The following is a 140428-nucleotide window of genomic DNA, read 5'->3' as shown; positions in this document are numbered from 1 at the left end:
ATTAACTAATAAAACACTTCTTAGAGGGTCAAGAGAGAGCTGGAGAGAGCTGATCTTCTCACAGCTGTCTACACTCCTCACAATGCTGCACAACCCTCTGCACTCCTCCAAAGCTGCACAACCCTCTGCACTCCTCACAATGCTGCACAGCCCTCTACACTCCTCACAATGCTGCACAGCCCTCTGCACTCCTCACAATGCTGCACAGCCCTCTGCACTCCTCACAATGCTGCACAACCCTCTGTCCTCCTCACAATGCTGCACAGCCCTCTGCACTCCTCACAATGCTGCACAACCCTCTACACTCCTCACAATGCTGCACAACCCTCTGCCCTCCTCACAATGCTGCACAGCCCTCTGCACTCCTCACAATGCTGCACAGCCCTCTGCACTCCTCACAATGCTGCACAGCCCTCTGCACTCCTCACAATGCTGCACAGCCCTCTGCACTCCTCACAATGCTGCACAGCCCTCTGCTCTCCTCACAATGCTGCACAGCCCTCTGCACTCCTCACAATGCTGCACAACCCTCTGCCCTCCTCACAATGCTGCACAGCCCTCTGCACTCCTCACAATGCTCCACAGCCCTCTGCACTCCTCACCATGCTGCACAGCCCTTTGCACTCCTCACAATGCTAAACAACCCTCTGCCCTCCTCACAATGCTGCACAGCCCTCTGCACTCCTCACAATGCTCCACAGCCCTCTGCACTCCTCACCATGCTGCACAGCCCTTTGCACTCCTCACAATGCTAAACAACCCTCTGCCCTCCTCACAATGCTAAACAGCCCTCTGCCCTCCTCAGAATGCTGCACAGCCCTCTGCCCTCCTCACAATGCTAAACAACCCTCTGCACTCCTCACAATGCTGCACAGCCCTCTGCACTCCTCACAATGCTGCACAACCCTCTGCCCTCCTCACAATGCTGCACAGCCCTCTGCCCTCCTCACAATGCTGCACAACCCTCTACACTCCTCACAATGCTGCACAACCCTCTCCACTCCTCACAATGCTGCACAACCCTCTACACTCCTCACAATGCTGCACAACCCTCTGCCCTCCTCACAATGCTGCACAGCCCTCTGCACTCCTCACAATGCTGCACAGCCCTCTGCACTCCTCACAATGCTACACAACCCTCTGCCCTCCTCACAATGCTGCACAGCCCTCTGCCCTCCTCACAATGCTGCACAGCCCTCTGCCCTCCTCACAATGCTGCACAGCCCTCTGCCCTCCTCACAATGCTGCACAGCCCTCTGCACTCCTCCACAATGTTGCACAGCCCTCTGCCCTCCTCACAAAGCTGCACAGCCCTCTGCCCTCCTCACAATGCTGCACAGCCCTTTGCCCTCCTCACAATGCTGCACAACCTTCTGCCCTCCTCACAATGCTGCACAACCTTCTGCCCTCCTCACAATGCTGCACAGCCCTCTGCCCTCCTCTCAATGCTGCACAGCCCTCTACCCTCCTCTCAATGCTGCACAGCCCTCTGCCCTACTCACAATGCCGCACAGCCCTCCTCACAATGCCGCACCCTCACAATGCCGCACAACCCTCTGCACTCCTCACAATGCCGCACAGCCCTCTACACTCCTCACAATGCTGCACAACCCTCTGCACTCCTCACAATGCTGCACAGCCCTCTACACTCCTCACAATGCTGCACAGCCCTCTGCACTCCTCACAATGCTGCACAGCCCTCTGCACTCCTCACAATGCTGCACAACCCTCTGCCCTCCTCACAATGCTGCACAGCCCTCTGCACTCCTCACAATGCTGCACAACCCTCTACACTCCTCACAATGCTGCACAGCCCTCTGCACTCCTCACAATGCTGCACAGCCCTCTGCACTCCTCACAATGCTGCACAGCCCTCTGCACTCCTCACAATGCTGCACAGCCCTCTGCACTCCTCACAATGCTGCACAGCCCTCTGCACTCCTCACAATGCTGCACAGCCCTCTGCACTCCTCACAATGCTGCACAACCCTCTACACTCCTCACAATGCTGCACAACCCTCTGCCCTCCTCACAATGCTGCACAGCCCTCTGCACTCCTCACAATGCTCCACAGCCCTCTGCCCTCCTCACAATGCTGCACAACCCTCTGCCCTCCTCACAATGCTACACAGCCCTCTGCACTCCTCACAATGTTGCACAGCCCTCTGCCCTCTTCACAATGCTACACAGCCCTCTGCCCTCCTCACAATGCTACACAGCCCTCTGCCCTCCTCACAATGCTGCACAGCCCTCTGCACTCCTCCACAATGTTGCACAGCCCTCTGCCCTCCTCCACAATGTTGCACAGCCCTCTGCCCTCCTCACAATGCCGCACAGCCCTCTGCCCTCCTCACAATGCCGCACAGCCCTCTGCCCTCCTCACAATGCCGCACAGCCCTCTGCCCTCCTCACAATGCCGCACAGCCCTCTGCCCTCCTCACAATGCCGCACAGCCCTCTGCCCTCCTCACAATGCCGCACAGCCCTCTGCCCTCCTCACAATGCCGCACAGCCCTCTGCCCTCCTCACAATGCCGCACAGCTCTCTGCCCTCCTCACAATGCCGCACAGCCCTCTGCCCTCCTCACAATGCCGCACAGCCTTCTGCCCTCCTCACAATGCCGCACAGCCCTCTGCCCTCCTCACAATGCCGCACAGCCCTCTGCCCTCCTCACAATGCCGCACAGCCCTCTGCCCTCCTCACAATGCCGCACTATCCTCTGCCCTCCTCACAATGCCGCACAGCCCTCTGCCCTCCTCACAATGCCGCACAGCCCTCTGCTCTCCTCACAATGCCGCACAGCCCTCTGCCCTCCTCACAATGCTGCACAGCCCTCTGCCCTCCTCACAATGCTTCACAGCCCTCTGCCCTCCTCACAATGCTGCACAGCCCTCTGCCTTCCTCACAATACCGCACAGCCCTCTACCCTCCTCTCAATGCCGCACAGCCCTCTGCCCTCCTCACAATGCTGCACAGCCCTCTGCACTCCTCCACAATGTTGCACAGCCCTCTGCCCTCCTCACAATGCTGCACAGCCCTCTGCCCTCCTCACAATACTGCACAGCCCTCTGCCCTCCTCACAATGCCGCACAGCCCTCTGCCCTTTTCACAATGCCGCACAGCCCTCTGCCCTCCTCACAATGCCGCACAGCCCTCTGCACTCCTCACAATGCTGCACAGCCCTCTTCACAATGCTACACAACCCTCTGCCCTCCTCACAATGCTGCACAGCCCTCTGCCCTCCTCACAATGCTGCACAGCCCTCTGCCCTCCTCACAATGCTGCACAGCCCTCTGCCCTCCTCACAATGCTGCACAGCCCTCTGCACTCCTCCACAATGTTGCACAGCCCTCTGCCCTCCTCACAAAGCTGCACAGCCCTCTGCCCTCCTCACAATGCTGCACAGCCCTCTGCCCTCCTCACAATGCTGCACAACCTTCTGCCCTCCTCACAATGCTGCACAACCTTCTGCCCTCCTCACAATGCTGCACAGCCCTCTGCCCTCCTCTCAATGCTGCACAGCCCTCTACCCTCCTCTCAATGCTGCACAGCCCTCTGCCCTACTCACAATGCCGCACAGCCCTCCTCACAATGCCGCACCCTCACAATGCCGCACAACCCTCTGCACTCCTCACAATGCCGCACAGCCCTCTACACTCCTCACAATGCTGCACAACCCTCTGCACTCCTCACAATGCTGCACAGCCCTCTACACTCCTCACAATGCTGCACAGCCCTCTGCACTCCTCACAATGCTGCACAGCCCTCTGCACTCCTCACAATGCTGCACAACCCTCTGCCCTCCTCACAATGCTGCACAGCCCTCTGCACTCCTCACAATGCTGCACAACCCTCTACACTCCTCACAATGCTGCACAACCCTCTCCACTCCTCACAATGCTGCACAACCCTCTCCACTCCTCACAATGCTGCACAACCCTCTACACTCCTCACAATGCTGCACAACCCTCTGCCCTCCTCACAATGCTGCACAGCCCTCTGCACTCCTCACAATGCTGCACAGCCCTCTGCACTCCTCACAATGCTGCACAGCCCTCTGCACTCCTCACAATGCTGCACAGCCCTCTGCACTCCTCACAATGCTGCACAGCCCTCTGCACTCCTCACAATGCTGCACAGCCCTCTGCACTCCTCACAATGCTGCACAGCCCTCTGCACTCCTCACAATGCTGCACAACCCTCTACACTCCTCACAATGCTGCACAACCCTCTGCCCTCCTCACAATGCTGCACAGCCCTCTGCACTCCTCACAATGCTCCACAGCCCTCTGCACTCCTCACCATGCTGCACAGCCCTTTGCACTCCTCACAATGCTAAACAACCCTCTGCCCTCCTCACAATGCTGCACAGCCCTCTGCACTCCTCACAATGCTCCACAGCCCTCTGCACTCCTCACCATGCTGCACAGCCCTTTGCACTCCTCACAATGCTAAACAACCCTCTGCCCTCCTCACAATGCTAAACAGCCCTCTGCCCTCCTCAGAATGCTGCACAGCCCTCTGCCCTCCTCACAATGCTAAACAACCCTCTGCACTCCTCACAATGCTGCACAGCCCTCTGCACTCCTCACAATGCCGCACAGCCCTCTGCCCTCCTCACAATGCCGCACAGCCCTCTGCCCTCCTCACAATGCCGCACAGCCCTCTGCCCTCCTCACAATGCCGCACAGCCCTCTGCCCTCCTCACAATGCCGCACAGCCCTCTGCCCTCCTCACAATGCCGCACAGCCCTCTGCCCTCCTCACAATGCCGCACAGCCCTCTGCCCTCCTCACAATGCCGCACAGCCCTCTGCCCTCCTCACAATGCCGCACAGCCCTCTGCCCTCCTCACAATGCCGCACAGCCCTCTGCCCTCCTCACAATGCCGCACAGCCCTCTGCCCTCCTCACAATGCCGCACAGCCCTCTGCCCTCCTCACAATGCCGCACAGCCCTCTGCCCTCCTCACAATGCCGCACAGCCCTCTGCCCTCCTCACAATGCCGCACAGCCCTCTGCCCTCCTCACAATGCCGCACAGCCCTCTGCCCTCCTCACAATGCCGCACAGCCCTCTGCCCTCCTCACAATGCCGCACAGCCCTCTGCCCTCCTCACAATGCCGCACAGCCCTCTGCCCTCCTCACAATGCCGCACTATCCTCTGCCCTCCTCACAATGCCGCACTATCCTCTGCCCTCCTCACAATGCCGCACTATCCTCTGCCCTCCTCACAATGCCGCACAGCCCTCTGCCCTCCTCACAATGCCGCACAACCCTCTGCCCTCCTCACAATGCTACACAACCCTCTGCCCTCCTCACAATGCTGCACAACCCTCTGCCCTCCTCACAATGCTGCACATCCCTCTGCACTCCTCACAATGCTGCACAGCCCTCTGCACTCCTCCACAATGTTGGACAGCCCTCTGCCCTCCTCCACAATGTTGCACAGCCCTCTGCCCTCCTCCACAATGTTGCACAGCCCTCTGCCCTCTTCACAATGCTACACAACCCTCTGCCCTCCTCACAATGCTGCACAACCCTCTGCCCTCCTCACAATGCTACACAGCCCTCTGCACTCCTCACAATGTTGCACAGCCCTCTGCCCTCTTCACAATGCTACACAGCCCTCTGCCCTCCTCACAATGCTACACAGCCCTCTGCCCTCCTCACAATGCTGCACAGCCCTCTGCACTCCTCCACAATGCTGCACAGCCCTCTGCACTCCTCCACAATGTTGCACAGCCCTCTGCCCTCCTCCACAATGTTGCACAGCCCTCTGCCCTCCTCACAATGCCGCACAGCCCTCTGCTCTCCTCACAATGCCGCACAGCCCTCTGCCCTCCTCACAATGCCGCACAGCCCTCTGCCCTCCTCACAATGCCGCACAGCCCTCTGCCCTCCTCACAATGCCGCACAGCCCTCTGCCCTCCTCACAATGCCGCACAGCTCTCTGCCCTCCTCACAATGCCGCACAGCCCTCTGCCCTCCTCACAATGCCGCACAGCCTTCTGCCCTCCTCACAATGCCGCACAGCCCTCTGCCCTCCTCACAATGCCGCACAGCCCTCTGCCCTCCTCACAATGCCGCACAGCCCTCTGCTCTCCTCACAATGCCGCACAGCCCTCTGCTCTCCTCACAATGCCGCACAGCCCTCTGCCCTCCTCACAATGCCGCACAGCCCTCTGCCCTCCTCACAATGCTTCACAGCCCTCTGCCCTCCTCACAATACTACACAGCCCTCTGCCCTCCTCACAATGCTGCACAGCCCTCTGCCTTCCTCACAATGCCGCACAGCCCTCTGCCCTCCTCTCAATGCTGCACAGCCCTCTGCCCTCCTCACAATGCTGCACAGCCCTCTGCCCTCCTCACAATGCTGCACAGCCCTCTGCCCTCCTCACAATGCTGCACAGCCCTTTGCCCTCCTCACAATGCTGCACAGCCCTTTGCCTTCCTCACAATGTTGCACAGCCCTCTGCACTCCTCCACAATGTTGCACAGCCCTCTGCACTCCTCCAATGTTGCACAACCCTCTGCCCTCCTCACAATGCTGCACAGCCCTCTGCCCTCCTCACAATGCTGCACAGCCCTCTGCCCTCCTCACAATGCCGCACAGCCCTCTGCCCTTTTCACAATGCCGCACAGCCCTCTGCCCTCCTCACAATGCCGCACAGCCCTCTGCACTCCTCACAATGCTGCACAGCCCTCTTCACAATGCTACACAGCCCTCTGCCCTCCTCACAATGCTGCACAGCCCTCTGCCCTCCTCACAATGCTGCACAGCCCTCTGCCCTCCTCACAATGCTGCACAGCCCTCTGCCCTCCTCACAATGCTGCACAGCCCTCTGCCCTCCTCACAATGCTGCACAGCCCTCTGCACTCCTCCACAATGTTGCACAGCCCTCTGCCCTCCTCACAATGCTGCACAGCCCTCTGCCCTCCTCACAATGCTGCACAACCTTCTGCCCTCCTCACAATGCTGCACAACCTTCTGCCCTCCTCTCAATGCTGCACAGCCCTCTGCCCTCCTCTCAATGCTGCACAGCCCTCTGCCCTCCTCTCAATGCTGCACAGCCCTCTGCCCTACTCACAATGCCGCACAGCCCTCCTCACAATGCCGCACAGCCCTCTGCCCTCATCACAATGCCGCACAGCCCTCTGCCCTCATCACAATGCCGCACAGCCCTCTGCCCTCATCACAATGCCGCACAGCCCTCCTCAATGCTGCACAACCCTCTGCGCTCCTCACAATGCTGCACAACCCTCTGCCCTCCTCACAATGCTGCACAGCCCTCTGCCCTCCTCACAATGCTGCACAGCCCTCTGCACTCCTCCACAATGTTGCACAGCCCTCTGCCCTCCTCCACAATGCTGCACAGCCCTCTGCACTCCTCCACAATGTTGCACAACCCTCTGCTCTCCTCCACAATGTTGCACAACCCTCTGCTCTCCTCACAATGCTGCACAACCCTCTGCCCTCCTCACAATGCCGCACCGCCCTCTGCACTCCTCACAATGCCGCACCGCCCTCTGCCCTCCTCACAATGCCGCACCGCCCTCTGCTCTCCTCACAATGCCGCACAGCTCTCTGCCCTCCTCACAATGCCGCACAGCCCTCTGCCCTCCTCACAATGCCGCATTATCCTTTGCCGCCCTCACAATGTTGCACAACCCTCTGCGCTCCTCACAATGCTGCACAGCCCTCTGCACTCCTCACAATGCTGCACAGCCCTCTGCCCTCCTCACAATGCTGCACAACCCTCTGCCCTCCTCACAATGCCGCACAGCCCTCTGCCCTCCTCACAATGCCGCACAGCCCTCTGCCCTCCTCACAATGCCGCACAGCCCTCTGCCCTCCTCACAATGCCGCACAGCCCTCTGCCCTCCTCACAATGCCGCACAGCCCTCTGCCCTCCTCACAATGCCGCACAGCCCTCTGCCCTCCTCACAATGCCGCACAGCCCTCTGCCCTCCTCACAATGCCGCACAGCCCTCTGCCCTCCTCACAATGCTGCACAACCCTCTGAGCTCCTCACAATGCTGCACAACCCTCTTCACAATGCTGCACAGCCCTCTGCCCTCCTCACAATGCTGCACAGCCCTCTGCCCTCCTCACAATGCTGCACAGCCCTCTGCCCTCCTCACAATGCTGCACAGCCCTCTGCACTCCTCCACAATGCTGCACAGCCCTCTGCACTCCTCCACAATGTTGCACAGCCCTCTGCACTCCTCCACAATGTTGCACAACCCTCTGCCCTCCTCACAATGCTGCACAACCCTCTGCCCTCCTCACAATGCTGCACAGCCCTCTGCCCTCCTCCACAATGTTGCACAACCCTCTGCTCTCCTCACAATGCTGCACAACCCTCTGCCCTCCTCACAATGCTGCACAGCCCTCTGCCCTCCTCACAATGCTGCACAACCTTCTGCCCTCCTCACAATGCCGCACAACCTTCTGCCCTCCTCACAATGCCGCACAGCCCTCTGCCCTCCTCACAATGCCGCACAGCCCTCTGCCCTCCTCACAATGCCGCACAGCCCTCCTCACAATGCCGCACAGCCCTCTGCCCTCCTCACAATGCCGCACAGCCCTCTGCCCTCCTCACAATGACGCACAGCCCTCTGCCCTCCTCACAATGACGCACAGCCCTCTGCCCTCCTCACAATGCTGCACAGCCCTCTGCCCTCCTCACAATGCTGCACAACCCTCTGCGCTCCTCACAATGCCGCACAACCCTCTGCCCTCCTCACAATGCCGCACAACCCTCTGCCCTCCTCACAATGCCGCACAGCCCTCTGCCCTCCTCACAATGCCGCACAGCCCTCTGCCCTCCTCACAATGCCGCACAGCCCTCTGCCCTCCTCACAATGCCGCACAGCCCTCTGCCCTCCTCACAATGCCGCACAGCCCTCTGCCCTCCTCACAATGCCGCACAGCCCTCTGCCCTCCTCACAATGCCGCACAGCCCTCTGCCCTCCTCACAATGCCGCACAGCCCTCTGCCCTCCTCACAATGCCGCACAGCCCTCTGCCCTCTTCACAATGCCTCACAGCCCTCTGCCCTCCTCACAATGCTGCACAACCCTCTGAGCTCCTCACAATGCTGCACAACCCTCCTCACAATGCTGCACAGCCCTCTGCCCTCCTCACAATGCTGCACAGCCCTCTGCCCTCCTCACAATGCTGCACAGCCCTCTGCCCTCCTCCACAATGTTGCACAACCCTCTGCTCTCCTCACAATGCTGCACAACCCTCTGCCCTCCTCACAATGCTGCACAGCCCTCTGCCCTCCTCACAATGCTGCACAACCTTCTGCCCTCCTCACAATGCTGCACAACCTTCTGCCCTCCTCACAATGCCGCACAGCCCTCTGCCCTCCTCACAATGCCGCACAGCCCTCCTCACAATGCCGCACAGCCCTCTGCCCTCCTCACAATGACGCACAGCCCTCTGCCCTCCTCACAATGACGCACAGCCCTCTGCCCTCCTCACAATGACGCACAACCTGGCCTCACAGATGAAAGCGTTATCCTTGTATGATACTCATCTGCTGGAGGACACGCTCCCCTCTCTGGACACACATTTCCACAAGTGGGAGAGAGACCTACAGCGCACCATCACACCAGGGCAATGGCAGACGTCATTCCCAATGATAGGAATGTACAAACCACCTAGAAAATGCACGGGAAGTCCTGTACAGGTGGTATTATACTCCATGTAGACTGTCGCAACTCCTCCGACGTGTGCTGGAGACACTAATGCAGATGTGGCGCACATCTGGTGGACCTGTGGTAAGGTAAAATTATTGTGGAATGTAATTAGTCATTTAATGTCCCAAATTAGCAATATTCCAATGGAAATCAATAAAGAACAGGCGCTTCCCGCCATTGACCTGGACTTAGTCCTGTACGAATTCTGGACAGTGATGGTGCACGTCCTCACAGCCACCAAAAGCAAAATAGCGAGTTACTGGAGAGATCCTGAGATCACTGGCCGAAATTACAGCACTGGTGAATGAAACCTGTCTGTCCGAGAAAATAATTGCTTCATCCTCTAACAAGACAAAACTATTCCTCAAAAAAAAATGGGACAGCTGGCTATGCTTCAGATTAACTGTGGCAGTAGAGATGTAACATTGCCGGTAACACACGGGTACAATCTAATGTCATCACCCCTCCCCATCTTCCCCAATAATCTGTGATAAGTTATCACTGTTCAAATGTTAAGTTATTAAGGAGAAAGAAGAAAATATGTTATAATGATGTACAGTTATTGCGGCATATATGATGGAATATATGACTAATAAAATAATAATAATTTCCAAAATGGGGTCACTTTTGAAGGGTTTACACTGTTTAACTAGATCAGGGGCTCTACAAAAGTGACATTGTGTCCGCTATTTAATCCAGATGATTTTGCGTTCCAAAAGTGGAAAGGTGCGCCTTCCCCTCCGAGCCCTGCTGTGCACCCAAACAGTAGATTTCCACCACATAGCAATTGCACAATAAATTGTACAGTGTATTTTTTCCTGTTACCCTTGTTAAAATGAAAAATTTGGCGCTTAATAATAATTTTATTAATTTATATATCGCTATTAAATCCACAGCGCTTTACATACATTGGCAATACTGTCCCCATTGGGGCTCACAATCTAGAGTCCCTATCTGTATGTCTTTGGAGTGTGGGCGGAAACCAGAGAACCCGGAGGAAACCCACGCAAACACGGGGAGAACATACAAACTCCTTGCAGATGGTGTCCTTGGTGGGATTTGAACCCAGGACCCCAGCGCTGCAAGACTGCAGTGCTAACCACTGAGCCACCGTACCGCCCATAAGCAACATTTTGTAGGAAAAAAAGAATTTCGGTTGTGCCTCAAACCAGGCAGCTGTAGCAGCCATGGCACCAGAAATGGTGTGAAATTTGGTACCCTTGAGGTGTTTCTTCAGGTTTGGAAACAGATGATAGTCGGAGAGCGCTAGAATAAGGTGGGTGGTCAATCAGCTGGAAGCCCAGCTCTGCCAGTTTTGCCATGGTCACTTGTGTAGTGGGAGCGGAGGCGTTGTCTTGCAGGAACAAGATTCCTTTGGACAGCTTGCTGCGCCTTTTGGCCTTCATAGCTGCCCTCAATTGGTCCAAAAGTTCAATGTCATACCTTGCATTGATGATGGAACCCTTTTGAAGGTAGTCCACTAGCAGCCCACCCTCCTTATCCCAGAACACACGCCATCACCTTAGTGGCTGATTTTTGCACCCTTAACTTCTTTGGATGAGGAGAACCACTGTGCCTCCACTCTTTATGCTCCTTGTTTTCAGGGTCATACAAATAAATCCAGGTCTCATCCATAGTGACCAGTCAATCCAGCAAGTTCTTATCAGTCCGGAAACGCTGACAAATGGACCGGGAAGTTGTCACTCGCTGCTGCTCTGATCTGTGGTCAAACATTTGGGGATCCACTTTGCAGAAGCTTCCTCATGTACAAATGTTCATGGATAATGACACAAACACGTTCACGGGAAATCCCCATGATGTCTGCTATTGCTTTAGCTGAAATTCGTGAATTCTCCAGTATGAGGTTGTGCACAGCATCGACGATCTCCGGAACAACCACCACTCTCGCTCATCCAGGACGTTCCTCATCATTGGGGCTGAAGTGGCCTCTTTTAAATTTGGCAACCTAGTTCTTAACTGTGGAATATGAAAGGCATTGATCCCCCAATGTCTGCGACATATCACCATGAGTATCCTTCGCGGACTTTCCTTGCAGAAACAAGAATTTTATCCCTCCTCTGCTCTCAATTGCTGTGAATATCGCATTAGACTCCATCATTTTATTTTCCCGCGTGCGTAGAACACTGTTGCCATAAGCAGCAAACACAATATTGAAAACATATATTAGACACACAAGGCTTTCATGTGATGTAACATTCGTTACCATAGAAACAAAAAGATCACAAAGCCAAAGACTTATCAGCAGCCCCTCATACATCAAAAAGTGCCACTGGTAGAAAGGAAAAAATTGTCCAGTTCCCTTGTTTACGTTTCTCGGGTTTGAGTACATGGACTATCATAAGATATTTTATCCAGTTTCACTATGCCTATACCAAGTCTGACGTAATTAGTTTTAACAGTATTTGTGACTATTTTTTTTTTAATCAAAAAGCTCATGTTTTGGAACAGGGAGGGGAGACTCTGCAATGACCATTTTTTCAATGCAGAAACTTCAAACCTTTTCGGCATATGTCTGGGGAAAATTTTCTTTACACAAAGCACATTCCTTGTTCTTTGTTTTTGAGTGTCTTCAATGTCTATAGGATAAACCTAGGAAGACTTGTCACTGATACCCTATAACAGAGCTCCCCAACTCCAGTCCTCAAGGGCCACCAACAGTGCATGTTTTCAGGGTCTCCTTAGTATTGCACAGGTGATAAGTTAATCACCTGCACAGTTGATGATTCCAACACCCATGCAATGCTAAGGAAATCCTGAAAACATGCACTGTTGGGGACCCCCGCCATATAACCATGGAAATTAGTTACCCCCCATCCTATGCTTTGGAAACTATTGCGCTAGGAGGAGGCTGTCATTTGCCTCAGTGCTGGCCATTGTAAACTCATCCATGCTGCACCATGTAGCCGCATATCCACTGCCAATAAAGGTGGAGGCTGAAGTATGTTAGAATACTCAGTGGTGGAGGAAGAAGTAAAGGGCGCCTTCCGGTGTGCATCATCTTAAAGGGAACCTGTCATCAGAAATTTCGCCCAAAAGCTAAAAGCTTCCCCCTCTGCAGCTCCTGGGCTGCATTCTAGGAAGGTCCCTGTTATTATTGTGCCCCATGTGAGACCAAAATAAAACCTTTATAAAGTTCTACCTTTTTGTATGCAGCTTCTGTAAATCTGTCACGGGGGCGGGCTCTCTGCCGTCCGTTATTTTGCCCCCTGGTCCTGTATGCCGCCCCCATCGCTCCTTTCCATATCTGATGCACCGCCCACTGCTCCAGCCATCCCCGCGCATGCCCAGTGCCAGTCTCACAGGACTGAGCAGTGTGACTGACAAGTGATTATGGGCGGGACTGTGACTGTTATCAGCAAGTACCCGCCCATAATCTCGGGAGCGCGCAAACCTCTCCAGCGGTCACACTGTGCTCAGAGTAGATGCTAGACTGTATGGGCTGCTTCCAGGGATGACGTCCCTTTGTCATGTGATAGGGGCGTGTTCAAAATACTATCACGTGACAAAGGGACGTCATCCCTGGAAGCAGCCCATACAGTCTAGCATCTACACTGAGCTCAGTGTGACCGCTGGAGAGGTTTGCGCGCTCACGAGATTATGGGCGGGTACTTGCTGATAACAGTCACAGTCCCGCCCATAATCACTTGCCTGCGCACACGTCACCAGCGGTCACACTGCTCAGTCCTGTGAGACTGGCACTGGGCATGCGCGGGGATGGCTGGAGCAGTGGGCGGTGCATCAGATATGGAAAGGAGCGATGGGGGGCGGCATACAGGACCAGGGGGCAAAATAACGGACGGCAGAGAGCCCGCCCCCGTGACAGATTTACAGAAGCTGCATACAAAAAGGTAGAACTTTATAAAGTCTTTATTTTGGTCTCACATGGGGCACAATAATAACAGGGACCTTCCTAGAATGCAGCCCAGGAGCTGCACAGGGGGAATCTTTTAGCTTTTGGGCGAAATTTCTGATGACAGGTTCCCTTTAAGGTCTAAAACACACGGCATGAAAATCACTGCGAGTGGAATGCGATAAAACATCGCATTCCACTCGGACCAATATTAGCCTTTGTGTCAGCGCACATGAGCGATTATTTTCTCAGCCCTAATCGGACCGAGAAAACAATCTCAGCATGCTGCGGGTGTAATGCGATCTCTGTTTCTCTCGCACCCATTCAAGTCTATGGGGCGAGAGAAAAGAAGGGAATTTTGTTACTTACCGTAAATTCCTTTTCTTCTAGCTCCTATTGGGAGACCCAGACGATTGGGTGTATAGCACTGCCTCCGGAGGCCACACAAAGCATTACACTAAAAAGTGTAAGGCCCCTCCCCTTCTGGCTATACACCCCCAGTGGGATCACTGGCTCACCAGTTTTAGTGCAAAAGCAAGAAGGAGGAAAGCCAATAACTGGTTTAAACAAATTCACTCCGAAGTAACCTCGGAGAACTGAAAACCATTCAACATGAACAACATGTGTACCCGAAAAACAACCAAAAATCCCGAAGGACAACAGGGCGGGTGCTGGGTCTCCCAATAGGAGCTAGAAGAAAAGGAATTTACGGTAAGTAACAAAATTCCCTTCTTCTTCGGCGCTCCATTGGGAGACCCAGACAATTGGGACGTCCAAAAGCTGTCCCTGGGTGGGTAAAGAAATACCTCATGTTAGAGCTGCAAAGACAGCCCTCCCCTACGGGGAGGCAACTGCCGCCTGCAGGACTCTTCTACCTAGGCTGGCGTCCGCCGAAGCATAGGTATGCACCTGATAATGTTTGGTGAAAGTGTGCAGACTCGACCAGGTGGCTGCCTGGCACACCTGTTGAGCCGTAGCCTGGTGACGCAATGCCCAGGACGCACCCACGGCTCTGGTAGAATGGGCCTTCAGCCCTGATGGAACCGGAAGCCCAGCAGAACGGTAGGCCTCAAGAATTGGGTCTTTGATCCATCGAGCCAGGGTGGCCTTAGAAGCCTGCGACCCCTTGCGCTTACCAGCGACAAGGACAAAGAGTGCATCAGAGCGGCGCAGGGGCGCCGTGCGGGAAATGTAGATTCTGAGTGCTCTCACCAGATCTAACAAATGTAAATCCTTTTCATACCGGTGAACCGGATGAGGACAAAAGGAAGGTAAGGAGATATCCTGATTAATATGAAACGAGGATACTACCTTAGGGAGAAACTCCTGAATGGGGCGCAGCACTACCTTGTCCTGGTGGACCACCAGGAAGGGAGCCTTGGATGACAGCGCTGCTAGCTCAGACACTCTCCGAAGAGACGTGATCGCTACCAGAAAGGCCACTTTCTGTGATAGTCGAGAGAGTGAAACATCCGTCAGAGACTCGAAAGGCGGCTTCTGGAGAGCAACTAGTACCCTGTTCAGATCCCATGGATCTAACGGCCGTTCGTACGGGGGGACGATATGACAAACCCCCTGCAGGAACGTGCGTACCTGCGGACGTCGTGCTAGACGCTTCTGAAAAAACACCAATAGCGCCGAGACTTGCCCTTTAAGGGAGCCGAGCGACAAGCCCTTTTCCAACCCAGATTGCAGGAAGGAAAGAAAAGTAGGCAATGCCAATGGCCAGGGGGACACTCCTTGTACAGAGCACCAGTAAAAGAAAATCTTCCACTTCCGTGGTAGATCTTAGCAGACGTGGGCTTCATAGCCTGTCTCATGGTGGCAACGACCCCTTGGGATAATCCTGAGGACACTAGGATCTAGGACGCAATGGCCACACAGTAGGTTCAGGGCCGTAGAATTCAGATGGAAAAACGGCCCTTGGGACAGTAAGTCTGGCCGGTCTGGTAGTGCCCACGGTTGACCGACCGTGAGATGCCTGTCGCCAGAGCTCTTTGATCGTCATGAAAACCGGGACCTTGCTGTTGTGCCGATTCGTGAAACCCGTCCGGGTGCAGAGACCATTCTCCTGCGTCCACGCCCTGGTGACTGAGGAAGTCTGCTTCCCAGTTTTCTACGCCCGGGATGTGAACTGCGGATATGGTGTATGCTCTGTCTTCCACCCCTAGCAGAATCCGGCGGACTTCCTGGGAGGCTCGCCGACTGCGTAGTCCGCCTTGGTGGTTGATGTATGCCACCGCTGTGGATTGTCCGACTGAATTCGGATCTGTTTGCCTTCCAGCCCCTGCAGGAAGTCTTGCAGGGCAATATACACTGCCCAGAGCTCCAGACAATTGATCTGAAGAGTGGACTCCTCTGAAGAGAGTCCTTGATCGTCTGAGAAAGGGGGACGTTCCTGTGTAGGGACATCGACTTCCCCTCCCATTAGCGAAGAATGTTCTATTGAAGTGGACGCAGATGAAACTGCGTGAAAGGGACTGCCTCTGGATGAGGTGTCTCCTTGAAGGAGAGACTGCACCCCCGTCTGTAGTGACCGCTGTTTGTCCAGTGGAAGCTTCACCATCGCTGAGAGAGTGTGAAACCCCAAGCTAAGATATGCCAGCGATTGGGTTTAACTTTGAAAAGTTGAGGACCCACCCGAAACTCTGGGAAGTCTCCAGCGCCATGTTCAGGCTGTGTTGGCATGCCTCTTAAAAGAGTGCCTTGACAAGTAGATGGTCTAAGTAAGGGATCACAGGGTGACCCTGAGAGTGCGGGAGTGGTCCCACTGCTGCCATGAACTTGGTGAAAACCCGTGGGGCTGTCGCCAGACCGAAGGGTAGGGCTACGAACCGAAGATGCTCGTCTTCAATAACGAATCGTAGCAAACGCCGGTGCTCTGGAGCAATCGGCACGTGGAGATAAGCATCCTGATGTCTATTGATGCTAGGAAATCTCCTTGAGACATTGAGGCAATGACGGAGCGGAGGGATTCCATCCGGAACCGCCTGGTTTTCACGTGCTTGTTGAGCAGTTTAAGGTCCAGAACGGAACGGAAGGAGTCGTCCTATTTTGTCACCCCGACCAGATCGGAGTAAAAAGTGTCTCTTGTTCCTGAGGAGGAACCGGGATTACGACTCCTACTGCCTGCAGAAGAGCCTCGGCTCGGCCGGTGAGGAAGTTTTTGCGACAAACTGTCTCTCACCCACCGGCCATTGACCTGTGGCAGTTAAATGTCGCTAAAGCGGGGGAGTCTGCCACCGACCGCGGACGCGGAGAGAGAGGGCTGAAAGTCATGAGGAAACCGCCCTGGTAGCGGTTCCTCCGGCTGCCTTCTCCGGGCGTGATTGAGCCCGCCAGGGACCTGCGCCCCTCTGAGCCTTTTGAGTCCTGTTGAACGAGGGCAATTGGGACGTGCCCGAGCCTGGGAAGGACCGAAACCTCGACTGTCTCTTCTCCTGATGGGTCTTGTTTGATAGCTGGGGTAAGGAAGAATCCGTACCCTTGGACAGTTGAATGATTTAATCCAACCGCTCACGAAACAGTCTGTCACCAGATAAAGGCAATCTGGTTAAGCACTTTTGTGGAAGCAGCATCTGCTCCAATCCCTTAACACTAGGAGCGTAACAACACGGAGTTGGCGGACGCCACTGACGTACGGCTCGTAGAGTCCAGGACAGCATAAACAGCTTGAGTCGCAATGCCGACATTGCGAGGTGAAGGACGCTACTGCGGCCAAGATGTACATGTGACCGCGTCCCTCTGCGCAATACTAGCTGAAACAGCTTGGAGTGCCTCTATGGCTGCGAATGCCGGGGCAACCGACCCGCCGATAGCTTCATAGACAGATTGCAACCAGAGGGCTATCTGTCTGTCAATGGCATCTTTAAGTGAAGTCCCCTCTTCCACTGCAACTATAGATCTAGCCGCAAGCCTGGAGATTGGGGGATCCACCCTTGGAGCGCTTGAGCACGTCAGGGGGGAAGAGACAACGCGTATCCTCAATACGGTTGAAGAAACGCTTATCGGGATAAGCGTGGTGTTCCTGGACTGCTTCTCTGGAGTCAGAGTGACCAGAAAAGTACTCAATATACGCTTGAGATACCGAAATAGGGATTTCTTCTGCTGTGAAGCTGACCCCTCCACTGGAGGAGTTGAGGGAGAAATACCCAACCTTCCATTGATGGACGCTATAAGATTATTCACTATAGCGTCACCATCCGGTGTATCCGGATTGAGAGCGGTCTCAGGATCAGAGTCCTGAACAGCTACGTCTGCATCATCATACAGAGAGTACTGTGATGAAGTCGAGGGCCGTTCTTAGGGAGCTCGCTTAGGCCGTCTGGGACTGTCGTCCGTGTCAGAGCATGCACTCTGGGATGCATGGGACCCTCCTGGAGCCATGATTTGTTTCGAAATCAGGGTGGCCAGGGGCATTGAATCAACATTGCCCAAGGTCTGTCTGGACTGCAAAGTCTGTAAGATGTTAGTCATAGTCACAGACAATATATCAGCGGAAACTGCAACTCCGTCCCTGTCCCTGGACAGGGATCACAGGTGGTTCTTTTGGCCACCTGTAGCAGAGACCCCGTTGAGTAATTGCACACACTGGGGGTCCTGGAACAGTATCGCATGCAGTACAAGCAGCATAGAAAACCCTGTGCCTTGGCACCCATGCTTTTTTTTTTTTTTTTTTGCTGTTGCTGTCTAGCCATCTAGGAGCATTAGCCAAGAATAGCGACCGTACAGTGCAATGTATAGCATACAAGCATGAAGTACAATAAACACTTCAGCACATGCAGTACAAGGAGCATAGAAAGCCTGTGCCTTGGCACCTTTGCTTTTCTGCTGCCGTTGTCTAGTTATTCAGGAGCATTAGCCAAGAAAAGCGACATACAGTGAATGTATAGCATACAAGCATGAAAATAACCACTGCAGCACATGCAATCCAAGCAGCATTGAAAGCTTGTGCCTTAGCACCCTTGCTTTTCTGCTGCCGTTGTCTAGTTATTCAGGAGCATTAGCCAAGAATAGCGACATGCAGTGAATGTACAAGCATGAAAATAAACTCTGCAGTACATGCAATCCAAGCAGCATTGAAAGCTTGTGCCTTAGCACCATTGCTGTTTGCTGCCGCTGTCTAGCCATCTAGGCGGGTAGACAGCCAAGAATAGCCCTTACAGTGCAATGTAAAGCATACAAGCATAAAGGACACATGACACTGCAGCACATGCAAGACAAGCAGCATATAGAGTCTGTGCTTTAGCACCCCTGATCTTTTGCTGCTGTTTCTAGGTCTGCATCCTGAATAGCGACCGTACAAAAGTACAACAGGACACTTCGGCATTAGTGGGTCAGCACTTTAGTTGCCGCTTACCGCCCGCACAAAAGCGGGTGTGTGGCGCCGGAATCCTGTGCTGGTAGCTCAGCTCTTGTCTCCGTTTTCCCGCTCTGCGTGCCGGAATGGCTGCCGGCGTCCAGAGGAGAGGGGCGGGCCGAGGGCGTGCCCGAGACAAGAGCGGGAACCCGGCGCCCACTGTGTCTAGTGAAGGGGGCTGGAGAATGCAAATAAGGCTCCAGCCCTCGGCGCTGCTATAGAACAGCGTCTCTCCCTTTCCCTGAGTGACAGGGTGGGGGCGGGAACGAAGCGGCGCTAGGCCGCAAAAGCCGGGGACTAAAGTTAGAGGCGCCGCCGCCGTAAAAGCGCGGTCGGCGCGTCCCCGGCGCACTACAAGTCGCAGCTGCGCCGCCGCTCCAGGGGCGGTCGGCGCGGCGGTCCCCACACGTAAAGTCCCCCAGTAATCTGCAGGGACTATAAGCCCAGCGCACAGCGCTACAGTCCCCGGCGCACTAGCACACCCAGCAAGCCTGGAGTGTGCGTGGCCTGCCATACGGGGACACAGAGTACCTGAAAGTTGCAGGGCCTTGTCCCTGAACGGCACTCCCGCTCCACATCCAGCAGGTTCTATGGGTCTGTGGATGGAGCCCGGCCTCAGGGCTTGGTGGCCGGAAAGATCCCACTTCCTCAGAGCCCCTCAGGGGGATGGGGAAGGAAAACAGCATGTGGGCTCCAGCCTCCGTACCAGCAATAGGTACCTCAACCTTACAAACCGCAAGTGGGGTGAGAAGGGAGCATGCTGGGGGCCCTAGTATGGGCCCTCTTTTCTTCCATCCGACATAGTCAGCAGCTACTGCTGACTAAACAGTGGAGCTTATGCATGGATGTCTGACCTCCTTCGCACAAAGCAGAAAACTGGTGAGCCAGTGATCCCACTGGGGGTGTATAGCCAGAAGGGGAGGGGCCTTACACTTTTTAGTGTAATGCTTTGTGTGGCCTCCGGAGGCAGTGCTATACACCCAATCGTCTGGGTCTCCCAATGGAGCGCCGAAGAAATCACACTGCACTCACAGTACACCGATATACCGCAAGTGCAGGGCGAGAATTGCAATAGCCGGCAACAGAGGAGAGAGGGAGATAAATCCATCCCTCCCTCCCCCTCAGCATCGCCCCCCCCCCCTCCCCCACAGCTGTGGTCCGATCGCATGATTGGACCTCAGTCACAGGGACACTGGCATGACTCTGCTCCTGCTGTGCTGCCAGCGTGTGCCGAGTGTCATGCAGTAGATCCCCGTGGCCCTGGCCTAATTATGGGATTCGCCTTCTGAACCTGTACCTATGCCTTATTGCAGAGCTCACCCTCTTCATGCTGTGCCGCTTTGCACTGCTCCCTGCACCTATGCCTTATTGAAGAGAGCACTTGTGTCAGCATGCAATCACAGCCGGCCCGACCTTCGACCACAGAAGTGGCCGGTCACGCATGCGCACGCTTCACATGTCACATCCAACCCCATCTTCCAGACTCTGAAATAGCCCGTCAGCGCTAAGACTACCTCTTCAGTACCTGAAGTGAAGAAACAGCCCAGCTCCCCCACTTGTGTCTGGTCTGGGAAAACATCTGCCTTCTGCTGCCCATAAGAAATCTCCACAGGTACATTCTTCACCCCGAAGAGCCATAGGTCTCCTCTTCCAGGAGCTGGAAACCACACTGAGGTGTACCACCTTTTATTCTGTAGGTTTCCTGTTCTGGGAGGCAGCTACTCTCTGTATACAGTGCTGACATGGTCAAGGGTAAAAGAGGATTTTTGATTTACCATGATATCCCTTTATCATAGCCTTCATTGGGGGATACAACAACCACCCTTTTGTTCATGGTGCCTTGTTGGGCACATGTGTGTATTAATACTTTTTTTTTTTTTTTTTCTCACTAACCGAATAGCTTGGTTACCTGTTGGTGAGTGTAGCCTGCGGGGAAGGATTCTTAAGGTTGTAATTCTTAGTGTTGGCCTCCTGGTGGCAGTGGCGTACACCCATGGTTCCTGTGTCCCATAATGAAGGATAAAGGCCGAGTTACATGGTACGATATATCGTGCGATCGCACCCGCCCCCCGTCGCTTGTGCATTACGGGCAATTTGTTGCACGTGTCGCACAAAGTCATTAACCCCCGTCACACGTACTTACCTCCCCAACGACGTCGCTGTGGGCAGCGAACATCCTCTTCCTGAAGGGGGAGGGACGTTCGGCGTCACAGCAACATCACACAGCGGCCGCCCAATAGAAGCGGAGAGGAGGAGATGAGCGGCCGTAACATGCTGCCCACCTCCTTCCTTCCTTCCTCATTGCCGGTGAGACGAAGGTAAGCAGTGTTTGTCGTTCCCGGGGTGTCACACGGAGCGATGTGTGCTGCCTCAGGAACGACGAACAACCTGCGCGCAGAAGGAGGAACGACTTTATGAAAATGAACGACATGTCAACGAGTAACGATAAGGTGAGTATTTTTGCTCGTTAACATTCGTTCGGAGGTGTCACAGGGTGCGACATCTCTAACGATGCCGGATGCGCGTCACGAATTCCGTGACCCCGACAACATATAGTTAGATATATCGTAGCGTGTGATGGGGGCTTAAGGCTACATTCACAATTCTGTTATCCGTCAGGTTATTCCCTTTTTTTTTTTTTTTTTTTTGACAGATCCATCGTGATCAGTTTGTGTTTGGACACCCAATGGGTGTGCCAAACATGCTGGACATGCTCAGTAGACCATGACGGAATCCAGTACTGGAATCCGCCAAGTGACAGATTACGGCAGAGTGCGTCAGTGCGTCATTTCACGACTGATCCGTCACGCGGCGGATGCAACACAAGGCCATCAGTCAAAATCCGTCGTTAATACAAGTCTTTGGAGAAACAAACTGATTCCTGCAAAATATTTTGCAGGATTCCATAATTCCTCAAGGCGACGGATTGTGACTGATGCAAAACAACGGAAGTGTGAACTTGGCCTAAGAAAATGAGATTTAAGTCCAAAAATCATCATCCAGTGTTGAGGTTATACCTACGGTTCTGTGTCGTCGTCCCCCCCAATGCTATGAGAATTATTTATTAACCATAAAATCCCAATCCTGGGGCATCTTTTCTTATAACTCTGATATATGCTGTCCCTCTATTCCTCCTGGAAATGTCTCATTTCTTCCTCATGTCCTTCCGCTCTCTGACCTCAGACAGAATGGTAACAATCAGCCCCTTATAGATAAAGAAAATGTCATACAAACAAGGACGAGGGTTTTTTAGAAAGTTTTTGCATGAAATAACCGCACAGACACAGTTACTTATACAGTTTTTTTTTCTAAAAGGATTCAACATTGCACATTTCATACATACAAAATGCTTTGTAGAAGCAACCATATATCATTTATTGCATATGTATTAGCGCCCCGTGGCAAAATAAAACAGCTATGGTTGTGCTCTTATGTACATATTTAACACTTTATGCAAAAACTAGTATCAGCTCAGAAACCAGCCGTCCACTATACAGATGCGGGTCTGTGCTCCGTCGGATCGGCCGAACGCCTTGTGACCATCTAAAGAGTTTTCAAAATAAATATTCCTTGGCATGTGAGGGCACGAGAGCAGAGTCCTGGGCCGGGGTCACAGTATCCGCTCGTAGAACAGGAGGTAGGCCTGAGAGTTCAGTACTTTGTTTAGTGGCATGGCCTGCACGTGGCTGTCGCTGATGTGGTACCAGTGGCCGCTACTGGGTTCTGTGTTGGATTCTGCAAAGAAAAAAAAAAGGCAATAGTAAAGACATAAATAAATGAAAAAAGGTGACAGGATCACCTGCCTACAGTCTGACTGCCTCACTCCAAGAAGATACAGGAGGATTAACCCCATAAACGCTGTGGCAATACAGACCATGGTAAATAGGAAGGCTCCCATATTGGTTATAAGAGAGCAAAGGTGCGATAGCCACGAGACGGTAAAAAAATAAAATGCAGACGTATCGCAAGTCAGCTCGAAGCACATGTAACAGGTTACTCTCCTTCCCACTCAGTGACATACTGGTATATCATGGAGAAGGCTCAGGAGCTGAGTCCGCCCTATGCAAGTGAGAAGCCAGCTGTGTTATACAGCCAGCACCTAACCGCAGCAACCAGAACAAGGTCTGACTGCTGATGTTTAACCACTTAAATCCCACTGTCTGAGATTTACGGTAGCATTTAATTTAATAAATATTGTGGCATATAGACAAAGCGATTAAAAGTTCAAAAGTCTCATAGAAGAACTAAACATTATATTATAATAAATTATATATAATATCTATCCCTCTATCTCTATATAAAAGAGCCGAGGCCGCTCTGTATAACGTAAAAACCACCTTTATTATACTCACCTAGGGGGCGGTCCGGTCCGATAGGTGTTGCTGCTCCCGGTCCGGCCCCTCCTCTCTTCTTGCAATCGCCATCCTCCTGCCCTGCCCCGTGTACATGATGCGTCCTGCATCATTCACAGAGTAGCCTCCATTGTGCTCCTGCGCAGGCGCACTTTGCTTTGTCCTCAGCTGGGAAGATCAAAGTATTATAGTGCGCATGCGTTCTTTGACCTTTCCTCGTGCATGCACACTACAGTACTTTGCTCTGCCCTCAGCAGGCCAGATTAAAGTGGCACCTTCACAGGAGCGCAATGGAGGCCTCTGTGTAAATGACACAGGACTCATCATCAACACGAGGCTGGGAAAGAGGACTGCGACTTCACAAGAAGGAGGAGGCACTGGACCGAGAGCAGCGATGCCCATCGGACCGGACCGCCCCCTAAGTGAGTATAATAAAGGTCTTTTATATATGTTATACACAGCGGCCTGGGCTCTTATATACAGTATTCTGGAATGCTGAATATAAGACCTCACTGGTGGTGGCCGCAGCTTATAGGGGAAAAATCTGGTGACCAGTTCCCTTTAACCCATAAGTTAATAGTTAAAACTGTGCATGTGACAGCTGTGCTGCGTCCCTTGTCACATCTATGGCACCAGTCACCTATACTGCCCTAACGTCTAGTTGTAGCCACCACCCGAGTGTGATCGATTCCTCCATATTCCTACTGCAGGGAGGAGATGGTCTGAATTTATAATAGTAAAGCTACTAATTGCGATCCTAGTGAGGAGACAATGGACAACGACATGAAGCTCACTCCCTTTCTAAAAAAAAAAAAAAAAAAAAAAAGTTATGTGGCTGAATGAAAAAAAAATAATTATCAGAAGATTTTCTATATGGATGAATTAGTAAGTAATAAATATAATAATATTTATTAATTTATATAGCAGTGTTAATTCCACAGCACTTTACATACATTGGCACCTCTGTCCCCATTGGGGCTCGCAATCTAGAGTCCCTATCTGTATGTCTTTGGAGTGTGGGAGGAAACCGGAGAACCCAGAGGAAACCCACGCAAACACGGGGAGAACATACAAACTCCTTGCAGATAGTGTCCTTGGTGGGATTTGAACCCAGGACCCCAGCGCTGTAAAAGGACAGTGCTAACCATTGAGACACCGTGCCATAACCACACATTGCGGGTAAGGGATGTAGATTGGTAATAGCACTCCATCTCAAAATGGAAATTTAGTAATGGGATAGAGGGATCAATATCCAGGATTTCAATAAAAATTATTAAAATTAATAAAATACAATGCAACATGTTTCAGCTGTAATAAAAGCCTTCTTCAGGTTTAACGTTGACAGAAATAAAAAGAAAAAAGTTGTGGCCCCAAGTTGACTTTTGTGCACCTCTTACCTTCAGGAATTGCTCCCCGGACTACCAGCTCAGACAGGTTCGGATTTGGGGTTCGAGATTTCACATAGGCGGTGTAGTGTCCGGAGCGCATGGTGCCGCTGTGCTCGATCACCCCGTACAAGGAGTACAGGAGTCTGCAGTCCCCATCACAAATCACCTAGAAGACACACAGGGATCAGCGCTCACTATCATTATGGGCCAACTTTAGAGGCAACATCACAACACTGTTAGTTCCTGGGTTTGTCCTGTGGTTCCAGAAAGCGTTTTTTTTCTGACCTATAACCTTTGTTGATCAGTAGGGGGGGTCTGAGCACTTGGCTGCTTTAAAATCCCCTATAATAGTCTAGATGTGCATTCATGGGATCAGCAAAGGTGTGATTGGTCAATCGCATCTTTCACACAATTGTGCTGCAGACAGCATCTCTCCATGTAAGTGGGAGTGATTATTTCCATTAATAGAATTGGGAGGCCACAGGAAGATGGGACATTCTAGAGCAAACCCAGGTACCGGGGAAAACCTTGGTAGGTTGAGGCTCAAGAGTTCTCGGCATGGTAGGACAATAGACTCACACCGACCCTTGGATCTCAGAAACTTAGCTTTAAAACAGCCATGATGTTAAGTACAGTTGAGGTAAAACAGAAGACCTTGCGAAAGAAGAACTGGTGAGAAGGAAGGGTCCTCAAAGCGTCTGCAACCAACTGGATGAGGTTGGAGTGCAATGGTCGGTGAGGCCAGACTGAAGCCATCAGGAATACCCACCACCTTCATCCACGTGAGAATGCAGTGTAGAAGGGAAAGAAGAGAGACCGCTGTCCAAGGAGTGACCAGAGCATCTACTGCAGAGGTCTCTTCTCTCCTCTTCCCCTTCTACTTTGCAGTGGGTAAAAGTGGTGAGAACTTAGGTGGCTTTGTACCAGGAATGATCTGTACGAGGACGACCATCATCTCTTGTGAGCGCATCAGAGGAAAAAAAAGTGGGCTCCTCAATCTATGCATCATGAAGGATCCAAAGGACCATATTTGGCAAGAGAACAATGAGGGGCAAACTGGGCCGACAAGCGCTCCAGTGCCCACAGACTGCGAGAGGCCGGCCAGGTTACCCATCTCCATTTAGGAGGGCTAAAGGCCGCTTTACACGCAACGACATCGCTAATGAGATGTCATTGGGGTCACGGAATTCGTGACGCACATCTGGCCTCGTTAGCGACGTCGTTGCGTGTGACACGTATGAGCGACCACTAACGATGCAAAATACTCACATCGTTGATTGTTGACACGTTGTTCATTTTCAAAATATCGTTGCTCGTTGTGGACGCAGGTTGTTAGTCGTTCCCGAGGCAGCACACATCGCTACGTGTGACACCCCAGGAACGAGGAACAACACCGTACCTGCGTCCTCCAGCAACGAGGTGGGAGTGACCTTCATGTGGCTGGTCTCCACCCCTCCGCTTCTATTGGTTGCCTGCCGTGTGACGTCGCTGTGACGCTGCACGAACCACCCCCTTAGAAAAGAGGTTGTTCGCTGGCCAGTGACGCCGTTAGGCAGGTATATATGTGTGATGAGTACTAGCGATATTGTGCGCCACGGGCAGCGATTTGCCCGTGACGCACAAAGGCGGGGGCGATCGCTAGCGACATCGCTAGGGATGTCACAGCGTGTAAAGCGCCCTTTAGTTACGGATGTGAATTTGATGAGTTTTTAAGGGGTAGAGGATTAAGGTTCTCGGCACAATTGAAGCCTGGAAGACCCCATGGTGAAACAATTCACAATGTGAACAAATTAAACAGCCTATGCCTGGCGCAGGGGGTTGTCTGGGAGGGCAGAGGGTTAGGAGGCGAAAAGCCTTCACGTGAAGTGAACAGAGTGCCTGGGAAAAAAAAAAATGGGTCCAAAATGGCACTAACCAGCTTCCACAAAAGGATAACCACAGACCTGTGTCCACAAATGGTGTTTGCGTTCGTGTGGCTACTTCTTGTGGTGTGTGAAAAGGAAGAGGGCAAAGACCGGAGAAGAGGATCCCTATTAGCTGCTGGGGATCCTCCTAAAGAGGCACAAGACGGCATCAGAAACCCCAGAAAAGGCCGCACAAAAACAGTAAGGAAAGCAGAACAGAAATTGGCCCGGGGGGGAATAACAAACAGGGAGACTCCCATTGTTGAGCCTTCTAGTGGCTGGGGTTATATCCTCGGTCCTGTGCCCTTCTAGTAACCATGAAAATTAAAATTGGGAAAAATAGTCTCAATATATTCTAGCGTTTTTGTGTATACAGCTTGTGACGACATGGACTCTGTCAGTGCCTAGTATGGGTTAAGTTTCTTAAAATTCAACCAGACATGATAGTTTGTTTATAAACGGGTGATAAGCCCCTCATTGTTTCTATAAGACTCTTAAGCCGAGGTCACACGTAGCGATGCAGCAGCGATCACGACGATCTGACCTTATCAGGATCGCTGCTGCATCGTTACATGGTCGCTGGTGAGCTGTCAAAAAGGAAGATCTCACTAGCGACCAGTGACCAGCCCCCAGCGACGCGTGGAAGCGATGCTGCGCTTGGTAACTAAGGTAAATATCGGGTAACCAAGAAAAGTGCTTCGCTTGTTTACCCGATATTTACCTTGGTTTCCAGCGCACACCGCTTAGCGCTGACTCCTTGCACCCGTAGCCAGAGTACACATCGGGTTAATAAGCAAACCGCTTTGCTTATAGTTACCCGAGGTGTACCTTGGCTACGTGTGTACGGAGCCGGCTTCAAGAAGCTGCGGACGCTGGTAATGAAGGTAAATATCGGGTAACCAAGCCTTTGCTTGGTTACCCGATATTTACATTGGTTACCAGCGTCCGCAGAAGCCGGCTCCCTGCATATTCAGTTGTTGCTCTCTCGCTGTCACACACAGAGATGTGCGCTTCACAGCGGGAGAGCAACGACCAAAAAATGGTCCAGGACATTCAGCAAGAATCGGCGACCTCACAGCAGGGGCCAGGTCGTTGCTGGATGTCACACACAGCGATATTGCTAGCAAGGTCGCTGCTACGTCCCAGAAAATGATGACTTAGCAGCGACGTTGTCATCGCTGTCGTTGTGTGTGACAAGTCCATTAGGAGTCTAGTGTTAAAGTTCTTCTTGCTCATGCAATTGTCTTGGCCAGTGAAGGACAGATACCCAGACAACTCAATTATGCGAACCTCCCATTGTATTACTATGTGTATTGCTAGATGCGATGTAACTTAGCTGTCCCTCCCTCGTCTCTGCTAGAGAACCATTACTGCTGGGGATATTTTGCATACGGCTTGAAATCTAGCCAATAAGAGCCCAGTCTTATCCACCAATCGTGAAGACCCCAATGGTCTGAATGGACAGTTCAGGGGTATAAGAAGGAGGACTGTCCATTGCCCGGGTAGTCTCTTGCTACATGCTACCAATCTAGGACCTGCGGATCCGATTGGCGAGCCATAACCGAACCTGGATTATAACACCACATGGACTTCAGCATCAAATGCAAGGATTCGGCTGAGCTATCTAGGACTACCTAAGGAAGGAATCCAGCTTGGGACAATCCAGTCACCTGACTATAGGTTTTGCGGTCCTCAGCCAGTTTCCTAAATCCGGCGTTATTCCATTCTCGGTGGGTGCCTGCTAAAGCAGGGTGCTGCTGGATTGGAGTAAGTAGCCGTGGAAGCTCTGAGGCATGGACAGTCTAATCCCTGGTGAGCCAGCGGAAGGGGGAGAAACTGTTGCCAGTTACATTTGTGTGTTTTGATGGTTATGTGCCATGTGCTGTTAATTGTTTAGGGATCCAATAAAGTCTTAATATTGGGATTCCCTCACCCTGTGTTGTCTGAGTAGTGTTACGCCCACGGATAAGGACGTCGGGCGTTCAGTTGGGATGAGCCCTGGGCCATGCTGTCTTTCTAAAGGCGGCCGATCCAGCGGACGAGAGCACCCACTGACCCCCGTGACTTCACAGGAGAGCACCCACTGACCCCCGTGTCTCAGCACAGCTCCTGTGGAGTCCGAATCTACAGTCATGTGTTACTCCACTCCCTCTGACCCTGCTCTAGAAGAAGAGGGGAAGAGCAGCAGCAGTTTTCAGCATTTACCCTGCAATCTATAGTAATCCCCCCCCTTACCTTACACTTCGCGTTACAGAATGGAGCCAGGTCAATCACCTCAGGAAACTTGATATGTTTATTAAGTTTATGCAGATTAAAACCGTTCTACAAACAAAAAAGAGAATTTTGTTTACTTACCGTAAATTCTTTTTCTTATAGTTCCGACATGGGAGACCCAGACCATGGGTGTATGCTACTGCCCCCCGGAGGACACACAAAGTTACTACACTCAAAAACGTGTAGCTCCTCCCTCCTAGCATATACACCCCCTGCCAGCCAGATCTAGCCAGTTTAGTGCAAAAGCTGAAGGAGGACATCCACCCACAAGAAGAGACGGAGTAAAATCCGGCAGAACCGGAACCTCTGTCTACAACAATAACAGCCGGTGAAGACACACGGAACAAGAAACCTGCCAACAGGCAATAGGGAGGGTGCTGGGTCTCCCATGTCGGAACTATAAGAAAAAGAATTTACGGTAAGTAAACAAAATTCTCTTTTTCTTTATCGTTCCTTTATGGGAGACCCAGACCATGGGACGTTCCAAAGCAGTCCATGGGTGGGAATAAACAGACACTGAGAAGCAGGCAAACCTAACTTCACAAATGGGCGACAGACGCCGGAAAAATGCGTCTGCCCAAGCCCGCGTCTGCCAAAGCATGAGCATGCCTTGGGTAGTGCTTCGAAAAAGTATGCAGACTAATTCGAGCTGGAGTCTGACAGACCTACTGAGCCGTAACCTGGTGCTTGAAAGCCCAAAAAGGCGCCGACAGGTCTGATCAAATGTGCTCTGATCCCCGGCGGGGAAGGCACTTGAGTACACTTGTAGGTCTCGGAAATGGCCGACCTAAGCCAACGAACCAGGGTCGGCATAGATGCCGAGAGACCGCTACGCTGACGAACAGTCAGCACCAGAGAGGTGCACCGCCTAATAACGGCGGTGCGAGACACATAGATCCGGAGCGGCCGCACCAGATCCAGGATATGCAACGCTTTCTTAAGCGATGAATAGGAGCCGGACAAAAGGAAGGCAGGAAAATTGCCCCGAATAAGGTGGAAGCAGTAACCGCCTTAGGGAAAAGTCCGGAGTCGGATGAAGACCACCTTGTCTTGATGCAAAAGACCAAAAAAAGGGGGTGACTCCGAGGGAGTGCAGCCAGAACTCTCTGGCGGGAAATGATAGCCACTAGAAAGAGTACTTTCTGTGAAAGACACAACAAAGAAACCTCCCGAAGATGGCGCAAAGGGGGGTTTCCGGGAACCGGGAGGACCGGATTAAGGTCCGAGGTCTCCATAGGCCGCCGGAAGGCGGATGATGTGGGATGCGCCCTTAAAGGAGCGCACCGGAGCCAGCCGGACGATTCGCCGCTGGCACATACTGACAGAGCCGAGACCTGTCCGTTAAAGAGGGATAGTCCTAGCTATAGACCGGCCTGTGCAAGGGACAGGAGGGTCGGCAAGGCCAAAAAAGGTCAAAGGACACTTTGGAGCTCGAGTCATAGTGGAGATGACTTCAGGAAGGATATCAGAAGTCGCTAAGATCCAGGACTCAAGAGCTACGCCGTCATTCTGAGAATCCAGAATTCTGACGGGGCAAAAACGGACCTTTTGAGAAAAGGTCTGAACGGTCCGGAAGATGCGAAGGCAACCCAACGGACAGAAGGAGCAGGTCAGAGTACGAAGCCTGCTTGGGTCAATCTGGAGAATGACCCGACGGCCCCCGTTACCGATCTTGCGCAGGACTCTGGACAAGAGGTAGAGGGGGAAATTCGTAAAGAGACAAAGCTGGGATCAAACATGAACCAGTGTGGCTACCGCAAAACCTGAGGATTGTGGACCACGGTAGGACAGCTGAAATAGCCTGCCTCGTAGTTTTCACATCTAGCATGTGGACTGCGGATACGGTGGACTAGGAGTCCCTTGTCCACTGAAGGATGTTGAGCCGCCATGATTGCCAGGCGGCTGAGTGTCCCGCCTTGGAAGCTGGTGTAGGAAAACGCTGTCACGTTGTCCGACTGGACTCGAATGTGCCTAGCCGCCACAGATGGTGAAGGCTTAGAGGGCAAGAAATACAGCCCTGATTCCCAGCACATTGATCCAGAGGGCTGATTCGGACAGAGTCCAAGCGCCCTGCGCTCCACGGTGGAGATATACTGTTCCCAAGGCGGATAGGCTAGCATCCTGGTGAGGATCACCCGGAACGGACCAGAAAAGGAGCGCCCCTGAGACAGAGTGGCCGAAGCCACCACTGAAACGAGCCCCTGGTCAGTGGCGAAGCCACCACCCCGTGGGAGGAGTGAGTTCGCTAGTACAGCGGAAAATATCCAGTCTCAGAGGACGCAGGAAAAACTGGGCAAGGAACCACTTCCATTGACGCCCTGAGAACCTCTGGTTCGAGGTCAGAGTGGACTTGCACAGAAAGACAAGCCACCCGATAGGTCAGAGTGGCGAGAGTGAACGAAGCACTCTGCTAAGAGTCAGCACTGGATGAAAACCCAACAAGAAAACCGTCCAGGGCCAAAGATCACTGCCAAACCCTAGGGGGGCAGGACCCTGATCACAGCTGCCCCATGAGGATACTGGAGGAGCCTTGTCTGACCCCAAGGGAAGAGCCACGAATTGGACCACTCCGATTGTCAAAACGCAGTCAACGCTGGTGTGAAACTGCGATTGACTCCTGCCGATAGGCATCTCTGATGCCGATGGTTGCTAGGGAATCTCCATGGAGTCTTGATTGATCCGGTGAAAAAAACACACGGAACAAAACCAAGACTCAATGAGAAAACGCCACACCTGGCTATGCTTGAAGAGCTAAAGATCCAGGTCGGAAGCACTGCCGTCTTCGGGGACTAGGAATAGATTTAAGCAAAAATCTCAGAACCGTTCCCAGACGGGAACCGGTACAATTACTCCATTGGCCTGCCAGAAATGCCACGGCCTGTGAGAAGGTGGCGGCTTTGGAGCAGGGAGGAGATGACAGAGAAAAACTGTTTGGCGGGTGGACAGAAGTCCATCCTGTAGCCAAGGGAGATAAAGTCTCGCCCCCACTGAACGGAGACGTGTTAGAACCCTACGTCGCCAGTGGAGAGAGCCTGCCACCGACCAAGGAGGTTGTTGGCGTGGCTAAATAGCTCGGAGGAAGCTGACTCAGTGACAGCATCTCCTGCGGCCTTCTGAAGACGCAGCTGCGAGCTATTTGGTTCTATGGACCTAGGCTGACCTAGAGGACGATCAGGCGGAGGAACGGAAACCACCGAAACCTCAACTGATTCCTGTCCTGGACAGGTGCCCTGGTTTAGGTTTGTGGCAAGGAAGAACACTTCCCGCCAAGAGCTTCCTTAATTTCACTCAGTTGGTTCCGAGGACACTGGTCTCACCAAGTGGGAGCCCAGCAGGGAACCTCCATAGAGGCATCTGCCTTCCAAATCCGAAGCCACAGGAGCCTGCGGATAGCGAGGAAGGGAGCCCAGATCACCGCCGTGCGGCGTCCAGCATGGCAGACCTGGTATAGAACAGAAGTCTGTAAGTTCAGGCAACCGTTTTGGCATAGAGTCCCTGTGGGAGGATGCATCTCCTCCAGAGAAGCAGAGAAGGTACAAAAAAACCGCACTGCTGTAAGCTGAGGGGAAGAAAGCTCCTGCCGTCCTCATACCGACTTGGCCCAAAGGACAACCGGGCGGACCGCAGAACCGTAAGTGAGGAGCCATCAGGCACTGACATAACGGCCCAGGCTGAGCCACCAGAGGTGAATGAGCCCACTACTTGACCACTGTTGGTGGACAGGGGAAATCCAGTCCTCAGAATCACGCTTCATGGGAAGCGATCAGAGCGGACCCTGGCTGGTCCCAGGGGCCTGAAAAACTGGAGAGGTTAAGGAACACACGTTGTGTTCACCTAGATAAGGTAACACCGGCGGATTGAGGTCCAGTACAAAATTAATGAACCGTAGGATCCATATAGAGGTGCCGTCCGCCACTGATACAACTATCTGGGCTGAAAGTCTAGACACCGGAGTGGCTACCCTTGGCGGATGGGTACACTCCTTGACCACCTCAGATGGGAGGGGGAGACAGGCAGCAGAACTCCGCTGTGGGGTCTGCAGGATAGGCTGTGGGCTTGGACGCAGCGGGCTGAAAACTGGAGTGGTGAAAGAACACACTCCTCGTCATGTTTAAAGCATACTGATGCATTTCTGCCAGCGGGGAACACTTCCCTGATCAGGCGGATGGAGGTCCAGTAAAAGAATAATGGACGTAATCCAATCATTCGCATCTGCGTCACCTACGGACGGATCGTCCGAGCCCGTGGTAGAGACATCCTCCTCGTCCAGCGAGTCAGCTCGTAATCGGAGCTGCGGGACGGGGAGGACAGGGGACCCTGCGTCTCCCTGTCAGGAGGACGGGGTCTGTGTCCAGAAGGAGAGTCCCTTGTGAGCTTTGCTGAGCGAAGCAGAAAACGCCCTGAGAAGGGGGCTGCATGCTCAGCAGATGCCGGGACAGCCGACCCCTGGAGATTCCTATGGGGGTCAGCCACCGAACCGGAGCAGCTGGAGGGACCATTAATGAGCTCCCATGTATAGCCGTACGAGACTACCTGCAGGGGATAATAAAAACAGCCTGCAGTCTCGCTCTGTGACATGCTGCAGAGGTGGGGGCTCTGTCTGGAATGGCTAGAATACCCAAGACAGAGGTTCAGCCTGGGAAGAATCCCGGCTGAGGCATCTTGCTACTATCCACCACATAAGAACCGTTACAGTGTGTCGGTTCAGGCATATAAGGTTACATGCAGAACATGTAGAGCTTTGCTGCTAGAGTGAGACATGCTGCTGAGGAGGAGATTCTATGATAAAGAATTAACTCCTTCATGCCCTGAGAGTGAATAAAAGTGCACAACCAGAGGTTGTGACTTATCAGGCCGCTATATGTGTGCCCTCCAGATTCCAGCCTGGACCCCCAGCCAGATATTCCCTCCCTCTGCTGCAGAGCAGCCAGCGCCGTCCAGTGTACTAAGACGCTGAGAAAATGGCGCCAGAGCGAGGAGGGGGGGGGCGGAGGTTAACCCAGAAGCGGGAATCGGAGGGCGAAGGAGATGTACAGGGGAGGGAATCATCTCCTCAGATAGGAGTGTCCTCCCCTGTGCAGAGCGGCCGGCGGGCGGCTCTGCAGCGTCCCCCTGCATGTCTGACATGCAGGGGAACGAAACGAAACTAGGCCGCGGCTGAAGCCGGGGCCTAGAGTTATACATGCGGCCGAGAATCAGGCAACATCGGCGCGGTTCCCAGTAAAAAACCGTGGAACCGGCCGGAAACACAGTAAAAGCAGCATTATCAAGCATCACTGTCCCCCACATTAAAAGTGCCCCACATTGCAGAAAGGACCCTCTGAATAACGTCTCTATACTTAGCTTTGAGACGCAGGGTCCAGTCCCTGGTGGGGTGGGGGTCCAGTGCTCCTTCCAGCAGGGTCCTGCACCAGGGCTGCGGATGGAGGCCGGTCTCCTGCAAGGCAGAGAGAACCGTGTTGGCTCCAACTTCAAGCCAGAGCCACTAGGGATGGTGAAGGAGCGCGGCATGAAGGGCTCCTGCCCTGAATCAACCTTAACAGCACTGCCGCCAGGGGAGTGTGAAGGGACATGCCGGGAGTCCAGTGGACCCACTTTTCTTCCAAATCTTTAGAAAAAAAAAAAAAAAAAAAAAAAAATCAACTTTTCTTCCAAAGAGAATACATGTGTGTGCCTCCTGACACAAAGCAAAAAACTGGCTAGATCTGGCTGGCAGGGGGTGTATATGCTAGGAGGGAGGAGCTACACGTTTTTGAGTGTAGTAACTTTGTGTGTCCTCCGGGGGGCAGTAGCATACACCCATGGTCTGGGTCTCCCATAAAGGAACGATAAAGAAATACAAATATTACCAGGTAAGTAAACATTTTCTTAAAATAATTAATTTTCTAGCAAGTGTCTCTGAATTAAAGTTTACAACGCACGGCCTGTGGTGAAGACATGAGCAGGACAGGAACCGAAGCTATGGATGAAAAGAATGATTCAATTCACTTACAGCAAGCAGAGATCTTACAACTGTAGACAGCAGCATCTTAGACACACACAGCTCACATCCAGCCTTTATTACTGGGGGAGACACAGAGCTCACATCCAGCCTATATTACTGGGAGAGACACACAGACCTCACATCCAGCCTATATTACTGGGAGAGACACACAGACCTCATATCCAGCCTATATTACTGGGAGAGACACAGAGCTCTCATCCAGCCTATATTACTGGGAGAGACACACAGACCTCACATCCAGCCTATATTACTGGGAGAGACAGAGCTCACATCCAGCCTATATTACTGGGAGAGACACAGAGCTCACATCCAGCCTATATTACTGGGAGACACACAGACCTCACATCCAGCCTATATTACTGGGACAGACACAGAGCTCACATCCAGCCTATATTACTGGGAGACACACACAAAGCTCACATCCAGCCTATATTACTGGGAGACACACATAAAGCTCACATCCAGCCTATATTACTGGGAGACACACATAAAGCTCACATCCAGCCTATATTACTGGGAGAGGCACACAGAGCTCACATCCAGCCTATATTACTGGAAGACACACAGAGCTCACATCCAGCCTATATTACTGGAAGACACACAGAGCTCACATCCAGCCTATATTACTGGGAGAGAGAGACATAGAGCTCCCATCCAGCCTATATTACTGGGAGAGACACAGACATCCCATCCAGCCTATATTACTGGGAGAGGCACACAGACCTCACACTTAGCCTATATTACTGGGAGAGGCACACAGACCTTACATCCAGCCTATATTACTGGGAGAGGCACACAGACCTTACATCCAGCCTATATTACTGGGAGAGACACATAGAACGCCCATCCAGCATATATTAGTGAAAGACACACACAGAGCTCACATCCAGCCTATATTACTGGGATAGACACACAGAGCTCACATCCCAGCCTGTATTACTGGGAGAGAAACTCCCAGAGGAAAAAAAAAAAATCTGACATTTGGGTCAAGCTGCAAACTGCATATCAGGGGGTCTGAGATGAAGACTGCAGACTAACACTTAGTAGTTACTTTTAGTTCATTAAATTGCACCTACATGTGTGCAAATCATTTTGTCAAAGGTGTCCATAACCTATAAATCGGACACAGGGGCGCCGCTGCTGAATGAGGACATTTGTACCTGCTGAAATCTCTTTAGGTGCAGCGTCAGGATGGGAGGAGGCACCGACACCAGCATCTGCTTTTTGGCATTGGTGTATACAAACTTTTTATCACCTGAAAAAAAAACAAAAAAAAACCAAAAACAAACCATAAATGTCAGTGAAATATATAATAACTACATATGTGACATCGCTGTCCGGCCGCAGGTCTTCTCACCTTTAGTGTTATTTGTCAGAGTCTTGGCCTGTCTTTGGGTGCACGTGTTACACAGCAGCTGGTTGCTGCCCACCAGGCTCTCCTTGCGGGTGAAGTGATCGAGGCAGCCCAGGACGGACCAGTCCTCCACCTGCAGCTTCTTTCTGTCTGACAGCGTGCAGAACGCCGTTTTGGGGTCCTCGTTCACCACCTCGTAGACCTGTGCGCTCAGGCTGTCATTTATTATTTCTATGTTTATGTCATCGGGTTGGAGGCCGGAGCTCAGATTCAGCCGGTTTATGCTTTCCGTCAGCCGGTTGCATGCGTCTTCTTCCGATTGGGGTCTCCGGGTCACTTCATATGGAGGCGCCCGGTCATCCATGTTTACCTGATCGATATCTCCATTTACCTGGACCTCGGGGGTTTTACTGCCCGAATCGCCCTTATCTTCTGAATATCCAGAACTTGATTGGGGTCGATCGTCCTCCTGATCCTCCAGGGTCTCCAGTCTTACATTATTGTTGGTTTTATTGTTCCCTTCTGGAGGGTCCACGCTCCTCTCCGCACCGGATTCATCCTTCACAGATGAGGAGACATCACCGGCAGACGGCTCCTCCTGAGAGGCGGCGTTATTATTTAATGTGTTATTGTCACAGACGGCATCTTCCTCCTCATCCTCCTCCTCTTCGTGGCCGGCATTCAGATCCGTGAACAGCAAGGTCTTCCCCTGCAATTTCTGTTGGCGACGATTATTCTGCAAGATTGTAATACAACAATATGGTCAACCGAAAAAATAGCAAAATACCCCGTACAGGAGGGTCTGCGGCAACAAACATCACTAAATGTCCACAGTGACCCATCCAAATAATGAAAAGGGGCACACCCATTATAGACATTAGTGGGACATCCACAGGTAATGCCACAAATATCTCATCATGGTCCCAGTAATGCCCTGGAAATGGTGAAATCCAACACCAGCCATCGGTGGACACTGGAGAGACCCCCATACACCTCCCTGTCATCTGCCTGTACATGCCGATTAGCACTACTGACTGCATTTCTCACCAATTTTCCCCTGTACAGAGTAGTTTTCAGTTGTCTCTGAGCTAGTGAGTGGAGACTGGCTGTTAGGAGGTCTCCCATGCACAGCACACACACGAGAGATTCCTGCTCTCCTGTCTGTATGTACCAAATGATCTGAAGCAGCAGAAGCAGCATGGAGGACATTATACTGCAGTATTGAGCAGTGTAACTGTGAATCCAGCTCTGGGGTGAGATAAACACTTACTAGAAAGCTGCATGAGTTGTGCGAGCCTCCTCCTGCCCCCTCCCCTATAAATAGCCTTTACCTGGCAGCTCCCTCAGCGAGCAGGCAAGCTTTCTTGTCTTAACACATTCACATCATCCTCCATATATGTGCACCACATGTCGGAAGTGGGTTCACCCCATGCTCTGCAGGTGATGGCTGTGTATTACAGCCAGGACCTGTCTAACAATCGAGGGTGGAGCGGAGTAGTGATTGTTAACTTATTAAATCCCGCTGTCAAACTCTGACTGAGGCATTTATCACACACCGGTATCACGGGTTGATGATAGGTTGAAATGACAGCGGTGAGTGTGTGTGTGGTGTATGTGTGGTGTGGTGTATGTGTGGTGTGGTGTATGTGTGGTGTGGTGTATGTGTGGTGTGGTGTATGTGTGGTGTATGTGTGGTGTGGTGTATGTGTGGTGTGGTGTATGTGTGGTGTATGTGTGGTGTTGTGTATGTGTGGTGTGGTCTATGTGTGGTGTGGTCTATGTGTGGTGTGGTGTTGTGTATGTGTGGTGTGGTCTATGTGTGGTGTGGTCTATGTGTGGTGTGGTCTATGTGTGGTGTGGTCTATGTGTGGTGTATGTGTGGTCTATGTGTGGTGTGGTGTGGTGTGGTGTGGTGTGGTGTGGTGTGGTGTGGTGTGGTGTGGTGTGGTGTGGTGTGGTGTGGTGTGGTGTGGTGTGGTGTGGTGTGGTGTGGTGTGGTGTGGTGTGGTGTGTGTGTGTGTGTGTGTGTGTGTGTCCGGGATTGGCATCTGCACCGTCGCAGCTACAGCCACAAAACTTTGCACACTCACACGTCTGGACCCCGTGTCATAGGCTATATTGTGAGGCGAAATTTTAACCCCGTACGTTCCAATTTACCAATCAATTTTGCCCCTATATACATAATGGGGAAAAAGTGAAACGAAAAAAGTGTATCCGCACTGTCGCATTTACAATCACGAAACTTTGCACAGACACCTGATGTTCAATGGGTCACGTCGTAGACTATGTTTTGACAGGAAAATTTAACCCCGCGCTTTACAGTTACTCTCCAAAAAACATGCCTCCATTAAAGTAAATGGAACTACAGGTTATTAGTAGGAGCTGTGATTGGTTGCTATAGGAACAAAAGACATTCATAGTATAAGAAGCTTATATGTGAGGTAATAAGATGTCAGGCGCGAGACGGGGAAAGAGCGCGAGACGGGGAAAGAGCGCGAGACGGGGAAAGAGCGCGAGACGGGGAAAGAGCGCGAGACGGGGAAAGAGCGCGAGACGGGGAAAGAGACAGACGGAGCACATTACTTGGCCAATTTAGTTAAATCTGTGTGGAATATCTGTGGAGTTGAAATATATGTTGTGAAATGCTTCTATTCGCTTAGTTTTTGCCTTTTAATAATTACATTTCTATTTGTTTTGTGGTTTTTGTGTGCAGAATACATTTTTGTTAATACATTCTATTTTGTTAACAGCAGTTATTAGGGTAGTACAGCTAGTATTTCATATAAATGGACTTTCTCACTATTCGGGGCTCCTCTCTCCCCACTATGCAGAATATGGGGGGGGGGGGGTGGGTGGGTGTCATAGGTTTGTATTCTATCCACAGCACATCCGCTGTCGGGCGGCACTCACCTTTGCTTGCTTTTTCGCTTGCTTCTTTGCTTTCTTTTGAAGGTGTTTACTTGTTCCGGACGCAGAGTCATTTCTTTCTTTTACATAACCATTGTTGTCATCATCACCGTCCTCCTCGCTCTTCTGCTCACAGACATTCTTTGATGTTTTGCTATTATTTTTCTTTGGGGGCTGAAATGTAAAATGAGAATATAATGAGCCGTATATTCTTGTTCCCAGAAGAAACTACAGTCGTGGCCGGAGGTTTTGAGAATCACACAAATTTTGTTTTTTATAAGTTTGCTGCTTTTACTAGTGGCAAGTTGCATTAACCCTAAATTGTCGTCAGGTAAAATTATAAAATAACAAAAATCCAAATTTTATTCCTCTCCATGAAAAAAACCCCAATCACAAATCCAGTTTCTACTGTATTTCAGCGTGCCACAAAATGTATTGTATATAGTTCAGTAAGAAACGTCTCCTAAAGAGACTTCAGTTTTGGGATCAATTTAACACCAGTGCAGAGCTTGCTCAGAAATGGCAGCAGGCAGATATCAGTGTATCTGCACGCATAGTGAGAAGGATTTTGTAGGCGTTCAGGGTATCAAAAAGGGCAAAAAATAAGTCACCTCTCTCCAAGAATAATATCAAGGACACACCGATATTCTCAAGAAAGTACAGAGATTGGACTGCAGAGGGCTAGGGTAAAGTTATTTTGTCTGTTAAAGACAATTCAGCTTTGGCATCAATTTAAGACCGGTGCAGAGCTTGTTCAGAAATGGCAGCAGGCAGATACCAGTGCATCTGAAAAAAATATCAAGAAGAAGGATTTTGTAGGATTTCCTGGTGTCAAGAAGAGCAGAAAACACTTCTCTCCAAGAAGAATATCAAGGACAGACGGATATTCTGAAGGAAGTACAGAGATTGGTGGGTAGAGGACTGGGGTAGAGTTATTTTGTCTAATGAAGCCCCATCAGACTGTTTGGGATATCTGGATGATTGGCTGGAGAGGAAATTGTGACCACTGCCATGAGTCCTAGTCTGTCAACAGTAAAGCATCTTGAGAGCACTCGTGTGGGGGTTTCTCCTCCATGGAGGGGGGGCAGGGAAGTAACTCCCAATTTTTACCTCAGAACATGGCCATAAAGAATCAGATCTAAACATTTTCCATAATCCTCTTCTACCAACCAGCAAGGAGAAGTTTAGTGATGAAAGGCTTTTCCCAGCAAGATGGAGACCACGTCACAAGACAAAAGCAATAATCAAGTGGCCCGGTGAACAAAATATTGAAATTTTAGGTCCACAGCCAGGAAACTCCTCAAATCTCAATACAATTGAGAACTTGTGGTCAACCCTAAAAGTGTGGGAGAATAAACGAAATACAGAAATGGTGATAGCATTGGGTCATCAGTCAGGGTTTGGTCCAGAACCTGATATTCAGCTACCAAGGTAAAGGGCAGAAGTCCTGAAAAATGAGGGTCAACCCAGTAAATATTGAGCCTTTACATAAACTTGATAAATTTGTCAATAAAAAAGTTTAAAAATCTATGAAATGTTTAGCACTTAACTACAGCTGACTAAATGATTGAAAAAGAAAACTGAAGCAGCAAACTCTGAAAATCAATGTGTTCCGAGACTTTTGGCCACGACTTTAGCGAACCTACCCAGTCAACAGCAATATTCTCCTTTTCCATCGGTAGTCCAAGCTAGTAATCCTTGTATAATGATCATACAGGTTATTACTTACACGCCCCCCCCTTGTCCTTCATGTTACAAATGTGGCATGAATGACGTGCCCATTACGGTACCCTTAAGTTTACTGTTCTCACCGTATCATCCAGGACAGGAAGAGACAAGTCAAGGAAAGGCTCATGGACCAAGGACACCTTGAAATGACAAAATAAAAACCATGTCTTTCATAATCTGATGTACTGATATCCTGACATTTGTAAATTTTGCTGTATCATACTGTATAAGAAAAAAAAAAAAGCTACAAGCTGGCAGACGAGGCACACAAAAAGAAAAATCTCCTAGTTCCTGAATAAGTCAAACAGGAGCTTAAATACTCTTTCAATGGGAGAAAGGTTTCTCTCTCAGAAAGTGACCCCCCCGCCGAAGAAAAAGCAGCTCAAGTTCAGGCCTTTGTTGTTTCTGATGCATTAACACTGACAGGAAAAGACACGTTCTAACAAGACAGAAGAGGAACAAAGAAGAGAAGTATATTACTGGTAGTGTCTGGGGGTTTTCTTTAGTACCTCCTCTGCATTCATCCTATTCAGTTTCATGCTACAATACAGATTTGTACAATCTTCCCAGGATCCATCATTTTCTCCACTTCTTGTCAAACAAACTCAAATCCATCTCTGGCACTAAAGCAGGCTTTACACACTGCGATATCGGTCCCGATATCACTAGTGTGGGTACCCGCCCCCATCTGTTGCGCGACACAGGCAAATCGCTGCCCGTGGCGCACAACATCGCCCAGACCCGTCACACATACTTACCTGCCCGGCGACGTCGCTGTGACCGGCGAACCGCCTCCTTTCTAAGGGGGCGGTTCGCTCAGCGTCACAGCGACGTCACTGAGTGGCCGCCCAATAGAAGCGGAGGGGCGGAGATGAGCGGGACGTAACATCCCGCCTACCTCCTTCCTTCCGCATTGTGGCCGGGAGGCAGGTAAGGAGAGCTTCCTCGTTCCTGCGGTGTCACACGGAGCGATGTGTGCTGCCGCAGGAACGAGGAACAACCTCGTTACTGCTGCAGTAACGATTTTTGAGAATGGACCCCCATGTCACCGATGAGCGATTTTGAACATTTTTGCAACGATGCAAAATCGCTCATAGGTGTCACACGCAACGGCATCGCTAATGCGGCCGGATGTGCGTCACCAAATCCGTGACCCCAACGAGTTCGCATTAGCGATGTCGCAGCGTGTAAAACCCCCTTAAGGCAACTAGCTGCAGAGGAGCCTCTCCCCACTTTTCCTATGAATTGCTATGGGTTATCCTAATGCCAACAACTGGAATAATGCTATCTGCAGCTCCTCCGTGTGCATTTTGTGGGGGAATTTAGAAACGTCATCTATGAAACACATGGCAGCAATGCAATGAACATACCGTGCAGCACGTCTCACACATGATCGTACTTGTTAGCTCGCCTCCGAATAAGCGATCCACAAAAGTGGGGATAACTCTTCTTTTCTCACATTCTAGAGAAACAGGAAAAAAAAATTCACATCCGCATTATTGCAACTATAAAGCAGAAAGTTCACAATTATTGGGGCAAAAGGACTGTTATCATCCCGTAGGACTCCTGACCGCTGTATCTGCCACGTATGGCAGCGTCATGATCCATAACGGTATAAGCACACGCTTATTTCACAGATTTCCATCATGTACACAAAAGGAGAAAAAGGCACACATAACCCGGGCGCACATGAAGAATAATAATAAAGAAATTTCAATAATGTATAATAATATTTTATTGGGTCAATGAAGAAACACAATTTAAAAATCACTTAAAACAGACAATAAATCACAAAGACCTCAAGTTGTAATACAATAGCTCCGGGATAATATACCAATTGATACAGATCTAAAAAAAAATTTTGCTAATGAATAGATCCAAAATATCCACGAAATGTATAAAAGAATTCTCCACATTGGAAGTACAATATTTAGTGGCATGCAAAGATGAGTTCGGACAATAATGTGCAGTCGGCACCTTAAGGCTAGGTTCACACTTCCGTTGTTTTGTATCAGTCACAATCCGTCGCCTTGAGGAATTATGGTATCCTGCAAAATATTTTGCAGGAATCCTGTTTTTCCCCATAGGCTTCTATTAGTGACGGATTGTGACTGATGATGCTGCGTTGCATTCACTGCGTCGCGGTCAGTCGTTTAACTGACCGCCGGGCGGGAGCAACGCAGCCTGTAACGTTTTTTGAGCAGCGCAATCCGTTGCGCATGCGCTCTCTGGCTCCCCGCCCCCGTAACCAGGATAAACATCGGGTAACCAAGCAATGCGCTTTGGTTAGTTACCCGATATTTACAGTGGTTATGGGTGCAGGGAACCAGCGCTGAGCTGGTATCCAAGATAAATATCGGGTAACCAAGCAAAAAGTGCTTTGCTTATACCCGATGTTTACCCTGGATACAGTGTGCAAGGAGGCTGACACTTCACCACTCGGCTCCGCCCCCTCCAGCACTCCGCATGTGTACACACACACACTTGTCCCCAGCCCTGCAGTCCCCGCGGCATTGACGTCCTCAGCTCCACGGCCCCGCTCGGCCCCGCCCCCTCCCACACTCCGCATGTACACACGCATGTAGACACACACACACACACACACACACACACACACACACACACACACATACACACACTCACCTGTCCCCAGCCATGCAGACCGCGGCACTGACGCCCTCAGCTCCGCCCCCGAACTCCACCCCCAGCACACAACGGAGTCCGACAAAGAAATTCTTTTCTTTGTCACCATTGTCATCCGTTGTACAACGCATCAGTTACATGCGTCAAGCAACGCATGTGACTGATGCAAAACAACGGAAGTGTGAACTTAGCCTAAGGGTTCATTCCCAGCAAGGCAGGGGGGCGGGGGGGAAAGGGGGGAAGGAGGTGGGGCGCCACACTCACAAGTGTTTTAATACATTAAGGATTTAGCACATGAAATCATAACCATGGTCATTGAAATTGCACAACATGATAGCATATCTCAGTGCCAAAGTGCATATGGCATAGATCAAATAGCCAGCAAATACAGATATATGATCATCACAATGTTTGAGATCATGTAATAAAAAGAACCCCTTAAACACAATTACAATGCTAATAGAAGCTGCGTGAGTGTTACAAAGTAGCAATACATATATCAAAAGGTGCAGGTGAAAGCCAAATAAATGATCCACAATAGCCAGACTCAGGGAAATCATGCGATAGCCATGGTGTCATAGCTGCAAAGAGGTGACCTCCCCTGACGAAGCTGCCTGTCAGCGCAACGCGTGGGGCTCGCTCCACGGCCTCCTCCACAGCACACTTGCTTTTCAGCTCTTTCATTCTCCCCTTGTTGCATGCAAATTTTTGGCCACACCGGTCCCGGTGGGTAACTATGCTCTTTCTGATCATTTTTGGATCTGATATCCAGCACTTATGTGCTTTTGATATAGCGAATCTGATCCACCTCTTTGCAGCTATGGACACCACTTAACCCTTAAGGTGCCGACTGCACATTATTGTCTGAACTCATCTTTGCATGCCACTAAATATTGTACTTACAATGTGGAGAATTCTTTGATACATTTTGTGGATATTTTGGATCTATTCATTAGCAAAAAATTTTTTTAGATCTGTATCAATTGGTATATTATCCCGGAGCTATTGTATTACAACTTGAGGCCTTTTTGTGATTTATTGTCTGTTTTAAGTGATTTTAAATTGTGTGTTTCTTCACTGACCCAATAAAATATTATTATACATTATTGAAATTTCTTTTTTATTAATTATTCTTGATGTGCGCCCGGGTTATGTGTGCCTTTTTCTCCTGTGTGTACAATTCCGTTTCCACACACAGGGCAGCACTCATGTGATTATTTCAGGCTGTGCGCCCCTCCTCCCCACTATTCAGATTTCCATCATGGACCCATTGATATAAATGGGGCTCGTAGAAATGCGAGCACGATGTGCAGACTAGAGTTGAGCGCGGTTCGCGGTTCGAGGTTCGAGTGATTTTGGGGCATGTTCTAGATCGAACTAGAACTCGAGCTTTTTGCAAAAGCTCGATAGTTCTAGATACGTTCGAGAACGGTTCTAGCAGCAAAAAAACAGCTAATTCCTAGCTGGCTTTCCGCTGTAATAGTGTAAGTCACTCTGTGACTCACACTATTATGACATTTCAGTGTATAGTGTGCGTGAACAGCGCCTTCAGATCACTGCTATTTGTATAATGGCGATCGCCATTTTTTTTTTTTTCCTTGTCTTCCTTCCCTAAGCGCGCGCGTCTTGTGGGGCGGGCCAGCATGTCAGCCAATCCCAGACACACACACAGCTAAGTGGACTTTTAGCCAGAGAAGCAACGGCATGTGTGATAGGATGTCCATGTCACATGTCCCTGCATTATAAAACCGGACATTTTCCTCCAGCACGCCATTATCTCTTCTGCGTCCTTGGTGTCAGACATCACTGGCGCAGCTCCGTCCTTTGTCCTATCGCCGATACTGCTGTATGCGCTCCATACACAGCGCTGGACAGCTTAGGGAGAGCACTTTCTATCAGTCCTTTTAAGGGCTCGTACCGGCAGGGTCAGAGCCATAGGTGACAGGTCCTGAAAACAGAGACAGCGTCTGTGTAGCTAAGGTCAGGGATTTCCTCGCTGCATTTCCCAATTAGGAGGGAATAGAAAGGCAGGCTTCCATTCCTCTACCCAGAGCCCCACAACCCTGCCACTGTACCCTCCTGTCCTCTGCACACTCCAACTCATTATAACTAAGCCATTATACTAGCAAACACTGAGTGTACCTAGTGGCATCCTAAACGTGGCTATTGGACTTCTGTATAGTCCCAGTAGTGCACAGATATTTGCAGCACGTCTGCCTGCATTGCACACTCAAACTGATAGTTACTAAGCCATTATACTAGCAAACACTGAGTGAACCTAGTGGCATCCTAAACGTGGCTGTTGGACTTCTGTATTGTCCCACTAGTGCAAAGATATTTGCAGCACCTCTGCCTGCATTGCACACTCAAACTCATTGTTACTTACTAAGACATTATAATACCAAAAATTGAGTAAACTTCGTGGCATACAAGAAGTGGCTGTTGGACTCCATTAGTGCCCCACTGGTGCCAAGCTATTTCTAGCACCTCTGCATGACACACTCCTGCTCTGTTTTTAATAAGCTATAATGATAGCACAAAATACTGCCATTTAGTGGCATCATAGAACTGGCTGTTGGACTCCTTTATTGTGCCACTTGTGCCAAGCAATCTCAAGCACCTCTGCATTCTACTCTCATGCACATTTAGCTATGCTAATTTTATAGCAAACTCAGGGAATTCCTTGCTGCATTTGATCATTAGGAGGGATAGAAAGTGAGGCTTCTTTTACTGTCCTGGTACCCACAGAACACGGCCACTGTACCCATCTGTCCACTTTTGCCACGCTATTTAATTTGCACAAAGAGCTGACTCTTTTTCTGCCATCCTAAAATTGTCTGTAATACTAAGTTAGTGTTCCTTTGCTGCCAAGCAAGGTACAACACATGTGCATTCTACACTCCTTTCCATTTCTGGAATGCAATTATTAACTGCAGGTAGTCCAGGCAATCTGTGACGAAGGTGCAGGCGTGGATATAATGTAGCCTGCATCCAATGATGGTTCTCTCGATGTCTGACAGCTCAACAATACCTTCTGTTTCCACTTCCAAAACAAGTGATGACCTGCCAATCACACTCCCTGTTGCGGGTAAAGGAGTGGAAGTTCAGTGTGAAAAACCATGTGTGACTGCTGTCCCCACAGTCACAGAGGATGAAGAGCACGCAGATGCACTTGATGGGGCAGGCGGTGGTTGCACAGGCACGCTAGGCCGCATTGTAGCACAGTGAAATTCACATTTCGACTTATGCTTCATTTTAAGTCGTGTACAGGGTGGGCTCCCCAGTATGCAGCAAATCCAGGCAAAAGGAAAAGGACTCTAGGCAGTTGGGTTGATAAATGATTGTTTAACTTTACCAAAACAAACAATAAGAACCATGCATACAATTTAAATAATTGAACAATCTATTCTGTTGCCTACTACCTGCTAATCCCTCTGTGTAGCAGTAATTGTGTGTTTGTGCGTGTGTGTGTGTGTGTGTGTGTGTGTGTGTGTGTGTGTGCGAACACGACTTACCAGTGGCGCATCACAAGAGCTTCCAAGTTATCTACCTAAACATAGACAAAACACATTACCCCCCCTGAATACCCTTGTTAGCTGAAGCCTCACAGATAATGCAGATGATAACAGTGTGAATGCAAACCACACAGCTCTGCAACACAGTCATGGAAATCTTGAAAAGCAACAGTCAATGCAAACATGTGTTGCTGTCCCTCTATGATTTAAACTGTACGTGACAATTTGACAGTGCAGAGGCAGCAAGTCTTATTGTCTATAAATAGTCGGCCTACCCAGAACAGATATGTGTTTTGCTAATAAAACAAAGTGTTGCGTGCCCGCATTATTGTCTGGGCACAGCCTACCGTACCCGGGTACTCTGATGTCCAGTTGCCAGAAGAAGGGAATTTTGTTTACTTACCGTAAATTCCTTTTCTTCTAGCTCCTATTGGGAGACCCAGACAATTGGGGTGTATAGCTTCTGTCTCCGGAGGCCACACAAAGTATTACACTTTAAAAAGTGTAACCCCTCCCCTCTGCTATACACCCTCCTGTGCATCACGGGCTCCTCAGTTTTGGTGCAAAAGCAGGAAGGAGGAAACTTATAAATTGGTCTAAGGTAAATTCAATCCGAAGGATGTTCGGAGAACTGAAACCATGAACCAAAAGAACAATTCAACATGAACAACATGTGTACACAAAAGAACAACAGCCCGAAAGGAACAGGGGCGGGTGCTGGGTCTCCCAATAGGAGCTAGAAGAAAAGGAATTTACGGTAAGTAAACAAAATTCCCTTCTTCTTTGTCGCTCCATTGGGAGACCCAGACAATTGGGATGTCCAAAAGCAATCCCTGGGTGGGTAAAAGAATACCTCGATAAAAAGAGCCGAAAAACGGCCCCCTCTTACAGGTGGGCAACTGCCGCCTGAAGGACTCGCCTACCTAGGCTGGCGTCTGCCGAATCATCGGCATGCACCTGATAGTGTTTCGTGAGAGTGTGCAGACTCGACCAGGTAGCCGCCTGACACACCTGCCGAGCCGTAGCCTGGTGTCGCAATGCCCAGGACACAGACGGCTCTGGTAGAATGGGCCTTCAGCCCTGCAGGAATCGGAAGCCCAAAAAAGAGAATTTTGTTACTTACCGTAAATTCTTTTTCTTATAGTTCCGTCATGGGAGACCCAGACCATGGGTGTATAGCTACTGCCTCCGGAGGACACACAAAGTTACTACACTCAAAACGTGTAGCTCCTCCCTCCTAGCATATACACCCCCTGCTAGCCAGTCCTAGCCAGTTTAGTGCAAAAGCTGAAGGAGGACATCCACCCACAAGAAGAGAGAGTAAAATCCGGAAGAACCGGAACCTCTGTCTACAACAATAACAGCCGGTGAAGACACACGGAACAAGAAACCTGCCAACAGGCAATAGGGAGGGTGCTGGGTCTCCCATGACGGAACTATAAGAAAAAGAATTTACGGTAACAAAATTCTCTTTTTCTTTGTCGTTCCTATGGGAGACCCAGACCATGGGACGTTCAAAAGCAGTCCATGGGTGGGAATAAACAGACAACTGAGAAGCAGGCAAACCCAACTTCACAAATGGGCGACAGACGCCTGAAAGATGCGTCTGCCCAAACCCGCGTCTGCCAAAGCAAGAGCATGCCTTGGATAGAGCTTCGAAAAAGTATGCAGACTAATTCGAGCTGCAGTCTGACAGACCTACTGAGCCGTAGCCTGGCGTGAAAGCCCAAAAGGCACCGACAGGTCTGATCAAATGTGCTCTAATCCCCGGCGGGGAAGGCACTTGAGTACACTTGTAGGCCTCGGAAATGGCCGACCTAAGCCAACGAACCAGGGTCGGCTTAGATGCCGAGAGACCGCTACGCTGACTAGCAGTCAGTACTAGAGAGAGGTGCACCGCCTAATAACGGCGATGCGAGACACATAGATCCGGGGCGCCCGCACCAGATCCAGGATATGCAACGCTTCCTCAAAGCGATGAACAGGAGCCGGACAAAAGGAAGGCAGGAAAATTGCCCCGGATAAGGTGGAAGCTGTTACCACCTTAGGGAAAAAAGTCCGGAGTCGGACGGAGACCACCTTGTCTTGATGCAAAAGACCAAAAAAAAGGGGGTGACTCAGAGAAAGTGCCGCCAGAACTCCCTGGCGGGAAATTATAGCCACTAGAAAGACTACTTTCTGTGAAATATGAAACAAAGAAACCTCCCTAAGAGGCGCAAAGGGGGGTTTCCGGGAACTGGGAGGACCGGATTAAGGTCCTAGGGCTCCATAGGCCGCCGGAAAGGCGGAATGATGTGAGATGCGCCCTTAAAGGAGCGCACCGGAGCCAGCCGGACGATACGCCGCTGGCACATACTGACAGAGCCGAGACCTGTCCCTTAATGAGGGATAGTCCTAGCTGTAGACCGGACTGTGGAAGGGACAGGAGGGTCGGCAAGGCTAAAAAAGTCCAAGGACACTTTGGAGCTCGAGTCATAGCGGAGATGACTTCAGGAAGGATATCAGAAGTCGCCAAGATCCAGGACTCAAGAGCTACGCCGTCAATCTGAGAATTCAGAATTCTGACGGAAAAAACGGACCTTTTGAGAAAAGGTCTGGACGGTCCGGAAGATGCCATGGCAACCTAACGGACAAAAGGAGCAGGTCAGGGTACCAAGCCTGCCTGGGTCAGTCTGGAGTAAGAGAATGACCCGACGGCCCCCTTTACTGATCTTGCGCAGGACTCTGGGCAAGAGGTAGAGACGAAGCTGGGATCAAACATGAGCCAGTGTGTCTACCGCAAAACCTGAGGATTGTGGACCACGGTTGGACAGCTGAAATAGTCTGCCTCGCAGTTTTGACATCTAGGATGTGGGCTGCGGATACGGTGGACTAGGAGTCCCTTGTCCACTGAAGAATGTTGAGGCGCCAAGATTGCCAGGCGGCTGAGTGTCCCGCCCTGGAAGTCGATGTAGGAAAACGCTGTCACGTTTTCCGACTGGACTCGAATGAGCCTAGCCGCCAACAGATGGTGAAGGCTTAGAGAGCTAGAAAAAGAGCTCTGATTTCCAGCCTATTGATCCAGAGGGCTGATGCGGACAGAGTCCAAGCGCCCTGCGCTCCACGGTGGAGATATACTGCTCCCAAGGCGGAAAGACCAGCACCCTGGTGAGGATCACCCGGGACGGGGCCAGGAAGGAGCGTCCCTGAGACAGAGTGGCCGAAACCACCACTGAAAACGAGCCCCTGGTCAGTGGCAAAGCCACCACCCCGTGGAAGGAGGGAGTTCGCGTGTACAGCGGAAAACATCCAGTCTCAGAGGACGCAGGAGAAACTGGGCAAGGAATCGCTTCCATTGACGCCACCGTCTGACCAGCACCTGTATTTGGTGTCTGATAGAACGACGTCGACCGCCAGCGGAGGGACTACTGATCGACTAAGAGCAGCTTCACAAGAGCCGACAGTCTCGAATTGCGTCCCTGAGAACCTCTGATTCGAAGTCAGAGTGGACTTGAACAGAATGACAAGCCACCCGAATAGGTTAGAGTGGCGAGAGTAAGCGAAGTACTCTGCTAAGAGTCTGCACTGGATGAAGCCCCGAGAAGAAGGCCGTCCAGGGCAAACGATCACTGCCAATCCCTAGGGGTGCAGGACCTTAATCACAGCAGCCCCAATGAGAATACTCGAGGGGCCGTGGCTAACCCCAAGGGAAGAGCCACGAATTGGACCACTCTGATGGCAAAACGTAGTCAACGCTGGTGTGAAACTGCGATTGACCCCTGCCGAAAAGCATCTCTGATGCCGATGGCTGCTAGGGAATCTCCTTGGGTTCTTGATTGATCCGGTGAAAAAAAAACACACGGAACAAGACCGAGGCTCCATGTGAAAATGCCACACCTGACCATGCTGAAAAAGCTAAAAATCTAGGTCGGAAGGCACCGCCCTCTTCGGGGACTAGAAATAGATTTGAACAAAAATCTCAGAACCGTTCCCAGTCGAGAACCGGTACAATTACTCCATTGGCCTGCAAGAAATGCCACGGCCTGTGAGAAGGCGGCGGCCTTGGAGCCGGGAGGTGACAGAAAAAAATCTGTTTGGCGGGTGGACAGAAATCCATCCTGTAGCCATGGGAGATATGATCCCGCCCCCACTGAACGGAGACGTGGTAGAACCATACGTCGCCAAGTGGAGAGAGCCTGCCACCGACCAAGGAGGTGGTTGGCGTGGCTAGATAGCTCGGAGGAAGCTGACTCCGTGGTAGCATCTCTTGCGGTCTTTTGAAGACGCAGCTTCAAGCTATTTGGTTCTATGAACCAAGGCCGAGCTAGAGGACGATTAGATGGAGGAACGGAAACCACCAAAACCTCAACTGATTCCGGTCCTGGACAGGTTCCCTGGTTTAGGTTTGTGGCAAGGAAGAACTCTCCCCGCCAAGAGCTTCCTGAATTTCATCCTGTTGGTTCCGAAGAGACTGGTCCCACCAAAGGGGAGCCCAGCAAGGAACCCCTATAGAGGCATCTGCTTTCCATTACCGAAGCCACAGGAGCCTGCGGATAGCGAGGAAAGTAGCCAAGACCACCGCCGTGCGGTGTCCAGCATGGCAGACCTGGCATAGGATGAAAAGACTGAAGTCTGGAAGTTCAGGCAACCGTTTTGGGCATAGAGTCCCTGTGAGGGAATGCATCTCCTCCAGACAAGCAGAGAAGGTACAAAAGAACCGCACTGCCGTAAAGCTGAGGAGAACGAAGCTGCTGCCGCCCCAATACCGACTTGGCCCAAGGACAACCGGGCGGACCGCAAAACCTTAAGTGAGGAGCTATCAGCCACTGACATAACGGTCCGGGCTGAGCCACCTGAGGTGACTGAGCCCACTTCTTGACCACCATTGGTGGACAGGGGAAACACAGTCCTCAGAATCACGCTTCATGGGAAGCGACTGTCAGAGCGGACCCTGGGCTTGGTCACAGGGGCCTGAAAACTGGAGTGGTTAAGGAACACACTTTGTGTTCTCCTAGGTAAGGTAACTCCGGCGGATTGGGGTCCAGTACAAAATTAATGTACCGTGGGAGCCCTATAGAGGTGCCGTCAGCCACTGATACAACTATCCGGGCTGAAAGTCTGGACACTGGAGGGGCCACGTTTGGCGAATGAGTACACTCCTTGACCACCTCTGATGGGAGGGGGAAACAGGCCGCAGAACCCCGCTTTGGGGTCTGCAGGACAGGCTGTGAGCTTGGACGCAGCAGGCTGAAAACTGGAGTGGTTAAAGAACACACTCCTCGTCCTGTTAAAGGTATACTGATGCCTTTCTGCCAGCGGGGAATACTCCCCTGATACGGGCGGATGGAGGTCCAGTACAAGTATAATGGACGCAATCCAATCATTCGGCTCTGCGTCACGTACGGACGGATCAATGTACATAAAGTAGCGTCCGAGCCCCTGGTAGAGACATCCTCCTCGTCCAGTGAGTCAGCTCGTAATCGGAGCTGCGGGACGGGGAAGGACAGGGGACCCTGCGTCTCCCTGTCAGGAGGACGGGGTCTGAGCCCAGAAGGAGAGTCCTTTGTGAGCTTTATTGAGCGAGCTGAAGCAGAAAACGTCCTGAGAGGGGAGCTGCATGCTCAGCAGATGCCAGGACAGCCGACCCCTGGAAATAGGATTCCCTCAGGGGTCAGCCACCGAAACCGGAGCAGATGGAGGGGCCACTAATTAGCAATCATTCGGCTCTGCCTCCAAGCTGAGGGGCCACCATGGTTATGAGCTCAGTACAGCCGTACGAAACTACCTGCAGTGCATAATAAAAACAACCTGCAGCCCTGCTCTGTGAGACATGCTGCAGAGGTGGGGGCTCTGTCAAGACTGGCCCCCAGCATATATAAACCGATAAAACAAGCAGCTGCACAAACCAGGAGGTCGTGGCTGCCAATCGTTTAAACAGACATGTCTGTGCCCCCTGGTCCCTCAGCCCAGGTCCCCACTTGTCACACTGTGGAATCTCTGTGCCTATGCAGGCACAGAGAACGCCGAGAAAATGGCGACCGGAGCGAGGAGAGGGGGCGGGGCCTACTCTTAGAGCGGCAAAAGGATTCCCTCAGTGAGGTAGCCAGGGGAGGGAATCCTTCCTCAATGAGGAGTGTCCCTTCCCTTGTGCTGCGCAGCCGCTGGGCGGAGCTACACTGCCTCTCTGCAAGACTGACATGCAGAGACAGTGGAAACCGAAACTAGGCCTCAGGCGAAGCCGGGGCCTAGAGTAAAACATGCGGCCGGCGTGCAGGCACCATCGGCGCGGTTCTCCAGTGAAAACTGGAGAACCGGCCGGAAATGTTAACACCAAACATAAAACACACTCCCCCAATAAATAAACATAAAGGACCCCTGGAAAGACCACTTTCTGTGGTAATAACGTCTCATATACTTAGCTTGAGACGCAGGTTACCAGGTTCCTGGGGGATGATAGCTCCGTCCAGCAGGGTCCTGCAAAAGGGCTGCGGATGGAGACCGGTCTCCTGCAAAGCAGTGAGAACCGTGTTGGCTCCCACTTCAAGCCAGAGCCCCAGCATGGGATGGTGAAGGAGCGCGGCATGAAAGGGATACAGCCCTGAAATCAACCTTAACAGCACCGCCCAGTGGGGTGAGAAGGGACATGCCGGGAGTCCAGACTGGACCCGCTTTTCTTCCAAATCTTTGTCCAAAAGGAAAAATCAAAATCAGAGAATGCATGTGTGTGTGACCTCCTGAAACACAAAGCATTAAACTGGCTAGGACTGGCTAGCAGGGGGTGTATATGCTAGGAGGGAGGAGCTACACGTTTTGAGTGTAGTAACTTTGTGTGTCCTCCGGAGGCAGTAGCTATACACCCATGGTCTGGGTCTCCCATAGGAACGATAAAGAAAGAACGGTAGGCTTCAAGAATCGGTTCCTTGATTCACTGAGCCAAGGTTGACTTGAAAACCTGAAATCCTTTACTCTGGTCCGCGATAAGGACAAGAGCGCATCAGACCGGCGCAGGGCGCCGTGCGAGAAATGTAGAGCCGGAGTGCTCTCACCAGATCTAATAAATGCAAATCCTTTTCACATTGGTGAACTGGATGCGGACCCAAAGAGGGTAAGACGAAACGGGGATACCTTAGGGAGAAAGTCCGGGACCGGACGTAGAACCACCCTATCCTGGTGAAACACCAGGAAGGGGGCTTTGCATGACAGCGCTGCCAGCAGAGATACTCTTCTGAGTGATGTGACTGCCACTAGGAAGGCCGCCCTTTGCGAAAGAAAGTGGGCAAGGCAAACGGCCAGGGAGTAAAACCCTGATCAGAGCACCAGGATAAGAAGATCCTCCAAGTCCTGTGATAGATCTTGGCGGACGTTGGTTTCCTGGCCTGTCTCATGGTGGCAATGACATCTGGAGATATCCCTGATGACGCTAGGAGCCACCACACAGTGAGGATTAGAGCCGTAGAATTCAGAAGGAAATATGGCCCTTAAGGCAGCAAGTCTGGTCGGTCTGGGAGAGTCCACGGTTGACCCACCGTGAGGTGCCACAGATCCGGGTACCACGATCACCTCGGCCAGTCTGGAGCAACGAGGATGGCGCGGCGACAGTCGGACCTGATCTTGCGTAACACTCTGGGCAACAGTGCCAGAGGAGGAAACACATAAGGGAGTTGAAACTGCGACCAATCCTGAACTAAGGCGTCTGCCGCCAGAGCTCTGTGATCTTGAGACCGTGCCATGAATGTCGGGATCTTGTGGTTGTGCCGGGACGCCATTAGGTCGACGTCCGGCATCCCCCAGCGGCAACAGATCTCCTGAAACACGTCCGGGTGAAGGGACCATTCCCCTGCGTCCATGCCCTGGCGACTGAGAAAGTCTGCTTCCCAGTTTTCTACGCCCGGGATGTGAACTGCGGATATGGTGGAGGCTGTGGCTTCCACCCATAGCAGAATCCGCCGGACTTCCTGGAAGGCTTGCCGACTGCGTGTTCCGCCTTGGTGGTTGATGTATGCCACCGCTGTGGAGATGTCCGACTGAATTCGGATCTGCTTGCCTTCCAGCCACGGCTGGAACGCCTTTAGGGCAAGATACACTGCCCTTATCTCCAGAACATTGATCTGAAGGGAGGACTCTGGCTGAGTCCAAATACCCTGAGCCCTGTGGTGGAGAAAGACCGCTCCCCACCCTGACAGGCTCGCGACCGTCGTGACCACCGCCCAGGATGGGGGCAGGAAGGATTTCCCCTTCGACAGCGAAGTGGGAAGAAACCACCCTGAAGAGAATCTTTGGCTGCCCGAGAAAGAGAGACGTTCCTGTCGAGGGACGTCGACTTCCTGTCCCATTTGCGGAGAATGTCCCATTGAAGTGGACGCAGATGAAACTGCGCAAAAGGAACTGCCTCCATTGCTGCTACCATCTTCCCTAGGAAGTGCATGAGGCGCCGCAAGGGGTGTGACTGGCCTTGAAGGAGAGATTGCACCCCTGTCTGTAGTGAACGCCGTTTGTCCAGCGGAAGCTTCACTATCGCTGAGAGAGTATGAAACTCCATGCCAAGATATGTCAGTGATTGGGCCGGTGTCAGATTTGACTTTGGAAAATTGATGATCCACCCGAAACTCTGGAGAGTCTCCAGAGCAATGTTCAGGCTGTGTTGGCATGCCACTTGAGAGGGTGCCTTGACAAGCAGATCGTCTAAGTAAGGGATCACCGAGTGTCCCTGAGAGTGCAGAACTGCTACTACTGTTGCCATGACCTTGGTGAAGACCCGTGGGGCTGTCGCCAAGCCGAAAGGCAGTGCCACGAACTGAAGGTGTTCGTCCCCTATGGCGAAACGCAGGAAGCGCTGATGCTCTGGAGCAATCGGTACGTGGAGATAAGCATCTTTGATGTCGATTGATGCTAGGAAATCTCCTTGGGACATTGAGGCGATGACGGAGCGGAGCGATTCCATCCGGAACCGCCTGGTTTTTACATGTTTGTTGAGCAGTTTTAGGTCCAGAACAGGACGGAAGGGTCCTTCCTTTTTTGGCACCACGAACAAGTTGGAGTAAAAACCGTGACCCTGTTGCTGAAAAGGAACAGGGATCACCACTCCTTCTGCCTTCAGAGTGCACACCGCCTGAAGAAGAGCATCGGCTCGCTCGGGGGGGCGGAGATGTTCTGAAGAACCGAGTCGGAGGACGAGAGCTGAACTCTATCCTGTAACCGTGAGACAGAATGTCTCTCACCCAACGGTCTTTTACCTGTGGCAGCCAGGCGTCGCAAAAGCGGGAAAGCCTGCCACCGACCGAGGATGCGGTGTGAGGAGGCCGCAAGTCATGAGGAGGCCGCTTTGGGAGCGGTTCCTCCGGCGGTCTTTTGAGGACGTGACTTAGACCGCCATGAATCGGAGTTCCTCTGATCCTTCTGAGGCCTTTTGGACGAGGAGAATTGAGACCTGCCCGCGGACCGAAAGGACCGAAACCTCGATTGTACCTTCCGTGGTTGAGGTCTGTTTGGTTTGGACTGGGGTAAGCATGAGTCCTTTCCCTTGGATTGTTTAATGATTTCATCCAATCGCTCACCAAACAGACGGTCGCCAGAAAATGGCAAACCGGTTAAGAACTTTTTGGAAGCAGAGTCTGCCTTCCATTCACGTAGCCACATGGCCCTGCGGACTGCCACCGAATTGGCGGATGCTACCGCCGTACGGCTCGCAGAGTCCAGGACAGCATTAATGGCGTAGGACGCAAACGCCGACGCCTGAGAGGTTACGGACACCACTTGCGGAGCAGACGTACGTGTGACTGCATTAATCTGCGCATGACAAGCTGAGATAGCTTGGAGTGCCCATACGGCTGCAAATGCTGGAGCAAAAGACGCGCCGATAGCTTCATAGATGGATTTCAACCAGAGCTCCATCTGTCTGTCAGTGGCATCTTTGAGTGAAGCCCCATCTTCCACTGCAACTATGGATCTAGCCGCCAGTCTGGAGACTGGAGGATCCACCTTGGGACACTGAGCCCAGCCCTTGACAACGTCAGGGGAGAAGGGATAACGTGTATCCTTAAGGCGCTTGGAAAAACGCTTATCTGGACAAGCTCGGTGTTTCTGGACTGCCTCTCTGAAGTCAGAGTGATCCAGAAACGTACTCCATGTACGCTTGGGAAACCTGAAACGGAATTTCTCCTGCTGAGAAGCTGACTCCTCAATTGGAGGAGCTGGGGGAGAAATATTCAACACCTGATTGATGGTCGCTATAAGGTCATTCACTATGGCGTCACCTTCCGGTGTATCTAGGTTGAGAGCGGCCTCAGGATCAGAATCCTGATCTGCTACCTCCGCTTCATCATCCAGAGAGTCCTCTTGCTGAGACCCCGAACAGTGTGATGAAGTCGAGGGAATTTCCCAGCGAGCCCGCTTAGGCGGCCTGTGACTGCGGTCCGTGTCAGAGACCTCACCCTGGGACCTATGGGTCACCCCAGGAGCACTTTGCTGCTCCAACTGAGGGGGGCCTGGGGTCAATGATTCAACAGTGCCCGTGGCCTGAGTCACCGGTGTGGACTGTAAGGCTTCTAGTATCTTAGCAGACCATTTATCCATACTCTCAGACAGTTTGTCAGCAAATACTGCAAACTCCGTCCCTGTCACCTGGACAGTGGTAGCAGGTGGTTCCACCTGGGCCATCAGTAGCCGAGGCTCCGGCTGAGTAAGTGCCACAGGGGCCGAGCATTGCACACAATGAGGATCGGTGGAACCTGCCGGTAGTATAGCCGCACATGAAGTACAGGTTGCAAAGTAAGCCTGTGCTTTGGCACCCTTGCTTTTTGCGGACGACATGCTGTTGTCTCCTCTGAGTACAATGCAGGAGGGTATATAGCCAAAAATCAACAGTGCGACCGTACAGTGTAAATGTACAGCATATAAGCATATATATATATATATATATATATATATATATATATATATATATATATATATATATATATATATATATATATATATATATATATATATATATATATGTACACTTCGGCACTCAGTGGGGCCAGCACCCAGGTGCTGCTTACCGACCGCTCAAAGCGGTTGTGTGATCACCAGATTCCCTGCCTGGGCCTCCCAGAACCGTGTTGTCTCTCCTCTCCAGCGTCAGAGGTGCTGACAGGAATGGCTGTCGGCGTTCTGTGGGGAGGAGGGGGCCGTGGGCGTGCCCCAGAAAGTGCGGGAATCTGATGCCCCACTGTGCTGAATGAGGGGGGAGGAGGATACACAGTATGCTCCAGCCCTCAGCGCTGACGTCCTGTGCAGCGTCCCGCCCTTCCCCTGACTGGCAGGCCTGGGGGCGGGAGTATGCGATACTAGGCCGCAAAAGCCGGGGACTAAAGTTATAAGCGCGGCCGGCAAATAAGCGCGGCCGGCGCGGTAGTCCCCGGCGCACTAACACACCCAGCAGTGCTGCGGTGTGTATGGCACAAGCGCTCCATGTGCGGTCCCCCAGGGGGACACAGAGTACCTCACAGTAGCAGGGCCTGGTCCCTGACGATACCCGGCTCCTGTCCAGCAGATTCCCGAGGGGCTGCGGAGGGAGCACGGCCCCAGTGCCTGGAGGCCGATTAGGATCCCACTTCACCCAGAGCCCATTAAGGGATGGGGAAGGAAAAACAGCATGTGGCTCCTGCCTGTGTACCCGCAATGGGTACCTCAACCTTAACCGCACCGCCGACCAGAGTGGGGTGAGAAGGGAGCATGCTGGGGGCCCTGTTATGGGCCCTCTTTTCTTCCATCCGACCTAGTCAGCAGCTGCTGATGACTAAGATGTGGAGCTATGCGTGCATGTGTGCCTCCTTCGCACAAAGCATAAAGAAGGGAATTTTGTTACTTACCGTAAATTCCTTTTCTTCTAGCTCTTATTGGGAGACCCAGACGATTGGGGTATAGCTACTGCCCTCTGGAGGCCACACAAAGCACTACATTAAAAGTGCAAGGCCCCTCCCCCTCTGGCTATACCCCCCCCGTGGTATCACGGGTTCTCCAGTTTTAGTGCCAAAGCAAGAAGGAGGAAGCCAATAACTGGTTTAAACAAATTAACTCCGAATAACATCGGAGAACTGAAAAACCGTTCAACATGAACAACATGTGTACCCGCAAACAACAAAAAAACATCCCGAAGGACAACAGGGCGGGTGCTGGGTCTCCCAATAAGAGCTAGAAGAAAAGGAATTTACGGTAAGTAACAAAATTCCCTTCTTCTTCAGCGCTCTATTGGGAGACCCAGACGATTGGGACGTCCAAAAGCTGTCCCTGGGTGGGTAAAGAAATACCTCATGTTAGAGCTGCAAAACAGCCCTCCCCTACGGGGGTGTCACTGCCGCCTGCAGGACTCTTCTACCTAAGCTGGCATCCGCCGAAGCATAGGTATGCACCTGATAATGCTTGGTGAAAGTGTGCAGACTGGACCAGGTAGCTGCCTGGCACACCTGTTGAGCCGAAGCCTGGTGACCACGGCTCTGGTTGAGTGGGCTTTTAGCCCTGAAGGAACCGGAAGCCCCGCAGAACGGTAGGCCTCTAGAATTGGTTCTTTGATCCATCGAGCCAGGGTGGCTTTAGAAGCCTGCAACCCCTTGCGCGGACCAGCGACAAGGACAAAAAGTGCATCGGCACGGCGCATGGGCGCCGTGCGGGAAATGTAGATTCTGAGTGCTCTCACCAGATCTAGCAAACGCAAGTCCTTTTCATACCGGTGAACCGGATGAGGACAAAAAGAAGGCAAGGATATATCCTGATTAAGATGAAAAGAGGATACGACCTTAGGGAGAAACTCCGGAATAGGGCGCAGCACTACCTTGTCCTGGTGGAACACCAGGAAGGGAGCCTTGGATGACAGAGCTGCCAGCTCAGACACTCGCCGAAGCGATGTGATCGCAACAAGAAACGCCACTTTCTGTGACAGCCGAGAAAAGGAAACTTCCTTCAGAGGCTCGAAGGGCGGCTTTTGCAGAGCAACAAGTACTCTGTTCAGATCCCATGGATCTAACGGCCGCTTGTACGGGGGCACAATATGACAGACCCCCTGCAGGAACGTGCGCACCTTAGAAAGACGTGCTAGACGCTTCTGAAAAAACACGGATAGTGCTGAAACTTGCCCTTTAAGGGAGCTGAGCGACAAGCCCTTTTCTAACCCCGATTGCAGGAAGGAAAGAAACTTGGGCAATGCAAATGGCCAGGGAGACACTCCCTGCGCAGAGCACCAGGATAAGAAAATCTTCCACGTTCTGTGGTAGATCTTAGCCGAATTCGACTTTCTAGCTTGTCTCATTGTGGCAACGACTCCTTGAGATAATCCTGCAGATGCTAGGATCCAGGACTCAATGGCCACACAGTCAGGTTCAGGGCCGCAGAATTCTGATGGAAAAACGGCCCTTGGGACAGTAAGTCTGGTCGGTCTGGCAGTGACCACGGTCGACCGACCGTGAGATGCCACAGATCCGGATACCACGACCTCCTCGGCCAGTCTGGAGCGACGAGTATGATGCGGCTGCACTCGGATCTGATCTTGCGTAGCACTCTGGGCAAGAGCGCCAGAGGCGGAAACACGTATGGGAGCTGAAACTGCGACCAATCTTGAACCAAGGCGTCTGCCGCCAGAGCTCTTTGATCGCGCGACCTCGCCATGAATGCCGGGACCTTGTTGTTGTGCCGGGATGCCATTAGGTCGACGTCCGGCACTCCCCAGCGGCGACAGATTTCCTGAAACACGTCCGGGTGAAGGGACCATTCCCCTGCGTCCATGCCCTGGCGACTGAGGAAGTCTGCTTCCCAGTTTTCTACGCCTGGGATGTGAACCGCGGATATGGTGGATGCTCTGTCCTCCACCCACGTTAGAATGCGCCGGACTTCTTGGAAGGCTTGCCGACTGCGCGTCCCTCCTTGGTGGTTGATGTATGCCACCGCTGTGGAGTTGTCCGATTGGACTCGGATCTGCTTTCCTTCCAGCCACTGTTGGAAGGCCAGTAGAGCAAGATACACTGCCCTGATCTCCAGAATATTGATCTGAAGGGTGGACTCCTGCGGAGTCCACGTCCCCTGAGCCCTGTGGTGGAGAAATACTGCTCCCCACCCTGACAGACTCGCATCTGTCGTGACTACTGCCCAGGATGGGGGCAGGAAGGATCTTCCCTGAGACAATGAGGTGGGAAGGAGCCACCATTGTAGGGAGTCCTTGGCCGTCTGGGAAAGCGAGACTTTCCTGTCCAGGGACGTTGACTTCCCGTCCCATTGGCGGAGAATGTCCCATTGAAGTGGGCGCAGATGAAACTGCGCAAAGGGAACTGCTTCCATGGCTGCCACCATCTTCCCTAGGAAATGCATGAGGCGCCGCAAGGGATGCAACTGGCCCTGCAGTAGAGATTGCACCCCTGTCTGTAGTGACCGCTGCTTGTTCAGCGGAAGCTTCACTATCGCTGCTAGAGTATGAAACTCCATGCCAAGATACGTTAGTGATTGAGTCGGTGATAGGATCGACTTTGGAAAGTTGATGATCCATCCGAAAGACTGTAGGGTCTCCAGCGTAGCATTCAGGCTGTGCTGACATGCCTCTTGAGAGGGAGCTTTGACCAATAAATCGTCTAGGTAAGGGATCACCGAGTGTCCCTGAGAGTGCAAGACTGCTATCACCGCCGCCATGACCTTGGTGAAGACCCGTGGGGCTGTCGCCAGACCAAATGGCAGAGCTACGAACTGAAAATGGTCGTCTCCTATCACAAAACGTAGAAAACGTTGATGTTCTGTAGCAATTGGCACGTGGAGATAAGCATCTTTGATGTCTATTGAGGCAAGGAAGTCTCCTCTGGACATTGAGGCAATGACAGAACGCAGGGTTTCCATCCGGAACTTCCTGGCGTGTACATGTTTGTTGAGCCGTTTTAGGTCCAGAACAGGACGGAATGAACCGTCCTTTTTTGGAACCACAAAGAGATTGGAGTAAAACCCTTGCCCTTGTTCCTGAGGAGGGACTGGGATCACCACTCCTTCCGCTCTTAGGGAGTCCACCGCCTGCAGCAGAGCATCTGCTCGGTCTGGATGTGGGGAGGTTCTGAAGAACCGAGCTGGAGGACGAGAATTGAACTCGATTCTGTACCCGCGAGACAAAATGTCCGTCACCCACCGGTCTTTGACCTGTGACATCCAAATGCCGGAAAAGCGGGAGAGCCTGCCCCCGACCGGCGATGCGGAGGGAGGGGGCTGGAAGTCATGAGGTAGCCGCTTTGGAAGCGGTACCTCCATTTGCTTTCTTGGGGCGCGTGTGAGCCCGCCACGAATCTGAGTTTCTTTGCGTCCTCTGAGTCCCTTTGGACGAGGTAAATGGTGTCTTGCCCGAACCTCGAAAGGACTGAAACCTCTGCTGCCATTTTTTCTGCTGAGGTTTGCTTGATCTGGGCTGGGGTAAGGAAGAGTCTTTACCCTTGGACTGCTTAATGATATCAGCCAATGGCTCGCCAAACAGTCTATCTCTAGATAAAGGCAAACTGGTTAAACATTTTTTGGAACCAGCATCTGCTTTCCAGTCCTTTAACCACAAGGCTCTGCGCAAAACTACCGAATTGGCGGACGCCATTGAGGTGCGACTGGTAGATTCTAGGACCGCATTGATAGCGTAAGACGCAAACGCCGACATCTGCGTGGTAAGGTGCGCCACTTGCGGCACTGCTGGATGTATGATAGCATCCACTTTTGCTAAGCCAGCTGAAATAGCCTGGAGTGCCCATACGGCTGCGAATGCTGGAGCAAACGACGCGCCGATAGCTTCATAGACAGATTTTAACCAAAGGTCCATCTGTCTGTCATTGGCATCTTTAAGTGAAGCGCCATCCTCCACTGCAACTATGGACCTAGCTGCGAGTTTGGAAATCGGGGGGTCTACCTTTGGACACTGGGTCCAGCGCTTGACCACCTCAGGGGGGAAAGGGAAACGCGTATCTTTAGATCGTTTAGAAAAACGCCTTTCTGGGTGAGCGTCGTGCTTCTGGATTGACTCTCTGAAGTCAGAGTGATCCAAGAAAGCACTCAATTTACGCTTGGGATAAAGGAAACGAAACTTCTCCTGCTCCGCAGCCGCCTCTTCTGCTGAAGGGGCTGGGGGAGAAATATCCAACAGCCTATTGATGGCTGAGATAAGGTCGTTTACCATGGCATCCCCATCAGGGGTATCCAGGTTGAGAGGGGTTCCAGGAATGGATTCCTGATCACTCTCATCAGACGCATCACAGGGAGACTGATTGCGCTGAGACCCTGAGCAGTGTGATGACGTCGAGGGTCTTTCCCAGCGAGCTCGCTTAGGGTGGCTGGGGCTATCATCTGAGTCATAATCCTCGGCCTGTGAAGCCGGGGACCCCCCTGTGGGCTGGATTAATTCCAAGTGAGGGGGACCTGAGGACAGAGGCCTCGCCGTGCCCAAAGACTGAGCCCCATGCATAGATTGCAAGGTTTCAAGGATTTTTGCCATAGACACAGACATATTATCCGCAAAAACTGCAAAGTCTGTCCCTGTCACCGGGGCAGAACTTACAAGCGTCCCAGCCTGGGTCACTACCTCTCCTGACTCCTGCTGGCGAAGCAGCACCGGGTCAGAGCATTGCACACAATGGGGGTCATCGGAGCCTGCTGGTAGATTAGCCCCACATGCAGCACACGCAGTATACACAGCCCTAGCCTTGGCAGCCTTGCGTTTTGAGGATGGCATGTTGTTGCTTCCACAGAGGGATCTGGGAGATGCAGCCAGAAGCGACCTCACAGTGCAAGAAATACAATATCTCTATATCCTACACAGTACACCGATACACCGTGAGGCACTAGAGGGACCAGCACAGAAAAATCGCTTACCGCCCGCTTAAAAAGCGGGTGTGTGGTCGCCAGATAGCCCCTAGTCCAGGTCTCCCAGAGCCTTGCGTCCTTCCTCCAGCCAGACTGCATGTAATGGCTGCCGGCGTCCTGAGAGAGAAGGGGGGCGGGCCCTGGGCGTTCCTGGCTAAGAGCGGGAAGCCTGCTTCCCTCTGTGCCTAGTGTGAGGGCTGGAGCATGTAAATCAGGCTCCAGCCCTCGTCGCTGCTAGCGAACAGCGTCTCTCCCCTACCCTGAATGACAGGGTGGGGGCGGGAACGAATCGGAGCTGCCGGCGTCCTAGGCCCAAAAAGCCGGGGACTCAATTTATAACCGCCGCCGCCGTAAAAGCGCGGACGGCGGATCCCCGGCGCACCACAAGTCACAGCAGCGCCGCCCGGTCCAGAGGGGGTCGGCGCTGCGTTCCCATACACAAAAAATCCCCCAGTAATCTGTAGGGACACTAACTCCAACGTTGCGGTCCCCGGCGCACTACAACACCCAGCCAGCCCGGAGTGTGTCTGTGCCTGCCGGGGACACAGAGTACCTGTATGATGCAGGGCCTGTCCCTGATCGTACTCCTGCTCCGTCTCCATCAGGTTCTAATGGGTCTGTGGATGGAGCCCGGCGTCAGAGCTGAGAGGCCGGCAGGATCCCACTTCCACAGAGCCCTACCAGGGGATGTGGAAGGAAAACAGCATGTCAGGCTCCAGCCCTGTACCAGCAATAGGTACCTCAACCTTACAACACCATCCAGGGGTGAGAAGGGAGCATGCTGGGAACACTATATGTGTCCTCTTTTCTTCCATCCGAAATAGTCAGCAGCTACTGCTGACTAAAATCTGTGGAGCTATGCATGGAATGTCTGACCTCCTTCGCACACAAAGCTAAAACTGGAGAACCCGTGATACCACGGGGGGGGTATAGCCAGAGGGGGAGGGGCCTTGCACTTTTAATGTAGTGCTTTGTGTGGCCTCCAGAGGGCAGTAGCTATACCCCAATCGTCTGGGTCTCCCAATAGAGCGCTGAAGAAAACTGAGGAGCCCGTGATGCACGGGAGGGTGTATAGCAGAGGGGAGGGGTTACACTTTTTAAAGTGTAATACTTTGTGTGGCCTCCGGAGGCAGAAGCTATACACCCCAATTGTCTGGGTCTCCCAATGGAGCGACAAAGAAATACAGACTTTACGCTCCTCTCACGGTAAACAGTATAGACAGCACTGTAAGAATGTTGGTCTGTTGCACAGGATGCTGCTCACTGGCATTACGGGGCTCATCAAAGTACAACATGACTCCCCTCACAATTGAACGAAGTGTTTCCGCGGTGGCTCCTTGCTGTAACACACACCTTTAGCTTTTCCTTCTGTTCATAGACTGCATCTCCAAGTCCACACCCGAAGAGCAATTTGATATTGCTATAGTGACCAAACAAAGGCAGATCCAAAATAACAGCAGCCCCTTGTGTGTAGTCTGCAACAATGCATGCAATGGCAAATTAGCATGTTGCATTGACAGTGGCTAAAGCTGAGCAATACACCTTCACGCTATCAATTCATATCCATGTGACACTTCATGGAGGAACTACTCAAAGGTGTGAGTTTTTGCCTTCTACTTACAGATTGTTGACAAATCTTACAGATTCCATGACTTGGGTGATCCTTTGCGATGTCCAAAAATTCACAGGCTAGGCAAGGCTTACAGCCCATGCGACCTGCATAGCCAACACGACTTCTGCTCAGAGTCAAAGTTGTGGTCCAGGATTCAGTTGTTGACGTGCTTCCAGTACTTTGTCTCTGGCCAGGAAAACGCAACGTAACCTCGTCGTCAGTAGCATCCTCCTCCACCTCCTCTGCTGACCTCATCGACTGGCTGACTTCGGTTTGACAGTAAGTGTGGTCTCCAACCTCATCAATAACCCTGTGTGTTTTCATTCCCCTCGTCCTGAGTCCTCCGAGACAACCTCTTCCTGCCCTGACCGAATAGTAAAGTTGTCCTTCCAATCAGGTATCTGTGCTCCTCATCATGTTCCCCATTGTCTCCACCAGGAGGATTTACTTTTTGGAAATGAGGGTGTAGATTAGGCTCAGCACCTTCTTCATCGGGGCCTGGATCCCACTCACAAAGCTTCTGGCCATCTGCGCAGATCATTTCCCTTGTCTCATGGAACTCGCTACCTCAACACGTCAGATTATCTGCTACACCCGCAAGCTTCAAACTGAATCTGAAAACTCATCTGTTCAGAAATGACTATAACCTTCAATGACACCACCACCATACGTACGTGACGCTCAACCTAAACCATTCCTACTGTCTCCACCCAAAAATCCTTTAGAATGTAATCCCGCAAGGGCAGGGCCCTCTTCCCTCTGTACCAGTCTGTCTATAGTTACTTGTATATGTATTCTGTATGTAACCCCCTTCTCATGTACAGCACCATGGAATCAATGGTGCTCTATAAATCAATAATAATAACTTACTTGTCTGTACTCATTGCAGCTTTGGAGCAGACCTCTGATTCCCAGGCTATAGTGCGACTGAACAGCTATGCAAACTCAACCATCTCTGTTACCACATACTCAGCAGGGCTGGTGGAAACTTGAGAGCTGTTAGGAAGCAAGTGCGATTGGATTGACACCACAGAGGAATGGAGTATTTGGGATCTTGAAATTGGGGTGGAGGAGAGGCCACTTTATGGAGCACTTGAGATCCATTGAAGCAGCTGCTGTTTTGGCCTCATCTACATTTGTTAGCGATGGTTGTGTCCGTGAAAAAAAGGATCATATCAGACATATACCTGTTCTTTTGGATGGTATTTGTTGTTACAAAACCTGTAACCTGAAGCCTGCTGCGGTTTCATTTGTGCCCAGGCGTCAGCTGCCATTTAGGGCTGTGCCTTGGGTTGTCCAGCTGGCTACTTTCTCCTCCACGTCTAAGTGTCGAGAGGCAGCTAGTGCGCATGCGTGTGCCGATTTACCCCAGCCGCAGCCTAACTACAGTGTTTCGCCTAGTGAGTATGCTCTGCCTGACTGTGCCATTGCTGAGGCTAAGTCTTCATTTCGGGATACAGCGCATGCTCCCACACTTAGTGCGAAAAGCCTCTTTGCACAGGTACTTGCATTCCGTGCCGGGTCTAAGTCCTGTTTTGTGCCTAGACACCATGCTAAAGCTGATAGTCTTTTTTCAGAGACTGTATTTCATGCTACTGAGCATGCTCAGGCACTTACTGCATCAGAGACTAGGTCCGGTAATGAACTCTTTGGCCCTGCCCCTGATGTGGGGGGGCCCATATAGACCACAGGGCATCAGGTGTCCTGACGATGTGGCCAGGCCACTCCCAAATGGCTTGCAGAGGCCCGCCCCTATGACTTGTCACCGCATTATTGATGGTCAGACGATGACTGGTGAGGTGTTTGGGTCATGGCAGCCATGAGGTCATCATTGAAGTTGCGGTTCCAAATAGGACGCTAGTTATGCCACTCATGACGTGTCACTCTGCTTTTGTCTCCAGGAGGTGCATTGTGGTTCACCCTGGTTTGTGGCGGACCCAGGTTATAAAAGGGGCTGGAGCCAACAAGGAGGTGCGCAGTCTTCTATTATGCTCCAAAAGAGCACACCTCCATGTGTTGAACCCATTGCGGCTTTAGGCCAGAGGTAGGCAGGGATAGGGTGTCGATGCAGGCCGCCACCACAGTTGGTAACGCAGAACGGTTAAGACCAGCTCCTGTCCTACAAGTCCTGCTTGTGCAGCCCAGTGGCATTAACAGGCCTGCTGCTGCTGATGCGCCTGCTGTCCACAGGTGTGGCCCCTACGCACACGGTCAGCGTACTCAATGGCCCCTGTGATGTTAACAGGGAGTTCCTGGGCTGGGTGGGCGTGTGGACCCTGTGACGCTAACAGGGCTCCCAGTCTCCAGATCCGAATGGCGTCTAACTCGGTTCAGGCTACGATTAGTTTCATAGCCACACAGCTCTGTATCCTCCACCTAACCTTCCAGTTGCCAACCTCTCCTTTTCCATCTGGGAGCACGGTGGACACTGACTGCTGATGGGGATATATACCTTTCTCTTTCTTTTCTTATTAATTTTCGTTATACAGCGGTAACATAGTATATACCACCTTATCCAAATCTGCCAGTCCCACCGTAACAGATGGTGTTTCTTCATCAAATGTTACTTTTGCTTAACCACCAAACCCACGGACAAAAACTTGTTTCCCCTTTCCAACACACCTGTTCCCCTTTCCACCCGCATCTGTCCTTTTTCAACTCATTTGGTATATGACCAAAAGTGCAACTCTGCAGGGACACCGTACTCAACGCCATCTCAGCCCAGCAGCCAGCCCTCGGTCCCTCAGATGTGGACAAGTAAAAGCCCATTTCCTCCTATCCATGACAAAGCGTTGAGATTCACTCTGTGCAGCACTGGTGTTTAGTGGAAAAGCAGATCTAAGATTGCGTACCACATTCTGCAGATACTCCTGTATACGTGCGTCCATTTCTATGGCAGGAATTATTTCGCCAAATTTTGTCTTGTACCGGGGATCTAACAGTGTGGCAACCCAGTAGTTAGCATTACTTGGAATTCGTACAATCCGAGGGTCATGTTGTAGGTAGTGCAGCAAGAAGGCGCTCATGTGTCTTGTGCATCCAGGAGGACCAAGTCCTTGGTGTGTTGGTGGCAGAGAGGTGAGAATCGTGCATCCTTCCTCTGCCCTCTCCCCACAACCTCGCACAACCGAAATGTGAGCAAGCTCTCACTCATCTGCTGAGTCTTCCATGCCCATCGCCAGTTCGTCCTCCATTTCTTCATGGGCTCCTGCACCTTCCTCAACACTTTTTGCTGATACTATGCGCCCTTGTTAATCCCTCTCCCCCACCATAACTGCCGCATAGGTGCCGCTCAACGTATGGACCTTGTAGATCTTATTATCCCTTCCGCATATGACTCCTCCTGTACTTCCTCCCCTTCCTCTTGTCCCAACACCTGACTCCGAATAATGCTTACAGTGTGCTCCATCTTGTAGATGACCAGAATTGTCACGCTGAGAATGGCATCGCCAGTGCTAAACATCTTAGTCGACATTTGTAAACTGTGTAGCAGGGTGCATAGGTCCTTGATCTGACACCACTCCAGCAGCGTGATCTGCACCACCTCTGGATCAAGTTATCCCAGGCTATATGTCATACCGTATTTCAGCAGGTTTCGGCGGTGCTGCCACAAACGCTGCAACATGTGCAGATTCAAATTCCTGCGTGTCGGCACATCGCATTTCAGGCGTTTAACCACCAGACCTAAAGACTTCTGTAGCCACGAAAGTTGTTGAGCTGCTGTGTGCGCACGATGGAAATGAGCACATAGCGAGCGTGCCCGCTGCACAAGGCCATGTAGGCCGGGATGGTGTTTTAAAAATTGCTGGAGAATTAGGTTCAACACGTGAGCCATACAAGGCACGTGTGTCACATTGCCCTGTCGATGGCCCGCAGCCAGGTTTGCATCATTGCCGCACACGGCTGTTAAGTCACCAACGGAGTACGCTCCGTCAATTTGTACTCCGGTCGCCAGGTGACAACGTGTTCCTTTTGTGCATAGTGCTGATGATGGGAGAGGAGTCGATGCCAGCGGCGCAGGTGGACGCAGGTTATGCTCACCCACTGGGCTGCATTACCTTGACAGATGCAGAATCTCTGGCTGAATGTAGCTGGTGGGTATCTCACAGATGAAATACCATCATTCAGCTACAACCAATGGGAAGACACCACACCCTTTTTTATGCCCATCCTGTCTGCAGACCACTGCCAGACATAGCTATGACCTCTGGTTACTTTTACCCCCAGTTCAGTTTTATGATTTTGTGTGCTTGTTACCTGACTACTTTTCCTGTTTGCTGTTTATGTACCTTGTTGGCCGATCCGCATTTCACCTCTGCTTGTTTTCTGATTAAGTCCTGGCCGTCCCATTCTGTTCCTGTTCCTCAATTAATGTTTTGACCCTGCCTGACTACTATTCTCTGGAACTGCAGCCTTCCACAGGTATTAATCACCTTGGGCCCTGTGTAATTCCTAATCCCTGTATAGGGGTTAAAGGGTTTCAGGGCTCTAGGGGTCCTACTTGGTGAGTGGCTTCCCTCTAGCCTATCATTTACAGCCCATCTGAGTGTGTGGATCAAGGAAGGCGTTACACCGTGCTCTCTGCAGAAGGCCATGTGGGCCAGGATAGTGCTTTAAAAATTGCTGGACAACCAGGTTCAAACACGTGAACCACACAAGCCATGTGTGTCACATTGTCACAGCGAAGGGCCGCACCCATGTTTGCATCATTGTCGCACCCGGCCTTCCCTGGCTGCTGGTTGAGTGGAGACAACCATTGATGAAACTCGGTCTCCAGAGCTAACCGTCCACAACTTCTCAGCGGTGTGACTCACATTTCCCATACATTTCAAAGTAAACCTTTGACCGCCTGATGGCATTGAGCTCTGCTGCCAGCATAGTAAGGAGGTGTGTGGTATTCCTTGTGCGCAGTTACAAGGAAGGGTGGCCTGACCACACAGGGTTAGCGCCAAGGTGGAGGACCCACACGAGGTTGAAGAGGCAGAAGCAGTGTATTAACTTCTACATACAGAAGAAGGATTGACACAACTCGTGGGGACGGCAAGACTTATACAGCAGACCCTTCTCCATCTCTCCCCACAGTAACCCATTGCCCAGTCAGCGACATGTAACGCCCCTGTCCATGCTTACTGGGCCAATTATCTGTGGTGAAATGCACCCTGTCACACAGAGTTTCTCAAGGAATCAGTGATGTTTGGTGCGACATGCTGGTGTAGCGCGTGCACGCCTTTGTTGGAGAAGGAGTGGCGCCTGGGCATCGGCTCTTGGGGCACTGCGATGGGCATAAGGTCTCGAAAATCCTCGGTTAAAAAGGTTGGAAAGGCAGCATTTTGGTAGCCAACAGTTTGCAGATGCTGAAAGTCAACCTCCAAGCCATGTCATGCCCTTCTAAAAGCATGTAAAACACAGCGAGGGGACTCCAACCAAAGTCTCCCTCGTTGCCACTAACTGGGCCACACACACCCCACTTGACTGGCATCAGTTGACCCCCTTTTGAAAAAGAAAAAGATGCTTTGCATGAAGCACTCTCAAAAATACGCGTGCCTTTCCCGTCCCCTGGCTGACCCAGGGGAAGAAAAGTCCTCTGAGAGCCATGACTTGTTCATCTTGGTTCTTTTAGAAACACAGCGAGGGGACTCCAACCACAGTCTCCCTCGTTGCCACTAATTGGGCCACACACACCCCACTTGACTGGCATCAGTTGACCCAATTTTCAAGATGAAAAAGATGCTTTGCATGAAGCACTCTCAAAAATACGCGTGCCTTTCGCCTCCCCTGGCTGACCCAGGGGAAGAAAAGTCCTCTGAGAGCCATGTCCACATTGTCAGTGGACAGACACGTGTGCTTATCTGCCAGCAGACCCCCAGCAGCACTGAAGACAGGTTCTGAGAGAACGCTGGCTGCAGGACACGACAAGATCCCCAAGGCGTACGTGTCGAGCTCAGGCAATTTATCCAGATTGGAAGCCTAAAATGAGCAGGGCTCAAGTTGCACAGTAATGGCATCGATGTTTCCTTGCATATACTCATATCTGTGTGTCGTCCTCTTTTTCCTTGTCCAGCTGTTTTGTTTTCGCATGAGTATATGTCCTTGTCACTTTCCCATGTGTTTGTGTTGTGTTGTGAGTTGTTTATCACCTTTTGGACACCTTTGAGGGTGTTTTCTAGGTGTTTTTATGTGTTTGTGAATGCCTGCCATTGTTTCCTATGCAGTTCGAGTTCGGTTCGTCGAACGTTCGACGAACCGAACTCGAACGGGACCTCCATTCGGTGAACCGACCTCAAGCCGAACCGCGACCGGTTCGCTCATCTCTAGTGCAGACACCGCCCCACTGAATGGATGGAGCCGACTTCTTCCATCTGTGAATTTATCGTCACTAGAGAGATGGGCAACAAAGTCAGATGTACCTTTCACGAGCTTCTTAATTTCCTCCTCATCCATTTTGTCCGAATCGTCATTTAATGCCTTGGAAAGTGCTGCAGAGACCCTCTGTAACGGAAGTGTTGGTGTGAGTACAGAATATGTGATCGTCTCCATTACACATGATGTAACTCACAAGTCTTCTAACACGCTACTTTTTTCTTTAAGCCAACTGAACTACCGTATTTTTCGGATTATGAGACGCATTTTTCCTCCCAAAAATTTGGGAGGAAAATGAGGGGTGTGTCTTAAAATCGGAGAAGTGGAGAAGTGGTGTGGGGGGCTGTCTGGGCAATCGGCCGCCTCTCTGTGCCGCTGGCTGCCTCTCTGTGCGGACACTGTGTGTGGTGGGGTGTCCCAAATGCTCTGGCTTCAAATGATGGCGCCTGGAGTCAGTGCGTGCGCAGATTGAGCTTTCGGCTGAGAGCTACATCTGTGCACGCGCCGCTCTGGACGCTATGTCTTTGAAGCCCGGACTGCCAACTGAGTATCTCGGACACTCGCCGCACCAGCCTGCTCCACAAAGCCACCGCAGCATCCGCTGCCAGGACAGACCCTCCCCCCACCCCCCCCCACCGCTGCCAGGACAGACCCTCCCCCCCACCCCCCCCACCGCTGCCAGGACAGACCCTCCCCCCCACCCCCCCACCGCTGCCAGGACAGACCCCCCCCCCCACCCCCCCCACCGCTGCCAGGACAGACCCCCCCCCACCGCTGCCAGGACAGACCCCCCCCCCCCCCTGCCAGGACAGACCCCCCCCCCCCCCCTGCCAGGACAGACCCCCCCCCACCGCTGCCAGGACAGACCCCCCCCCCCCCACCGCTGCCAGGACAGACCCCCCCCCCCCCCCCCCACCGCTGCCAGGACAGACCCTCCCCCCCCCCCCCCACCGCTGCCAGGACAGACACCCTCCCCACCGCTGCCAGGACAGACACCCCCCCCCACCGCTGCCAGGACAGACACCCCCCCCACCGCTGCCAGGACAGACCCCCCCCCCCCCACCGCTGCCAGGACAGACCCCCCCCCCCCCCACCGCTGCCAGGACAGACACCCCCCCCACCGCTGCCAGGACAGACACCCCCCCCACCGCTGCCAGGACAGACACCCCCCCCACCGCTGCCAGGACAGACACACCCCCCACCGCTGCCAGGACAGACACCCCCCACCGCTGCCAGGACAGACACCCCCCCCACCGCTGCCAGGACAGACACACCCCCCACCGCTGCCAGGACAGACACCCCCCACCGCTGCCAGGACAGACACCCCCCCACCGCTTCTGTCTCCTGTGACTCCGCCACCACTGCCGCCCCCCCCTCCAGTAAGACAACACTAGAGTATAAGACTGACCCCAATTTTATTTATTTTACCTCGAAATTTGGGGTGCGTCTTATAAAATGAAAAATACGGTATTTGAATGGAAAGTCAAGGTCTGTGTAGCTCAGAGAGGTAGTCTATTGTACAGCAAACAATGCTTGCTCTCAATTGCTGATCAGAGGGGAACTGAAGGCTTGAACCTCCAGTCCAATCAACCCATGTACCCATATGCGCACAGGTTGATTTGCAAATCGTTTTTTTTGGTTTTTTTTTAGTGCAGTTTTATCACATAACTACATGCAAATCCTTATGCCAACAAATTGAAGGAGAATCTTGAAGTTTTGTGCATGTTGCTTTTTTTTTCTTGCAGATTTGGTGCAGAAATAAATCTGCAGCATATTAATTCTTTCAGCAGTTTTTGCACCGAAAACGCGGAACAAACAGTTCTTTCTGCCAGGAGGTGCACATTTGGCACAGAAATTTCTGCAACCAAATAATCCGTGTGTGCACAAAGCCCGAGACTCTTCTAAGTGGATCAATGGCAGAAACCGGACACAGACATCCAGATTTCTGCCGGGATCCTGTCTGCAGCTTTTCCGATACGACCGAGCACAATCTCTCCTCGTGGATGATTTTTGCCGCAGTTTAGCCCAGGGTGTGAAGATTTTTTTTTATGATGCATGTGAACAGGGCATTCACAGTGGGGTGTGAGTAGTTTTGATGCAGGTTTCTGGAAGCGATTCATGCCGAAATATTAGGGGTACTTTGCACGTTGCGACATCGCAGGGGTTAAATCGAAAGTGACGCACATCCGGCGCCGGTAACGACGTCGCAACGTGTACAGCCTAGAAGCACCGATAAACAATCGCAAAAGCGTCGTAAATCGGTGATCTGTGTAGCGTCGGTCATTTTCATAATGCCGCTGCAGCGACAGGTATGATGTTGTTCCTTGTTCCTGCGGCAGCACACATCGGTGTGTATGAAGCCGCAGGAGCGAGGAACATCTCCTTACCTGCCTCCACCGGCAATGTGGAAGGACGGAGGTGGGCGGGATGTTTACGTCCCGCTCATCTCCGCCCCTCCACTTCTATTGGCCGCCTGCTGTGTGACGTCGCTGTGACACCGCACGACCCGCCCCCTTAGGAAGGAGGCGGGTCGCCGGCCAGAGCGACGTCGCAGGGCAGGTGAGTGCATGTGAAGCTGCCGTAGCGATAATGTTCACTACGGCAGCTATCACAAGATATTGCATGTGCGACGGGGGCGGGGACTATCGCGCTAGGCATCGGCTAGCGATGTCGCAGCGTGCAAAGTACCCCTTAGAACATGTGAATGGTCCCTAAGCGGGGAGGTAACGGGCATGACGTCTGGAGGAATCGGGGGCCGGCGTCACTCTCCGGACCGGTGTCGGTCAGGTATGGACGGGCTGGGTACCTGGATTTCTTCTCCTCTCATCCCATCGAGCAGGTAGCGGAGCAGCTCCTGACTGTCCTGCTGCTGGTAGCCTCGGAACCGCACGGCCCTGAAAGGAAGCGCAATGTACACACCATAACGCCTGCAGGGTATTAGAACAAAAGCATAAATGCAAAAAAAAAAATGGCAAAAATCTAACGGAGCTCAGTGTGAGACTTCCCTACTCTTCAATCTATATGGAGCTCCGAAGATCCATCCTAAATACTCATTTTTGCTACTTTTTTTGTACCGCCTTCCACAATTCATTACACGTCCCTTTAATAACGGAACCTGGGATCTCAGTTAAAGGGAACATCTCCTTTCAAAAATATCATGGCCTCATTTGTTAGGCACGGAGTATCCGCCGCTGCTCCTGGGGTCCGATATCGGCTGCAGCGTTGACGTCATATTGAAGGTTAATCACCGAGCTCGGCGGCTCAGATGGTGGAGACAGAACGTCCCGTTCAGGTCCGCAGGGTCGGTCATTAACCTTTCAACAGGATGTCAACGTTGCAGCCAAAACTGGACACCGAAGGCTCAGCATCGGACCCAGGGAGGGTGAGTAAAGCACAGTTTATTTATTTTAGAACAAACTGCACTTGCAGACCAGGGTTTTCTGAAATTGGGCAACTGAGGTCAGCAAAGACCAGGAAACAGTCTCTCCTGACAGATGATTTTGGAGGTAGAAAAGGGTCAGGAAGTTAATGCTCCCAACACCCAATACTTCTGTATTTAGGGAAGACAAGAAGCTGCGAGAGGCGCTGTCATCTCTTCCCACTGAACACACGTGAACACTCAGCTGAGCTGAGCATCCATGTACATGGGGGGGGAGAAGAGATCGCCGTTTGTTGTATGGAAGCAGAAATGTAACTGGCCTCGGTTGGACATTTACACAGGAAAAGTTCAGAACGTGTCCACTATATAGGCACACGCTGGAGTATAGATTCAAGGTCATCTTTCTTTTTTGCATAATATTCTACAGAATAGTGTAGCCTACAGTGCAAACCTATAGTTTTTCAAGAAATGCCAACTATACAGAGACCACCCTCTTATCCCATTTGGATAATGTAGCCTTATATACTTAGAACTGTTATTGATGAGGGGGCACTACCATGCTCAGGTGCTCAGTACTGGTAACTAGTGATGAGCGAACACTACCATGCGCAGGTGCCCTGTACTGGTAACTAGTGATGAGCGGGCACTACCATGCTCAGGTGCTCAGTACTGGTAACTAGTGATGAGCGGGCACTACCATGCTCAGGTGCTCAGTACTCGTAACTAGGCTCGGGTGCTCAGTACGCGTAACTAGTGATGAGCGGGCACTACCATGCTCGGTACTCTTAATGAGCAGGTTGGACTCTTGGAAGGGCGCGACTCGAGTACCTGAGTATAATGAAAGTCAATGGGAAACATGAGCATTGTTCCAGGAAATCTCCCCCATTGTCTTCCATTATACTTGGGTACTCAAGTCACATCAATTCGCACATCAAGTTGCTCATTACCAGTACCCAGCACCTGAGCATGGTAGTGTCCGCTCATCACTAGTTACGAGTACTGAGCACCCGAGCATGGTAGTGTCCGCTCATCACTAGTTACCAGTACTGAGCACCCGAGCATGGTAGTGCTCACTCATCACTAGTTATGAGTACTGAGCACCTGAGCATGGTAGTGCCCACTCATCACTAGTTATGAGTACTGAGCACCCGAGCATGGTAGTGCTCACTCATCACTAGTTATGAGTACTGAGCCCCCGAGCATGGTAGTGCCCACTCATCACTAGTTATGAGTACTGAGCACCCGAGCATGGTAGTGCTCACTCATCACTAGTTATGAGTACTGAGCACCCGAGCATGGTAGTGCTCACTCATCACTAGTTATGAGTACTGAGCCCCCGAGCATGGTAGTGCCCACTCATCACTAGTTATGAGTACTGAGCACCCGAGCATGGTAGTGCCCGCTCATCACTAGTTACGAGTACTGAGCACCCGAGCATGGTAGTGCCTGCTCATCACTAGTTACCAGTACAGAGCACCTGAGCATGGTAATGCCCGCTCATCACTAGTTACTAGTACTGAGCACCTGAGCATGGTAGTGCTCGCTCTTCACTAGTTACGAGTACAGAGCACCTGAGCATGGTAGTGCCCGCTCATCAATAGTTACAAGTACTGAGCACCCCAGCATGGTAGTGCCCGCTCATCACTAGTTACGAGTACTGAGCACCTGAGCATGGTAGTGCCCGCTCATCACTAGTTACGAGTACAGAGCACCTGAGCATGGTAGTGCCCGCTCATCACTAGTTACGAGTACTGAGCACCCGAGCATGGTAGTGCCCGCTCATCAATAGTTACAAGTACTGAGCACCCCAGCATGGTAGTCCTGCTCATCACTAATGACTGTACATCACAAACAAGTGAATTGACAATTTACTTTAGGGTTCACAATTGAGAAAAAAAAACAGGAAAAAAAAAAAAAAGTAAACAAAACATCAAAATGGGGAAAAATAAACAGGTTTTTATACCATTCTGGATTTCTGAAAAGTCAGATTCCGATTTATTTAGGAATCAAAATCAGCCACTTGTGATTTTATAGAGACGCGGTCTGTGGATATCACTCCTGGTACATACTCACTTTTTACAGACCTGAGAGAAGAGCTCTTTGGGGGTCACTACCCCTTTTTTTGTCTCCTGCATCTCAGTCAGAAACTGCCACATGGCCAATGTCAGGGGTCCTGGCTGCTGCTCCAGCTTCACCTCTCGAGAAGCCTGGAAACACAAGATGCCCATCATCAGTAACAGACCATCCCTCCGCCATCACTGTTCTTCCCACCATGAGATTTTGGTGCATTTTAGTCCAATTTTCTCAGGTCATGGGATCGACCAAGACAGATGACAAGAGTATAAAAATGAAGGAGACCGGTGGATGTCCTTACCGGCTGCGTATCGGGCACTTGTATCGTCACCGTTCTCCCTGAAAGTTTCACGTCATCTAGAAGTTCTCGTAATGCCGGCGTCTGCGACAAGTTCTTAAAGGAGAAAAAAAAGAAAACATTTTTTATATTTGGTGCTGAACTCCTGCGACGTGTTAGTGCCTAGCAGTCCATACTACACGGTACATTCCTATAGGTTCCTACCTGCATGACCGCGTTGAAGAAGCAGGTGTTCCCCAAGTTACTCAGCCCCTTCACGGTGACTTCCTTGCTGTCTGTACATGTCCCGGATGGTTTTTCCACTTTGGTGGTGGATTTCGTGGACTCTTCCCGTGGTTGAAGCGTTTCCTTTTCTTCTAGGTTTTCAGTAGTGTTTATAACTTGGTCAGATTGAACTTCAATATAGGAAACAAAAAACAATTACACACATAAAGGAGGAAAAGACTGATCCGAGAGAACCTGCAGCAACGTCCTGATCTGTTCAAGTTTCCAATCACTGGATATAGTGAGGCCAAATACAGACGGTCCGAGTCCATACAGCGGCTTCAGGATTTACCGCCAGTCCCCGGACCCCAACTCAACAGCTCCACATACACTTTAGAGACTGCGGAGTTCATGTCAGGGGACACCGGGGTCAGACCGGGAGTCACAGTCCATACTTTTTGGGCATGGCTTGTCATTCTACTGGAAGTATAGAACCTGACGTGGGAGAATAATCTGCTTGGTGTCAATACATGTGTGGATGCCGGTGTGTAGTAAGGTTTATTATGGCAGTATACTATGGCAGTATGTGTTTCCTCCTCTTTCCCGGCGTGCAAAAAAAAAAAAAAATACAAAAACATCCTCAAAACTAAATATGCTGGCAAACCCAGTACTGTGCACTGCTGAGCCTGCCGTGTGCCGCCTTTTGCACTTTTATTTCCCCACTTCTCTGCTGTCCATCACCATACTGATGGTAGTAGATGACCCTTAGGGCGGCTTTGCACACTACGACATCGCAGGTGCGATGTCGGTGGGGTCAAATCGAAAGTGATGCACATCCGGCGCCACTTGCGATGTTGTAGTGTTTAAATCCTAGATGATACGATGAACGAGCGCAAAACCGTCGTTATCGTATCATCGGTGTATTCTCCGACATTTCCATAATGCCGCTGCAGGTACGATGCTGTTCCTCGTTCCTACGGCAGCACACATCGCTGTGTATGAAGCCGCAGGAGCGAGGAACATCTCCTTACCTGCCGCCGGCGGCTATACGGGAGGAAGGAGGTGGGCGGGATGTTTACATCCTGCTCATCTCCGCCCCTCCGCCGCTATTGGCCGCCTGCCGTGTGACATCGCTATGACGCCGCACGACCCGCCCCCTTAGGAGGCGGGTCGCTGGCCAGAGCGACGGTCGCAGGGCAGGTAAGTGCATGTGAAGCTGGCGTAGCAATAATGTTCGCTACGCCAGCTATCACAAGATATCGTACCTGCGACAGGGGCGGGGACTATGGCGTGCGACATCGCAGCATCGGCTTGCGATGTCGCAACGTGCAAAGCCCGCCTTAGGGTGTGTGCCCATAATCAGGGCTCACTGTGTCCTTTATGTAGCGGGTCCTGACCTGTGGGGCTGCGAGTACCAATGATCAGGGTTCAGTGCACTGCGGTCTCTCGTGTGTGTTCTCCCTACGGAGGACGCATGCGAATCCGCAGCAAACAATTGACATGCTGCGGTCTGGAAAGCTGCACTGCGGGTCAGTGTTTGCTGCGGAAAAAAACAAGCACAGTGGGCAGCATGGGATTTCCAGAAATCCATCCACTGTGCTTGTACTGTACAACGCTGCGTTTTGGACACATCTGAAGCATGCTACATCAAAAACGCTGCAAAACACTAATCGTGGGAAAACACACTTAATCGCCCAGTATGTGGTTCGTGATACTACATTTTCCTGAAGCCTCTGCTTTCTCCCAAAATGGAAGCTGAAGATTTGGTTGCAAACAATCTGCATGTTCTGGCAGGAAAAACATTTGAAAAAAACCCATGCTTTTTAACTGCTTTTTTTTCTTGCAGATTTTCACAAATCTTTAAGTAAATCCTCGTGCCAGCAAAGCCTGAGAACTCAGAAGTGTAAGGCACACGTCCAGGGTTTTTCTTTGCAGATATTGTTGCACTAATAATCTGCAGCATTTCAATTCTTTCTGCGTTTTGCTGTGTGGCTGGCAATAGAGAGTCACCTACTACCGTCAGTATTGTGAAGGAGAACGGAGGAGCGGGGAAATAGAAGTGCAAAAGGCGCACAAATTTCCCCGCTCCTCTGTTCTCCTTCACAATACTGACGATAGTAGATGACCCTTAATGCGCGGCGCTGAGGGAATATCCCTTAAAGGGCCCGTTACACGCTACGATATATCGGGCGATATGTCGGCAGGGTCACGTTGTAAGTGACGCACATCCGGCATCGTTTGATATATCGTAGCGTGTGACAGCTACGAGCGACGGTGAACGAGCAAAAATACTCACCTTATCGTTGCTCGTTGACACGTTGATCATTTTCAAAAAAAAAAAAAAAAAATCAAACGTTCTTCTGTGCGCCGGTTGTTCATCGTTCCTGAGGCAGCACACCGCTCCGTGTGACACCCCGGGAACGATGAACACAGCTTATCTGCGGAAGGAAGGAGGTGGGCGGGATGTTACGTCCCGCTCATCTCCGCCCCTCCATTTCTATTGGCCGGCCGCTGTATGATGTCGCTGTGACGCCGAACGTCCCTCCCCCTTCAGGAAGTGGATGTTCGCCGCCCGCAGCGAGGTCGTTTGGAAGGCAAGTACGTGTGACGGGGGTTACAGCATTGTGCGCCACGGGCAACGAATTGCCCATGCCGCACAAACAATGGGGGCGGGTGCAATCGCACGAGAAATCAACACGTGTAAAGCGGCCTTTAGTTGAATATTATGCAAGTTGAAAATCAAGGATTGAGCCGGGGCCCTATTTTGCCATTCAGTTATGGACTTTAACCCTAGGCTCTCTGGCTATTTATAAAACTACACCTCCCAGCATGTTGCCCGATGTTGGTGTAGTCCTGTGCTGTATTATATATCCTCTCCGGCCAGTGATCGGAAGTTGCCAGGTGTGAACTAAGGGTGTTCGCCCACCCACCCACCCGGGGCTCGCTCGCCCACCTAGAAACCGTTACCTCCAGCTCTGACGTTGCACTTGGCCTTTTTCTGGATGTATTCCACCAACTGCCGGAGCCGCCCCGAGCTGCTGTGCTCGACTTCCCCATCGCACAGGTAGCACCTTACAGAGAATAACCAAGAATAAGGAGCCGCATCCTCGTCATCGTGTGGCAGAAGTACATAAGACCCCGGCGCACCCCGCCCTGCATCACAGCTCAATTCTCATAATTTCTTAGGTCTAAACTAGTCTAAAACCTGCCTCCTCAGGCTGCTGCTCTCTCTCCACTATGCTTTACACTGCAGCCGTTGCTATGTCTCACCATACATTCCAGTCTCCAACACTGAGCACCAGGCAGTGCGGCTCGGATCTCGGGGTGTTGTAATGGTTTAGCGCGTGCTTCTGCTCAGAATATCTGCCGCAGCCCTGCAAGAAGAGAAAGGACAAAAATGGGACGACAAAGGCAGTAAGGGGGGGTGGCGGTATTATTTTATATAGAGGAACATACTGTTATTCCATAAATTGGGCACAACAACCATAAAACTTGTGGCTTTTGGGGAGGGGGCTGTTTCATCATTGCATCATGTATATGGAGCAAAAAGACCCATTGCGAGGTACACCTCAGAGGTTTGATGGCTTCAGGAAATCCTTCTCCCCAGGAGCACCTTTTTTGTGTTTTTTGTTTTCTTAAGTGCTTTGCTCATCCTCACCAGGTCCAGTGCTGAATCTCCCCTGCTGCTCCCGGTGTCTCATTGCCTGCAGCTCTGACGTCCCACGGCCAATTGCTGAGCTCAGCTGCACTGCGCAAGCCCACGGGCATGATCCACTGAGCTCAGGGATTGGCTGCAGCGCTGTCACCGTGAGGTCAGGGCTGCAGGCAATAAATGGACACAAGAGGCAGCATCTGCAGAGACTCAACTACTGGACCTGGGGAGGGCGAGTAAAGAACAGTTTGTTTTTAACCCACCAATATAACCTGAGATATAAATGAATAGCACAACCCCTCCCCTGACAGGTGAAAATGGAGCTGCTGTTGGCTGTACACTACAGCTGACACCCTGCTGCATCAGTCATGATCGGTGTTGGCACAGACCATGGCAGTTTAACCCTTTAGATGCTGCTGTCAATAGTGACGACGACATCTAGATGGTTAACAAAGTGTGTAGGCCCCATCAGCACCGAGACACCAGGAGTGTGCGTTCCTCATGGTTGCCATGGCAATTCATGGCCAAATAACAGCCTTAACGTCTGACGGAAAAGGGCCTGGTCAATAGTTCTATTTTAGGTAAAATGACACTTCTTTCCTCTCAGGCCCCTTTGTATTAATTCCTGAAGGGTTAATAAACGGCCTGACAGCAGTGATGGATATGTTGTGGTGGGGAGGGGGGGGGCTGTTTGTAAAATGGTGTCACTGAGGGGTTTTCACTTCAAACCTGACTGGGTCCCTTAAAAAGAGAAGTTATTTAAGAGCAGCGCTCACTGGCCGGCCCGGCCGTGTAACGCAAGAGCAGCGCTCACTGGCCAGCCCGTCCTTGTAATGTAAGAGCAGCGCTCACTGGCCATCCCGGCCATGTAATGTAAGAGCAGCGCTCACTGGCCGGCCCGGCCGTGTAACGCAAGAGCAGCGCTCACTGGCCAGCCCGTCCTTGTAATGTAAGAGCAGCGCTCACTGGCCATCCCGGCCATGTAATGTAAGAGCAGCGCTCACTGACCATCCCGGCCATGTAATGTAAGAGCAGCGCTCACTGGCCGGCCAGTCCCGTCCCTGTTACACACGGTTGCCCATTTGACCTGCAGGAATCTTCCTGCTGTCATCAAGATGGAGAATTCAGCGATTCTACTAGTAAAAATGTTAAAAAGCCCCCCCCCATTATTATAGATAAAGGGGGATCAGACAGTACATACGCACAGATCATACTACCCAGGCCATAAAAAGGAGCCAGAAGCCCCCCTGACCGGAGCAGAGTCTTTACCCTGTGCCCGCACTTCAGACAGATCCAGACCACATCCTCCTCTTCCTCGGCGCTCGCCTTCTCCCTGCCGTCTGTATTGCAGTCCTGACACACGTTCCACTCCACGTTGACCAGCGCCCTCTTCACCGCTCCTTCCTCCACTCCTTTCCGGATATGTCTGCACGCTGGCCCTGAAAGAGATCTTTAGTGAGGACCCACCGTCCATAGAGTAGAGGTTCACACCACACTTTGGATTTTCGACTTAAGAATTTTTCCAAGTGGAAAATCGGCAGAGGAATACAGTGTGTGCAGAGAGAGATGTTCCAGGCAGAAAAAGATAGCAAAGACAGATTTTTAAGGGGGATTCACATTGTCATTTTTTGTATAAGATTCAGCACGGATTTTACACTTTTCAATCTATACCACATAGACATTGTGCAGCAGAAGATCTACAAAAAAAAAAAAAAGAGAATTTTGTTTACTTACCGTAAATTCTTTTTCTTATAGTTCCGTATTGGGAGACCCAGACATTGGGTGTATAGCTTCTGCCTCCGGAGGACACACAAAGTACTACACTTAAAAGTGTAGCTCCTCCCTCTGAGCTTATACACCCCCTGGAGAACCAGATCTAGCCAGTTTAGTGCAAAAGCTGAAGGAGAATAGCCACCCAGAAGTAAAAACAGAGCAAGAACCGGAACAACCGGAGACTCTGTCCACGACAACAGCCGGTGATAACACGCCGAACAAGAAACTGCCAACAGGCAACAGGGAGGGAGCTGGGTCTCCCAATACGGAACTATAAGAAAAAGAATTTACGGTAAGTAAACAAACTTCTCTTTTTCTTTATCGTTCCTATGGGAGACCCAGACATTGGGACGTCTCAAAGCAATCCATGGGTGGGAATAAACAGAAAAACTGAGAAGTAGGCGGAGCCTAACTTCACAAATGGGCGACAGCCGCCTGAAGGATGCGTCTGCCCAAGCTCGCATCTGCCGAAGCATGAGCATGCACTTGATAGTGCTTTGAAAAGGTATGTAGGGTAGTCCAAGTGGCAGCCTGACAGACTTGTTGAGCCGTAGCCTGGTGCCTGAAAGCCCAAGAGGCACCGACAGCTCTGGTCGAGTGTGCCTTGATCCCCAGCGGGAGAGGCACCTGAGAACACTGGTAGGCATCCGAAATGGTCGACCTAATCCCTAGAGTATGCAGCGCTTTCTCAAAGCGATGAACAGGAGCCGGACAAAAGGAAGGTAGGGTAATGTCCTGGTTAAGGTGGAAAGGAGAAACCACCTTAGGGAGAAAGTCCGGAGTCGGACGGAGAACCACCTTGTCTTGATGAAAAACCAAAAAAGGTGACTCCGAAGAGAGCGCAGCCAAATCAGAGACTCTCCTGAGGGAAGTTATGGCCACTAGAAAGACCACTTTCTGTGAAAGATGAAACAAAGAAACCTCCCTAAGAGGTTCAAAGGGGGGTTTCTGCAAAACCGTGAGAACCAAATTGAGGTCCCAGTGATCCAAGGGCCGCCGGTAAGGCGGAATGATGTGAGACGCACCTTGCATGAAGGTGCGGACCTGAGCCAGCCGGGCGAGACGCCGCTGGAACAGCACTGACAGAGCCGAGACTTGTCCCTTGAGAGAGTTGAGGGACAGTCCCAGCTGCAGACCGGACTGTAGAAAAGACAGAAGGGTCGGCAGGAAAAAAGGCCAAGGAGAATGGCCGGAAGAGCGACACCAGGACAGGAAAATTTTCCAAGTCCTGTGATAGATCTTGGCAGAGGAAGACTTACGGGCCCGAGTCATAGTGGAGATGACCTCAGGGGGGATACCGGAAGTCGTCAAGATCCAGGACTCAAGAGCCACGCCGTCAACCTGAGAGCCGCAGAATTCTGGCGGAAAAACGGACCTTGTGAGAAAAGGTCTGGACGGTCCGGAAGATGCCACGGCACCTCTACGGACAGATGGAGCAGGTCTGGGTACCAAGCTCGCCTGGGCCAGTCCGGAGCAATGAGGATGACTCGACGGCCCTCCATTCTGATCTTGCGCAGAACTCTGGGCAAGAGAGCTAGAGGGGGAAACACGTAGGACAGACTAAACTGGGACCAGTCTTGAACCAGAGCGTCCGCGGCGAAGGCCTGAGGATCGTGGGAGCGAGCCACGTAAACCGGAACCTTGTTGTTGTGACGGGACGCCATTAGGTCCACTTCCGGAGTGCCCCACTTGCGGCAGATTGACTGAAACACTGCCAGGTGCAGGGACCACTCGCCACTGTCCACGGTTTGACGGCTGAGATAATCTGCTTCCCAGTTTTCCACGCCTGGGATGTGGACAGCGGATATGGTGGACTTGGAGTCCTCCGTCCATTGAAGGATGCGTTGTACCTCCAACATTGCCAGGCGGCTGCGTGTCCCGCCTTGGTGATTGATGTAGGCAACCGCTGTCGCGTTGTCTGACTGGGCTCGGATGTGCTTGCCCGCCAATAGGTGGTGAAAAGCTAGGAGAGCCAGAAGCACGGCTCTGGTTTCCAGCACATCGATCGAGAGGGCTGACTCGGACGGAGTCCAAGTGCCCTGCGCTCGGTGGTGGAGACATACCGCTCCCCAGCCGGATAGACTGGCATCCGTGGTGAGGATCACCCAGGACGGGGCCAGGAAGGAGCGCCCCTGAGACAGAGAGAGGGGCCGAAGCCACCACTGAAGAGAGCTCCTGGTCTGTGGCGACAGAACCACTAACCTGTGCAAGGAGGAAGGCCGCTTGTCCCAACAGCGGAGAATGTCCAGCTGCAGTGGCCGCAGATGGAACTGGGCAAAGGGAACAGCCTCCATTGACGCCACCATCTGACCCAGCACCTGCATCAGGTGCCTGATGGAATAACGGCGGGGCCTCAGCAGAGAGCGCACCGCCAGTTGGAGGGACTGCTGTTTGATTAAGGGCAACTTCACAAGTGCCGGCAGAGTCTCGAACTGCATCCCTAGGTACGTGAGCCTCTGGGTCGGAGTCAGAGTGGATTTGGGCAGATTGACAAGCCACCCGAATTGGGCTAGAGTGGCGAGAGTGAGCGAGACACTCCGCTGACAGTCTGCGCTGGATGAAGCCTTGACTAGAAGGTCGTCCAGGTAAGGAATCACTGCCAACCCCTGGAGGTGCAGAACCGCAACCACTGCTGCCATGACCTTGGTGAATACCCGAGGGGCCGTGGCTAACCCGAAGGGGAGAGCCACGAATTGGAAATGTTCCTCTCCGATTGCAAAACGTAGCCAACGCTGGTGTGAAACTGCAATTGGCACATGCAGATAGGCATCTCTGATGTCGATGGATGCCAGGAAATCCCCTTGGGTCATTGATGCAATGACTGATCGCAGAGACTCCATGCGAAAATACCGCACCTGAACAGGCTTGTTGAGAAGCTTGAGATCCAGGATGGGCCGGAAGGAACCGTCCTTTTTGGGGACTAGGAAGAGATTTGAGTAGAAACCTCTGAACCGTTCCCGGGCGGGAACCGGTACAAATTACCCCGTTGGCCTGCAAGGATGCCACGGCCTGAGAGAAGGCGGCGGCCTTGGAGCAGGGGGGAGTTGACAGAAAAAATCTGTTTGGCGGGCTGGAAGAGAACTCTATCCTGTAGCCGTGGGAGATGATATCCCGCACCCACTGATCAGAGACGTGTTGAAACCACACGTCGCCAAAGCGGGACAGCCTGCCACCGACTAAGGACGTTGCTGGCGCGGACAGATAGTCAAGAGGAGGCTGCCTTAGTGGCAGCAGCTCCTGCGGTCTTCTGTGGACGCGCTTTTGTGCGCCAGTTGGATTTTTGGTCCTTGGCTGAGTTAGTGGACGAGGCCGAGGGCTTAGAGGACGACCAGTTGGAGGAACGAAAGGAACGAAACCTCGACTGATTCCTACCCTGGACAGGTTTCCTGGTTTTGGTTTGTGGCATGGAAGTACTCTTCCCGCCAGTAGCCTCCTTAATAATTTCATCCAGCTGTTCACCGAACAGCCTGGACCCAGCAAAAGGGAGTCCAGCAAGGAACTTCTTTGAGGAAGCATCTGCCTTCCACTCTCGAAGCCACAAGATCCTGCGGATAGCGAGGGAATTAGCCGAAGCCACCGCAGTGCGGTGAGAAGCCTCCAGCATGGCAGACATGGCATAGGATGAAAAAGCTGAAGCTTGGGAAGTTAAGGTAACCAGTTCGGGCATAGATTCCCTGGTGAGGGAATGCATCTCCTCTAGAGAAGCAGAGATAGCTTTGAGAGCCCACACTGCTGCAAAAGATGGGGAGAACGAGGCCCCTGCCGCCTCATATACAGATTTGGCCAGAAGGTCAACCTGGCGGTCAGTGGAATCCTTAAGAGAGGTGCCATCAGCCACTGATACAACGGTCCGGGCTGAGAGTCTAGACACCGGGGGGTCTACCTTTGGTGAATGAGCCCACTCCTTGACCACCTCAGGTGGAAGGGGAAAACGGTCATCAGAACTACGCTTTGGGAAGCGTTTGTCAGGACAGGCCCTAGGTTTGGTCACAGCGGCCTGAAAACTGGAGTGGTTAAAGAACACACTCTTTGTCCTCTTAGGCGAGGTAAACTGGTGCTTTTCTGCCAGAGAGGGTTGCTCCTCTGATACTGGCGGATTGAGATCCAGTACAGAATTAATGGACGCAATCAAATCACTAACATCTGAGTCACTTTCAGACAGATCAATGGGACACATGGAGTTAGTCTCCGAGCCCCCTGTAAAGGCATCCTCCTCGTCCTGCGAGTCAGGTTCTGAAACAGAGCCGCGGGACGAGGAAGGAGAGGGAGCCCTGCGTCTCTTCTTAGGAGGACGGGGTCTGGGACCAGATCAGGAATCCTCTGTGAGCTCCGCTGAGAGAGCCCTAGCAGCAGAGGCACCCTGTGAAGGGGGCTGATGCATGTTCAGCAAAGTCCTGGACAGCTGTCCCATGGAGTCGGCAAAAGACTGGGAGATAGACCTAGATAAGGATTCTACCCAAGCCGGGGGTTCAGCCACAGGAGCCGGAGCGACCACTGGGGGTGCGATTCCAGGCTGAGGCATCGCCAGGTTAGAGCAGGCATCACAATGTGGATAGGTGCTCGGTTCAGGCAGTAGGAGCTTACATGCAGCTTTGGAGCCTTGCTCCTCGTGTGAGACATGCTGCTGGAGTGGGGGCTCTGCCAGAACGACCCCCAAAGAGTATATACAGGAGGTCCACAACCAGAGGTTGTGGCTTACCAGACCGCTGGAGCGGTGTTGTGTGCCCTCCAGATCCCGAAGCCCGGACCCCCCAAGCACCTCAGCAGGGATGCTGCAGCCAGTGCTGATCGCAGAGAAAACGCTGAGAAAATGGCGCCGGAGCGAAGAGAGGGGGCGGGACCTACTCTGAGAGCGGGATCTGGAGGGCCATAGAGACTTACAAGGGAGGAGACATGTACCCAGTGAGGAGTGTTCCTCCCCTGTGCAGAACGGCCGCTGGGCGGAGCCGCACTGTCCCTCTGCATGAATGACATGCGAGGGCAGTGAAACCGAAAGTAGGCCTCCGGCGAAGCCGGGGCCTAAATTTGAGCGGTGCGGCCGGCACGCAGGCACCATCGGCGCGGTTCTCAGGCGACAGCCAGAGAACCCGCCGGAAATGTCACAAAAATCACTCAGCACACTCTCCCACCACAATAAAGTGCAGGGACCCCCAATAAATAAACGTCTCAGGTACTTAGCTTGCTGAGACGCAGGGGGTTCCAAGTCCCTGGGGATGGGTGCTCCGGTCCAGCAGGATCCTGAAGGGCTGCGGATGGAGACCGGTCTCCTGCCAAGCATGGAGAACCATGCTGGCTCCCACTTCAAGCCAGAGCCCAGGAGGGATAGTGAAGGAGCACGGCATGTAAGGCTCCAGCCTTGGAATCAACCTTAACAGCACCGCCGACACAGTGGGGTGAGAAGGGACATGCCAGGGGTCCAGGCTTGGACCCGCTTTTCTTCAAACTCTTTCCAAAAATGAAAAATCAGATGAGAATGCATGTGTGAATGTATGCCTCCTGAACACAAAGCGATAAACTGGCTAGATCTGGTTCTCCAGGGGGTGTATAAGCTCAGAGGGAGGAGCTACACTTTTTAGTGTAGTACTTTGTGTGTCCTCCGGAGGCAGAAGCTATACACCCAATGTCTGGGTCTCCCATAGGAACGATAAAGAAAAATCAGCTACTTGTGAGAATAACCACGGGCCTCATTCAGGGAGGCTTATCAGACAGCTTTATGTGCAGAAAATCCGCAACTCGGTCCTAGCAAAATGGATGAGAATAAAGGGAATTTTGTTTACTTACCGTAAATTCCTTTTCTTCTAGCTCCTATTGGGAGACCCAGACAATTGGGTGTATAGCTTCTGCCTCTGGAGGCCACACAAAGTATTACACTTTAAAAAGTGTAACCCCTCCCCTCTGCCTATACACCCTCCCGTGGATCACGGGCTCCTCAGTTTTGGTGCAAAAGCAGGAAGGAGAAAACTTATAAATTGGTCTAGGGTACCGTAAATTCAATCCGAAGGATGTTCGGAGAACTGAAGACCATGAACCCAAAGAACAAAATCAACATCAACAACATGTGTACACAAAAGAAAAACCAGCCCGAAGGGAACAGGGGCGGGTGCTGGGTCTCCCAATAGGAGCTAGAAGAAAAGGAATTTACGGTAAGTAAACAAAATTCCCTTTTTCTTTGTCGCTCCATTGGGAGACCCAGACAATTGGGACGTCCAAGAGCAGTTCCTGGGTGGGTAAAAGAATACCTCGATAAAAAGAGCCGAAAACGGCCCCCTCTTACAGGTGGGCAACCGCCGCCTGAAGGACTCGCCTACCTAGACTGGCGTCTGCCGAAGCATAGGTATGCACTTGATAGTGTTTCGTGAAAGTGTGCAGACTAGACCACGTAGCTGCCTGACACACCTGCTGAGCCGTCGCCCGGTGCCGCAATGCCCAGGACGCACCTACGGCTCTGGTAGAATGGGCTTTCAACCCTGAAGGGAGCGGAAGCCCAGAAGTACGGTAGGCCTCGAGAATCGGTTCCTTGATCCACCGAGCCAAGGTTGACTTGGAGGCCTGAGAGCCCTTGCGTTGGCCGGCGACAAGGACAAAGAGCGCATCTGAACGGCGCAGGGGCGCCGTGCGAGACACGTAGAGCCGGAGTGCTCTCACTAGATCCAAAGAGTGCAAATCCTTTTCACACTGGTGAATTGGATTAGGGCAAAAGGGAGGCAAGGAGATATCCTGATTTAGATGAAAAGGGGATAGCACCTTAGGGAGAAATTCCGGGACAGGACGCAGAACCACCTTATCCTGGTGAAAAACCAGGAAGGGAGCTTTGCATGACAGCGCTGCAAGCTCAGACACTCTGCGAAGTGATGTGACTGCCACCAGGAAGGCCACCTTCTGAGAAAGACGGGAGAGAGAGACATCCCGCAGCGGCTCAAAAGGCGGCTTTTGAAGAGCCGTCAGGACCCCGTTAAGATCCCAGGGTTCCAGCGGACGTTTGTAAGGTGGGACCATGTGGCAGACCCCCTGCAGGAACGTGCGGACCTGCGGAAGCCTGGCTAGACGCTTTTGAAAAAACACGGAGAGCGCCGAAACTTGGCCCTTGAGAGAGCCGAGGGACAAACCCTTGTCCATTCCAGATTGTAGGAATGAAAGGAATGTGGGTAAGGCAAACGGCCATGGAGGAAAACCGTTATCAGAGCACTAGGATAAGAAGATTTGCCAAGACCTGTAATAGATCTTGGCGGACGTAGGCTTCCTGGCTTGTCTCATGGTGGCAATGACATCCTGAGATAACCCTGAAGATGCTAGGAGCCAGGACTCAATGGCCACACAGTCAGGTTGAGGGCCACAGAATTCAGATGGAAAAACGGGCCTTGTGACAGCAAGTCTGGGCGGTCTGGAAGTGCCCACGGTTGACCCACCGTGAGATGCCACAGATCCGAATACCACGACCGCCTCGGCCAGTCTGGAGCGACGAGAATGGCGCGACGGCATTCGGACCGGATCTTGCGTAGTACCCTGGGCAGCATCGCCAGAGGGGGAAACACGTATGGCAGTCGAAACTGCGACCAATCCTGGACCAAGGCGTCCGCTGCCAGAGCTCTGTGATCCTGAGACCGAGCCATGAAGGCCGGGACCTTGTTGTTGTGTCGTGACGCCATAAGGTCGACGTCCGGCGTTCCCCAGCGGCGACAGATCTCTCGAAACACGTCTGGGTGAAGGGACCATTCCCCCGCGTCCATGCCCTGACGACCGAGAAAATCTGCTTCCCAGTTTTCTACGCCCGGGATGTGAACTGCGGAGATGGTGGAGCCTGTGACTTCCACCCACTGCAGAATTCGCCGGACTTCCTGGAAGGCTTGACGACTGCGAGTGCCGCCTTGGTGGTTGATGTAGGCGACGGCAGTGGCGTTGTCCGACTGGATTCGGATCTGCCTGCCCTCCAACCACCGATGGAAAGCCAATAGGGCTAGATATACTGCCCTTATCTCCAGAATATTGATCTGAAGGGACGATTCTATTGGATTCCAGGTTCCCTGAGCCCTGTGGTGGAGAAAAACCGCTCCCCAACCTGACAGGCTCGCGTCCTTGGTGACCACGGCCCAGGTTGGAGGTAGGAAGGATTTTCCCCGCGACAGAGATGTGGATTGGAGCCACCACTGAAGTGATGTTTTGGTTGCAAGGGAAAGAGAGATGTTCTTGTCGAGGGAAGCCGAACTTTTGTCCCATTTGCGAAGAATGTCCCATTGGAGTGGCCGTAGATGGAATTGCGCGAACGGCACTGCTTCCATAGCTGCAACCATCTTCCCCAGGAAGTGCATGAGGCGCCTTAAGGGGTGTGACTGACTCCGAAGAAGTGATTGCACCCCCGCTTGCAGAGAAAGCTGTTTGTCCCGCGGTAGCTTGACTAACGCTGGCTGGGTATGAAACTCCATCCCGAGGTAAGTCAGTGATTGGGTCGGCGTCAACTTGGATTTCGGGAAATTGATGATCCACCCGAATTGCTGGAGAGTCTCCAGAGTGACGGAAAGACTTCGTTGACACGCCACCCGAGAAGGAGCCCTGACTAAAAGATCGTCCAAGTAGGGGATCACCGAGTGGCCCTGAGAGTGCAGGACCGCCACGACGGATGCCATGACTTTGGTGAAAACCCGTGAGGCTGTCGCCAGGCCGAAGGGCAATGCGACGAACTGGAGGTGTTCGTCCCCGATGGCGAAACGCAGGAAACGTTGATGTTCGGGTGCGATCGGCATATGCAGATAAGCATCCTTGATGTCGATCGATGCTAGGAAGTCTCCTTGTGACATCGAGGCGATGACCGAGCGGAGAGATTCCATCCGAAATCGTCTGGTTCTCACATGTCTGTTGAGCAGCTTGAGGTCCAGAACGGGACGGAATGACCCATCCTTTTTTGGCACCACGAACAAGTTGGAGTAAAAACCGCGACCACGTTCCTGAAGGGGAACGGGAATCACAACTCCATCTATCTTTAGAGCGTCCACTGCCTGAAAAAGTGCGTCGGCCTGTGCGGGGGGTGGGGAGGTTTTGAAGAAACGAGCCGTAGGTCGAGAGCTGAACTCTATCCTGTAACCATGAGACAGAATGTCTCTCACCCATCGGTCTTGAACGTGTGGCCACCAGGCGTCGCCAAAGCGGGAGAGCCTGCCACCGACCGAGGATGTGGCTAGATGAGGCCGAGAGTCATGAGGAGGCCGTCTTGGAGGCAGTGCCTCCTGCGGCCTTTTGGGGGCGTGACTTGGACCGCCACGCATAGGAATTCCTCTGGCCTTTCTCCGGCCGGTTGGACGAAGAGGATTGGGGCTTGGCGGGGGGACGAAAGGACCGAAACCTCGATTGGATTTTTCTCTGCTGAGGTCTCTTAGGTTTGGACTGGGGTAAGGAGTAGTCCTTTCCCGAGGATTCCTTAATAATCTCATCCAACCGTTCGCCAAACAAACGGTCGCCAGAAAAAGGCAAACCAGTTAAGAACCTTTTGGAAGCAGAGTCTGCTTTCCATTCGCGCAGCCACATGGCCCTGCGGACTACCACGGAGTTAGCAGATGCTACAGCCGTACGGCAAGCGGAGTCCAGGACGACGTTCATGGCGTAGGACAAAAATGCTGATGCCTGAGAGGTCAAGGACGAAACATGTGGAGCAGAGTTCCGCGTGACAGCATTAATCTCAGTCAGACATGCCGAGATTGCTTGGAGAGTCCACACGGCCGCAAAGGCCGGGGCGAAAGACGCGCCCGTGGCCTCATAAATAGACTTCACCAAGAGCTCTATCTGTCTGTCAGTGGCATCCTTCAGGGATGAGCCATCGGCAACAGACACAACGGACCTAGCAGCCAATCTAGAGACTGGAGGATCCACCTTGGGAGAATGTGCCCAGCCCTTAACGACTTCAGGTGGAAAGGGATAACGCGTGTCAGTGAGCCGTTTAGCAAAGCGCTTGTCCGGGACCGCTCTGGGCTTCTGGACAGCGTCCCTGAAGTTAGAGTGATCAAAAAACGTATTGCGCGTACGTTTAGGGAATTGAAATTGGTGTTTCTCCTGCTGAGAAGCCGACTCCTCTGCAGGAGGCGGCGGTGGTGAGAGATCCAACACCTGGTTGATGGACGAGATAAGATCATTTACTAAGGCGTCCCCCTCAGGGGTATCAAGGTTAAGGGCGAAGTCAGGGTCAGAGCCCTGAGCTCCCACGTCCGCCTCGTCGTCCTGAGAGTCCTCAAGCTAGGATCCAGAGCAGCGTGAGGAGGCCGGGGAAGAGTCCCAGCGAGGCCGCTTAGCCGGTCTGGGGCTGCGGTCCGGGCAGGAGTCCTCCGCCTGGGGCCTAGGGGCTATCCTGGGAGCGCGCTGCGGCGCGGACCGAGAAGGGCCTGGAGGAGACAAACTACCGGGGCCTGTGAAGGGCCCGGTCTGGACTGCAAAGCCTCAAGGAACTTAGATGACCATTTGTCCATAGACTGTGCAATGGACTGAGAAAGTGACTGGGAGAGTTTCTCAGCGAAAGAGGCCAACGACGGTGACTCTGTCCCTGCAGCCTGTTCAGTGGGAGCAGGGGGATCTACATGAGCCGAGGGGCCCACAAGTGCCCTAGGCTCCGGCTGAGCAAGCGTGGCAGGAGTCGAGCATTGATCACAGTGAGGGTAGGTGGATCCCGCAGGCAACATTGCCCCACAAGAGGTGCAGGCAGCCAAAAAAAATCTGTGCCTTAGTAGCTTTGCTCCTTGTGGACGACATGCTGTTGTCTCTTAGGAGAGTGACCACTGAGGGTATATAGGAAAAGGGTATACAGCCTTTCCGAACAGATATAGATATATATATATATATATATATATATATCCCGGCACCCTAGGGGGACCAGCACCGGGTGACCGGTGTGGCTTACCAACCGCTAACGAGCAGAGTGTGTCCTCCAGATTCCCTGTCGTGGATCCCCGCAGCTGCAGAGCTTTGCTGCTGAGTAGCATCCACCGGCAGAATGCTAAAAAATGGCCGCCGGAGCTCTCAGGGAGGGGGAGGGGGGCGTCGCTAGCAAAGAGCGGGAATCTGGAGTCCCCAAAGTGATCAATGAGGGGGGAGGGAAACATGCAAGATGCTCCAGCCCTCAAAGCCGACGTCATGTCGGCAATCCCGCCCTAACCCCTGACAGGCAGGCTCGGGGGCGGGATTTTTCGCAACTAGGCCGCGGCGAAGCCGGGGACTAAATTTAAGGCCGTGCCCGACAAGCAGGCACGGTCGGCGCGAAGTCCGCCGAAAAGACAACGGACGGAACTACCGCGGCTTCCAGGGATAAGGTGCGACCCTCTCAGTACAGTCCCCACATGGGGACACAGAGTACCTTCCAGTTGCAGGGCCCGGTCCCTGGGGGTGAAGAAGCTCCGGTCCGGAAGGTTCCACCAGGGGCTGCGGATGGAGCACGGTCCCAGCTCATGGATGACCGCTTAGGATCCCACTTCTCCCAGAGCCGCATAAGGGATGGTGAAGGAGACGGCATGTGGCTCCAGCCTCTGTACCCGCAATGGGTACCTCAACCTTAACAACACCGCCGACATAGTGGGGTGAGAAGGGAACATTTTCTTCCATCCGACATAACCATGTATGAGAATGCATGAGTGGATGTGTGCCTCCTTCCACACAAAGCATAAAACTGAGGAGCCCGTGATCCACGGGAGGGTGTATAGGCAGAGGGGAGGGGTTACACTTTTTTAAAAGTGTAATACTTTGTGTGGCCTCCAGAGGCAGAAGCTATACACCCAATTGTCTGGGTCTCCCAATGGAGCGACAAAGAAAATTAACCTCATCCATGTATTGCTCAAAAACCGTGCAGAATTTACCATAGGTTAACCTTTTGGAAAAAGGACGAAAATCTGCATCAAAATACGGATGTAACAGCTAAATCTGAGGAATAAATTATCAACAGATCTATGAGACGACATAATACCTCTATATACAATAGATAACACAGGATCCACCATTCACAATAGGTGATGTCACAGCTCACCTCCTCCCCTTCCTGTACAATGACTGATAATACCTTTATATACAATAGATGACACAGGATCCACCATTCACAATAGGTGATGTGACGATGTCACAGCTCACCTTCTCCCCCTGCTGTACAATGACTGATACAGGATATCACAAAAGTTAGTACACCCCTCACATTCCATTTCATAGGACAACATTGAAGATCTGACACTTAAATACAATGCATGGCTTATATACAGTGCCTACAAGTAGTATTCAACCCCCTGCAGATTTAGCAGGTTTACACATTCGGAATTAACTTGGCATTGTGACATTTGGACTGTAGATCAGCCTGGAAGTGTGAAATGCACTGCAGCAAAAAAGAATGTTATTTCTTTTTTTTTTTTTAAATTGTGAAAAGTTTATTCAGAGGATCATTTATTATTCAACCCCTCAAACCCCCAGAATTCTGTTTGGTTCCCCTAAAGTATTAAGAAGTATTTCAGGCACAAAGAACAATGAGCTTCACATGTTTTGGATTAATTATCTCTTTTTCCAGCCTTTTCTGACTAATTAAGACCCTCCCCAAACTTGTGAACAGCACTCATACTTGGTCAACATGGGAAAGACAAAGGAGCATTCCAAGGCCATCAGAGACAAGATCGTGGAGGGTCACAAGGCTGGCAAGGGGTACAAAACCCTTTCCAAGGAGTTGGGCCTACCTGTCTCCACTGTTGGGAGCATCATCCGGAAGTGGAAGGCTTATGGAACTACTGTTAGCCTTCCACGGCCTGGACAGCCTTTGAAAGTTTCCACCCGTGCCGAGGCCAGGCTTGTCCGAAGAGTCAAGGCTAACCCAAGGACAACAAGGAAGGAGCTCCGGGAAGATCTCATGGCAGTGGGGACATTGGTTTCAGTCAATACCATAAGTAACGTACTCCACCGCAATGGTCTCCGTTCCAGATGAGCCCGTAAGGTACCTTTACTTTCAAAGCGTCATGTCAAGGCTCGTCTACAGTTTGCTCATGATCACTTGGAGGACTCTGAGACAGACTGGTTCAAGGTTCTCTGGTCTGATGAGACCAAGATCGAGATCTTTGGTGCCAACCACACACGTGACGTTTGGAGACTGGATGGCACTGCATACGACCCCAAGAATACCATCCCTACAGTCAAGCATGGTGGTGGCAGCATCATGCTGTGGGGCTGTTTCTCAGCCAAGGGGCCTGGCCATCTGGTCCGCATCCATGGGAAGATGGATAGCACGGCCTACCTGGATATTTTGGCCAAGAACCTGCGCTCCTCCATAAAGGATCTTAAGATAGGTCGTCATTTCATCTTCCAACAAGACAACGACCCAAAGCACACAGCCAAGAAAACCAAGGCCTGGTTCAAGAGGGAAAAAATCAAGGTGTTGCAGTGGCCTAGTCAGTCTCCTGACCTTAACCCAATTGAAAACTTGTGGAAGGAGCTCAAGATTAAAGTCCACATGAGACACCCAAAGAACCTAGATAACTTGGAGAAGATCTGCATGGAGGAGTGGGCCAAGATAACTCCAGAGACCTGTGCCGGCCTGATCAGGTCTTATAAGAAGGGAATTTTGTTTACTTACCGTAAATTCCTTTTCTTCTAGCTCTAATTGGGAGACCCAGACAATTGGGTGTATAGCTACTGCCTCCGGAGGCCACACAAAGCACTACACTTAAAAGTGTAAGGCCCCTCCCCTTCTGCCTATACACCCCCCGTGGGATCACGGGCTCCTCAGTTTTAGTGCAAAAGCAAGAAGGAGGAAAGCCAATAAACTGGTTTAAGCAAATTCAATCCGAAGGAATATCGGAGAACTGAAACCATTCAACCTGAACAACATGTGTATACAAAAAAACAGGGGCGGGTGCTGGGTCTCCCAATTAGAGCTAGAAGAAAAGGAATTTACGGTAAGTAAACAAAATTCCCTTCTTCTTTGTCGCTCTATTGGGAGACCCAGACAATTGGGATGTCCAAAAGCAATCCCTGGGTGGGTAAAATAATACCTCATGATAGGGCCGTAAAAACGGCCCTTTTCTACAGGTGGGCAATCGCCGCCTGAAGGACTTGTCTACCTAGGCTGGCGTCCGCCGAAGCATAGGTATGCACCTGATAATGCTTGGTAAAAGTGTGCAGACTCGACCAGGTAGCCGCCTGGCACACCTGCTGAGCCGTAGCCTGGTGCCGTAATGCCCAGGACGCACCCACGGCTCTGGTAGAATGGGCTTTCAGCCCTGAGGGAACCGGAAGCCCCGCAGAACGGTAGGCTTCAAGAATTGGTTCCTTGATCCACCGAGCCAAGGTTGACTTGGAAGCCTGCGACCCTTTACGCTGGCCAGCGACAAGGACAAAGAGTGCATCCGAGCGGCGCAGAGGTGCCGTGCGGGAAATGTAGATACTGAGTGCTCTCACCAGATCCAACAAATGCAAATCCTTTTCACATTGATGAACTGGATGAGGACACAAAGAAGGTAAGGAGATATCCTGATTGAGATGAAAGGGGGATACCACCTTAGGGAGAAACTCCGGAATCGGGCGCAGAACCACCTTGTCCTGGTGAAACACCAGGAAGGGAGATTTGCATGACAGCGCTGCTAGCTCGGACACTCTCCGAAGAGACGTGACCGCTACTAGAAAGGCCACTTTCTGAGAAAGGCGAGACAGGGAAACATCCCTCATAGGCTCGAAAGGCGGCTTCTGGAGAGCAATTAGAACCCTGTTCAGATCCCAGGGCTCTAACGGCCGCTTGTAAGGAGGGACGATATGACAAACCCCTTGCAGGAACGTGCGTACCTGAGGAAGTCGTGCTAGGCGCTTCTGAAAAAATACAGATAGCGCAGAGACTTGTCCCTTAAGGGAGCCGAGCGACAGACCTTTTTCCAACCCGGATTGCAGGAAGGAAAGAAAGGTAGGCAATGCAAATGGCCAGGGAGAAACTTCCTGAGCAGAGCACCAAGCTAAGAATATCTTCCACGCCCTGTGGTAGATCTTGGCAGAGGTTAGTTTCCTAGCCTGTCTCATGGTGGCAATGACCTCTTGAGATAATCCTGAAGACGCTAGGACCCAGGACTCAATGGCCACACAGTCAGGCTCAGGGCCGCAGAATTCTGATGGAAAAACGGCCCTTGAGACAGCAAGTCTGGCCGGTCTGGTAGTGCCCACGGTTGTCCTACCGTGAGATGCCACAGATCCGGGTACCACGACCTCCTTGGCCAGTCTGGAGCGACGAGGATGGCGCGGCGGCAGTCGGACCTGATCTTGCGTAGCACTCTGGGCAACAGTGCCAGAGGTGGGAACACATAAGGCAGCCGGAACTGCGACCAATCTTGAACTAAGGCGTCCGCCGCCAGAGCTCTGAGATCGTGAGACCGTGCCATGAAGGCCGGGACCTTGTTGTTGTGCCGGGACGCCATTAGGTCGACGTCCGGCATCCCCCAGCGGCGACAAATTTCCTGAAACACGTCCGGGTGAAGAGACCATTCCCCTGCGTCCATACCCTGGCGACTGAGGAAGTCTGCTTCCCAGTTTTCTACGCCCGGGATGTGAACTGCGGATATGGTGGATGCCGTGTCTTCCACCCACGTCAGAATCCGCCGGACTTCCTGGAAGGCTTGCCGACTGCGTGTCCCTCCTTGGTGGTTGATGTATGCCACCGCTGTGGAGTTGTCCGACTGAATTCGGATCTGCTTGCCTCCCAGCCACTGCTGGAAGGCTTGTAGGGCAAGATACACTGCTCTGATTTCCAGAACATTGATCTGAAGGGTGGACTCTTGCTGAGTTCACGTACCTTGAGCCCTGTGGTGGAGAAAAACTGCTCCCCACCCTGATAGACTCGCGTCCGTTGTGACCACCGCCCAGGATGGGGGTAGGAAAGACTTTCCTATTGACAATGAGGTGGGAAGAAGCCACCACTGAAGAGAATCCTTGGTCGCCTGAGAAAGGGAGACGTTCCTGTCTAGGGACGTCGACTTCCCGTCCCATTGGCGGAGAATGTCCCATTGTAGTGGACGCAGATGAAACTGCGCGAAAGGGACTGCCTCCATTGCTGCTACCATCTTCCCCAAGAAGTGCATGAGGCGTCTCAAGGGGTGCGACTGGCCCTGAAGGAGAGATTGCACCCCTGTCTGTAGTGAACGCTGTTTGTCCAGCGGAAGCATCACTATCGCTGAGAGAGTATGAAACTCCATGCCAAGGTATGTTATCGATTGGGTCGGGGTCAGATTTGACTTTGAAAAGTTGATGATCCACCCGAAACTCTGGAGAGTCTCCAGCGCAACGTTCAGGCTGTGTTGGCATGCCTCTTGAGAGGGTGCCTTGACAAGTAGATCGTCCAAGTAAGGGATCACAGAGTGACCCTGAGAGTGCAGGACTGCTACTACTGCTGCCATGACCTTGGTGAAGACCCTTGGGGCTGTCGCCAAACCGAAAGGCAGGGCTACGAACTGCAGGTGTTCGTCTCCTATAACGAAGCGTAGAAAACGCTGGTGCTCTGGAGCAATCGGCACGTGGAGATAAGCATCTTTGATGTCTATTGATGCTAGGAAATCTCCTTGAGACATTGAGGCGATGACGGAACGGAGGGATTCCATCCGGAACCGCCTGGTTTTCACATGCTTGTTGAGCAGTTTTAGGTCCAGAACAGGACGGAAAGACCCGTCCTTTTTTGGCACCACAAACAAATTGGAGTAAAAACCGTGACCTTGCTCCTGAAGAGGAACAGGGATCACCACTCATTCTGCCTTTAAAGAGCACACCGCCTGCAGAAGAGCATCGGCTCGGTCGGGAGGCGGAGAAGTTCTGAAGAATCGAGTTGGAGGACGAGAACTGAACTCTATCCTGTACCCGTGAGACAGAAGGTCTCTCACCCAACGGTCTTTGACCTGTGGCAGCCAAATGTCGCCAAAGCGGGAGAGCCTGCCACCGACCGAGGATGCGGAGAGAGGAGGCCGAAAGTCATGAGGAAGCCGCCTTGGTAGCGGTTCCTCCGGCTGCTTTCTTTGGGCGTGACTGAGCCCGCCAAGAATCTGAGCTCCTCTGATCCTTTTGAGTCCTTTTGGACGAGGAGAATTGGGACCTGCCCGAGCCTCGAAAGGACCGAAACCTCGACGGTCCCCTCCTCTGTTGGGGTTTATTTGGTCTGGGCTGAGGTAAGGATGAATCCTTACCCTTGGACTGTTTAATGATTTCATCCAATCTCTCACCAAACAGTCTGTCACCAGAAAATGGCAAACTGGTTAAGCATTTCTTGGAAGCAGAATCTGCCTTCCATTCCCTTAACCACAAGGATCTGCGTAAAACCACGGAGTTGGCGGACGCCACTGCCGTACGGCTCGTAGAGTCCAGGACAGCATTAATAGCGTAAGACGCAAATGCAGACATTTGAGAGGTTAAGGACGCTACTTGCGGAGCAGACGTACGTGTGACAGTGTCAATCTGCGCAAGACCAGCTGAAATAGCTTGGAGTGCCCATACGGCTGCGAATGCTGGAGCAAACGACGCGCCGATAGCTTCATAGATGGATTTCAACCAGAGCTCCATCTGTCTGTCAGTGGCATCTTTGGCTATGTTCACACACTGCGTTTTTTACCTGCGTTTTTGGTCCGTTTTTGCTGCAGAAATTTCTTGAGAAATTCTTGTAACCTTTCTGCAGACATTCCCCAGCAAAACCTATGGCAATAAAAATTAGCTGTGCACACACTGCGTTTTTTTCTTAAGAAAATTCTTTCAGTAGATTTTCTTAAGAAAAAGAATGAGCATGTCACTTCTTTTCTGCAGCTAACTGCGTTATTTGCCATAGATAATTGGCACACTAACGCAGGGAGCAACCAGCGGTAAAAACGCACCAAAAACGCACCAAAAACGCACCGAAAACGCACCGAAAACGCAGGTGCGTTTTTGGTGCGTTTTTTAACGCAGGTGCACTAATCCTTCACTCTTAAGAAATTTCTTAAGAAAAATCATTTTTCGGGTGTGAACATAGCCTAAAAGTGAAGCCCCATCTTCCACTGCAACTATGGATCTAGCCGCAAGCCTGGAGATTGGGGGATCCACCTTTGGACACTGGGTCCAGCTCTTGACCACGTCAGAGGGAAAGGGATAACGTGTATCCTTAAGGCGTTTGGAGAAACGCTTATCTGGATAAGCGTGGTGTTTCTGGATAGCCTCTCTAAAGTCAGAGTGGTCCAGAAAAGTACTCAATTTACGCTTGGGATACCTGAAATGGAATTTCTCCTGCTGTGAAGCTGACTCCTCCACTGGAGGAGCTGGGGGAGAAATATCCAACATTTTATTGATGGACGCAATGAGATCATTCACTATTGCGTCCCCATCAGGTGTATCCAGATTAAGAGCGGTCTCAGGATCAGAATCCTGATCAGCTACCTCTGCCTCATCATACAGAGAGTCCTCCTGCCGAGACCCTGACCAGTGTGATGAAGTCGAGGGTCGCTCATAGCGAGCTCGCTTAGGCTGTCTGGGACTGTCGTCCGTGTCAGAGCCATCACCCCGGGATGCATGGGACCCCCCCGGAGCACGGATTTGTTCCAAATGAGGGGGGCCAGGGAGCATTGAATCAACAGTGCCCATGGTCTGAGTTACCGGTCTGGACTGCAAAGTCTCAAGGATCTTAGTCATAGTCACCGACAATCTATCAGCAAAAACTGCAAACTCCGTCCCTGTCACCTGGACAGTGTTCACAGGTGGTTCTCCTTGGGCCACCTCTAGCAGAGGCCCCGGCTGAGCAAGTGCTACAGGGGCCGAACATTGCACACAATGGGGGTCAGTGGCACCTGCCGGTAGAACAGCCTTACATGCGGTACAGGTAGCATAGAAAGCCTGTGCCTTGGCCCCCTTGCTTTTTGCGGACGACATGCTGTTGTCTAGCAATCTAGGAGGGTATATAGCCAAGAATAGCGACCGTACAGTGCAATGTATAGCATACAAGCATAAAGTACAAATGAACACTGCGGCACTAGTGGGGTCAGCACCCGAGGTGCCGCTTACCGCCCGCTCAAAAGCGGGTGTGTGGTCGCCAGAATCCCGTGTCTGGGTCTCCCAGAGCTTGTCTCCCTTCTCCACTCAGACTGCAAACAGGAATGGCTGCCGGCGTCCTGTGAAGAGGGGCGGGCCGTGGGCGTGCCCCAGACAAAGTGCGGGAAACTGGCGTCCCACTGTGCCCAGTGAGGGGGGTTGGAGTATGCTAAACAGACTCCAGCCCTCGGCGCTGACGTTCTGAACAGCGTCCCGCCCTTCCCCTGACTGGCAGGCCTGGGGGCGGGAACGAAACGGAACTAGGCCGCAAAAGCCGGGGACTCGATTTATAAGCGCGGCCGTCCTATAAGCACGGCCAGCGCGGAAGTCCCCGGCGCACCACAAGTCCCAGCCGCACCGCAGTGTAAAAAACCGCCAGCAGCGGCCGGCGCGGCAGTTCCTAATACATAAACTCACTCAGCAAAGCTGCAGTGAGTAATAGCACAAGCGCGCTGCGCTGCTGCCCCCGGCGCACTAACACACCCAGCAACGCTGGTCTGTGTGTGCGCGATTTGTACGGGGACACAGAGTACCTTAATGCAGCAGGGCCCTGTCCCTGACGATACTCAGCTCCATGTCCAGCAGATTCCCAGTGGCTGTGGACGGAGCACGGTCTTCTGTGCCTGGAGACCGATAGGATCCCACTTCACCCAGAGCCCTAAGGGGATGGGGAAGGAAAACAGCATGTGGGCTCCAGCCTCCGTACCCGCAATGGGTACCTCAACCTTAACAAACACCGCCGACAAAAGTGGGGTGAGAAGGGAGCATGCTGGGGGCCCTAGTATGGGCCCTCTTTTCTTCCATCCGACAAAGTCAGCAGCTGCTGCTGACTAAACAGTGGAGCTATGCGTGGATGTCAGCCTCCTTCGCACAAAGCATGAAAACTGAGGAGCCCGTGATCCCACGGGGGGTGTATAGGCAGAAGGGGAGGGGCCTTACACTTTTAAGTGTAGTGCTTTGTGTGGCCTCCGGAGGCAGTAGCTATACACCCAATTGTCTGGGTCTCCCAATAGAGCGACAAAGAAAAGACGATTATTAGCTGTAATTGCAAACAAGGGTTATTCCACAAAATATTAAACCTAGGGGTTGAATAATAATTGACCCACACTTTTATGTTGAAAATTTATTAAAATTTAACTGAGCAACATAACTTGTTGGTTTGTAAGATTTATGCATCTGTTAATAAATCCTGCTCTTGTTTGAAGTTTGCAGGCTCTAACTTATTTGCATCTTATCAAACCTGCTAAATCTGCAGGGGGTTGAATACTACTTGTAGGCATTGTAACTGTACATTTGGTGCCCTTTAAATAACTAAACAGCCATTAATGTCTAAACCGCTGGCAACAAAAGTGGGTACACTCCTAAGTGACAATGCCCAAATTGTGCCTAATTAGCCATTTTCCGTTCTTGGTGTCTTGTGATTCATTAGTGTTACAAGGTCTCAGGTGTAAATGAGGAGAAGGGGTGTTACATTTGGTGTTATCCCTCACACACTCTCTAATACTGGTCACTGGAAGTTCAGCATGGCTCCTCATAGCAGAAAATTCTCTGAGGATCTGGAAAAAAAAATTTATTTTACATAAACAGGGCCAAGGCTATAAGAAGATTGCCAGCACCCTGACACTGAGCTGCAGCATGGCGGCCAAGACCATACAGCGGTATAACAAGACAGGATCCACTCCGAACAGGCCTCTCCATGGTCGACCAAAGAGGTTGCGTGCAGGTGCTCAGCGTCTTTTCAGAATAGACATAGTAGTGCTGACAGCATTACTGCAGAGGTTACAGGGGTGGGGGGTCCGCCTGTCAGTACTCAGACCATACACCGCACACTGCATCACATTATTATGCTTGACTGTCATCCCAAAAGGAAGCCTTTTCTAAAATATAATGCACAAGAAAAACAGGAGACCATGGATTAGGCCATAGATTACTGGACCCGTCCTGTGGTCTGATGAGACCAAGATAAACTTATTTGGTTCAGATGATGTCAAGTGTGTGTGGTGGCAACCAAGTGAGGAGTACAAAGATAAGTGTGTCCTGCCTACAGTCAGGCATGGTGGTGGGAGTGTCTTGGTTTGGGGCTGCATTGTTGCTGCAGGCTGTGAGGAGCTACAGATCATTGAAGGACACATGAATCCCAACATGTCCTTGGACATACTGAAGTAGAGGATGATCCACTCCCTTCATATTCCAACATAACGACCCTACACACCTCAAAGACGACCACTGCCTCTCTAGAGAAATTGAGGGTAAAAGGTGCTGGACTGGCCAAGTGTCTCCAGACCTAAACCCTATGGAGGATCTCTGAGGCCTCCTCAAACAGAAGGTGGAGGAGTGCAAGGTCTAACATCCCCCAGTTGCATAATGTCGTCATGGAGGATGGAAGAGGATCCAGAAGCTCCTCTGAAACTCTAGTGACCTCCATGCCCAAGAGAGTTAGGACAGTGCTGAAAAATAACGTTGGCCAGACAAAATATTCCCCATTTGAGCACAATTTTGAATTTCTGACTTAGGGGTGTACTCACTTTTGTTGTCAGCGGTTTAGACATTAATGGCTGTGTGTTGAGTTATTTAGAGGACACCAGATTTACCCTGTTATACAAGCTGCACACTGACATTGCACATTGTATCACAGGGTCAAATCTGCAGTGCTGTACCAGGAAAAGATATATAAAATATTTACAGGGGTGTACTCACTTATGTTATGATGGATGGATAGATGGATGGATAGATGGATAGATGGATGGATAGATGGATGGATAGATGGATGGATAGATGGATGGATAGATGGATGGATAGATGGATGGATAGATGGATGGATAGATGGATGGATAGATGGATGGATAGATGGATGGATAGATGGATGGATAGATGGATGGATAGATGGATGGATAGATGGATGGATAGATGGATGGATAGATGGATGGATAGATGGATGGATAGATGGATGGATAGATGGATGGATAGATGGATGGATAGATGGATGGATAGATGGATGGATAGATGGATGGATAGATGGATGGATAGATGGATGGATAGATGGATGGATAGATGGATGGATAGATGGATGGATAGATGGATGGATAGATGGATGGATAGATGGATGGATGGATGGATGGATGGATAGATGGATGGATAGATGGATGGATAGATGGATGGATAGATGGATGGATAGATGGATGGATAGATGGATGGATAGATGGATGGATAGATGGATGGATAGATGGATGGATAGATGGATGGATAGATGGATGGATAGATGGATGGATAGATGGATGGATAGATGGATGGATAGATGGATGGATAGATGGATGGATAGATGGATGGATAGATGGATGGATAGATGGATGGATAGATGGATGGATAGATGGATGGATAGATGGATGGATAGATGGATGGATAGATGGATGGATAGATGGATGGATAGATGGATGGATAGATGGATGGATAGATGGATGGATAGATGGATGGATAGATGGATGGATAGATGGATGGATGGATAGATGGATGGATAGATGGATGGATAGATGGATGGATAGATGGATGGATAGATGGATGGATAGATGGATGGATAGATGGATGGATGGATAGATGGATGGATAGATGGATGGATAGATGGATGGATAGATGGATGGATAGATGGATGGATAGATGGATGGATAGATGGATGGATAGATGGATGGATAGATGGATGGATAGATGGATGGATAGATGGATGGATAGATAGATGGATGGATAGATGGATGGATAGATAGATGGATGGATAGATGGATGGATAGATGGATGGATAGATGGATGGATAGATGGATGGATAGATGGATGGATAGATGGATGGATAGATGGATGGATAGATGGATGGATAGATGGATGGATAGATGGATGGATAGATGGATGGATAGATGGATGGATAGATGGATGGATAGATGGATGGATAGATGGATGGATAGATGGATGGATAGATGGATGGATAGATGGATGGATAGATGGATGGATGGATGGATAGATGGATGGATAGATGGATGGATAGATGGATGGATGGATGGATAGATGGATGGATAGATGGATGGATAGATGGATGGATAGATGGATGGATAGATGGATGGATAGATGGATGGATAGATGGATGGATAGATGGATGGATAGATGGATGGATAGATGGATGGATAGATGGATGGATAGATGGATGGATAGATGGATGGATAGATGGATGGATAGATGGATGGATAGATGGATGGATAGATGGATGGATAGATGGATGGATAGATAGATGGATGGATAGATGGATGGATAGATGGATGGATAGATGGATGGATAGATGGATGGATAGATGGATGGATAGATGGATGGATAGATGGATGGATAGATGGATGGATAGATGGATGGATAGATGGATGGATAGATGGATGGATAGATGGATGGATAGATGGATAGATAGATGGATAGATGGATGGATAGATGGATGGATAGATGGATGGATGGATAGATGGATGGATAGATGGATGGATGGATAGATGGATGGATAGATGGATGGATAGATGGATGGATGGATAGATGGATGGATAGATGGATGGATAGATGGATGGATAGATGGATGGATAGATGGATGGATAGATGGATGGATGGACTCCTATACTGGGGCCCTATATCAGGAGCTTGGATCCCGGGCTTTATTCTTACCCGCCTCCGCTGACTCTTGTACAGGAAGGTTCTTTCCTTTCTTCTTTGCCATTTTTCTACTTTAATTCGTCCTAGAAAAGCAATAAACACAATCAGACCCTCCTGTAGTGAAGCCTCACTGACAAATCCCCCCAGCCGGGCCTTAGAGGACTCCTCCAGCCCAGGCCGCTGATTCCAGGCCGCAGCCATTGATGTGATCAGTGGAGCTCCAGCCTCCAACATCTCAAACTGCTGCAAACACCGGGATCACTTTACTGCACAGGAGCTGAGGCTCCATATAAGTGTCTGTGCCCGATACTGCACAACTTTTATTTTTCCAATAAAGATTGTTAAAGGGAAAGTGTCATCAGAAAATAACTTGTTTAAATAGATTATTAAATTACAAGGAATTTTGAAAACGTTTTTTTTCCCCTATCACTACTAATACTAGAATTTTGCAATTTTCACGCAGTTCACTTGAGCTAATATTACACTGCAAGCTCTACACATGGACAGCAAAATCTGAGCATGATCTAATGTAGATAAGGAAAAGTGTGAAAGGAGGGGAGGAGGTGAGCTGTGACATCACCTTTCGTGAATAGTGGATCCTGGGTTATCTACTGTATATAGAGGTGTTATCAGTCATTGTACAGGAGGAGGTGAGCTCTGACATCACCTATTGTGAATGGTGGATCCGGTATTATTTACTGTAAATAGAGGTGTCATCTGTCAATGTACTGGAGGAGGTGAGCTGTGACATCATCTATTATCATGGTAGAACCTGTGCTATCTACAGAATATAGATGTGCTATTGGTCAATGTACAGGAGGAGGAGGTGAGCTGTGAAAGCACATATTCCACCATCACAACAGGCAATATCTACAGTATATAGATGTGCTATCGGTCAATGTACAGGAGGAGGTGGTGAGCTGTGACTGCCTATAGTGAATGATGGATCCTGTGTTATCTGATGTATTTAGGTGTTATCAGTAATTGTACTGGAGGAGGAGGTGAGATGTGACATCACCTATTGTAAATGGTGGATCCGGTCTTAAGGTGGTGTCACACAGAGCGACGGTGACGTCGCTGCTAAGTCACCATTTTCTGAGACGTAGCAGCGACGTCTTGTCGCTGTGTGTGACATCCAGCAACGACCTGGCCCCTGCTGTGAGGTCGCCGCTTGTTGCTGAATGTCCTGCTTAATTTTTTGCTCGTTGCTCTCCCGCTGTGACGCACACATCGCTGTGTGTGACAGCGAGAGAGCGACGAACTGAAGCGAGCAGGGAGCCGGCATCTGACAGCTGCGGAAAGCTGTAACCACGGTAAACATAGGGTAACAAAGGGAAGCCCTTTCCTTGGTTACCCGATATTTACCTTCTTTACCAGCGTCCGCCGCTCTCACACTGCCAGTGCCGGCTCCCTGCACACGTAGCCAGAGTACACATCGGGTAAATAAGCAAGGGTTTGCTTATTAACCCGATGTGTACTCTGGCGTGCAGGGAGCCAGCGCTAAGCGGTGTGCGCTGGTAACCAATGTAAATATCGGGTAACCAAGCCCTTGGTTACCCGATATTTACCAAGCGCAGCACCACTTCCACGCCTCGCTGCTGGCTGGTCGCTGGTCACTGGTGAGATCTGCCTGTGTGACAGCTCACCAGCAACCCGTGTAACGACGCAGCAGCGATCCTGATAAGGTCAGGTCGCCCGTCGTGATCGCTGCTGCGTCGCTGTGTGTGACCCCAGCATTATCCACTGTATATAGAGGCATTATCAGTCATTGCAATCCTGTCTGTGATGATAATGAAGCCTCTGTACAGGGAGGAAGTGTGATTCTAGTAGACCCAGTGTCTGGTGTGAAAATTGAAATATTTCTGATTTATTCTATATAGAAAGTGATGTAGAAATTATTAAAGAATTAGTATAAAAAGTCTTGTCCGGTGTAGAGTGAAGCCGGCAGTCCTGCGCCCCGCTCTCGGCAGTCCTGCGCCCCGCTCTCGGCAGTCCTGCGCGCCGCTCTCGGCAGTCCTGCGCTCCGCTCTCCGCAGTCCTGCGCCCCGCTCTCGGCAGTCCTGCGCGCCGCTCTCGGCAGTCCTGCGCTCCGCTCTCCGCAGTCCTGCGCTCCGCTCTCCGCAGTCCTGCGCGCCGCTCTCCGCAGTCCTGCGCGCCGCTCTCCGCAGTCCTGCGCGCCGCTCTCCGCAGTCCTGCGCGCCGCTCTCCGCAGTCCTGCGCGCCGCTCTCCGCAGTCCTGCGCGCCGCTCTCCGCAGTCCTGCGCGCCGCTCTCCGCAGTCCTGTGCATCCTCCACACTGTGGAATGGCGGGCAGGTGTGCGATGTGTAACCCCCCCGGGGTTGTGGCCCGGTGTACGCCGCCTCGCTCAGTGATTCGCTGGTGTCTGCACCGGGAACGCATAGTCCGGTTCTGTCCGGGAGTTTGCATATGGCAGACACCGTGCAGAGGACTCACAGAGCGGCTGCAGACGTCCCCCCCGGGTCACAGCTGATGACAGATGCCATTCGCTTGTGATGTCCTGTGAAGTGACTGTATTAGGCCGGGGCACCTACCTCAGCAGACACGTCCCAGCATATGGCAGACAGTGGCCGCCGCTCACACACAGGTATCAGCTCTGCTATAAACTACAGGAGCATTATAACTGGAGCATGCGCAGTGCGGCCGCGCTGTCAACTCCCCCACGTGTCCCCGCTGTGCTGTCTTCCGTCCACCCGTCTTCACGTTACCGGCTTTCTCCCCTTGCTTAGGTTGGCAGTTCAGTGTGACATCTAGAGAAAAGAAAGTGTGCATTATGTAAAGTAAATGTCTCCACTTGTGGGTGGGAAAACTAATTGGATCCGCCATTATCTCGAAGACCAGCAAATTAAAGTTATAGGAAATAGGCTACGGCAATATGGCGGCAGTTAGGTTTCTGACCTAGTTTGTCCTCTTTGGATGAAACGTGCATATGCGTCAGATGACGTATAAGCAGGAACTGGTTGGTGATTGGTTAAAAAATTGACGGTCAAGTTAAATCACCAATTAGGATAGGGAAGCCGGATCCAAATCCCTCTTCTTGTCATGAAGAGTCAGCGTTACGTGTACATAATAATGTCAGCTGAGGTCGCAATGAGCAAAACCATTACCGCTACATAGTTCTGTTTTCTATATGTGTGAAGGCCAAAACGCCATTTTGGATCAGGTCAAGTTTATAGATTTACTATGCAGCTTGCCCATAACTAAAATGTCTGCTTTACGTGACCTTTTTTTTTACAATAACTTTATTAGTATTGAACTGCCAATCCCTAAATCAATTACGGTCCTACTACTAAACGAAACTGTTGCCGAACCCTGTCCACGCCAGAACTTGATCACGTGACCCTTTTAGACCAATGGGATGTAAGCCTTACAGCTGTATGGATCTCTGCACTCTAGAAGGGCTGCTGTGTTGGTAAGTTAACCCATTAGCTGCCTAGTGACCCCAGTAGCTATCATATCACTATAGTCTTGCTGGGACTTGTAGTACTATCTGCAGGTTGCGGTTAGAGGAAGGTACATGTGCCATTCCCCAGTGATATCAGTGGATTTTGTGCTTGAGGGGGTTGTTCAACAGCCAGACTGCAGCCAATAGGAAGATTACGGCTAAATTATGGAGATTAGCGGCCTCATGTCTGTCTGGCAGATGCTTATTTGCCTTTTAAAGAGGCTGCTTCCAAAGTAGGATAGATATTAATATCGCTGGAAAGGATATACTCGTTATCGGGGGCATTTTTTTAATTTTTCTTACTTTAATGCATGTATTTTAGATAAAAAAAAATGTTTGCAATTGGGTTTCATTAAGAATTCTGCACCTTTTGCCTTTCGTAACCCCTATGCGTTGTCCTGTACATTGCTGGCTGCAGAATGAGTCAACTGAGGATCTGTCAGTGAGCTCTTTTGACTATACTATATTTCTTTTACTGAGCTTCTCTCAGCTCATTTATGACGCATCAGAGTTTCGATCAAGTTTGGTGTGGTCATAAATCAGCAGGGAAGAGTTTAGAAAAAGGGAGATAGAAGAGTTACACGGGCTCACTGATGGAATCTTAGTTAACTCATTCTGCAACTGGCAATGTGAAGGGAAGCAAAAAACCTGTAAAAGTCAAACGGTGCAAAATTGTTAATGGAACCCAATCTCAAGAATTATTTTATCCCAAAATACGTGTATTTAAATTAAAAAATAAATATGTGGAATTTTCAGCCAATCAGCTGCCACTTCAACAAAATAGTAAAGCCAACAGCCAGTCAGCAGCCTTTGATTGGCTGCAGCGCTCACATGACATAAAGTCACACAAGTCTGAAAAGACACGGGGGTGACACCGCTGGAGAGTCGCCGGAGTGGGAGGTGATCACAAACTTTTATTATATTAATTGAGGGACTTAGGCATTTACGAACGTTTTGTCCAATTTTTGTACAACTCTTGACTCAGTCTCCGTCCTTCTAGCCTGACTAACAGCTCCTCAGTGTCCCTCATATCTGCTGAGATCTCATACTGCTCAGTACAAGCTGTGGCTATCAGGCTGGGAGGATGGAGACTGAAAACTATAGCTGGGCTCAAAAAGTGTGCTCCTCAGAGTCCCTCCTCCCTGCTGAGATCTCACACTGCTCAATACAAGCATCTGCTCTCAGTCAGGCTGGGAGGATGGAGACTGAAAACTATAGTTGGGCTCATAAATTGTGCTCCTCAGTGTCCCTCCTCTTTGCTGAGCTCTTATACTGCTCAGTATAAGCTGGGGCTATCAGTCAGGCTGGGACGACAAAGACTGAAAACTATATCCGGGTTCATAAATTCTGCTCCTCAGTGTCCCTCCTCCCTGCTGAGACCTCAAACTGCTCAATACAAGCATCTGCTCTCAGTCAGGATAGGAGGATGGAGACTGAAAACTATAGCTGGGCTCATAAAGTGTGCTCCTCAGTGTTCCTCCTCCCTGCTGAGACCTCACACTGCTCAGTATAAGTTGCAGCTGTCAGGTTGAGAGGATGGAGACTGAAAGCTATAACTGGGTTCATAAATTGTGCTCCTCAGTGTTCCTCCTCCCTGCTGAGCTCTTATACTGCTCAGTATAAGCTTGGACTATCAGTCAGGCTGGCACGACGGAGACTGAAAACTATATCCAGGTTCATAAATTCTGCTCCTCAGTGTCCCTCCTCCCTGCTGAGTCCTCACACTGCTAAGTACAAGCTGCGACTGTCAGTCAAACTATGAAGACAGAGACTGAAAACTATATCCAGGCTCATAAATTGTGCTCCTCAGTGTTCCTCCTCCCTGCTAAGACCTCACACTGCTCAGTACAAGCTGCGGCTATCAGTCAGGCTGGGAGGACGGAGACTGAAAACTATAGCCTGGCTCATAAAGTGTTCATCTTAGTCTGATATGGATTTCAATGTAAGTACAACAGCCTCATCAGGCTGTTGTTACTTCTAGCAGTCGTAGGTGGGAGATGTTATGTGTCCGGGTTTAAGAGACTGATTATTATTCTTTGTTCCTTCAGAGAATGACGAGTTATGAGGAGGCCGAGGCTCAACTATCAGAGGTGGACCTTCTGTCCAGCATGTTCCCCAGTGAAGAAGAGTTCAGCGTCACCGATCAGTTAGCGCTGGCCGAGCTGAGGGATTACACAGAGCGTCGCGCCGCCGTCACCCCCACGTTCCAGGTTCAGTTCACTCTCACCATGAAGCTGGGGGATGCGGACGCCGTCCAGGTGAGACGCCGACTATTAATGGTGACCAGGATGGGCCAACAGTCTGTAATGTGTGGTGGTCCATCCTCCGACACTCCCGTGTCCTCTTCATTGTTTACCAGGCGATGACGAGCCGATCCCGACACTGCAGCTCATGTCACCGACCTGGATAGAACCAAGCGGCAGTATCCGGTACGAAGGTCCTTACTGGTCAGCTGGTCGGGTCCTCGAGGGGGAACCACCGCCTGTTAGTGTAGGGGGTAAAGTGCCCGACTGCTAGTGAGCTGCAGTGTGTGAACACGGTCTCTTTTTCAGGTGGATTTCGTTCGGAATATGCCTGAAAAATCGCCCCATAACATGAACATATGACATTACTCTGCACATGATATGTCTTTTGCCACTTCCTAGAAGTATGGAAACCGTGAAGCAATGAAAGATGTAACATTCATTCTTTACGTGTCTTCTGCCGGGAAACCGCCTACTCTCTAGACCTAACCGTAGAGAGCAGGAGACGGGAAAACTCGGTGTCTTAGGCTGCTTTCACACATCCGTTTTTTTGCAGTGCGGCTCAATCCGGCTCAAAAACCTATGCAACGGATGCGGCGAAAAAAACGGACCCGTTGCATGTTTTTCCATGCGGCCCGTCCGTTTTTTGACGGATGCGGCTTGATACTGAGCATGCGCAGTGCAAAAAAACGCAGCCGGATGCGTTTTTTGCCACAGGACGCCGCATCCGGCGTCCATAGGCTTGCATTGTAAATCGCGCCGCATTGCGCCAGATCCGGCGCTATGCGTTTTTTTTTGCCGCACAAAAAACCGTGCCAGGCAACGTTCCATCCGGCCGCCGCATGGGCTAAATATGCCTCATCCGGCAAAAAACAATCGCAACACAAGGCCATGCGGCACAATACTGCGCTAATGCAAGTCTATGCGGAAAAAACGCAACCGGCGGCAATAAAAAACGGTTGCGTTTTTTCTGCAAAGCGCCGTATTGTGCCGCTCAGCAAAAACCGGATGTGTGAAAGCAGCCTTACAGACCCAGTGTGCACATGGCCTAAGGCTGTGCTCGCCTGTGCTGGAGTTCACGAGACGTTCATTGCAGATTTCGTCAAAGTTGACAGGGAAGAGCAGCACAGCAGGTGGCACTATGCTTCCCGTGAAAACCGCAGCACGCCGGTGTGTCACATTGTCAGTGCTGGGGTCAGGTCATGTGTGAATACCCTTAGATTAGGAATCAGCGACGTTTGTCCTCTCAGTTGACCATCAATAGTGACGCAGTATCTAAGAAGTTAGAAGGGGCCTTCAGCAACCCATAACCACCCAGTCAAAGCCTTCAAATGTTTTGAGTTTTGATCACCAGAAACTTTGGAATACCATGAAGGATATCGGTGTGCCGGACCATGTGCTCAGCCTCGTCAGGAGCCTTTACATTGACCAAGAGGCAACATTCCGTACGGAACACGGTGGCACGGCATGGGTCATAGTAGAGCGAGGCGTCAGACAACGCGGCATCCTGTCACCATGTCTCTTCTATTTATATACGGACGTTTTCTTTATCGTTCCTTTGGGAGACCCAGACCATGGGTGTTTAGCTTCTGCCTCCGGAGGACACACAAAGTACTACACTTAAAAGTGTAGCTCCTCCCTCTGAGCTTATACACCCCCTGGTAGCCAGTCCTAGCCAGTTTATCGCTTTGTGTTCAGGAGGTCATACATCCACACATGCATTCTCATCTGATTTGTTTGACTTTTGGAAAGAGTTTGAAGAAAAGCGGGTCCATGTCTGGACTCCCGGCATGTCCCTTCTCACTCCACTGTGTCAGCGGTGTTGTTAAGGTTGATTTACAAGGCTGCAGCCTTACATGCCGCGCTCCTTCACTATCCCTTCTGGGCTCTGGCTTGAAGTGGGAGCCAGCACGGTCTCCATGCCTGGCAGGAGTCCGGTCTCCATCCACAGCCCCTTGAGGATTCTGTTTGACCGGAGCACTCATCCCCAGGGACATGGCCCTGCGTCTCAGCAGCTAAGTACCTGAGACGTTTATGTTGGGGGTCCCGGTTCTTTATTGTAAGGGGAGAGTATGCTGTATGTGATTGTTTTAACTTTTCCGGCGGGTTCTCTAGCTTTTCCCTGAGAACCGCGCCGATGGTGCCTGCTTGTCGGCCTCGCCGCTTAAATTTAGGCCCCGGCTTCGCCGGAGGCCTAGTTTCATTTTCCTGCCCTCGCATGTCACTCATGCAGAGGGACAGGTTCGGCTCCTCCCGGCAGCCGTTCTACACAGGGGAGGGAAACTCCCCACTGCTGGGGCGTCCCTCCTTCCCTGCAGGTCTCTATAGCCCTCCAGTTCCCGCTCTTTTATAGGAACGCCCTCTTCTCAGGCAGAGTTCACTCTGCTCTGGGACATCCTGCATTCTGCATCTTTGCTGACGTGCTGCGACTGGGCGACCGGGCTTCGGGATCTGGAGGGCACACAACACCGCGCTCAGCGGTCTGGTAAGCCACAGCCGGTCTCCGGTTGTGGACCTCTGTATATTCTCCCTGGGGTTCATTCTCTGCAAAGCCCCCACTCCAGCAGCATGTCTCACACAAGGAGCAAGGCTCCAAAGGCATGCACTGCATGTAAGCTCCTGCTGCCTGAGCCGAGCACCTATCCACATTGTGATGTCTGCTCTAACTTGGCGGTGCCACAGCCTGGAATCTCACCCCCAGTGGTCTCTCAGGCTGCTGCTGCACCTGTGATTGAACCCCCGGCCTGGGTAGAGTCCTTTTCTAGGTCCATATCCCAGTCATTTGCTGAGTCCATGGGGCTTTTGTCCAGGACTTTGATGAATATGCATCAGCCCCCCTCACAGGGTGCCTCTAATACGCTTGACAGAGGACTCCTATCCTCTGACCTCCGTCCATCAGAGCTCACGGAGGATTCATCATCTGATCCCAGACCCCGTCCTTCTAAGAGAAGGCGCAGGGTTTCCTCCCCCTCCCCATCCCACGGCTCTGTCTCAAGAGCTGACTCTCAAGATGAGGAGGATGCCCTCACTGGGGGCTCGGAGGCTATGTATCCCATCGATTTCTCTGAGGGTGACTCAGATCTTAGTGATTTGATTGCTTCTATTAATTCTGTGCTGGATCTCAATCCGCCAGTGTCAGAGGAGCAACTCTCTTTGGCAGAAAAACATCAGTTTACCTCGCCTAAGAGAGTGAAGAGTGTGTTCTTTAACCACTCCAGTTTTCAGACCGCTGTAACCAAACCCAGGGCCTGCCCTGACAAACGCTTTCCAAAGCGTGGTTCTGATGACCGGTTTCCATTTCCACCTGAGGTGGTCAAGGAGTGGTCTCACCCCCCAAAGGTAGGCCCCCCGGTGTCTAGGCTCTCAGCCCGGACCGTTGTGTCGGTGGCTGACGGCACCTCACTTAAGGATTCCACTGACCGTCAGATTGACCTTCTGGCCAAATCTGTGTATGAAGCTGCGGGGGCCGCGTTTTCCCCGACTTTTGCAGCAGTGTGGGCTCTCAAAGCCATCTCTGCTTCTCTAGAGGAGATGCATTCCCTCACCAAGGAATCTATGCCTGAGATGGTTACCTTAACTGCTCAGGCGTCAGCCTTTTCATCTTATGCCATGTCTGCCATGCTAGAGGCTGCTCACCGCACTGCGGTGGCTTCAGCTAATTCTCTTGTTATCCGCAGGATTTTGTGGCTTCGAGAGTGGAAGGCAGATGCTTCTTCCAAGAAGTTTCTTGCTGGGCTCCCTTTTGCTGGTTCACGGCTGTTTGGTGAACAGCTGGATGAAATCATTAAAGAAGCTACTGGCGGGAAGAGTACTTCCATGCCACAAACCAAGACCAGGAAACCCTCCCAGGGTAGGAATCAATCGAGGTTTCGTTCCTTTCGTTCCTCCAACTGGTCATCCTCTAAGCCTTCCACCTCGCCCGCTAACTCAGCCAAGGATCAGAAATCCAACTGGCGCCCAAAAGCGCGTCCGCAGAAGACCGCAGGAGGTTCTGCCACTAAGGCAGCTTCCTCATGACTCTCGGCCCGCTCCAGCCACGTCCTTAGTCGGTGGCAGGCTCTCCCACTTTGGCGACGCTTGGTTAAAGCAAGTCTCCGATCAATGGGTGAGAGACGTCATATCTGACGGCTACAGGATAGAATTCCCTTCCAGCCCTCCAAACAGACTTTTTCTCTCAACTCCCCCCTGCTCCAAGGCCGCCGCCTTCTCTCAGGCCGTGGCGTCCTTGCAGGCAAACGGAGTGATTGTCCCAGTTCCCGCTCAGGAACGGTTCAGAGGTTTTTACTCAAATCTCTTCCTAGTTCCAAAAAAGCGATCTGTAGTGGGGGAAACAAGGGCGCAATAGGGTCTTACCCGATATTTAGGGTATGAGAATAAAGATGGATGCACTCACCTGGTCCGGTTGTGACAGTCACAACCCCTATGATAGCGTATTGGAGTGCTGAGCTGGTTCCAGCTGCGGCCCCGTCAGAAATAGTAGCTGAAAACGGAGATAAAAAGGGGACGGGTTTTTCAGCCGCGCTATGAACCACACTGTTGAAGATTCCTTAGATATTTTTATTGAGACAGATCCAACGCGTTTCAAAGGCACACTGCCTTCTTCTTCAGGGAATAAAAATATACCAGTACAGAAAAAAACAGGGTTTAAATAGAGATTACACGGAGAGGGCATGCTGTTGAAAATGACCTCATTACCCCATGACTCATAGACACGAGGAGTGAGTCTACCTCATGATTGGAAAGAAGGGAGGGGGGGGGGGGGGGGGGGAGGAGAGGGAGGAGGGAAGGAGGAGGGAAAAAAACATTTTATTTTTTATTTTCTAATAAATGCAAATCTTGCATGCTTCGATAAATTGAATGAAAAATTCTTCATGATCAGCAAAGTGATACAATGAGATGATCATATAAAAAAACTTTTTACATATATATATGTATAATGGAAAAAGGTGTAATAAAATGAAATTTGTTTGATCATAAATTGTGTATTTATTTGTGTGTGCTCTATGCTTGTGATTCTTTGGGAATAAAAGAAGAAAGGGGGGGGAAGCTTTTTGGCAAAAAAGGGGGGGCAACGAAGGACTTGAACCTACAGAGGAAGGTATCAAAAGGAACATAAAGAATCTGCCTTGTTCACCATTACTCTGCTCTGGAACCATACCAGAACAGAGAGGCTCACAAGGAATGACATACAACTTCTTCATCTACCCGGTTTGGTAATAAAAACTATAATATATATATAAATATATGTAAGTGAACGCTCTAGAATTTCAAAACACGTTATATTTAGGGAAGGTGTGAAAAAACTATTAGGTTCTATAAGTGTGACGTGCCCGCAGGCAAAAAACAAAAACAAAAAAAAGAAAAAGAAAAAGAAAACGCTTGCACAGGAAGCGGCTTCCCTGAACTGAGGGGTCAAATGAGTTCAGACCGTGGGAAAGATTATAATGCGCACGCGCGGCGTGAAGGGAGTAAGCGATTTCTCCCTATGAAAGGAGATGTGCGCTGAAAAAGGGAGGATGTGAACTTCGAAAGGAGATGTACTGAAATGACCCGTGATGTGGGGACCCCGATATTTCACTGGGGTGGAATGCAAAAAAAGGGGGGGGCATCCCTGCCGAATTATATTGGAGTGAAAGAAGGGTGTGAACCACTGAATATTTCTCTGGAGTGAAGTGTAGGGAAAGCGTTCCCGCTTTTCTATGAATTTTTTGTGTGCGCCGGAGTTAAATGTGCTCCGGTTTGAGACTCATGAACACTGAATGAGATATTAAAGAATTGTCTTCTAAATATACTCATTGTATTATTGGGGGAAAAAAGGAAAGGGGAATTGTCGGGAAAGGAAACAAGGTGAATTAGAAGTGAAATGTAATTCAAAGGTGTAAACACATATGGATATAAATGAACCTATAATGGATAGTGTGATCGTGGTTAGGGAAAAAAAGGGGGTAAAGTGTAAAAACCATATTGATATGCAAGTGCTGCTTGTAAAATAAACGACGGGCAGGGAGACCATCGATCTGATCGACAATTCTAATGCAAACAATATGATATATGTATGAATACACATGAATAGATGGGTATACAATGGGATACAAATAATAGCATAAAAAGGATAAAAGCGTTGGGAAATATTTAAATTATTTAAAATATTTAAAAATGGGCCAGGTGAAGACCAGATAAATATCTGTTGAAATATCTGTTAAAATATGATGATAATGATAATCACGATAATGATACTAGTAATAATAGCCCTATGGGGTGAAACCTGGGAATATAAAAACCAGATATGTAAAAATATTTACAAGGATCCGGATTGGACGCACGTACAGTTATAATTATACAAACATATAATGCATATAAATACATACATGAAAAATTACAACAGGGTATTCTAGAACCTGAGGGTTGATACCATGTTGAGACAAGGGGTCTCAACATGGTATCAACCCCCCCTTGTCTCAACATGGTATCAACCCTCAGGTTCTAGAATACCCTGTTGTAATTTTTCATGTATGTATTTATATGCATTATATGTTTGTATAATTATAACTGTACGTGCGTCCAATCCGGATCCTTGTAAATATTTTTACATATCTGGTTTTTATATTCCCAGGTTTCACCCCATAGGGCTATTATTACTAGTATCATTATCGTGATTATCATTATCATCATATTTTAACAGATATTTCAACAGATATTTATCTGGTCTTCACCTGGCCCATTTTTAAATATTTTAAATAATTTAAATATTTCCCAACGCTTTTATCCTTTTTATGCTATTATTTGTATCCCATTGTATACCCATCTATTCATGTGTATTCATACATATATCATATTGTTTGCATTAGAATTGTCGATCAGATCGATGGTCTCCCTGCCCGTCGTTTATTTTACAAGCAGCACTTGCATATCAATATGGTTTTTACACTTTACCCCCTTTTTTTCCCTAACCACGATCACACTATCCATTATAGGTTCATTTATATCCATATGTGTTTACACCTTTGAATTACATTTCACTTCTAATTCACCTTGTTTCCTTTCCCGACAATTCCCCTTTCCTTTTTTCCCCCAATAATACAATGAGTATATTTAGAAGACAATTCTTTAATATCTCATTCAGTGTTCATGAGTCTCAAACCGGAGCACATTTAACTCCGGCGCACACAAAAAATTCATAGAAAAGCGGGAACGCTTTCCCTACACTTCACTCCAGAGAAATATTCAGTGGTTCACACCCTTCTTTCACTCCAATATAATTCGGCAGGGATGCCCCCCCCCTTTTTTTGCATTCCACCCCAGTGAAATATCGGGGTCCCCACATCACGGGTCATTTCAGTACATCTCCTTTCGAAGTTCACATCCTCCCTTTTTCAGCGCACATCTCCTTTCATAGGGAGAAATCGCTTACTCCCTTCACGCCGCGCGTGCGCATTATAATCTTTCCCACGGTCTGAACTCATTTGACCCTTCAGTTCAGGGAAGCCGCTTCCTGTGCAAGCGTTTTCTTTTTCTTTTTCTTTTTTTTGTTTTTGTTTTTTGCCTGCGGGCACGTCACACTTATAGAACCTAATAGTTTTTTCACACCTTCCCTAAATATAACGTGTTTTGAAATTCTAGAGCGTTCACTTACATATATTTATATATATATTATAGTTTTTATTACCAAACCGGGTAGATGAAGAAGTTGTATGTCATTCCTTGTGAGCCTCTCTGTTCTGGTATGGTTCCAGAGCAGAGTAATGGTGAACAAGGCAGATTCTTTATGTTCCTTTTGATACCTTCCTCTGTAGGTTCAAGTCCTTCGTTGCCCCCCCTTTTTTTGCCAAAAAGCTTCCCCCCCCCTTTCTTCTTTTATTCCCAAAGAATCACAAGCATAGAGCACACACAAATAAATACACAATTTATGATCAAACAAATTTCATTTTATTACACCTTTTTCCATTATACATATATATATGTAAAAAGTTTTTTTATATGATCATCTCATTGTATCACTTTGCTGATCATGAAGAATTTTTCATTCAATTTATCGAAGCATGCAAGATTTGCATTTATTAGAAAATAAAAAATAAAATGTTTTTTTCCCTCCTCCTTCCCTCCTCCCGCCTCCCCCCCCCCCCCCCCCCCCCCCCCCCCCTCCCTTCTTTCCAATCATGAGGTAGACTCACTCCTCGTGTCTATGAGTCATGGGGTAATGAGGTCATCTTCAACAGCATGCCCTCTCCGTGTAATTTCTATTTAAACCCTGTTTTTTTCTGTACTGGTATATTTTTATTCCCTGAAGAAGAAGGCAGTGTGCCTTTGAAACGCGTTGGATCTGTCTCAATAAAAATATCTAAGGAATCTTCAACAGTGTGGTTCATAGCGCGGCTGAAAAACCCGTCCCCTTTTTATCTCCGTTTTCAGCTTTTAGTTCCAAAAAAGGACGGTACCTTCCGGCCCATCCTGGATCTCAAGCTTCTCAACAAGCATGTCCGGGTGCGGCATTTTCGCATGGAGTCTCTGCGATCAGTCATTGCCTCTATGACCCAAGGGGAGTTCCTGGCGTCCATCGACATCAGAGATGCCTATCTACATGTGCCAATCGCAGTGTCACATCAGCGTTGGTTTCGATTTGCGATAGGAGAGGATCATTTCCAATTCGTGGCTCTCCCCTTCGGGTTAGCCACGGCCCCTCGGGTATTCACCAAGGTCATGGCGGCAGTGATTGCGGTCCTGCACCTCCAGGGGTTAGCAGTGCTTCCTTATCTGGACGACCTTCTGGTCAAGGGTACATCCAGCGCAGACTGTCAGCGGAGTGTTTCGCTCACTCTCGCCACCCTAGCCCAATTCGGGTGGATTGTCAATCTTCCCAAATCCACTCTGACTCCGACCCAGAGTCTCACGTACCTAGGGATGCAGTTCGAGACTTTGCCGGCACTTGTGAAGTTGCCCTTAGACAAACAGCTGTCACTCCGGTTGGCGGTGCGCTCTCTCCTGAGGCCCCGCCGTTATACCCTCAGGCGTCTGATGCAGGTGCTGGGTCAAATGGTGGCCTCCATGGAGGCGGTTCCCTTTGCCCAGTTCCATCTGCGTCCTCTGCAGCTGGACATTCTCCGCTGTTGGGACAAGCGGCCTTCCTCCTTACAGAGGTTAGTGGCTCTGTCGCCACAGACCAGGAGCTCTCTTCAGTGGTGGCTTCGACCCCTCTCCCTGTCCCAAGGGCGCTCCTTCCTGACTCCGTCCTGGGTGATTCTCACCACGGATGCCAGCCTATCCGGCTGGGGAGCGGTACATCTCCACCACAGAGCACAGGGCACTTGGACTCTGTCCGAGTCAGCCCTTTCAATCAATGTGCTGGAAACCAGAGCTGTGCTTCTAGCTCTCCTAGCCTTTCACCACCTGTTGGCGGGCAGGCACATTCGAGTCCAGTCAGACAACGCGACAGCGGTTGCCTACATCAATCACCAAGGCGGGACACGCAGCCGCCTGGCAATGTTGGAGGTCCAACGCATTCTTCAATGGGCGGAGGACTCCAAGTCCACCATATCCGCAGTCCACATCCCTGGCGTAGAAAACTGGGAGGCAGATTATCTCAGCCGTCAATCCGTGGACGGTGGCGAGTGGTCCCTGCACCCGGCAGTGTTTCAGTCAATCTGCCGCAAGTGGGGCACTCCGGCCGTGGACCTAATGGCATCCCGTCACAACAACAAGGTTCCGGTTTACGTGGCTCGCTCCCACGATCCTCAGGCCTTCGCCGCGGACGCTCTGGTTCAAGACTGGTCCCAGTTTCGTCTGTCCTACGTGTTTCCCCCTCTAGCTCTCTTGCCCAGAGTCCTGCGCAAGATCAGAATGGAGGGCCGTCGAGTCATCCTCATTGCACATGACTGGCCCAGGCGAGCTTGGTATCCGGACCTGCTCCAACTGTCCGTGGCGATGCCGTGGCATCTTCCGGACCGTCCAGACATGCTCTCGCAAGGTCCGTTTTTTCCGCCCGAATTCTGCGGCACTCAAATTGACGGCGTGGCTCTTGAGTCCTGGATTTTGACGGCTTCTGGTATTCCTCCTGAAGTCATCTCCACTATGACTCGGGCCCGTAAGTCTTCCTCCGTCAAGATCTATCACAGGACTTGGAAAATTTTCCTGTCCTGGTGTCGCTGTTCCGGACATTCTCCTTGGCCATTCTCGTTGCCGACCCTTCTGTCTTTTTTACAGTCCGGTCTGCAGCTAGGACTGTCCCTCAACTCTCTCAAGGGACAAGTCTCAGCTCTATCAGTGCTGTTCCAGCGGCGTCTCGCCCGGCTGGCTCAGGTCCGCACCTTCATGCAAGGTGCGTCTCACATCATTCCGCCTTATCGGCGGCCCTTGGATCCCTGGGACCTTAACTTGGTCCTCACGGTATTGCAGAAACCCCCCTTTCGAGCCCCTTAGGGAGGTTTCTTTGTATCGTCTTTCTCAAAAGGTGGCCTTTCTAGTTGCCATAACTTCTCTCAGGAGAGTCTCTGATTTTGCTGCGCTCTCCTCGGAGTCACCTTTTTTATTTTTTCACCAAGACAAGGTAGTTCTCCGTCCGACCCCGGACTTTCTTCCTAAGGTGGTCTCTCCCTTCCACCTTAACCAGGATATTTCCTTGCCTTCCTTCTGTCCGGCCCCTGTTCATCGCTTTGAGAAAGCGCTACATACTCTAGATCTGGTGCGTGCTCTCCGGATCTATGTGTCTCGCACCGCTGCGCTTAGGCGGTGCACCTCTCTTTTTGTGCTAACCACAGGGCGGCGCAAGGGTCTCTCTGCTTCTAAGCCGACCTTGGCCCATTGGATGAGATCGACCATTTCGGACGCCTACCAGAGTACTCAGGTGCCTCCCCCGCGGAGATCAAAGCACACTCGACCAGAGCTGTCGGTGCCTCTTGGGCTTTTAGGCACCAGGCTACGGCTCAACAAGTCTGTCAGGCTGCCACTTGGACTAGCCTGCATACCTTTTCGAAGCACATGCTTTGGCAGATGCGAGCTTGGGCAGACGCATCCTTCAGGCGGCTGTCACCCACTTGTGAAGTTAGGCTTCGCCTACTTCTTAGTTTTTTCTGTTTATTCCCACCCAGGGACAGCTTTGGAACGTCCCATGGTCTGGGTCTCCCAAAGGAACGATAAAGAAAAAGAGAATTTTGTTACTTACCGTAAATTCTTTTTCTTATAGTTCCGTATTAGGAGACCCAGCTCCCTCCCTGTTGCCTGTTGACAATTTTCTTGTTCCGTGTGTTATCACCGGCTGTTGTCGTGGACAGAGTCTCCGGTTGTTCCGGTTCTTACTCGGTTCTACTTGTGGGTGGCTATTCTCCTTCAGCTTTTGCACTAAACTGGCTAGGACTAGCTACCAGGGGGTGTATAAGCTCAGAGGGAGGAGCTACACTTTTAAGTGTAGTACTTTGTGTGTCCTCCGGAGGCAGAAGCTAAACACCCATGGTCTGGGTCTCCCAATACGGAACTATAAGAAAAAGAATTTACGGTAAGTAAACAAAATTCTCTTTATTTTCAAGAAGGCTGGACTTGTCGATAAAGAAGAAGGAATCAAAATTGTTGGACAAATCATCAACAATCTTAAATACGGAGATGATACAACATTGATAGCAACAAGCATACATGGAATGAAGGACAGTAGAAAAAAACACCAGCTCACCCACTTGGAGTTCCATAAGAATCTGACCGGTGCACGGACATCAGCAGGACCCACTGAAGTGTGAATATGAAGAAAGGAAATTCCAGCATCCAGGTTCCAGATTATTGTAAAAAACGAATTTCTGAGGTCTCAGACTAAGGAGGTAACCCTCCGAAACGCGTACCTGTTTGAATTTTGCCACTTGTTTTTATACATATGGAATGACCTTTTAATAATTTTGGAATAAAGAAATTCATTTTTTAAAATAATCTGGAACCTGAATGCTGGAATTTCCTTTCTTCATGGAATGAAGGACGTGTTACAGAGTGTTAAGATGGAAAGCTCAAACATGGGACTACTGGGCTATGTGCACACACTGCGTTTTTTTGACGCTGCTTTTTGTGCGTTTTTTAGCGCTAAAAACGCACAGAAACGCAGCGTCTTTAAAAAACGCATGCGTTTTTACCACGTTTTGGTGCGTTTTTGGCTGCGTTTTGCTCACTGCGTTCTTCTGCGTTTTTTTATCAGTGAACATTGCCATTAAAGATTGTTGAAAAAAAAAAGGTCAGATGTTATTTCCTTCTTCCATATGTTCTTCATTTTACACTAGTGTATGCAGGAGAGCAGACAGCTGCAGAACTACAAGGCTCAGCAACCTCCATTCAGGACTGTATGCTGGAGGGAGAGTCAGGGGGAGCAGACCTACAAGGCTCAGCATACTCCTTCCACTAGTGGATGCAGGAGAGGAGACAGCAGCTACAGAACTACAAGGCTCAGCATCCTCCATCCAATAGTGTATGCAGGAGAGCAGACAGCAGCTGTCGAACTACAAGGCTCAGCATCCTCCTTCCAGGACTGTATGCAGGATTTCTTTGCCCCCCCAAACAAAAAAAATGACGTGGGCTTCGCCATATTTTTGTATGCTAGCCGGGTACAGCAGGCAGGTATGGGCTGCCCCCAACCCCCAGCTGCCTATTTGTACCAGGCTGGGAACCAAAAATATAGGGAAGCCCTTTTTTTTTTAATTATTTCATAAATTTCATGAAATAATTAAAAAAAAAAAGACGTGGGCTTCGCCTAATTTTTGTATCCAGCCAGGTACAACTAGGCAGCTGGGAATTGGAATCCGCAATGCAGGGTGCCCAAGCTTTCTGGGCACCCCCGCTGCGAATTGCAGTCCGCAGCCACCCCAGAAAATGGCGCTTTCATAGAAGCGCCATCTTCTGGCGCTGTATCCAACTCTTCCAGCTGCCCTGATACCGGGTGGCTCACTGGGTAATAATGGGGTTAGGGCTAGCTGTATATTATCAGCTGGCCCTAAGCCCGAAATTCATGGTGTCACGCCAATATTAGACATGGCCACCATGAATTTCTAGTAAAGATTAAAAAAAAACACAACACACAGAAAAATATTTTTATTAGAAATAAAACACAACACAATTAGTGACTCCATCTTTATTGAAATAAAGAACCCTCCTCCGCAGTAATCCTGGGTCAACGGTCCTGCGCCGTCCAATCCGGATCCAATATCATCTGATCGGTTTGCTGGAAGGCAAAGTGATCAGATGATGTGTCACATGACACAGCAGCTGATTGTATAAAAGCAGTTCATACAATCAGCTGATGCATCAGTGAAGAAAAAAAAACACTTCTGTGCAGCGTCGGACTGGCTACCGGAGGAATCTCCAGTAATGCCGAGACTGTACAGCGAGCGAGCGCCGAGTGACTGATTGCCCGGCACTTGCGATTCAGTTCATGACAGCTGCAGACATTCCGAGCTAATCTCCGGTGCTCTCACCTGAACTCCAGAGATCACCCCGGCCTGTCTGCAGCTGTCATTAACTGACTGCAAGCGCCGGGGAATCAGTCGCTCAGCTGTAAAATCCGGCGTCACCGCGAGACTTACGATCAGCTGATTTGTCAGGTGACTGCATCAGGTGATCACCGCCAGGTCCTCACGGCCAGGTCATGCAGCTATCGGACGTGCCTGGGAGCCGACACACCGCCGCAGCGAGGAGCTGGGAGCGGATATGGCACCGGGAGTCTGCAGACAGGTGAGTATGACATTTTTCTACTGTTCACTTTTGATTTAGCAGCCGCTTCCACCTCCTGCACGGGAGCGGACATGGCACCGGGCGGGAAATGGAAGCAGCGGTGGCGGGTACCGGGAGGATTCACGCTTCTATGTTTACTGACAGAAGGAATCCTCTTCCTGTACATGTATAGCTGCGTTTTTAGTAATAAAAACGCACTAAAACGCAGCTATATTTGTAATTTGCTGTTTTCATTGCATTTTTGAACATCTCATTGAACTCAATGGGTGGAAAACGCAGTGAAAAACGCAAAAATAATTGACATGGTCATGCAGTTTTCTGAGCAAAAACGCACCCGAAAAACGCGCAAAAACGCCGTGAAAAACGCACTGTGTGAACTTACCCCTACTCATTACAAAGAAGACAAAGATATTGACTACTGCCAGGTACAACCGAGACACATTGAAGATTGACGGTGACAAACTGGACTTCAACCTACTCGGATCAATGATCTTCCAAGATGCAGCGACAACATCAGAAGTCAATAGGAGAATAGCTATGGGCAAATCTCCAATGAAGTCACTGGACAAGGACCTCAAATCGAGGAACATTTCACTGGAGATGCAGACCTGGCTCCTACATAGTCTGGTCTCTGCTCGTACATAGTCTGGTCAATTCTGTGGTCACATACGGATGCGAAACCTGGACGATAAAGAAACAAGACAGAAGAAGTATCAAAGCCTTCAAAATATGGTGCTGGAGAAGGATGTTATCAAAACCATGGATGGCAAGAAGAACAAACAAATCAATTTTGAAACGAATAAAGCCAGACATGTCACTCAAAGCAAGGATCACCAAGCCTACTTTGGACACCGGAGAAGGACATCATGGTTGGAAGAATAGAAGGAACAAGGCGAAGAGGAAGACCGCAACTCAATCGCTTGGCAATATCAAGAAAATTGCGGCGAAGACCCTGGTGGACCTATCTAGGCTGCACAAGATCGATCTTCTTGCAGAGCCTTCATCCTTCAAGTAGCCATGGCTCGAGATCGAGCTGAAGGCCATTAAATAATGACTAAAAAAATCACTCAGTCAAGGCAATTGCATTGTGATGCCGGCTTGTCATGTCATTCGGCTTATAAGATGCGCCCCCACTTTCACTCTAATTTTTTTGGTAAAAAAGTGCAAATATAGCGGTGCGGGATAAAAATGGGATACTAGAGTATAGCATCCGACTTATACGGATACATTCTCTAACATAGGAAACTGTAAATGATCTTGTACATTAATTGCTGCTAAGGTTAAAAAAAAGACTGATTTCACATGGATAGTAAGGGAGGAAAAGAGAAAAAAATCGTCCTACTTTTCTGGGTTTTTTTGTTTTTTTTTATACGGTCCTTGTGACCCCAGCCTTACATTGTTTTGGGTCCGCAAAAAAAAAAAAGTACAAAGGATGTCTGACTTTGGTCAAAAACTATGCATGAAAAAAAAAAAGCGTCCGGCACACACATACAGTGCCTTCTGAGCTGAATCTTTGTGCTTTCCAATTTTTAATGATTTGTTGTTAGGAGATATTTCGAAAAAAAATTAATTTTTTACATGTGAGAAAAATGGAAGACACATGATAAATGTCCCGATTATTATTATTATTTATTTTATTCTATTTTTTTTTTTTTTGCGGTTGTGGAATGAAGCTTTGAAGTGTGAAAATACAATAATAGAACTTAAAAAAAATATATAAACTATGAATAATACATATAATGTGATGATACAGTCTTATGTTCCCCAAAATGGTGCCAAAAAATCTTCAGCTCGCTCCATAAAAGGATAAAAAAAAAATAAAATATATATATATATATATATATATATATATATATATATATATATATATATATATATAAAATTAGGGTATCAGAACAGAATACAGAGAAGGGAGATGAACAACTACAGTATTCCTTATGTCCGGCCGCCCCTGTACACATTAGACGATTTATTATGGCGTCGTTTTCTTGCGGTTTCTGATGTATTCCCGCTGCTTTTCTTTTTTCTGCAGCACGTGCTGTCGTTACATTGCTCGTACCCGCCGCACTATCCTAACGTGCCACCGGAAATAGTGGTCAGGTAAAGTTTACAGTCATATTTCTCTTTATCATGTGGAAACTGATCCGTACATCTAATATATAAAGCTGAATGTGTGTATGTATGTGTGTGTGTGTGTGTGTGTGTGTATGTATGTATGTGTGTATGTCCGGGATTGGTATCTGCACCGTCGCAGCTACAGCCACAAAATTTTGCACACTCACACTTCTGGACCCCGAGAGCGTCATAGGCTTTGTTTTGAGGGGAAATTTTAACTCCACGCTTTACAGTTATTCACCAAAAAACCTGCCTCCATTAAAGCGAATGGAGCTGGGAGCCACAGTGCAGCCAGAACTTCAGAAGAATGCGCAGCCACGCCCTTATATGGAATGTTCGCGTGTCACAATGCAGCCAGGGAAAGAGACAGACACAGACAGGGTAAGAAACAGACATAGACAGGGTAAGAGACAGACACAAAGAGACAGACAAAGAGACAGACTGACAGGTAAAGAGACAGACAGGGAAAGAGAAGGAAATAGAGAGACAGGTTAAGAGACAGACACAGACAGGGAAAGAGACAGACAAAGAGACAGAGACAGACACAGGGAAACAGACAGACAGGGAAAGAGAGGGAAAGATACAGACAGGTTAAGAGACAGACACAGACAGGTAAAGAGACAGACACAGGCAAAGAGACAGACACAGGGAAACAGACAGACAGGGAAAGAGATGGAAAGAGACAGACAGGGTAAGAGACAGACAAAGACAGGTAAAGAGACAAAGAGACAGACACAGGGAAAGAGACAGACGGAAAGAGACAGACAGGGAAAGAGACAGACAGGGAAAGAGACAGAGATAGACAGGGAAAGAGATTGAGACAGACGGAGAAAGAGAGAGACAGTCAGAGACAGACAGGGAAAGAGACAGACAGACAAAGAGATAGAGAGACAGAGAGATATATACAGAGGGGGAGACAGACATTATAATTACATTTATATCTATTTGTTTTGTGGTTTTTGTGTGCAGAATACATTTTTGTTAATACATTCTATTTTGTTAACAGCAGTTATTAACCCGGGCGAAGCCGGGTAGTACAGCTAGTTGTATTATATAAAATGTAATAGCGTCTTCCATGTTGGAGCCCTAAAAATGAGGTTTGTCAGGATTTTAATCCCCTTCAAGCCTGCTCTGTACAGCGCAGATGCCGACTGTGCTGTACAGCCCTCATCTACCTGTAACAGCAGTGATCGGAGCTCTCTCTTATCACTGCTGTTTAATTCCAAAAGTACTGCTGTCAATCTCTAGCAATGGTATTCACGTATTTGGAAGCCTATCGGCCCCTTGTATCTCAATCACTGAGGGCCTCTTGATCAGCTGGAAGTAACTTCTCTCTTATATACGTAGGTCGCCCTCGCTAGTCCGGACACAACAGGCGCAGCTAAATTCAGACCTAAGTGCGTACTTGAGAAGCAACTGCACTGGAGATGTCTGCGTCCTAAGTGCTATTGAGTGGGTACAAGATAATGCTGACATCTACCTGGACACAGCGCCCCCTACAGATAGCCAGAAAGGAGCAGCGGCATCCGAAGACGCCATCTTTACCAGATTGTGGATTTACAGCCACCACATATACAATAAGCAGAAAAGGAAATATATCTTAGAATGGTCGAAGGAGCTGGGGCTCTCCGGCTTCAGCATGCCCGGGAAACCTGGTATTGTGTGTGTGGAGGGGGCGCAGGAGCCCTGTGAAGAGTTTTGGTCCAGGTAAGGCTTTTATGTTGGAAGAATGGAAAACAAATCAATTCCATTGATGATTTTTTTTTTTTTTTTTAATTGAGGTAAAATAATGAATGTATGTTAAGATTGAAACTGCTTGGATGCTATTGACCACATCTAAGGCAGGGATGTTACCTAGACGCCAGCCCCATATAGTCCTCCATACAGAATAATGGGCCCCATATAGGCCTCCATACAGAATAATGGGCCCCACATAGTCCTCCATACAGAATAATGGGCCCCACATAGCCCTCCATACAGAATAATGGGCCCCACATAGCCCTCCATACAGAATAATGGGCCCCACATAGCCCTCCATACAGAATAATGGGCCCCACATAGTCCTCCATACAGAATAATGGGCCCCACATAGCCCTCCATACAGAATAATGGGCCCCACATAGCCCTCCATACAGAATAATGGACCCCACATAGCCCTCCATACAGAATAATGGACCCCACATAGCCCTCCATACAGAATAATGGGACCCACATAGCCCTCTATGTAGAATAATAGGCCCTACATAGTCCTCCATACAGAATAATGGGCGCCTGGCATCGTGGGACAAATAAAATCAACCTGTGGCCAAGGTTTGACATATGACTGTGATACCAATGTGATATGACTGAAGAATGAGTGTGATTAGATAGGAATCCTAATCAAAAGATAGTGATCACAGGTCTTATTGATCCATCCAAACTCAGTATCAGAGAGGTGTCCTCTGGTTGACCCGATTTCACCATGATGAAGAGTACATGTTAGTAGGTCTTGAACAAACCACTATTATGAGGAAGGAATGCTTACAGTTCAACATATGCAGGAAACCAGTGTTTAGTTAGCAACATGTTTAGGAAACTAGCTAGCGATGTAAAATTCATGGCTCATTGCAACATATGCAGGAAACCAGTGGTCAGCTAGCAACATGTGTAGGAAGCTACTGGTGCTCACAGCAGCGTGTGGTCAGGTTACATGACCATGACTCAGCAATCACATGCTGGTCACCAATTGCAATACTCAGTGCACACGATGACCACAATGTACAACAAAGTTTGGTAAGAAAAAAACAGGGCTCGCTCAGTGAGACAGGGACATTTCCAGGACGCTCAAGTGGACGCACTGCGCCTGTGATGCAGAGGCCGGGTTGTCTTCCGTATCACTAATCGAGTCCCTCCGATGAAGGAGTGCTACAACATACGGTAATGTTGATGCATATTTCTGTTATTGTATAAGATTCTATGACTATAAAGTAGTGCTAATGCCTATGTACCATTGATTATTCATGTGCTATTAAAATAAATAATATCTTGCTATAAAGAATCTTAGTATTCGTGCCTGATTAGGATATCAGTGAGCACTTCGTAAGTACGGTCTTTCAGCCCCTTTTTAGGAGAATTTAGCAAGACAATGACATATGTGAATTAATGTCATGCCAGAGTGTACAGACGCTCAACAGCAGTGCGACACAAGTGGAATCACAGGAATGGTATAGAAGGAAAGCCCTGGTGATATGGAGAGGTGCCACCTCCTGCAACTAACGTGAATCTTTACCCTATGCTCCCTAAAGTGCCGATACGGGTTCTTACCCCCATCCCCGCCACGTGCCTAGGCCCTTGCTATCCCTGAAGTTACCCTGGCTAGTGAGAAGGCTGGCAAGAACACTAGTCTCAGCACTGCAATAATACAACACAGGGAAGGGAGACAGAGGGAAAATAGACACAAAGAGGAAAACAGTCCTCCAATGCATCTAAACACCACAGCTGCAATAGTCATGACTCCTCAGCTTCTTCCAGGGACAGGCTCCTTCCAAAGTGGTCAGCATAGAAATGAGAATCTATAACGAGACCTGGGCAGGGGCAGCAGTGGATCCAGACAGTCTACACAATGTAATGCTTGTTATCTCTTTCTCTTTTCAGAATAAGGAAACTGACGTGGAAACGCATTTTAATAAGACACAGGGAAGACGTCCCGTTGTCCTCCTCGACCTCAGGGACTCAAACGGAAATCCAAAAACTGAGAAAATTTCCTGCTCTAGAAGAGAAGGCCTTTGATGTACATGGAAGTCGAGGAAACCACATGGACCTCGGCCAACTCTACCAGTTCCTCCAGGAAAAAGGGTGTGCCGAGGTCTTCCCTATGTACTTTGGGATTGAAGGGCGATAGAAGAGGTGGAGTCATGGGAAGTCGTCTGGTGTGGAAATATCCGCCTCATTTTATGGACATTTCTGGCACAAATAAATTGTTTTACACTTTTTCTATCATTTCAATGTTCTTAGTTTCTAGTTAAATCAGTATTGCTGTCAGATTGAGGAGGAGACTGAATGAGAAATTTACTATAAACTATATTTATGGCTGCCAGATGGGGGAGGAGACCAACCAGGGAAATTCTTTACTATTTCTTATATTTACAGCTGTCAGAGAGGAAGTAGACTAATATGTTTTTAGTAAAATAATTATTGCTGTCAGATTGGGGAGGACACCGAATGAGAAATTTACTATAAACTATATTTATGGCTGCCAGATGGGGGAGGAGACCAACCAGGGAAATTCTTTACTATTTTTCTTATATTTACAGCTGCCAGAGAGGAAGTAGACTAATATGTTTTTAGTAAAATCATTATTGCTGTCAGATTAGGGAGGAGACCGAATGAGAAATTTACTATAAACTATATTTATGGCTGCCAGATGGGGGAGGAGACCAACCTGGAAATGTCTTTACTATTTTTATTATATTTACAGCTGCCAGAGGGGAAAGTAGACTGATTTGGGAAAGCACAAACAACTGCAAGAAAAGATAGGACAATTTTGTGGGAACTATATTTATTCACTAGCTGACAGAGGGGAAGTAGACTGACTGGGAGAAATAATGGGGATTATATTTACAGCTAAGGGGAAGGAGGCAGACCAAAGATCTTAGTGGGAAATATACTTACATGTTCTAGGCGGTGATAGCAGACTGGCTGGAGATCTTACTAGGCACATTATTTACAGCTGCCAGAGGGGTAAGGAGTATGATATAGAAACATGCTAAGGACAATATTTAAAGATGCCAGAAAAGAAAGAACAGTGACTGGAGACTATATTTTTACAGAACCTGCTGGATGCGAAAAGAGATTTATTGGAGGAAATACTGATTATTATTTTAAAACAGTAAAAAGGGGAAGAAAAGCGACAAAAGCTCTGCAAGGGAGTGAAGCAGACTGATTATAAATCTTACTAGGGACAATATTTACAGCTGCCAGAGGGGGAAGGAGGCTGATTAAGCAACTAAATGGAGATTGTATTTATAATAATCTTGAAAAGTAAGGAATTTTTACATGTGAATAACCAATACTTCAGTTAGTGCAAATATAAGATTGTGTATACAGGTACAGCGCGGTGCGTCACTGGTTAGCACTGTTGCATTGCAGAACTGAGGTACTGGGTTCAAATTATCTGCATAGAGTTTACACATTCTTGTGTTTCTTCCGGCTACTCCATATGACTGATTTAAGATTGTGAACCCTACGGGGACAGTGATGATAATGTCTGTAATATGTTGCGGAATATGATGGCGTATTATAAGCAAGCATAAAAAAATAAGCTATTGACAGTGACTTGTAGAAGGGGCAAAAAGAAAATGTACGATATAGGACTGCGTTACTAAATGACAGCATAAAACAAAGTTCTATCAGCTGCTAGGAAGACTGGTTGGGAACATACTGGGAATTTTAGTTACAGATGCCAGAGGGGAAAGGAGACTGATTAGGTAACATAAGTACTATATTTACAGATGCCTGAGTGGAATGGATACTGACTAGGGAACGTCTTAGGGACTATATTTACTGCTGCCAGAGGGGAAAGGAGACTGATTAGGGAACACAGGTACTATATTTACATATGCTAAAGGGGAAAGGAGACTGATTAGGGAACATAAGTACTATATTTAGAGATGCCAGATGGGAAAGGAGATTGATAATGGAACATAACTACTATATTTACAGCAGCCAGAGGGTAAAGGAGACTAATTAGGGAACATAAGTACTATATTTACAGCTGACAGAGAAGAAAGGAGACTGATTAGTGAACAAAAGTACTATATTTACAGATGCCAGAGGTGAATGGATACTGATTAGGGAACGTCTTAGGGACTATATTTACTGCTGCCAGAGGAGAAAGGAGACTGATTAGGCAACACAGGTACTATACTTACAGCTACCAGAGGGGAAAGGAGACTGATTAGGGAACATAAGTACTATATTTACAGCTGCCAGAGGGGAAAGGAGACTGATTAGGGAACATAAGTACTATATTTATAGCTGCCAGAGGGGAAAGGAAACGGATTAGTGAACAAAAGTACTATATTTACAGATGCCAGAGGTGAATGGATACTGATTAGGGAACGTCTTAGGGACTATATTTACTGCTGCCAGAGGAGAAAGGAGACTGATTAGGCAACACAAGTACTATAGTTACAGCTACCAGAGGGGAAAGGAGACTGATTAGGGAACATAAGTACTATATTTACAGCTGCCAGAGGGGAAAGGAGACTGATTAGGGAACATAAGTACTATATTTACAGCTGCCAGAGGGGAAAGGAGACTGATTAGGGAACATAAGTACTATATTTACAGCTGCCAGAGTGGAAAGGAGACAGATTTGGTAACTTCTTAGGGACTATATTCACTACTGCCATAGGGGAAAAGAGACAGATTAGGGAACCTAGGTGCTATATTTACAGCTGTGGATTTGGCTATTGTAGGTATAAAACATAGTAATGAATGGACAGATAAGTAGTGGTGCTAAGGTGGAGAAAGAAAAGGGCTAAAAATGTAAGCTTTCAAGAAGGAAACTGGAAGTAATTTAATGAAAATTAAATTAAAACACTGAATAATAATTTCTGCTACTTTTTAAAGTAACTTAATTTGTGGGACGACAGCTTTAACCTGATAATGACCATGCACCATAAAGAGACCAAGCTCCATTGTGAATTTATGATGAGGGGGTAAAACTCCTTCTCCCGCAATCCAGCAAGGGTAAGCTCGGATCTCCCACTGTCAGAGACAGCCAAGAACCCTGGGGAAAAGACAGAAACGGTTTAGAACCACTTCTGTCTTCTCTTTTGTTGGCAACATAGCGCTTTTTTATTAATTGCAACACAAACTAAAAATTATATAAAGTAATTTATATAATGTACATTTTAAAAACTATATGGATGCTGAAATGTATGGAGGCAGGATTAAAAAATAATTAAGGCTCTTTTAGACCTGGTCATGTAAAGGTTAATGTAATGGGGCAAGGCTCCAGTTTGAGCTGGTGTTATCTTATTTTTGTAGATTTCTGGTTACTCCTCAAATTGGGGAAGAATATCTTTAACCTTTTTTCTATTGGTCTGAATCAATGCGAAATTAAAAAAAAAAAAAATAAATATTGTTCAAAGCTTCTTTGTTTTGGCTGTTGTGCTGTAAAACCATAAATGAGGTGCCGGCATAAAAAGGTCATAAACCCGCCAAAATACGGAACATCTCACACAACACTTCGGGCTGGATCCACACTTGCATTTGCGATGCAGTATAGAAAAATATTATTGATACCTTTTAATGGCTAACAGGAAAAAAAGATAATAAATAGCGAGATTTCGAGACTACTCAGGGGTCTTCTTCAGGCCGAGTATAACACAAAATCGGAAGAGTCACATATTTATACAAAAGAGGACTTAGAATAAAGCAGTAAATAAGACAAGTGAGGTGAAGCAGAGGATCAGTATGGGACGGGGTCAAACAATTGTGGCCGTAAATATTGGAGCAGTTCATAGATAAGGAGTGTGAAAGTTTTATTGTCCTCTGAGGTGAATGAGAGGGCAGGGAGCTTGTATAATTATTATTATAATTATTATTATTATTTATTATTATAGCGCCATTTATTCCATGACGCTTTACATGTGAAAAGGGGTATACATAATATGGACAAGTACAGTAAGCATAAACGAAACAAGTCACAGACTGGTACAGGAGGAGAGAGGACCCTGCCTGTGAGGGCTCACAGTCTACAAGGGATGGGTGAGGATACAGGAGGAGAGAGGACCCATCCCGCAAGGGCTCACAGTCTACAGGGGATGGGTGAGGATACAGGAGGAGAGAGGACCCTGCCCGTGAGGGCTCACAGTCTACAAGGGATGGGTGAGGATACATGAGGAGAGAGGACCCTGCCCGCAAGGGCTCACAGTCTACAGGGGATGGGTCAGGATACAGAAGGAGAGAGGACCCATCCCGCAAGGGCTCACAGTCTACAAGGGATGGGTGATGGTACAAAAGGAGAGAGGACCCTGCCCGTGAGGGCTCACAGTCTACAGGAGGAAAGAAGACCCTGCCTGCGAGGGCTCACAGTCTACAGGGGATGGGTGAGGATACAGAAGGAGAGAGGACCCTGCCCGCGAGGGCTCACAGTCTACAGGGGATGGGTGAGGATACAGTAGGCGAGAGGACCCTGCCCGCGAGGGCTCACAGTCTACAGGGGATGGGTGAGGATACAGGAGGAGAGAGGACCCATCCCGCAAGGGCTCACAGTCTACAAGGGATGGGTGAGGGTACAGGAGGAGAGAGGACCCTGCCCGTGAGGGCTCACAGTCTATAGGAGGAAAGAAGACCCTGCCTGCGAGGGCTCACAGTCTACAGGGGATGGGTGAGGATACAGAAGGAGAGAGGACCCTGCCCGCGAGGGCTCACAGCCTACAGGGGATGGGTGAGGATACAGAATGAGAGAGGACCCTGCCCGCGAGGGCTCACAGTCTACAGGGGATGGGTGAGGATACAGTAGGCGAGAGGACCCTGCCCGCGAGGGCTCACAGTCTACAGGGGATGGGTGAGGATACAGGAGGAGAGATGACCCTGCCCGCAAGGGCTCACAGTCTACAAGGGATGGGTGAGGATACAGGAGGAGAGAGGACCCATCCCGCAAGGGCTCACAGTCTACAAGGGATGGGTGAGGGTACAGGAGGAGAGAGGACCCTGCCCGCAAGGGCTCACAGTCTACAGGGGATGGGTCAGGATACAGAAGGAGAGAGGACCCATCCCGCAAGGGCTCACAGTCTACAAGGGATGGGTGATGGTACAAAAGGAGAGAGGACCCTGCCCGTGAGGGCTCACAGTCTACAGGAGGAAAGAAGACCCTGCCTGCGAGGGCTCACAGTCTACAGGGGATGGGTGAGGATACAGAAGGAGAGAGGACCCTGCCCGCGAGGGCTCACAGTCTACAGGGGATGGGTGAGGATACAGTAGGCGAGAGGACCCTGCCCGCGAGGGCTCACAGTCTACAGGGGATGGGTGAGGATACAGGAGGAGAGAGGACCCATCCCGCAAGGGCTCACAGTCTACAAGGGATGGGTGAGGGTACAGGAGGAGAGAGGACCCTGCCCGTGAGGGCTCACAGTCTATAGGAGGAAAGAAGACCCTGCCTGCGAGGGCTCACAGTCTACAGGGGATGGGTGAGGATACAGAAGGAGAGAGGACCCTGCCCGCGAGGGCTCACAGCCTACAGGGGATGGGTGAGGATACAGAATGAGAGAGGACCCTGCCCGCGAGGGCTCACAGTCTACAGGGGATGGGTGAGGATACAGTAGGCGAGAGGACCCTGCCCGCGAGGGCTCACAGTCTACAGGGGATGGGTGAGGATACAGGAGGAGAGATGACCCTGCCCGCAAGGGCTCACAGTCTACAAGGGATGGGTGAGGATACAGGAGGAGAGAGGACCCATCCCGCAAGGGCTCACAGTCTACAAGGGATGGGTGAGGGTACAGGAGGAGAGAGGACCCTGCCCATGAGGGCTCACAGTCTATAGGAGGAAAGAAGACCCTGCCTGCGAGGGCTCACAGTCTACAGGGGATGGGTGAGGATACAGAAGGAGAAAGGACCCTGCCCGTGAGGGCTCACAGTCTACAGGGGATGGGTGAGGATACAGAATGAGAGAGGACCCTGCCTGCGAGGGCTCACAGTCTACAAGGGATGGGTGAGGGTACAGGAGGAGAGAGGACCCTGCCCGTGAGGGCTCACAGTCTATAGGAGGAAAGAAGACCCTGCCTGCGAGGGCTCACAGTCTACAGGGGATGGGTGAGGATACAGAAGGAGAGAGGACCCTGCCCGCGAGGGCTCACAGCCTACAGGGGATGGGTGAGGATACAGAATGAGAGAGGACCCTGCCCGCGAGGGCTCACAGTCTACAGGGGATGGGTGAGGATACAGTAGGCGAGAGGACCCTGCCCGCGAGGGCTCACAGTCTACAGGGGATGGGTGAGGATACAGGAGGAGAGATGACCCTGCCCGCAAGGGCTCACAGTCTACAAGGGATGGGTGAGGATACAGGAGGAGAGAGGACCCATCCCGCAAGGGCTCACAGTCTACAAGGGATGGGTGAGGGTACAGGAGGAGAGAGGACCCTGCCCATGAGGGCTCACAGTCTATAGGAGGAAAGAAGACCCTGCCTGCGAGGGCTCACAGTCTACAGGGGATGGGTGAGGATACAGAAGGAGAAAGGACCCTGCCCGCGAGGGCTCACAGTCTACAGGGGATGGGTGAGGATACAGAATGAGAGAGGACCCTGCCTGCGAGGGCTCACAGTCTACAGGGGATGGGTGAGGATACAGTAGGCGAGAGGACCCTGCCCGCGAGGGTTCACAGTCTACAGGGGATGGGTGAGGAAACAGTAGGTGAGGGTAGAGATAGTCATGCAGTGCTATATCAGACTGAGGGTTATGACAGGTTTTAGGCTTGTCGGAAGAGATGAGTCTTCAGGTTCCTTTTGAAACTTGTCAAGGTAGGTAATAGTCTGATATGTTGTGGCAGAGCATTCCAGAGTATGGGGGAGGCACGGGAGAAATCTTGGATGCAGTGGTGTGAAGAGGAGATGAGAGGGGAGTAGAGAAGTAGATCTTGTGAGGATTGAAGGTTACCTGCGGGAAAGTACCGGGAGACTAGGTCATAGATGTAAGGAGGAGACAGGTTGTGGATGACTTTGTATGTCATGGTTAATGTTTTGAACTGGAGTTGTTGGGCAATGGGAAGCCAGCGAAGGGAATGGCAGAGAGGAGAGGTTGGGGAGTAGCGGGGGGACAGGTGGATTAGTCGGGCAGGCCACAGAGCAGGAGGTTGCAATAATCCAGTCGGGAGATAATAAGGGCATGCACTAAGGTAGCTTCTGACAATGATGCTTCTTAGATTTGGGGGGCTGCCGAAAATACAGAAGTGGGGGGGTCTGAAAAAATAGATTTTAATCGGGCATCTTTTTGCAGTAATGGTTGTAGCTCCTCTTAACACCTCTAGACTTGGATTGTAGGTGATCACAAGAGGTACCTGGTTGTTTTCTTCTTTAGCTTTATAATGTAGGAGATTATATTCTGGTGGCTCTTGTAATCTGGTTTTCCATTGCTCTTGGATGGTAGACCTGATTCAAATAGGTCTATCTGAGGCTCTCGAGGTCATTGTCTCTATCTGTAGGGTTGGAACATATGTGATTATATCTGATGGCCTGACTGTACACAATAGAGTTATTTATGTGTTTTGGATGAAAACTGTCCCGCTTGAGCTTTGACGGTCAATTGGCTTCTTGTACAGGGATGTCTCTATTTCATTGTTCCATAGCTTGATGATGGTGTCCAAAAAGTTGATTTCAGTGCAGGAGCAGGTGAGTGTTGAGTTTACAGTGGGATGAAACTGCTGAAAGTGTTCATAGGACGTCTTCATACAGTCCCGGAAGAAGCGGGCATTGTCCTGCGAAATGACCGTCAGAGGTCACGCTATCAGGTCCCCCTGTACCTCTGAATCACCAATATTCAAGGGGTTTAGGTGCCGCTTACATCAGCGGTATTTTGCTGGAAAGACGAATCTGGCACAAATGTGTTTCAGTTCCATTCATTTACAATGGAAGCGCGGCAAGATGCGGTCACATGCGGTTGTGTGCGTCATACACAACCGCATTGTGACCGCATCTTGCCGTGCTTCCATTGTAATGAATGAAACTGAAACGCATTTGTGCCGGATCCGGCTTTCCGGCAAAATACCGCTGATATGAGCAGTGCCTAAAGCTGGTGTCACACTAAACGACAGCGACAACGACGTCGCTGTTACGTCACCATTTTCGGTGACGTAACAGCGACCTTGTAAGTCGCTGTTATGATCGCTGCTTAGCTGTCAAACACAGCAGAAGCAGCGATCATAAGGTCGCTGTGCTACATGTTCAGAGAGCTTGGAGCCGCGCTTAGCGCTGGCTCCTTGCTCTCCTGCAGCACACATCGGGTTAATTAACCCGATGTGTGCTGCAGCTACATGTCACAGTGCAGAGAGCAGGGAGCCGCGCGCACTGCTTAGCGCTGGCTCCTTGCT

At 50.5% G+C, this 140428-nt stretch overlaps 2 protein-coding genes across 3 annotated transcripts; one reads left to right on the top strand and one right to left on the bottom strand.

Annotated features, from left to right (window-relative positions):
- Positions 1-22240: 22240 nt before the first annotated feature.
- On the bottom strand, positions 22241-109616 carry USP16 (ubiquitin specific peptidase 16). 2 transcript variants are annotated; one of them, XM_075335022.1, is made up of 18 exons: positions 109402-109616; positions 106861-106931; positions 82669-82838; positions 81018-81121; positions 80715-80818; positions 77748-77938; positions 77547-77639; positions 77246-77379; positions 74600-74687; positions 71841-71922; positions 42216-42307; positions 40929-40985; positions 39121-39291; positions 36214-36946; positions 36017-36111; positions 28814-28900; positions 24684-24840; positions 22241-22669 (listed from the first exon to the last, which is right to left on the bottom strand). In XM_075335022.1, exons 2-18 carry the CDS (start codon positions 106910-106912, stop codon positions 22545-22547), a joined length of 2535 nt encoding a protein of 844 aa, XP_075191137.1. In that variant the 5' UTR covers positions 106913-106931; positions 109402-109616; the 3' UTR covers positions 22241-22544. The 2 variants fall into 2 exon arrangements, with proteins under 2 accessions (XP_075191137.1, XP_075191138.1); XM_075335023.1 differs by lacking the exon at positions 28814-28900.
- Positions 109511-135456, top strand: RWDD2B (RWD domain containing 2B). Its single transcript, XM_075335025.1, has 6 exons — positions 109511-109596; positions 110117-110279; positions 112361-112570; positions 128277-128344; positions 129707-130066; positions 131993-135456. Exons 3-6 carry the CDS (start codon positions 112364-112366, stop codon positions 132237-132239), a joined length of 882 nt encoding a protein of 293 aa, XP_075191140.1. The 5' UTR covers positions 109511-109596; positions 110117-110279; positions 112361-112363; the 3' UTR covers positions 132240-135456.
- Positions 135457-140428: the final 4972 nt, after the last annotated feature.

This window comes from Anomaloglossus baeobatrachus, chromosome 2 (assembly GCF_048569485.1).
Source record: "Anomaloglossus baeobatrachus isolate aAnoBae1 chromosome 2, aAnoBae1.hap1, whole genome shotgun sequence".
NCBI lineage: Eukaryota > Metazoa > Chordata > Amphibia > Anura > Aromobatidae > Anomaloglossus > Anomaloglossus baeobatrachus.
The sequence above is the reverse complement of the archived record's forward strand: the minus strand, read 5'-3'. Positions and strand labels throughout refer to the sequence as shown.

Bases quoted from the DNA above. Each gene is read 5' to 3' on its own strand.
- USP16 (XM_075335022.1), bottom strand. From the start codon at position 106,912: ATGGCAAAGAAGAAAGGAAAGAACCTTCCTGTACAAGAGTCAGCGGAG. The intron at 77,939-80,714 runs GTAACGGTTTCT...CCTATATTGAAG, and splicing joins GTGCAACGTCAGAGCTGGAG to TTCAATCTGACCAAGTTATA. The intron at 36,947-39,120 runs GTGAGTGCCGCC...ACAATCTTGCAG, and splicing joins AAGCGAAAAAGCAAGCAAAG to AATAATCGTCGCCAACAGAA.
- RWDD2B (XM_075335025.1), top strand. From the start codon at position 112,364: ATGACGAGTTATGAGGAGGCCGAGGCTCAACTATCAGAGGTGGACCTT. The intron at 112,571-128,276 runs GTGAGACGCCGA...TTTTTTCTGCAG, and splicing joins GGGATGCGGACGCCGTCCAG to CACGTGCTGTCGTTACATTG. The intron at 130,067-131,992 runs GTAAGGCTTTTA...TTCTCTTTTCAG, and splicing joins TGTGAAGAGTTTTGGTCCAG to AATAAGGAAACTGACGTGGA.